The 121,896-nt window shown below is 41.6% G+C and overlaps 2 protein-coding genes across 3 annotated transcripts; one reads left to right on the top strand and one right to left on the bottom strand.

The window, feature by feature from the left end:
• The first annotated feature begins 13,077 nt into the window (after positions 1–13,077).
• JHY (junctional cadherin complex regulator) lies at positions 13,078–79,659 on the top strand. Of its 2 annotated transcripts, XM_029209004.1 has the most exons (9): positions 13,078–13,160; positions 15,671–16,071; positions 30,260–30,779; positions 48,478–48,591; positions 62,933–63,594; positions 67,712–68,006; positions 75,846–75,926; positions 77,041–77,169; positions 79,114–79,659. In XM_029209004.1, exons 2-9 carry the CDS (start codon positions 15,758–15,760, stop codon positions 79,309–79,311), a joined length of 2,313 nt encoding a protein of 770 aa, XP_029064837.1. In that variant the 5' UTR covers positions 13,078–13,160; positions 15,671–15,757; the 3' UTR covers positions 79,312–79,659. The 2 variants fall into 2 exon arrangements, with proteins under 2 accessions (XP_029064837.1, XP_029064838.1); XM_029209005.1 differs by lacking the exon at positions 48,478–48,591.
• Positions 79,660–96,109: 16,450 nt separating this feature from the next.
• On the bottom strand, positions 96,110–99,884 carry BSX (brain specific homeobox). Its single transcript, XM_029206938.1, has 3 exons — positions 99,623–99,884; positions 97,437–97,633; positions 96,110–96,349 (listed from the first exon to the last, which is right to left on the bottom strand). The coding sequence occupies exons 1-3, from the start codon at positions 99,882–99,884 to the stop codon at positions 96,110–96,112; spliced, it is 699 nt and encodes a 232-aa protein (XP_029062771.1).
• Between the last annotated feature and the right edge of the window lie 22,012 nt (positions 99,885–121,896).

Below are 121,896 nucleotides of genomic sequence, written 5' to 3'. Positions count from 1 at the left end.
CTCCTAAAGAGACCAAAGTAGGATCTTGTCTCATTCCTTACATATAACTTAAGAGAGCGTTCCATGCTTACTTCTTTCTGCTCATTGGAAGATGGAGTTAAAGAATAACCAAGAAATCTCTATTTAATGATCCTTCTTAGTTTTACCTTTTGGAGATGAAGTCAGAAAGATACTTATTTTACTTCCTCTCAAATGACTCAAGAAAAACCAAACCAAAATTCTCTGGCTCCAAGCATCTCTCATTAGGTAAAAAGAACAGAGAGAAAAATCATACTAGCCAACAGACTAAGCACACATCAAGTAGAGAGTCTCCCCACAGAGGAAGAGGATGGTTTGAACTGCTCATCATTCATGAGGTCACTAATTTAACCCAACAACATAATCTCCTGTTACTTCCCCCGGCTGAAGTCATGGTAATTTGCTACATTTATAATGGGGTTTTGACCTAGATGAAATGCAGTTCTATTTTTACAGTGTTACACCTAAGAGAGAAGCGCTTTTCCTTCCTGTAATGCATTCATGAGCAAGTTTGTCATCATAGATCACTACTCTAGACCTGTTCAAATATGCTAATTTCCCCCTACCTTTTCTGCTCTACATCTTATTTTCAGACAGAAACAAACCAAAACTAAGGCAACAACAACTTCTTATACTCTCCCCAAATGCCTCACAGTTTATTTATTTATTTATTTTTATTTTTATTTTTTGCGATACGCGGGCCTCTCACTCTCGTGGCCTCTCCCGTTGCGGAGCACAGGCTCCGGACGCGCAGGCTCAGCGGCCATGGCTCACGGGCCCAGCCGCTCCGCGGCATGTGGGATCTTCCCGGACCGGGGCACGAACCCGTGTCCCCTGCATCAGCAGGCGGACTCTCAACCACTGCACCACCAGGGAAGCCCTCACAGTTTATTTTTTAAAAAGCTATCTTGCCTAATTGTAGAGAGACTAAACTTTGTGAGAGCACCTTGAAGTGAAATTTATCATAAAAAATAATTCTGCCAGGTCTTTTGCAATCCCCTGAAACAATGGGTCACAATTTTTAATTAAGACAGGATGCCTCTTTTGAACCAGGCCCTAATTTGTGAAATAAAAATTGTGTCCCATTAGAAAAATACTAAAATCTGTGCCTTCCAAAGTGGTTTGTGGGAGACTAAGTCTCAGATGTCCAGATGAAATTTTCAAATTGTTACCCCCTTTGCTAGAGACAATAACTAAATATTACTCATTATTATTATTATTATTTTGGCCACGCCGTGGCTTGTGAGATCTTAATTCCCTGACCAGGGATTGAACCCAGGCCCTCAGCATTGAGACTGGACCCCCAGGGAATTCCCTAATTATTACTCTTTAAAACAAGGGATGCTCTCTTTCTTTTGCTCTTCCCTAATTCCTTATTCCTAAATTGTGTTTAGCTGGTATTGGTCATAGAATAACTTCCTGTATCTTCAGGTTCCTCATTTGTATAATGGGGATAACAATTCCCACGACACAGAATTAGTGTAAGGACTAAATGAGATAAGAAAATACAGGCAAAGTGTCTAGTCCAGCATTAGACATGTGATAAGTACCTAACAAATGTTTATGTTTTTCTCCTCCACCTTAGATTCATTGTTTTCTCTTTGCACTAGTTTTAGACAATGGCATAGGGACCCCTGAGTCTGGGTCTACTTACTGAGAACATCCTGATAACTGGATAAACAGATTTTTAACTTTAAAGCTAATAAGGCAGAAAGGGGCTGCTACTGAAGAATGACTCACAGAAAGACCCAGTCAGACTGAAGACTTGTAATGAACTCTATCACCTCATCTCAAAATAAAATCAGTAGCAATTAGAAGCATATGTTTTAATACTGATGTAATAAAATAAAAATTTTATATGTGATAAAGATGGTATCTCAAATCAGTTGGAAAAGGTCAACATTTTACTAATTGGGCAGCCGTATCGAAAAAGGCAAAACTTGATAAACACATCATAAACCAAAAATGAAATTCAAATAGATGCAAGGTTTAAATATACAAATGAAACCATAGAAATACCAGGAAAAAAAATCGGTTAATTGTTCTATAACTTGGGAGTGGGATAAACTTCCCTTATGGTGACTCAAAATTCAAAAATAAGAGGGAGGAAGATCGATAAATTTGACTACATAAAAATAAATGCCTTTTGTGGCAAAAAAATAAATAAATAACAAATGACAAGCTGGGAAAAAAATATTTGCAACTAAGATCACAAACGGTAAAATCCCTAAATATAAAGAGCTTCTAAAAACTAAGAAGAAAAAAATCAATACTATGCCACCAAAAAGCAGCAAGGAAAAAAAAGGCAAATTTTTCTTAAACACATAAGAAATACGTAACAAGGAAATACAAAATTAAAACTGCTCTAAAATTCTATTTCTTATCGATCATATTGGCAAAAATCCAAGCACTTCACAATACACTTTGTTGCTTAGGCTGTAGGGAAACAAGCGCTCTCTTATGTTGCTGGTGGGAATGTAAAATCATAGAGCCTCTATGAAGGGGAATTTGTCAACATCTAACAAAATTACATTGGTACTTACCGTTTAAGCCAGCAATCCCACTTTTAGAAATCTAACCCAAAGGTAAATGGAAAAATTATAATTTGACATTATGAACAGATTTTTACCCACAATACTTCTGACAACAAATGTGTGGAGTTTCTTCCCCACACCAACCAATTCTCCAACTCTCTAGACACCAACTGGGTGTCCTGGAACGCAATTCACTTCTGACACTAACTACCTGGTCTTAGCATAGATTCCACAGGTTAAGGGCTCAGTCCCTCAGGACTGCCCCCACTTCAGGTGCCAATCACAGGTAGTAGATCCCTAGGTTACCCACAACTTGTGTCTGATTTAACTGCAAATTGGAGGTTCCCGTGACCCCCTCCTCAGGTTCAATTAATTTGCTAGAGTGGCTCACAGAACTCAGGGAAACACTTTACTATTACTGGTTTATTATAAAGGATGTTATAAATGATGCAAAGGAACAGCCAGATAGAGAGGCACATAGGGCAAGGTCTGGAAGAGTCCCAAGCACAGAAGCTTCAGTCCCCATGGAGTTGGGCTGTGCCACCCTCCTGGCACATGGCTGTGTTCACCAACCCAGAAGCTCAGTGAATGCCATCATTTAGGGGATTTTACGGAAGTTCCATTATGGAGGCATGATTGATTAAGTCATTGAGTGTTGGTGATTAGCTCAATACCCAGCTCCTCTACCCTCTCCTGAGGCTGGGGGTTGGGCTGAAAGTGCCAACCCTCTGATCACAGGGATGGTGCCTCTGGTAACCAGCCCTCATATCCCGAAGCTATCTAAGGGCCCAATCAAGAGTCACCTCATTAGCATAAACTCAAGGATGATTGAAAGAGGCTTATAATGAACAATAGAAGAGGCTCCCCTGACTCCTGTCACTCAAGAAACTATAAAAGGGTTTTATAAGCTCTTGTGTCGGGAACCCAGGACAAAACCCAAATATTATAATAAATGCTGCTTCTATCACTCTTATTCCTTAGGAAATTACAAGGGTTTTAGGAGTTCTGTACCAGGAACCATAATGAAGACCATAAATATACGTATTTCTTATCACGATGTCACAGCTATTCATTGCAGCACATCTATAACAATTCAAGTAGCTATCAATAAGGGGCCGGTTGGGCACACGGTAGGGTATTATACAACCATGAAAAGGAACGATGAGAAAGCTCATTACATGTGTCTATAGGGTGATCTCCAGGATATGTTACTGAGTGAAAAAAAAAAAAAAAGCAAAGTGCAGAAGACAGCACATAGATTCCTTTAATCTGAGAAAAGGGGTGGGTTACAAATAAATAAACGATAAATAAATATGATCTTTTTTTTTAAAGGAAAGCTAAGCTAAAACTAATAAAAATTATTGCTTATATGAGCTGAGAGGGAACTGAGTGGAGGGGATGCAGTGAGAAGTTAGACTTCTCGAAATGTACCTGACTTTATAGTTTTGACTTTGGAACTATGTAAGTGATTTACATAATCACTTAAAAATTAAATCAAAAGTAAAAATTAATTTCTTTTTTAAAAAATGCCACACAGAGGGCTTCCCTGGTGGCGCCGTGGTTAAGAGTTCGCCTGCCGATGCAGGGGACACGGGTTCGTGCCCCGGTCCGGGAAGATCCCACATGCCGCGGAGAGGCTGGGCCCGTGAGCCATGGCCGCTGAGCCTGCGCTCCGCAATGGGAGAGGCCACAACAGTGAGAGGCCCACGTATTGCAAAAAAAAAAAAAAAAAATGCCACACAGAGACGAATTAGTTCAGCTTACTTTAAAATATACATTTGACTGTGTACACCAACAGGATATATCCTAATGACAAAAAGAACTGCAAACAAATCTTAAACTGGTTTCAGTAGTCATATTGTTAGTTACCACACCGGGACAGCCACTTTGAAAGCATAATATATATTGTGTAGGATAAAGTGCATAATTAATTATGTTAATATCATTGGAACCACGATTTCCAGCACAAGAGAAAGAGATATAAATGTAAAATCAAATAAGTTAAAACCCTGTATTCTTAAATTTGAATTGAAAACAAAAGCATGCACTTATAATGTATTTTTCTCTTGGAAAAATAAATAAAAAAGTATTTTCTAGCTTTTCCCACTGAAATGACCTGGAGACAATTACCATTTCAGTAGCAATAAGCATCCTCGGTGCCCAGATTGTGGTCTCTAAATAACATTTAACTAAAACTACCCAAAGCTCCTTGAAGAAATGGCTAAATCCAGGTTGGGGCAAGAAACGTATAAGATGAGCCTGAAACATTTTATACCAGAAAGCAAGGAATTTATCAAAGACAAATCAGTTTTGGAGACTGCTCAGCCACCAACCCTTTAATCCGAAATTTAAAATACATTTGCAATATTTTGAAAAATCACTGTGCAACAAAAATAGCCACAAGTGCGTGAAAGGATGCTCAACATCATTAGTCATCAGGAAAATGCAAATCAAACCCGCAATGAGATAGAACTTCACACCCACAAGGATGGCTATCACAAAAAAAGACAGACAATAATAAATTTTGGAAAGGACATAGAGAAATTGGAACCCCCATAGATTACTGGTAGGAATGTAAAATGTCTCAGTCACTTTGGAAAACAGTCTGGAAGTTCCTCAAAAGTTCAACAGAGAGTTTCCGTATGCTCCAGCAATTCCACTCCTAGGTATATACCCAGGAGAACTGAAAACAAACTTCCACAATGGTAACTAGACTTATCATGGTGATCACTTTGAAATGTATGGAAATATTAAATCACTATGTTGTGTAACAGGAACTAACAGTGTTGTAGGTCAATTATACTTCAAAAACAAATACACAAACTTATGCAAAAAGAGATCAGATTCGTGGTTATCAGAGGCAGGGGGTGGAGGGAGGCAGGATTAGATGAAGGTGGTCAAAAGGTACAAACTTCCAGTAATAAGATAAATAAGTACTAGGGATGTAATATACAATATGATAACTAAAATTAACACTACTATATGAAAGTTGTTAATAAATTAAGTCCTAAGAGTTCTCATCACAAGGAAAAGAAAACTTTTTCTCTTTCCTTAACTTTATATGAGATGATGGGTATTCACTAAACTTACTGTGGTCATCATTTCATGATATATGTAAGTCAAATCATTAAGCTGTACACCTTAAACTCCTACACTGCTGTATATGTCAGTTATATCTCAATAAAGCTGGAAGGAAAAAAAAAACTGCCTAAGGGAATAGGAAAAAAAGAAAGAACTGTCCACATAAAAACTGTACATGAATGTTCATAGCAGCATTATTCATAATAGTGAAAAGGTGGAAACAACACAAATGGCTATCAATGGTTGAATGGGTAAATAAAATATAGTATATTCATACAGGAAATATTATTTAGCAAAAAAGAGGGAATGAAGTACTGACACATGCTACAACATGGATGAACCTTGAAAACATTATGCTATGTGGAAAAAGCCAGACACACACACATAAACACATATTGTATGGTTCCATTTACGTGCAATGTCCAGAAGAGGCAAATCCATAGAGACAGAAAGTTGCCAAGGGCTGAGAAAATGGCAGGGAATGAGGAGTGACTGCTTTGGGAGAGATATTCTGGAATTAGTTGTGATGATTGCACAGCTCTATAAATATACTAAAAACTACTGCATTGTGCGCTTTAAAGGGGTGAATTGTGTGGTATGTGAATTGTATCTCAATAAAGCTGTTATTTTAAAAAATCACTGTAGAATTTGTTTGGATCCTGATTCAAACCCACCAGTTATAAAAAGACACCTAGAAGACAGCCTGGGAAGTCTGAACACTGACTCAGTATTAAATGATATTAAGGAGTCGTTGTGAATTTTATTTCAGATGTGACAATGCTATTGCAATTATTTAAAAATTGTCTCTTAGGGAACTTCCCTGGTGGTGCAGTGGGTAAGACTCCACGCTCCCAATGCAGGGGCCCCGGGTTAGGTCCCTGGTCAGGGAACTAGATCCCACATGCATGCTGCAACTAAGGAGTCCGCATGCTGCAACTAAGAAGCCCGCGTGCCGCAACAAAGATCCCGCGTGCTGCAACTGAGACCGGGCACAGCCAAAATAAATAAATATTTTTTAAAAATAAAAGAGACATCCTTACATGCTTACAGATGAAACCTCATAACAGCTGGGATTTACTTTTAAATAATCTGGTCGGAGTAGAGAACAGTATGTGTAGAAACAAGATTGCTCACAGATTGATCATTTTTGAAGCTGGACGAGGGCTACCTTTCTCTCTACTGTTGTATGTTCTTAAATTGCCATAATACAAACGTTTTAAAATTATTTTTAGAAAAGAAAACCAAGGAATCAAAACAAGAAGAAAGGCAATCGTTGATTATTTGTTAATTTGTATTCGTAAGAGCCATTATATGGGATCATCTTGTCCCTAAAGCTTCTGATCCCAGCAGGCAGAACTCCCCTCCCTCCATCCAGGCTCGCCCAGCACTCGACTAGTTCTCCTAGAACAGTGTTAGTGTTCCCTGCACATCTCCCTGTTGAACTGCATTTACACAGCTTCAGTCCTCTAAAATTCTCAAGACTGGTTATGCTAAATAAGTATATTTTTCTGGATGATTGAGAGTTTATCCCTTGAAATTTTAAACATTTTAATATTTTGGATAAAAATCTTTGTAAAATATATTACCTGATTTTTACCTTTCTAGTATTTATTAAACTGATCTATTTTATATGGGTTTTTAAAAAATTTAATCATTATGAAAATTAATCATGCTTGCTCTAATACCATGATTCTCACACAGGGTTTTCAGCTATGCGGTTGCTTGTTGCCTACACCAAAGGACCCCAGGTGGCTCTGGGTCTTTTTGAACATCTCTTATGTCATTTCTGTTCCTTTACTTGCTGGTACTGTCCTTTCTTTCTGTCCTCAGAGTGCCCTTCTCTCCTCATTCCTAATTTACTGCTCCTAATTTAACATATAAGTGAAGGAACCAGACATTTAAACTTGTTAGAGTTACAGAGAGTAACCACTTTCCGGCTATCCAAGACAATTTCAGGCCATACCTATTGCCTTATTTTATTTATTAATAGCATCTTTTTTAAAATTTTTGAATGTATTCTGGATTTTAATAATAAGTTATTTAATCATCCTAGTTATGTGCCGCATATGAGCATATCTCTAGAAAAAGGTCTGACGGGCTATACTTATCTACTCTCCATTCAAGTGCTGAAGTGTAAGGCATTGTGGCTTTTCCTCAATGTATACTGAGCATCTATTAGGTGTCATGGGCACAACTAGTCCTTGGTCTCTCAGAGCTTATAGTATAGTGAGGAGATGACAGAACCATTAACAGCTAATTATAAGTCAGTGCCATGCATGTGTCGGTACAAAGACAGAATCATGCACTTGGGTACCTTGTGGCCACAGACCAAGGGCCGTTAGTCTAGCGCAGGGTTTGTCAACCTCAGCACTACTGACATTTTTAACTGGATAATTTTTTGTTGTGGAGGCAGTCCTGTGTACTGTGGGATGTTTAACAGCGTTCCTGGCCTTTACCCACTAGATGCCAGTAGCACTCCCCTAAGTCATGACAATAGAAAATGTCTCCAGACATTGCCAAATGTTCTCTGGTGGACAGAACCACCCTGGGCTGAGAACTACCCTATTACTATTTTGATCATTTTTTGACGTGTTTTTCTCATTCTTCTTTGTGGTTTAGTTAGTTCAGCATCAGATTGCCAGTTTGATTCTGAACAGATGACATATGCAAAAGCACTTTGCAAACCCCGGGAAGTTGTTAATCATATGTAAATTATCATCATTATTACCATAATAATAATGCACTTTACAGCTTTATTTTGTTCATATGCAGAATTCTGCAGAACAGTGTATCTCTGTGCTGTTTATTAAACCACTGTCTCTCCGCTTCGAACGCACTCATGCACTCTGCTGTCATACGGGGGCAACTTCTGCAAACCTCTTTTCTCCTTGGCCAGTCACTCCTTGTTAGGCTCTGCCAGTAGGGGGCGGTAGAGGGACACTACACAGCTTGAAAAGGAAAAGGGACTGTTCCTCCCCTGCTTTTTCCTCTCAGAGTCGTCCTGACATATTTCTTCACCCCCGCAGCTCAGCCTGTTTCAGTAGCAGCAGTTGGCGCCAGTTTTCCCAGTGCTCCCAGAACCAGCTTCATCACACCTCTTAAAGACACCAGCACTCATCAGCTTGGAATTTCCTCCTCGTCCCAGCACTGGCCCCTTTCTTCCAGCTTCTAAATGTTGATCGTTACAAATTCTTCCCTGTGTTCCCCCAGAAATAGTGGGGCGGGTAATTGTTTCCTGTAGCTACTATTCCCAGGATACCTGGGCTCCCTTTGCTACTTTTCAGTCAATAAATCTTCATATTAAATTATTTCCATTAAAATAACTGCTGGGCTTCCCTGGTGGCGCAGTGGTTGAGAGTCCGTCTGCCGATGCAGGGGACACGGGTTCGTGCCCCGGTCCGGGAAGATCCCACATGCCGCAGAGCGGCTAGACCCGTGAGCCATGGCCGCTGAGCCTGCGCGTCCGGAGCCTGTGCTCCGCAAAAGGAGAGGCCACAACAGTGAGAGGCCCGTGTACCGCAAAAACAAACAACCAAACAAACAAACAAAAACTGCTGTGGCTTCGGTCTCCTGATTGGACCCTGACTGCCACCTGTGTTTATTATTCCAGCCTTTAGTGACTCTGAGTAAGAATAATCAGAACAGCCATTCCAGAAGAGGAAGGAGGAAAATCAAGTTCAGGGTATTCCATCCTCTGTGCGTGACTAGTCTCTGCAAGTAGCTGCTGGATTGGTGGATTCCTGACTCATACGAACCACTCATTTTCAGACAAGCAGAATAAACTCTTTTCTGGATAATGCAGAAAATACTTGAAGAGTCTGAAGAACCATAGCATCAATTTCCACAGACCAGTAATGAGACAGTCAAAAAGTGTGAATGACTTAGCTCTGATTATATAACATATCCTGTTAGCTGCTATGAGGAATAAATCCTTCTGCGTGGAGTTTGTTTGCAGTTGCTCTGATGTTAACTGTATAATATGCTGGACAGAAAAACATCAATGCTTTCAGCAACCTTGCTTTCATTTCTTCAAGTAACATTGAGGTCCTGTTGTATACTCACAAGGTCCCTGCTGTCAAAAAATTTTTTAAAAAATCTAACTCTAATAAAAGGCAGAATAAAAAATGGTAAAATTGGACTTCCCTAGTGGCGCAGTGGTTAAGAATCTGCCTTTCAATGCAGGGGACACGGGTTTGAGCCCTGGTCCGGGAAGATCCTACATGCTGTGGAGCAACTAAGCCCGTACGCTACAACTACTGAAGCCTGCATGCCTAGAGCCCGGCTCTGCAACAAGAGAAGCCACCGCAGTCAGAAGCCCACACAACACAACGAAGAGTAGCCCCCGCTCGCCACAACTAGAGAAAGCCCACGCGCAGCAACGAAGATCCAACGCAGCCAAAACAAACCAACCAATCAACAAACAAAAACCTGTTACTCATTTTATAAAAAATGGTAAAACTGAGTACTAAAGATATTTTCCAGTGCTCCACGTTTCCTGTCATTAGTGAGACAACTGGTATTGAAGAATTCTTGCCTCTTTGAATACAGTAATTCAAATCTGTTTGTGGTTTCAATGCTGTGTTAATATGAACATAATTCCCAACCATTCCTTCCTTTGAAGATTTTTTAACAGTGTAATATTCTACACATACATAAATGTATAGCTTAATGAATTATAATAAAATGAATATCTATGTAACCAGCATTAAAAGTCATGAAATACGATCTCAAAGGCTATTTACAATGGCCAAGACATGGAAGCAACCAAAATGTCCATCACAGAGGAATGGATAAAGAAGATGTGGTAGGGCTTCCCTGGTGGTGCAGTGGTTGAGAGTCCGCCTGCCGATGCAGGGGACACGGGTTCGTGCCCCGGTCCGGGAAGATCCCACAGGCCGCGGAGCGGCTGGGCCCGTGAACCATGGCCGCTGAGCCTGCACGTCCGGAGCCTGTGCTCCGCAACGGGAGAGGCCACAACAGTGAGAGGCCCGCGTAACACACACACACACACACACACACACAAAGAATATGTGGTACATATATACAATGGAACATCACTCAACCACAAAAAAGAATGAATTAATGCCATTTGCAGCAACATGCATGGGCCTAGAGATTATCATACTAAGTGAAGTAAGTCAGACAGAGAAAGACAAATATCATATGATATCACTTATCCATGGAATCTAAAAAAATGATACTAATGAACTTATTTACAAAACAGAAATAGACTCACAGACTTAGAAAACAAACTTATGGGGAATTCCCTGGGGGTCCAGTGGTTAGGACTCGGTGCTTTCACTGCCAGGGCCGGGGTTTGATCCCTGATTGGGGAACTAAGATCCCACAAGCCATGTGGTGTGGCCAAAAAAAAAAAAAAGTAAAAAGAAAAAAGAAAACAAACTTATGGTTACCAAAGGGGAATGGTGGTGGGGAGGGATAAATTAGGAGTTTGGGAGTAACATATACACACTACTATATATAAAATAGATCAACAAGGACCCACTGTGTAGCACAGGAAACTATACTCAATATTTGGTAATAACCTATATGGGAAAAAAATCTGGAAAAGAATACATATATATACACATATATATGTAGGTACATATATATACGCAACTGAATCACTTTGCTGTACGCCTGAAACTAACATAACATGGTAAATCAACTATACTTCAATTAAAAAATTAATTAAAGAAAAGATGCCACTAATGAAAAAAGTTATTTCCAAATCAGTCAGAGGCCTCTTAGTCAATTCCAACTATATTTATTTCAATAAAATAAGGGAAGGTGGAAGAAAATTACTTTAAGTTTTTATAATGAAATTTGACCAGTAAATTAATAAATCACTGTTGAACTAAAAGTCAAAGGTGACAGCAAATAGATATTTTTAAAGATAATAGCATCAACCACAAGCATATGAAACAAAACTAGGATGTAGCTTTAATCAGTCATGCATCCCTGAGTCATAATCAAATCAAATAAAGCAAGCAATGTTGTAGGGTTCAATTATTTTACCATAATAAAGGTTTTAATTCCCTTGTCAAAAAAAATCTAACTCTAATAAAAAGCAGAATAAAAAATGGTAAAATTGAGTACTCAAGATTTTTCCAATTCTCTGTGTTTCCGATCATTAATGAGGCAACTGACATTGAAGAATTCCTGCCTCTCTGAAGTCAGTTATTCAAATCTATTTGTGGTTTTAATGCTGTGTTAATATGAATCTAATTCCCAACACTTCCTTTCTTTACACTTCTTTGAAGATTTTTTAAATAGTGTAATATTCTACACGTACATAAATGTATAGCTTAATCAATTGTTATAAAATGAATATCTATGTAACCAGCATTAAAAGTCAGGAAATACAATCTCAAAGGCACTCTTCCCTAAAAATCCCCACCCTGCCCTGCCCATCAGAACTGACCACAATCCTAACTTTATGAGAATCACTACTTTGGTTTTGTTTTCATAGTTTTCTTTACTAAATGTGCATCCATAAACATAATACAGTTTAATTTTGCCTTTATAAATATTTATATACAAAATTATTTGGGTTTTTTTAAAACTCAATATTATCAATATATTTTTAAGATGCCTCTGTATCATTGCACACAGCTATGTTTCATTCATTTTCGCTATTGTATAGTAGGTCAGTATATGGAATACTACAGTTTAATTATCTATTCTATTGTTGATGGACATTTCAGTTATTTCCAGTTTGGTTGCCCAGAAGCACACACAGCTGTGGGGTAAATGCCTAAAGGTGAAATTGCTGAACCATAGGGTGTACACATTCTAGCTAATGTCAAGCCATTTTCCAAAGTGTCTGCAAGGCCTCACACTCCCGTCTGCAGTATATGGGGGGGTCTTTGCTCTCCCTCCTCTCCAACCCTGGGCGCTGTCAGATATTTTAACGCATGCCCAACTGGTGAGTATGGAGCTATATCCACGGTGGTCTTAATTTATCCGCTTCTGATTATTAATGAATTAAGCACCTTTTCAATCAACAACAGACAGTTATTGGCCACTGGGTTTCTTTTGGGACATTCCTGTTCAAGTCATTTGCCCATTCTTTAACTGGATTCTTTGCCTTCTTAACTTGTTCTTCACGTTTCCTAGCAGTATGTGTTGCAAATATCTCCTCCCACTCGGTGCCCCGTCTTTCCTTGCATTACAACTTTGGAAAAGCCAGTGTGACCTGCGAGCAGCTTCTTTGAGAGCTCCCGGGGTCCTGGGAGCTCTCCCCTGGCCACCCTCATCACAACCGTTCCCACCCTCTCCACCAGGACAAGACAGGGCACCGAGTGATCGGGATGCTGGAGCCTGGACCGCACCGGCCCCGCCCCCCGGTGCGGCCCCACCCACGGCCGTGCTGGCCGAGCCGCGCGGGGTGGGCCCTGTTGGCCCCGGTCTCCAGGGCAGCGCCGGGCGACGCGGGGCGGGACTGGGAGGCGCCGGGCAGCCGGGCTGTGGAGGCGCTGAGGATGAGGGCCCGCCGGGGTCGCGGCAGCCAGGAACGCCGGGCAGGTGACAGGCGGGGTGGGCGGTGCGCCAGAGGAGGGCATTGGGAGGGGTGGGAGTGGGAGTGGGGACGGCAGGAAACCTCTCGAGGAAACTGGATCTGGACGGGGCGAACTCAAAGGAGCCCGCGCCGGGGAGCACTTGGGACCCAGGCGGGAAGGGCAGACGGTGGCCGAGGCAGGGACGGGGCCCAGGTGGCCGGGATCTGGAAAGACTTTGGCGCCCAGACTCCCAGAACAGCCCTAGCGTGGGTTGATTAGACCGGTCCAGGGCATCAGACCCACCGGACCCATCACTTCCTGGGCCTTAAAATGCTCCTGGTTGCCCAGTCTTGTCCATCGGAGAAAAGGGGGGTGGAGAAAATAAACCCAACTCCCCTTTGGGCAGCTTCGGGCTTGTTCCAAAACAGGGCACCTTTTCCTCTACCACTCATCTTGGTAGGTGAGTCCTTAAAGCAGGGCTCCTTTTCACCTACAGAAGGAAATGTGTTTCTCCCAGTACTAATGGGCTAGGCCCAAGGTCTTGAAGGGACCCCTAGGGAATTAGCCGTTTCTTAGTGCCACCGGTTTATCCCTGTCTGTCTTGTTTATTTAGGAGATGTGTCAGCCCCTCTTGGTCAGAAATTTCAGTGAGAAACTTTGTGCCACTAGGCAGCCACATTCACTACATTTAAAAGGCCCGCTTTTAATTTATTTCAGCTATCAGCTTTTCCTACTTTAATCCCATGCTTTCATAAAATCACACCTTCCACAGACGACCCAACTTGGATGGTATCTGCCTTTGCTCTCTTCATAATCTCCCAAACTTCATTAATGACAAAAATTATATCTTCTTCTATGGACATTTTTAATTGATTAACTCCAAGAAATCCTAGTCCATGTATTTAAAAGAGAAATTGAAGGGACTGAATTATTTCGTGAAGGAGCAATTCCAAATTGAAATATAATGATTATTTTAAGTTTTCTTTAAGATCCCAAGTACAGTGACTTGAACTCTTAAAGTAAGACTGGTGTTTATCACAAACTGTTTCAGTTAAAATGTGTTAGTATTTGAGGGATTTGACACTTTCTAAAAATATCCTAAAAGCAACAGTTGATCTGCTTATCAAAATTAAAATAATATGGTAGAATGAAATTCGTATTTTTAAAATAAGAGAATTAATACAGCAAACTGGTCTGTGCAGTTTGACAATAATATGTTAGTCTACCAACAGGGGGAACTTTGAATTAAAAAGAAAACCATAGATATTTAAATATCAGATGTATTTAAGTCTGAATGTTACCTTTGGTCTGTTTTGTTTGTTAAGTTGCTTTCCTCCAAGGAGTTGAGGATGTTTCTTGGAAATATTAGCAACAAGGTCAACTAGGACTAGGAAGAAGGTCGTGTTATTTAATTAAAGAGAGGATTTGCCCAAAGAACAAGAGCAAGCCATTGAAACAAATTTTACAGTAATCTCTGATGAGAAAGGTTGTTTCTGTTACCTGACCTACAGAAAAACAACAACAACAAAAACAGCATAAAGGCAGTGAGATGGAAGACAGAGCAAATAGAAATGCCAAGTAGCGATGAAAGGAAGCACATCCAAAAACATCATTTCCTTTCAATCCTATCTGAACTCAAAGCATCCTTTCCGCAAACCATCTCGTGGGTCTTTATGACAGCCCTTTGAGACAGGGAGGGCTCACTTGGAATCATACTCTTAAGCTAGTTACAAGGGACCCGAGCTGTTATTCAGGCCAATCTTTCACCCACCCAGCATTCCCCAGAACTGCATTCCGTTCAGGTAGGTGGACACCCAGCCTCTGCTATGAATCACTGAATAGCAGAATTCACAAGGCCACTAAATCTTTTGTTGAACAGTTTTAATCATTATCGTGGGTTTTTTGTTTTTTGTTTTTTCCTCTGAGCTGAGGTTGATCTCTATGTAATGTCCACCTAAATTACACATTCCTACCTAACAGCAATCTGGATATCAAAAAATCTTCCAAATGATAGAGTCAGCCAATATAGGTTTAGGAGCAAAACAGCTTCCATCAGTTTTACAGTTCCAACTGTGGAAACCATACTCTACTTCTCTCCCCCTCCTTTATTTTCCAAAAGGCAGACCCTGAACCTGTTTTACTCTGTCCATAAATACTACTGAACATGGCATATTTATATCAGTGCCCTGGGTCTTGGAAATAATGCATTGAAGTACTGTCCCTAATTAGCCATTTCGCTTTGTCCGGGCTTATCTGTAACAGGCCCTTGGAAGCTCAAAAAAGGAATCCAGTCATTAATTTTCTCAATAAAGCTGCATTTGATTACTCAGACTGTTTATGAGCTCTACATCAGATGTGTTTCTGTAGAGAGAAAAACATAATAGTTTTTCCAATAGACCTTTCTCATACACACAAAAGGGGGCATACAAAAGCCTGCAGGTAATAACAAGTTTCTCTTATTTAATTTTTTGATTAACATTGGCATTAAAGAGATTTCAGTAGTCACAGAGTAACATAAATATAATTTTTTTTTAGGCAAATTCTTTTGCGAACCACGACTTTAAACATTCAGCTGCTGCCATCCACAAGAGTATCCCTGTTCATTTTTGTTATTTTCTCAAGATGATTCATCGTAAATTAATTCCCAAGCTCTCTATTCAGTCTCCTGTTCATCACACCAACTTAAAGGTCCAGTCCACAGAGCCACCTTTTAAGAAAGAAGACTTACATTCGATTTCAAAAGACTCCTTGGAATCTGATTCAGAAAGCCTCACTCAAGAGATCAAGTCCCAGTCTAAACTTGAAGACCAAATTCAGGACAACGACATGGAGCCTGACAGCTTAGAGGAGGAGAACTTGAGTGAGATGGAAGAGGAAGCAAGCAGAAAAGCAGCTCAGAGAAACCTCCATACCCAAGATGCTGGTGCGAATAACAGGTAAGGAATTGGCTTGTGTAAGAAAACAGTGGGTTCCGAAATGCATTGTTAATTACTGGTACTGTCCCAAGTGAAAGTGAGGACAGGCTCTTGGTTTTCGTTTTTTTGTTTTTTGTTTTTAATTTTTATTTTATATTAGAGTACAGTTGATTTACAATGTTGTGTTAGTTTCAGGTGTACAACAAAGTGATTCAGTTACACACATACATATATCTGTTCTTTCTCAGATTCTTTTCTCGTATAGGTTATTACAGAATATTGAGCAGTGTTCCCTGTACAGTAGGTCCTTGTTGATTATGTTTTATACATAGTAGTGTGTACATGTTAATCCCAATCTCCTAATTTATCCCTCTCCCCAGCCTTTCCCCTTTGATAACCATAAGTTTATTTTTTAAGTCTGTGAGTCTGTTTCTGGACAGGCTGTTGTAATGGGCACCTTCATAGTGTGTGTGAGACAGGTCTCCAAGCAGCTAACGACAGCTCGGAGCCAAGATTTTTGTCACATTCATTTCTATTTTTTAAAACAACGCATAAGACGAGAATAGTTATTAATAATAAGGGCATTTGCCTTTCTTATGCTCCTTATTTCCTGTCCATATTCCAAGTGTCTCCACTGCTGTGACCTCACTTGGAGAAATCCCCGAAAGCCTGGTCTAGCAAAATGCCATGACTTGGAGCCAGGTGGTCTTGAGGTGGTCCAGGTACTGCCGTTTAGTGTATAATTTGAAACAAGTCCCTTCAGTCTTTCTCATCTGTCAAATGAGCCAGCCTGCTTCTCTCACAGGATTGCCATCACTGTCAGTACAGTACGTTCTGGGGGTAGAAGCCTACCTGAGCTAGGGGGGGGTCTACCTTCCCGGGCTTATGTAATCACATAAAGATTTAATTTCTAATAACCAGTACTTATGCGGTATTAACTTTAGGCTAGAAGCCACCAAAACATCTAAGAGGATTTAAATGAGTACAATATTACTCAGTTTTAGTGAAAATATAAATGACATGCTAGAGTACTGAAGTTAAAAGCTATTGATTAGACAGGGGTCTTGGGATGGTGGTAAAGTACAGAGCATCTGAAGCAGACCACATGGGTTCAAACTGTGCCACTGACTAGCTGTGTGACCTCGGCCAAGCCCAATTAAACTCTTTGTGCCTCAGTTCCCCCTCAGTAAAAATGGGATAGTAATAATAGTTACCTCACAGACTTACAGTGAGGCGAAAATAAGTCTATGTATACATATATAAAAAGCGCTTCGAACAGTGACTATAAGTTCTGTATGTGTTAGATGTTTTTTTAATTAGGGTTAAAGTAAATTGAGGAAAGTTTACTGGAAGGCCTAGAGCTTGGGCAGGCAGGGTTTTGGAGACTAGGTAAGATTTGGGAAAAAAAGAATAGAATTAGAATGAATGTGTGTGGCACATTGAGCCCCACTTGATGGCAGAGGATTTGTTCTGAGTGTAGGGAAAGTAGACAGAGGAGGGGCCTGCTGACGGGGACTGTCGTGGAGTGCCCCCAGCCCACGCCGCGGGTAGGACGTGGAACACAGAACTCAAATGACGTGTCCCCAAGAATGCAGTCACAGCGAAGGGTTGTGTGGAGCCAGAATGAGAGCCGAGCCCTGAGTCTTTTTCTTCGTCTTTCCCTCTTTCCCTCTTTCACTGGAAATGTCAAGTTGAATCGAGCTCATTTGCTTCTTAGGGGATCTCACAGCACAGTGTACAGTAAATCCCCTACATACGAACCTTCAAGCTGCAAACTTTCAAGGATGCGAATGTATCATAACCCTATTACAGTACAGTACTCTACAGCCGACTGTGTTAGTTGGGCACCTAGGCTAACTTTGTTGGACTTAAGAACAAATTGGACTTAACGAACGCTCTCTTCGTATGTCCACTGTACAAGTGATAAATGCTATAACTGAGGTGCAGCCATAGAGCTGGGGGGCAAAAGAGGGGCTTAGGAAGGCTTTAACCAGCCAGCCGCCCCTGACTGGACTGGGTTGGGCACACCTGGAGGAGAAAATGCAGGTTCCTGGGGAGGGCAGCGAGATGAAGCAGTGTGCAAGGAAGATTATTCTGCAAGCTGGTGCATTATGAATTAGAGGGTAAAAACACAGTGGACAAAGAGACTACCAGATGGTAATAATTACAATGACAACAATAACAGTAATGACATCTCTTTTGAAAGGCCATCTCTTTTGAAGAATTTCACTCAATTCTTCATTGTAATCCTGCAAGAAAGTGCTGCTATTCCCATTTTACAGATTAGGAAGATGAAGCTGGCAGAGATAAAGTCACCCAACGTCAGAGTGCTTTGTTATTGATGTTGAGGTGTTTTTTAAAATACTTTTTATTTTATTTATGTATTTTGGCTGCGCCGTGCAGCTTGCAGGATCTTAGTTCCCCGACCAGGGATTGAACCCGAGCCACAGCAGTGAAAGCACGAAAGCGCCGAGTCCTAAGCACTGGACCGCCAGGAAACTCCCTGAGTTTTTTAATCAAGAAAAAATTCTAACCTACAGAAAAGTACAGAGAAAAATACCATCTCACCCTTATTGCCATGTTTGTTTCAGATATATTTTTTAAAACATAAAATGCTAGATAGTTTCCTGGTTTCCCTTCTCAAATCCGTCCCTGTCTTGCTCTCAGAGATAACCAATACATCAATACATACTCTTTTTTTTTTTTTTTTTTGGCTGCGCCACACGTTATGGGGGATCTTAGTTCCCTGACCAGGGATCAAACCCTCGCCCCCTGCAGTGGAAGCACAGAGTCTTAATCACTGGACTGCCAGGGAAGTCCCAACCCACATATACTCTTATATGAGTGTATATCCTTCGTAGCAATCTTTTATTCATTTACTTCATAGGTAATTTATGAATTAATTACTTCATAGGTAATTCTTTATGTTTATAAAGAACTGATAGGACTTGGTGACAGTTTAGAACTGGGGTTGGAAGGAACAAGAAAAGGCACAGATTACTTTAAGGTTCTAACAACAATAGCATTTATAGAATGCTTGTCCCGAGCCCATCCCTGTGCCAAACGCTTTACATGTATCATCTCATTTAATCCTTATGGCAGCCTCAACAGGTGGACACTATAATGCTCCCATCTTGAAGACTGAAAATGAGGCTTAAAGAAACCAGTTATGTTATACCCATTTATTCCACCGGGTGGGTGGTGGAACGGAAAACTCCTGCAGTCTGACTCTATGCTTTAAACCAGGGGTCCCCAACCCCCCACCCCCACCCCGGGCCGCACAGCAGGAGGTGAGCGGCGGGCCAGCGAATGAAGCTTCATCTGCCGCCCCCCATCGCTCCCCATGACTCGCATTACCGCCTGAACCACACCCCCTCCCCAACCCCCACCCCCGTCCATGGAAAAATTGTCTTCCACGAAACCGGTCCCTGGTGCCAAAAAGGCTGGGGACCTTTAAACCATGTTTGTATTGTAGCTCTAATCTAGGAGAGTCATAGTCTCCTAGGTAATAAATGGTACTTTTATTTACTACGGGGGTGGGAGGGGCATCGGAAAAGAAATATCTTTTGTGGTGGATAGGTATTCTTGTCTGTACTTTTACGATGAAGAAACCAAGGCAAGGATCCATTACGTGACCTCATTTCTCCAATGTTGAGTTTTTCCTCTTTGAGTGGGGCTCAGAGACCTGACTTTAACCTTGCTTTTTACCCAAGGACAATGTAAATACCACTCAGTATATTTCAAAATAAAAAAACCATACTTATACAAAGTCAAAAGCATCATTAGGGCCTTGGCCTTCTGATTCAGAGATCCTTGAATAATGGTATTTTCCTTGGACGGATTTGCCTTGGAAATCCTTAATGATGGACTATAATCCCCAGGGTTAGAATGGGTTACAGCCCTAGTAATTGCTTGGACTGTACTTCATACATTGAACATTTACAGGACCAGTTCTGTACTACAAAGGAAAGCTGAACTGAAGCATTTAGCCAAGTAATGCCTCAAAAATATCCTTCAGGCGAGTGTTTTGTTACTGGCCCCTTTTCTCTGCCTCACTTTAGCCTTGGAAACCTTTCTTAGGTGTATTGTTACTTGGATCTGAGTAGTTTACTAGCCATGAAATAGACAAATTGATCTCAGGCTCTCAGTATGAAATTCAAGAAGACTTTCATTTCTGTCAGGTAGATGGCATTCTGGGAATTGTAGTTCAAAATAATTAGTCAAAGCCTTGCCTTAAAACGGAAGAAGATCTCTTTCTTCTTGCTTTTATGGGCAACCGTTTTAAAAGCTGCCTGACAAAATCACTTGAGCCCTACTCTTGTGTTTTGATGTTACTAGAAGCTCCTCAAAGCAATTACTCCCTTGTTCCTCAGCAAAGTCAAGCCACAGTTCGATGTATATGGATTAGAGAAAACCTTTTACTTAATGGAAATTGGAGCAGCATTGACTGCAGTGAATGAATCAAGAGTGGAAAGAGGATCTTCATATGATAATCCTTAAACCCCACTCCAGAACTAGCCCCATGACACTCGGCACTCAGAAGAAAGAGATCAATGTAATTCCTAGAGCATTAGAGATAACCTCTTCAGCTCTGGGGCCTTCTGAAACCTCATATGTTAAAAAAAAAAACAAACCAGAAAGCAGCAGTACAGTAACTAGTATATGTGTTTGATAAGGTCTTATGTACAAAAATACTTCAATATAATTAGCTACCATTTGTAGGACTATTTGCTTGATATACATTATCTCATTTATCCTTACAAGAGGCTCTTAGATATCGGCATTATTATCCCCATTTTGCAGATAAGGAACCAAGGCCCTGAAAGTTGTGTAGGTGTACGTAGCTACTAAGTGGCAGAGCCAGAAATTTAACTGAATGAACTCTCTTTTAACATCAAAGTCTGAGCCTCTAATTATAAGTATCTAGATAGGTGATCAAGGGCTGATCTGATAAAGGATTCAGTTTTGCTCTCTAGCAAAAATTAAAGGTGTAACGACTTCAATATGGACTAAACTGAGGCCAGATTAAAATACGCATGTAATATTATAAATTTCAGTAAAGTAATACAAATTTATAAGGGATCCTGTGCCCTCAGAATACTATAAATATTAATGGCATTTTACTTTGGGCAGTGAGGTCATAGAGCCTATATTCGTCAGCAGCTCTCCTGGGAAACGGAATGTTTTCATTCACTGAGATCTCTCTCATCACCTGGGAAGTGTAGCCTTCACAAGATCCCACGTTCTGTCTCATAAACCACCGTGTGCCAGAAATTACTGGGTGGGAGACAGGTACAGTAAGGTATTCTTAGTTGAACTGAATTTCAGAATTGTCTGAAGGTAAGAAAAGGACTCAGGAATAATAATCTTCATTTTTATGGTGGTATATAATTTTTCCTCTCAAACACTTTCATATATAGTTGACTCTTGAACAAAATGGATTTGAACTGAGCGGGTTCACTCATAGAAGGATTTTTTCAATAAATAGTACTCCAGTAGTACAAAATCCATAATTGGTTGAATTAGCGGATGTGGAACCGTGGATACAGAGGGCCGGCTCTGGGACTTGAGCACCTGTGGAATTTGGTATCCCCTGCCTGTCCTGGACCCAATCACTCGCAGATACCAAGGGACCACTGTATGTTGTTTCCGATTAATAATACAAGAATCAAGTGAAATATTGAATGATGATTTCTAGGACTTCAGTAGCAGCATGGGATAAGCAAAACAGAAAGTGGGTAAAGGGAGACTTAGTAAAAACTAAAACTCAGTATTTTAATTTCCCCGACTGTTTTGTAGGACACACTGGATATATTTAAGCTGAGGGGAGATTACTTCCTCTCATAAGTGTTGTAGAGTTTTGTTTTGTTTTTTTTTGCTCTGGTTGGGAGAGTAAATGTGACACTTGAGGCTAGATCTAATATTCTAGTATAACCAAGAACATTCTGAGAGCTTCCAGGAGTCAACTCTCATTCCTGTTAGTTTCTAGCAGCATTCATCCACGTTGATTTATACTGTCTTGATTAGGTAGATTTTCAATTTCAGGCCATTGGCTGGCCAACCTCTTTCAAACACATTCTATTACACACCGAATTCTAGGGGTTTCACAGAGTATTTGGGGATAGCTACTAGCGTTTTGGTTATTTATTTCTGATCATGTGGGTATAGTCATAGCAGAGAGGTGACTTGTCGTAGGCATTATCATTGCTGTTTTTTTTAATATAAATTTATTTATTTTTGGCTGCATTGGGTCTTCATTGCTGCACGTGGGCTTTCTCTAGTTGCGGCGAGCGGAGGCTACTCTTCGTTGCCATGCTCAGGCTTCTCACTGTGGTGGCTTCAGTAGTTGTGGCACACAGGCCCAGTAGTTGTGGCACATGGGCTCAGTAGCTGTGGCATGGGCTCTAGGTGCGCAGGCTCAGTAGTTGTGGCGCGCAGGCTTAGTTGCTCCGCGGCATGTGGGATCTTCCCAGACCAGGGCTCGAACCCTTGTCCCCTGCATTGGCAGGTGGATTCTTAACCACTGCGCCACCAGGGAAGCCCCATCATTGCTGTTTTATGCTCACTTGCTCACAAACTGTGCAGCAGTCAAACCCTGATGCACTCCTCAGAGCAGGCACGGTGCCATCGTGACAGACAAGCAGAGGAGGGAGTAAGGCGTGTGCCTGGGCATGAATTGTGTCTATCAGAGGCACAGTCCCCACCAGAAATGCTAAAGCCACTGTGACTCCTGGGATTTTATTGCCCTCGGAGATGACCACGAGTTCCTTTCTAGCTTATTTCCAAACGGGGATGCATTACTGTGTTAAAATAAGTAAATAAATAGTGAGTTTGAAACCTCACAAAGTGTAATTTAAATTTACATCACCTGCAATCCTGCAGGTTTATCAAGAGGATTAGGAAGGTTGTAACCAAGTAACTAAGGAGATAGTTTGATTCATGACCTCCGCTGCATTCATCTGTTTCTGCTCCCTGACAAATGTGGAAATGGAGGAATCTTTGGTTACTATAATTTTTAATGGATTGAATTTAAAATAAATGTTTTTTCCCCAACACTTATATACATTGCTGAGTTTCGCATGATAGGCCCAATTCAATTTAAAAATTCGTGAATTCTGAGAGCTGTTAGGACTCTTAAAGGTCAGTCTATTCCTTATTGTAAAAGGAGAAACCTGAGGCCTGGAGTGGATAACAAATTCACCCAAGTTCACACAGCTGCTCAGTGGCAAAATCTGGACCAGGACCCAGGTGTCAAGACCTGTCTAGTACTTTTTCCCATGAAGTCACAGCTACCTGGAAATTCTGTTGCTGTAAATATCTGGCATTTAAAATACAAGAGACTCTGTCTAAAGAAAGTGTATGCACCTGGACATGTTGTAAATCTGGGTCCCTGGCTTTTAGCCATTGTTTCTGGAGAATGAAAAGAATATCCAGGCCTTCCACAGAAAATGTCTGGCTTGAGCACTGTAAACTCTCACTGAACGAGAGGAATTATGTTTCTAAATAGGTTCTGTGTCATACAGCATTTCCCTCGTGAAGATGCAGCCTTTGTTTCACATAAGATAATCTTAATTAGAAACGAGGTACTAGAATTTTACATTGCAATTACTAACACGCCCTCTTAAGATAGTTTATTTTCATTTAACACTCAGATTGTCCTTGAATCAAGACTGGCACTAATAAGAACTTGGGGCAAATATCTGGTTATTTTGCAGCCATAAACCTGTTGTCAAAAAGAAAAAAAAAAGGGACTTTAGTTGGAATTATCTAAACTCTATAATTGCAGTAAATAAAATTCACCAGATAACAATCCAGTCCCTTCACTTGAGTGTGTTTCTAAAGACAGTCTTTGGCCTTTGGTTCATTAAACTACCTTTCTTCTATTAAGATGTTTAATATTTTTAGCAGAATAAATGCCTGCATTAAATGAAATTTTCTGGGTTGTAAATAGCCTCCCCAAAGCATTTCAGTAGACTTGTGGAACCATTTTATTTCATACTTGCAAAAGTGATTTTTTTAATCCTTTGGATTTATTTACTTAAAAGCTGTTGATAAAAAGATTAAGATGAACACAGAACTCAGAAATCCTTGGAAACAACTGTCAGTTTTATAGCTCCTTAAAGAAGCATTAAAAACTTTACACTTAAAAAAAAAAACACAAAAAACACTTTACACTTAAACAGAAATTGAATTTGCTGTTCACATGCATAAAAGATTTAATGGCATATAAATTGGGAATAATTGTTCTGTTTAAAAGGATTAAATTAAACCTAAATCAATAATAACATGTGCAGTTTCAATTTAACTGCCTACTTAAAGTGGCAAATAAATAACTGCTAAATGATTAATAGCAGTGCTTTTATTCACCTCCTCGACAGGCAAAATGGCCAGTTATTGAATATTTTACTGTGAGTGCAAAGGATGTTCATTGTACTAGAAACATGCTCTAATTTTAGTAATTTTTTGATTGAATACTAAACTGAATATGAGGCTCTTCGTCAAATGGAGATTTGATTTTATTTGGACTGAAGTTGTCACAGTCATGCTCAAATATGGTCCATTAGAGCTAGCGGACAGGATGGCATACGCATATGAGACCACCCTCCCCTTCCTGTCTGCATCCATTTCTAACCTGGGCATCTGAAGGGCAGACCTGGCATCTGTTGTCTGAACGGCAACAAAAGCATTGTGTACTCGTTGTCTGTATAACCTTCCTGTCAAATGGGGAGGAAATGAGGTACGTGTTTTGTGTGCACAAGATTACTGATGAAGGAGCACTTCACACTCATTTTGTTCCAGTGTGTTGACCTGGACCACACAACACAATTGAGCTTCTCCGCACATAAGCTCAGAACAATGGGGCTCTTTAGTATCATGTTCTATTTCAACCATTAGATTTGTTTCTGTGAAGTATTACAGCTTTCCATGCTCGATAGTTTGCAAAACATAAACTCCCATTTGTCTCAACACATGGTTTCCATCAAAAAGGGAAGAAAGGGGGATGTTTTAAGACAATCATGGCAGGTGTACACGGTACAGTGTCATTAAAGCTCTTAGAAGAGCCACACTTTCCGATTCTCATCTTGTAAATACACATTATTAGAGTGTCTCTTCAAACGATTGGTTCAAAAACATCCTTCGCAGCCAGAGCAACTCATTATGTCTGATTTGTTTCAAACCCTTCTGTATTTTCCAGGTTTCACTTAAAATGTCCGTCTTTCCCAGGGCGTGTGAGATTGCTTCCGTGGGCATCTAAGCATGGCAATTTGCTGAGGCTGGAAATTACGGCTCTTTCTGAAGGTCTAAAGTAATTGAATTCTCCCAGTTTTATCTTCCTCATCATCTTCCAGCAGTTCTTAAAATATCTCATCATGTGGAAACACCGACATTTCTTAATCCCATTTCCTAAATTACAGTTCAAACAGACTCTCCATGCTGCCTAGGTCGTGGTAAAAAAAAAAATTGGATTTTTAAAGATAAGTGTTCGTTCTTTCAGGCCACTAAGGTCCCACTTAGTGCATCACGAGACAACTTTGTGTCCTGGAAATAACTTAAGCCCTAGGGAGAGAAGAATCCCTTGAGATCCATCAGGAGGAAGCATGGTACACACCAGTGTTGTGTCCTGGTGACAGAACGCAACACACAGCGAGCAAAGACCAGTGATGGAGCTCGTTGGCATGTGCTTTTATAACCGGCCCTTCCTGGGACCTTCCTTACTCCATGCTAAGAACATAGTTCTAAACATAGATACGTATATAAATGTGCTTAATACTCTCAACGACTATGAGGTAGGCACTATTATTTTTTTTTTTAGGTAGGTACTATTATTATCCTCATTTTATTGATGAGGAGCTGAAGCACAGAGAAGAACAATAACTTGCCCACACTTCCACGGTAACTGGTGGCACCAGGAATTGAGCGCAGGCAGTCTGATTCTAGGACCCTCGTCCTTTGACTTTCTACGGTACCATTTCTCAGAACCAAAATATTCCATATCATTTATTCCATGAGACTGAGGGGTGTCTATAGCCCTGACTGTGGACATCATGCCATCATCAACTAATGCTAGTTAAGTCTGGTGACCAGTGTGAGTGCCAGTTTTCTTAGTATAACTGCAGAGATGGAAGTCAGAGACTCCATTTCCTTCAATCATCAAAGACTACCTAGTTGTTAAAAAGAGTGGGCATTCCTCGCTTATTGACTCTTGTGAGTTCATCATAGGGTCACAGAACAAGAGAGTTGGAATGAACTTTGAGATATCATCTAGCAATTGGATCTGGAAATAAGAGGTCAACATATTTTCATTGATAAACAAGGTCTGTCCTCCTAGTTTAAATGCCCATAACATTCTGTACTTCTGTACTGTTGGTGCGTAAGATCCATCCGCCTGTCTTCCTCACTCAGCAGCCAGTTCCATCCGCCTGTTTCTGTTTCACTCACCACTCACCTCCAGTGCCTAGTACTTGGGGAGCCACTCAGTACATATTTGTTGACCGGCCAACTGACTGACCGACCGATTCACTAACTCCCCTAAGGCAGGCCCTGCAACAACACCTGCTTCACCACCACCTCTGGGATTGGCTGTGTGATACAGGGCGAGTTACTGGACAGGAGCCAGATCCCAGGGCCAACTGCCAGGGTCTATATCCTGGCTGCACCACGTATTAGCTCTGTGACCTTGGAAAAGTGACAGAAGCCTGTTTCTTCATCTATTAAATGGGCCTAATAATAGCACCTCCCCATAGGGTTGCCATAAGGAGAAAACTAGAGATCCACTGTAAGCTTTCCCTAGATCAGCACGTAGTAAGTAGTGTGTGCTCTGTGCCATCTTCCCGAAGCCAGCACTCTACAACCCACCCAGAAAAGCAGCAAGACAGTGGGCTCCAATAACGTGTGTGACTTTTAAAGGGTGCCAACCCCTGCTCTAAATAGTGCAGAGGACAGGGCTACCTGTTCTAAAACTTTGCCCCCAAAAACCATATGGCCTCTGTACATAATCCTTTCCAAAAACATCACTTTGCCTATCCAAAAGTATTTGTCTTACTATAACATCTTTGCTCGCTAATTAAATGATTTTTACTTAATTAAATAAATCCAAACTCTCAAGTTAATGCAGTTAAGCCAAATCCTTCACAGAGTTTACAAAGCCCTTCAAGATTTCACCTCTGCTTAACCCTGAGTTCTAATCCTCCCACCTTCCCTTTTATCCACGTAGAATTTGTTCTTTGAAAGCCCCATGTTCTCTCTCCCCTCCATTCCTTTTTACGTGTTGTTTCCTCAGCCTGGCTTACACTTCCTGCCCTTCTTAGCCTTCGGTCTCAGCTAAGCCATCACTTCCTTCAGAAGGCTGCCCTTTCCCCCAAGATGGGATTGGATGTCCCTCCCGAGCCCTGATGGCCACTCATCACTCTAATCACAAATAGCTCATTTCCTGGTCTGTATCCCCCACTAGGCTGTGGGCTCACCACTGTATCCCCCTAACTTAGTATGTGCTCAATAAATATAGAATCAGCGAGCGAGCAAATGCATGAGGAAAGTTAAATTCTGTCGAATCAAGTGAATGAATGAACGAGGAGGGTTAGACTCACTTTTTCCTTTCAATATATCATAGATACGGGAAATGGCATGTTTCTTCATTTCGAAAAATCTTTATATCTTTATTTACTTGAAGATGTACTTTCATCTTTTCTTCCCCATCTAAACAACCACTGCTGAACCTTATACTTAATGCAGCACAAGATAAGCCCTAAAATCATTCACTGATTTGGTCCAATGCAGGAAGTTTTTCTGCATGTTTAGGTTCTAGTTTACTGCTGTTGGTTTTTCTTTAAAATATCTAAAAAAAATAAATAAATAAATAAAATAAATATCTAATGCTAAGTTATTGATTGAAGCATCACTTGTTGCCTCTTCTGCCCATAGCACAGGGTAGAGGTTAGGGAAGGAAGGATAACCCTCTGTCCCTGCTGCCCAGGACCTTAACCAGGTGAGAAGATACAGTTGCCATAGTGAAATAAGCACAAATACAGAACATGAAGTAAAGCTATATTGTCTCATTTTGATTTTATGCAACCTTGAGAAATAAACAGAACAAATATAATTGATCCCTACTTACAGATGACAGAAACCAGCTCGGAGGTGACATGATTTGCCAGCTGATGCACAGATAGGTAGTGGCAAACCCAGAACTTAAGCCCAGGTCTGTCCAGTCCCAAATCTAGATTATGCCCTGCTGGCCCCCTCCCTGCCCCTGGGACACTACATGCCCAGTGACCCTTGGAGTCAAGTGAAAGGCAGGGCCCAAAACTCCTGTAAGTTCACATGAGGGGACATCACATGGAGAAACCTCCTCAAAGCCTCAGAGGCAGGCAGCCCTGTGGAGTTTCGGGAGCGGGGAGTTGCACGGTTTGATGTCAATTTCCTGACAAACGTGGACCATCTCCATTCAGGCACTTTGCTGGAGGAGAATATCATTTTTCTTCCCTTGGTGGAAAAGGAAGAGAAGCCTATCCCAAGAAGTTTTCTGTCTTAATATGCGAACTAAAAATTCAAAGTGACAAGGGGAATTCCCTGGCAGTCCAGCGGTTAGGACTCAGCGCTTTCACTGCCGTGGCCCGGGTTCAACCCCCAGTCGGGGAACTAAGATCCCATCCCGCAAGCCTCGCAGCGCAGCCAAAAAAAGCAAGACATAGGAGTTGGGGCTTTCTGCTCTAGTTTTTGCTTTACATCAAATCAAAGAACTCTAGGTCCACATTAAGAAGATTAAATTAACATTAGGGGCACCATTAGTTTGTTTACCCAGCATAAAATTATGTCCTCTATAAATGGGAATATCAAATAGCATAAAAAGCCCAGATGATTTACATTTTCTTTTTGATTAGAGGATTGCATCTACTGTACCAAGGAAGGAAAATCTCTCCCATTTAGCTTTTGAAGATCAAAGCAGCCACTAAATATGCCATATTACCAGCATTATTTTTTTTCTTTTTTGGTTAAGACTAGGACGTACTTTGCAAATTGAGATCGTCATGGAGAAAAGGGAGGACTTTATTTGGGGTCATATGTACTGATTACAGACCAGTTCACTCCCCTCGGGCTGGACCCTGTGCTTAACCTTTTATTCAGATAGGGCTGTCTACAGCTTAAAGCTCACACTGACCTGTCTATTGAGTTTTGTGTACATAGACTTGACCAAGAGAGTACAAACTGAGAGCTTTCAGAGGCACCATCTGATTCCAAAAGTTAGGGATCTTTCTGTAGCACATTTGATAAAATCTACAAAGACGAAATGAAGTCACAAGTAAAAATCACTGATACAGGAGGATGAACCTATGTAGGTATTCAGTTGGGATAAGTCTTGCTTTCCTCCCACGAAAGGCTCAGACTGAGTCGTTGTTCAGGCAACAGTCGAATTTCCCTTCCCAGATAAACAGCTAAATGTGTAGATCACTAGCTAAGTGTGAAATCCATTTTATCTTCAGCAGCTTGGTACTTATTCAACTTATGGTGTGTCTTAAGTAAGAGCATTCTTTGCATCAAGGCCATTTACTGGTTTAACATTATAGACATTTGTTTTCCAGCATATATAAATTAACCATCCCCCACTTTTTAAAAATCACTGAATTGTACACTTGATTTTTTTAAATTTTAAAAATAAATTTATTTATTTATTCATTTTTGACTGCGTTGGATCTTCGTTGCTGTGCACAGGCTTTGTCTAGTTGCAGCCGGTGGGGGTTATTCTTCATTGGGGTGCACGGGCTTCTCATTGTGGTGGCTTCTCTTGTTGCGGGGCACGGGCTTTAGGCATGCGGGCTCAGTAGTCATGGCTCGCGGGCTCTAGAGCACAGGCTTAGTAGTTGTGGCGCACGGGCTTAGTTGCTCCGCAGCATGTGGGATCTTCCCGGACCTGGACTCGAACCCGTGTCCCCTGCATTGGCAGGCGGATTCATAACCACTGCACCACCAAGGAAGTCCCCATTCCCCATTTTTATTCCATATTTCAATGAACTTAGGTAATTATGACTTTTTGCCCTTATGTGTAGTGTGTAGGTCTAATTTGAGCCTGGGATGTGTCTTTCCCATGTAGATAGTAAAAGGAAAAGTGTAGGAGAAAGATGGAGATTATTTCGAATAAGATGATCAGCTAAAGAGAATGAGTAAATCTGTTTGGATAAAGGACTTGACATTTCTTTTCTGCTTTGGGCAGTCAACAACCCATAGAAGACAAATACTCAGACCTGCGATATGACCCAAATTGGAAGAGGAAAAAAGAGGAGGGGAAGTTGTTGGCTGTGGAAGCATTGCCAGAGTCTGTGGACAGCTCTGCAGAAAATCTGACTTTGAATCCACTTTACCCTTCCAAGGAGACTTCGATGGAACTCTCAGGGGGGAAAGGTGAACAGAAGAAGAGCCCACCGAGCACAGCCTCCTTACTTGGGAGTGAATTTTTAAGCCCAAACTACGAGCATGGTGCCCATCGCAGCGGGCTGTTTTCAGTGCTGAGCAGCAGTGACCCGGAGGAGAAGTCCAGCAACCTCTCTCAGTACTTGAAGAGTTCAAGTTCACAGAGTGAGGTATTCCTGCCAGGATCACACGGCCCTCGGCGAAGGAAGTCCAAACAGTATTTTGTGGAAAAAAACAAACTGACTTTGGGATTACCCACTCCGAAAACAGACTCTTATCTTCAACTTCACAATAAAAAAAGGCGGGAAACTCACCCAGAACAGGTATGTAGCAGCTACTTAAAAATCCCTTCTGAGCACTAGACTGGAATTTGCCTTTGTTTGAAATGGCTAGGTATCACTTCCTTTGGGATGGTGACGTCATTGTAACCACCTGGCTGAGTAAAATGAACTCCGTGTCCCTTGCCCCTCTTTGAAGAATCAAGGGAATTATTCCACAAAGTCTTAAGAGCAAAATAAAAGCCATCAATGGCTTACAGTGCTGTAATTCAATTATTATATTCAAAATGTTTCTATTCAAGGGACCGTAGAATTTTTTTTTTAACTGTGTGCTCCATTAGATAAAATACAGGGCTGAGAGTCTGATTCCCTATGTTGGTTGCCTTTGTTCCCATTAAGGCACTGGTTTTCAACCCTATTAAATTCCTCCAGTACATTGGAGGTGCAATGACACACTCATATCAGTAACAGCAGCTCACTTACAGAAGTGATTCTCAGCTTAGATTCTGTGTACATATTGGGTGGTAGTGCAAGGAGGGCAGGATACAACATGAGTATTTTTTTTTTTATTATCCAGTCGATTCTATTATCTTTCTATTATCTTTCCAACTTCCACTGATAATCACTGTACAGTCTTTTATCCTGTGCAAATGATGTGATACCATTACAAACTTTAGTCTCCCCATCTATAAAATTGGAATAATAATAAGTGCCGTCCCTTTCTCATCTGATCGTTTTGAGGGTATATTCTATCCCAGATGATGCATTCAAAACCTGTTGGAAGGGGGCTTCCCTGGTGGCGCAGTGGTTGAGAGTCTGTCTGCCGATGCAGGGGACACGGGTTCGTGCCCCGGTCTGGGAAGATCCCACATGCCGCGGAGCGGCTGGGCCCGTGAGCCATGGCTGCTGAGCCTGCGCGTCCGGAGCCTGTGCTCCGCAATGGGAGAGGCCACAACAGTAAGAGGCCCGCCTACCGCAAAAAAAAACTCAAAAAAAAAAACCTGTTGGAGGACTTCCCTGGTGGTCCAGTGGTTAAGACACCACGCTTCCACTGCAGGGGGCACAGGTTCGATCCCTGGTGGGGGAACTAAGATCCCGCATGCTGTGCGGCACGGCCAAAAAACAGAAAAAAACAAACAAAAAAAAGCCTGTTGGAGCCAGTAAACTTAGTTCTATTTCATGGGTGCACATAAAGATCACATCTGCCCACTTCCTAGTTGATATGTTTGTGAACATGGGAAAACTGGCTGGATCAGTGCATCCACCACCCTTATTGAGGAGACAACTTGAAATTCATCACCCACTAATGTGGGATCATTTTCAAATATGAAGGAGAGGTTATTACATTAAATAGGCAGGCCCTTAGACCTCTCCCAAATTCAATGATACTGATATTATGTAGAGTACTCTCACCTGTTCTAACCTGTAAGTATTTCCTGATAGAACAAGAGGGATGAGGTGGGTGAACATTTGTGATTTTTTCTTCTTAATTGAGAAACTCCTTATATGGTCTTAAAAGATTATGTCACATCCTTGCCTTTGTAACTAATAATAAAACAAAGGAATGGGTGTGTATATTTAGTTGATTATCAAAATGAATACTTAGCTGACTTCAAACAGAATTTTTAACATTTTTGACTCAGTTTTAGTTGTTAATGTACTTTTCCATAAAACTTCTGTGAAATTTTGAATTTTGCTTGGCTGCTCATTTTAAAATATAAATTCTATGAAAAATGTTTATAGCCAATAATTTCTCCTAGACTAGGACAATATTTTTCCTTTATTTTTAAATGTGTTCTCTCAAAAGAGAAGAGGCAAATAGGCCAAAAAAATTAGTTATATCTCTAATAATAAAAGTGAAAAAATATTTATTATAAACTCTTGATTTTGTAATTGCTAATTTTTCTTAGTAGTTATAACTTAATTTACAAACAATATCATGGTGTGTTGCCGGTGATTCCATAGCATAATTTTCTTCTCATTATGCCAAGGAGGAAACTTTAAAGCATTTTAGGCTTGCCCAGTCTTTAAGCTTGTGAATTATTCTTTGAAGTGGCCATTGACCTTGTCCACCACTTTCTCCAGGTTCAAATGTTTAAGGGCTGATTGCTAATTATATTCAAAATTGTTTCTTCACCATTTTCCAACCTATATTTCCTTCATTTTACTCCTATTCTTTTAAAAAAGGATACAAATTAGTTTGACCTTACAATGATAGAATGATAGGTATAACTTGTTTATTGAATTATAGTCAGTAGCATGGAATGTGTTCCTTTCAAATCGTTATTTATATATGCAGTATGTGCAGGTTTTTCTACCAGTGCAGGTTATATGTCCCCTGATGAGCAAGAACTATGCTTTGTATTTATTTTTAATCTTCATGGTAATTAGCCTAACACATTGTAAGGGCTCAGTAAGTACATGGGAAATGAAACGTGTCTGTCTTCCATCACCTCCAAACTATTTACCATCTCCTTCTTTTTACTGTGATTTGAAGTTTATGTGGGAGAAACGGTATTTCTAGAGCAGTGGTTTGAAATTCTGGCTGGAATTTAGATTCATCTGAGAAAAAAACCCAAAGTGATTCTCAGCTCTACCCAGACCAGTTTATGTATCTGGGTGAGATCCCGAGCATCAGTATTTTTTTTAAAGATCCTCAAGTGGTTCTAACATGAAGCCAGGTTTGAGAAGCATTGCTCCAGACTAGAGCAGTGGCTTTTGTCCTTGGCTTCACATTGGAATCACCTGGAAAATGAAAAGAATACTGGTTCCTTGGCCTGCAGCCCTGAAACTCTAATTTAAGTCATCTGGGGTACACCGTAAGCATGGGGAGCTTTCAAAGCTCCCCAGGTATTCCTAGTGTTTCATTAAGACTGATCTAGAGCAGTGAGTCTCAAACATCAGAATCATCAGGAGGTCTTGTTCCTGGACCTAACCCAAGGATTTCTATTATCTTTAGAAAGATAATTTCTATTATCTTTCTGTTATCATGTAGGGGTAGGGTAGGGCCCAGGGATTTGAATTTTCTACATGGTTCCAGGGGACGCCACTTCTGCTACCAGGCCAACACTTTAAGAACCACTGATCCTTTTTTCCCTCAAACTTTAAGATACTTAAGAACGCCCTGAGGATCTCGTTAAAATACAGATTTTGATCCAGTAAATCTGGGGTGAGACTCAACAGTCTGCATTTCTATCAAGCTCTGAGGTGATGCCAAGGCAGTTGGTGCTTGGACCACACAGAAAGAACATAAAGGGTTTTTCAGAAACCTACAGTAACAATTGTGTAAGTCAGTACCCATTGACCCTTGATGTTTGCAATGGCTGATCGGATTACTGTGTTGATTTGCGGGGTGGGAGGTAAGAAGTTGGGGTGGCAGGTTTGGAGGCTGTTTTATATTAAGCAGCATCCATCTGGAAGGTTTTCATATTTGAAAGTCTGTTTTCCCCTACTCATTTCTTTGAAAGAGATGACAAATATCTTAAAACTAGAAATACTGAAAGGATACATGACCTCTGTTGTTCAATGAATGAATAAATGTCAATTACCATTACATGGCCAAGAAAACCCAGCTTTTTAATATATCATTTTGTTGCAAGCCTCCATGCCCAGTTGAATCAGACAGGGTCTTAAGCAGTGTATTGTATTTGGGAAGATTTGAAAGTCTAAGAAGTTCACAACATCCCAGTAAAAAATGTGAACCTTTTTTTAAAAAAAAAAAAAAACTTGAAAAGTTCACATTAAAAAAAACAGGCAAGAATAATAAAGTAGGGATTTCCCTGGTGGCGCAGTGGTTAAGAATCTGCCTGCCAATGCAGGGGACATGGGTTCGAGCCCTGTTCCGGGAAGATCCCACATGCTGCAGAGCAACTAAGCCCATATGCCACAACTACTAAGCCTGGGCTCTAGAGCCCGCGAGTCACAACTACTGAGCCTGCATGCCACAACTACTGAGCCTGCATGCCACAACTACTGAAGCCCGCTTGCCTAGAGCCCGTGCTCCACAACAAGAGAAGCCACTGCAATGAGAAACCCGCACACCACAAGGAAGAGTAACCCCCGCTCGCCGCAACTAGAGAAAGCCCACATGCAGCAATGAAGACCCAATGCAGCCAAAAATAAATAAAATAAAATAAATTAAAAAAAAAAAAAGAATGGTAAAGCAAGCTCTGGAAATTAAGAGTCATGAGAGAATCTAGCCCCACTAGATAATAGAGTATATTTTAAGCCTCATTAATTAAATAGTAGGGTAATATTTAATGCATATATAGACAGAAAAATAGAAGAATAGAATAGAAAGTCTAGAAATAGAACCAAATTAGTGTGAGAATACATGATCTGATATTGTGATTTGATAAAGGTAGGACCCGATTTGAGGTCCAAAATCTACGAAAGGCTGATAGATTTGACTACAGTTGACCCTTGGACAACATGGGTTTGATCTGTACAGGTCCACTTATTTGTGGATTATTTAAAAAATACGTACTACAGTACTACACGATCTTTAGTTGGTTGAATTCACAAATACAGAACTACAGATATGGAGGGCTGACTGTAAAGTTATACATAGATTTTCAACTGCGTGGAGGGTCAGTGCCCCTAACCCCCACTTTGTTTGGGTCAACTGTACATAAATATCAAAAGCTTCTGCAAGAAAAAAGGCATAAGAAAGCCAAAATATAAAGAACTAGAAAAAATATTTCTAATTCATATCACAGCCAAAACACTAATAGCTCTCATATATAAAGAGCTCCTAGAAATCAATAAGAAAAAGACCAATATCCCAATATAAAAATTCACAAAAGATATGAATAGATAATTCACAGAAAAGTTAATACATATGGCTATTAAACATATGAAAAGATATTCAACTTTGGTCATTATAAGAGAAATCCAAATTAATACTACACTGGGATTCCATTTTTCATCTATAATTAAACCAACAAAATTCCCAGTTTTTGCCCAGTTTACCTCTGGGCAAAAAAGTATAGTCAAGCTGATGAGAGAATAAATTGGATTAACTAGTATGGGGGACAATTTGTTAATATCTACTTAACATACAAATACTACACACACTCCTTGAGAAAGCAAAGCTTAATGGCCAAGAGTATAGGCTTTCAAGCCAGGTTGGTTGGCACTGACACCTGCTAGCCATCTGACCTTGGGCAGGTTGCTTAACCTCTCTGTGCCTCAGTAACCTCATCTTTAAAATGGAGATAATACTAGTACCTTCCTCAAAGGATTATTAAGAAGATTAAATGAGTTAATATATGGAGAGTGCTTAAATCAATGCCTGGCTTATAGCGAGCCCTATATACATGTTAGTAATTATTATTTTTTAAATTGACCCAACATCTTCCACTCCCAGGAATGTATCCTAGTTATATGTGTGCAGTTTTGAAATAACCCTTGAACAAAATCATTCATTTCGTCATTTCTAATAGCAAAAGATTAGAAAGTACCTAGATGTCTATATATGGGGAATGTGTAATAAATTATAGTATATTCATATAACAGAGTACACTGTAGCTATTAAAAAAATGAGATGTTCCTCATGAACCATTATGGATGGACAACATATCAGGATTTATTATTACTAACAGAGAAGCTAAAGTTGTATAAAAGTGTATACAGGGGCTTCCCTGGTGGCGCAGTGGCTGAGAGTCCACCTGCCGATGCAGGGGACACGGGTTCGTGCCCCGGTCTGGGAAGATTCCACATGCCGCGGAGTGGCTGGGCCCATGAGCCATGGCCGCTGAGCCTGCACGTCTGGAGCCTGTGCTCCGCAACGGGAGAGGCCACAACAGTGAGAGGCCCGCGTACCGCAAAAACAAACAAAAAAAACTGCAGTGAGGTACCACCTCACCCTGGTCAGAATGACCATCACTAAAAAGTCTACAAATAGCAAATGCTAGAGAGAGTGTGGAGAAAAGGGAACCCTCCTACACCTCTGGTGGGAATGTAAGTTGGTGCAGCCACTGGGGAAAACAGTATGTAGGTTCCTCAGAAAACTAAAACAGAATTACCGTATGTTCCAGCAATCCCACTCCTGGGCATATATCCAGACAAAACTATAATTCAAAAAGATACATGCACCCCTACTTTCACAGCAGCACTATTCACAATAGCCGAGACATGGAAACAATCTTCATCGACAGATGAATGGATAAGGAAGAGGTAATACAATATATACAATGAAATACTGCTCAGCCATAAAAAAGAACAGAATAATGCCACATTTGCAGCAACATGATACAACTAGAGATTATCATACTGAGTGAAGTAAGCCAGAAACAGAAAGACAAATACCATATGATATCACTTATATGTGAAATCTAAAATGTGACACAAATGAACTTATTTATGGAAACAGACTCACGGACACAGCAAACAAACTTATGGTTACCAAAGGGGAAAGGGGGTGGGAGAGGGATAAATTAGGAGTTTAGGATTACCAGATACCAACTACTATATATAAAATAAACAACAAGGTCCTACTGTATAGCACAGGGAACTATTGGATTGGCCAAAAGGTTTGTTCTGTGTTTTCTGTAAGATGGCTGTAGTAGGGCTTCCCTGGTGGCGCAGTGGTTGAGAGTCCGCCTGCTGATGCAGGGGACACAGGTTCGTGCCCCGGTCCGGGAAGATTCCACATGCCGCGGAGCGGCTGGGCCCAAGAGCCATGGCCGCTGAGCCTACGCATCCGGAGCCTGTGCTCTGCAATGTGAGAGGCCCGTGTACCACAAAAAAAAAAAAAAAAAAAAAGGGGGAAAAGATGGAGCGGCAAGGCCCGGGAGCCAAGGCCCCCGAGCCCAGCCACCCCGGGCCCTTGTCCTCGAAATGGGGGGGGCCCGGTGACCAAAAAAAAAAAAAAAAAAAAAAAGTGAGAAAAGATACATAGGTGGTTAATTGTAAGAGGGTGGAGGGGGAGTAGGGTGGGAGCAGAACTTTTCACTTTATACCTTTCCATATCTCTTAGTTTTGAACCATGCCTATGTGTTTAGAATGTACAGTGTTTTGTAGGAACCCTGGTAACTTTACACCCCCCTGATTGCTCAGGGTCACCTGAATTGCACTTTTGCTTGAAAATAATGGCTCAGAGTAGAACCACTAATTTTTAAATTCAATCTCTCCACAATCATTTCACCATTTTTCATAGATCTGTTAATCTCACATTAAAATGCACTGGAAAAATCACGTTTGAATACATTGCAAAATCTTAGTCACATGATGTGTGAGGCAAGGAACTGATGTAAAAACCAACACACGCTAGACGGCACATAAGTATCACAGTCGGCCGATAACTTTGCTGGTGAATATTCAGTGCTCACTTTTATTTATGATTTGTCTCATAACCATAAGTATTTGTCTGAAACTCACTAGAATTTGAGTCAATTTATGATCTACCATTAAAGGAAATTGTCTCTTCAACAATGAGCTACCTTTTTTTGTTGTTGTTTTTGGCTGTGTTTGGGCCTTCGTTGCTGCCTGCAGGCTTTCTCTAGTTGTGGTGAGCGGGGGCAACTCTTCATTGCGGTGTGCGGGCTTCTCATTGCGGTGGCTTCTCTTGTTGCGGAGTACGGGCTCTAGGCATGTGGGCTTCAGTAGTTGTGGCACGTGGTCTCAATAGTTGTGGTTCGTGGCTGTAGAGCACAGGCTCAGTAGTTGTGGCACACGGGCTTAGTTGCTCCGCGGCACGTGGGATCTTCCTGGACCAGGGCTCGAACCTGTGTCCCCTGCATTGGCAGGCGGATTCTTATCCACTGCGCCACCAGGGAAGTCCTGAGCTACCTTTCTATCTTGATTCTAATGTGACTTTGAAGGCTGATGAAGGCGAGACTTAGTACAGACTCAGAAAGGAGCAGTAAGTGCTTTATACATGTTATTCTGGTTTTTTCCTTGAAATTTCTTAAAGAAATTACAGATACTTTGCAGTGTGCATATAGAAAGGTTATTCAATTAGCTATGGCCTTCTAAACAATATAAAGTCCTATATAGAATCCACTACCCATTCTGAGCATCAGCACATCTTTGAGACTGTTGCTGGGGCAGCAGGTAACTCAGCCAACAAGCATTTATTGAGCAACAGTGCGTGCTAGGTACTCTTCTTAGTGCTAGGGATGTAACAGAAAACAAGACATGCAGAGCCCGGCCTTCAAGGGACTTACATCCAGTCAGGTGACAGGAAACATGTAACAAAATAACTTCAGGAAGGGATAAACATCTCAAAGGATACTGAATCAACTTTCTTTAATAAAGTAATGAGCAGGGTGTAACTGGGATGTTTAGCGAGGTACTTGGGGAAGGGCTCTCTGAGGAGATATCATTTGAGTTGAGACGTGAATGGATGAAAAAGAAAAGACTGTGTAAGCCCTGGGACCCCAGCCTTGGAAGCAGCATTCTCTCCTAGGGGGCAACACAATATAGTGGGAGAAGAGATGAAACTGAAACAGAACACTGGTTTGGGAGTCAGACTATCATGGGTTAAATGCTGGCTTTTCTGTGTACTAGGTGGTACCACCAACTAGATATTTGAGCAAGTGACTCTTCAAACCTTATCTTCTTCATCTATTGTATGGGGTCCATTTCTGCCTTGGAGGGCTATTGGAAGAGCTTATACAAAGCTCCTGACACGTGGCAGACACTCAGTGAAGGGAAGCTGTTATTACCACTGGTCATCCCTTAAGCCACGAGAAAGGAATCCACCCCGGGAATAGGTTCTCCTGAGCAGCTTTTTTTCTTTTTCAGGCTACAGTGTCTCAAAATGAAAGGGACGTGACTGCAGCTAGAATAAGAACAGAGTGTTGTCAAAAGAATAACATCTGTAGGCTCTTGCAGCCCATTCTATGATGTGACTCCCAAAAGACTGTACACAACGGGGGTGGACACACCTCACACTCACCATGCCGTCTCCTGAGGGTCCCCAGTCAATCAAACACTGCCCCATGGATTATAGGACCCTACAGTCTTGTACCCAACTTGTTGGCAATATTTCTTTAATAGTTGCCTTTGGTCTCAGTTGTATTTCAAATATTTACACTTGGTGATAAGGAACATATGAATATTTGACACTTTGGTTTTGAAGTGCAATTTCACATCATAACTCTTTCAAATCTATCTTCTCCACTTCCTTCACAAATGTTCTTCTTAGATACAAATCTGATCATATCAATCTCCTGCTTAATGAGAGGCCCTGTTGATTTCAAGATAAAATTCTGACTCTCAGAGTGGTACTCGAGGCCCTTTGTGACCTGGCTCCTTCCTGCCATTTTAGCCTCATCCTTTGTCACTCCTCCGTTGCATCCTATGCTCCAGTCGTACTCCGGGAACTCACAGCTCCCAGAACCCAGTGTTTCCCCTGGGCCTCTGTCCAGGCTGATGGATTACTTTTCCCTGTCTTGTTTGCTCGGGAAAATCTCAGCCTCCTTCTGAGATTCAACTCAAAGTCCCCTATCTTTATGAAGACTCTCTGAGTTCCTCCCTCATCCTTGAACATCCACTGTAGAATCCATAACACCACACTGCACTGTTTAGTGTACGTGTCTGTATGTCTTTACATGACTCTGAGCTCCTAAAGGCTCATCTCTGAACTCCGAGAGCCTGGCATACAGTAAGCACTTTCTACATCTTTGATGAAGGAATGTGATTTTTAAATAGTTTTGGGGGGGTTCCGAATTTTACCACTTTCAAAATGAAAAAATAAAAAAGACTAACGAGCTTGTGCTCTTGACTTAAATAATGGAATTTGGCATTGAAAGACCAGATTTGAGCCCCGTTATTATTAGAGCCAATTATTACCTTTGGTAAATACAAAAAAACCTTGCTGAGCTTTGTTTTTCCCCATCAGAGTGAGGTTACAAATGTTTGCCTTCTTCTACAGACCCAGGATTATTGAGATGCCCAAATAAGATGCTGTATGTGAACACTTTGCATAGTCATATAGCCCTGTATAAATATGTTATATTTATTATTGAACATTTGATTTGAAATTAGTCTCCTATTGGATAAGATTAATATCGAAGTGATGTGACACTCTCCTTTTCCATGGTTTTAAATTTCATGGTTTGTGAAACTTTTGGTTGTCTATAAAATTAAACTTTACCTTTATTTAAATTACGATCATCTTTTTCTAATTATGTTTGGTTAGAAACACAGAATTCTTTTTTATAGAATTCCTCTAGTCTGATGGTGTTTTTGAGTCCCATATCTCATATTATACTCATTAGAAATATGCTTCTACGGAGTAGGTACTCTGGGTATGTTCATTGATGACCTTTTGTTTTTTATTTTGCCCTGTGCAACCACAACAAGAACACTTACTTATGACAGCATAATTTAAATTGAACTTTATGGTTTTTCAGTACAAGAAGTTTCTTAAGGCATCTTTCTTGTATGCACTATTCGGCACTTATTTATCTGATCTGTAGAGTGACACTTCACTAATTCGACATTACTGAGGAGGGATCCATGGAAAGAAAACTTTCCCCATAACTGAAGCACGCCCTTTCAAAAACCAGAACTTGAACAGAATTAATCATGTCTAAGGATAGGTGTCCAAAATGTGCCTGGAGAACGTGATAATTCTGTGCTGTCTAACCCAGGCCATAGTACACTGTTGTGCAGTGAAGTCGAGAGCTATGGTGATGGGAGCCATTCTTTGCCTCTTTACCAAATTCCCCCAGATGCTACGATCCTGTGGTCATTTTATAAACTGCTGTCAGTGTATACGCTCTTCAGGAGCTTCTGGCCAAGTGGGAAGCAGACATGTAAACAGTCAGAACCAAGTGATAACTGCTGTCCTGGATACATGTCTGGCCCCAAAGGAACCCAGAAGAAGAAGCACCCAAGTCTGTCTGGGGAAGTCAGAGAGGGCTTCACGGAAGAGGCAGTCATTGAACTGACTCTTTAGGGAGAAGTAGAAAGTAACAGGTGGAGGTGGACAGCAAAGTTACCACAGGCAGAGAGAGCATATGGGATGGCATGAGGGTGAGAAAGGACACTGTTTAAGTAGAGACCTGTGGGTACAGGAGGAAGCACTTCGGTGCTGGTCATGACCTGGCAGTTGGTCAGTTAATCAAGTAAAGTGGTTAAAGCAGATGTGACAAACGATGACCTTAAGTACTTTACTTTCACTTAAAGTATATAAATACACATTAATTCACCAACCTTTTACTGAGGGGCCGGGCCTTCCTGTCAGTGTATATTCTATGGACTACAGTTTTGTATTATCTTTCTCACGTCAGTTTGAAAGATCTATGGTGTTCACTTCCGATTTCTTTTTTTTCTTTTTTTTTTTTGCGCTACGCGGGCCTCTCACTGCTGTGGCCTCTCCCGTTGCGGAGCACAGGCTCCGGACGCGCAGGCTCAGCGGCCACGGCTCACGGGCGCAGCCGCTCCGTGGCATGTGGGATCTTCCAGGACCGGGGCACGAACCCGTGTCCCCTGCATCGGCAGGCAGACTCTCAACCACTGCGCCACCAGGGAAGCCCCCGATTTCTTGAAAGCAACGTAAAAACTTAAAAAGTGTTTAGAAACGAGCTAAGATCATAATCTTTCTAGATTTTTGTGACTGTTCCCCTAGGAACATTCTAAATTATTTAACTTATTTTTTCATGGAAACAACAACTCTCTATTCACGCTCAGATATCTCCAGATGATCTAACCTTTAAAAAGAAAGTTCATAATTTTAACAACACGTACAATAGGAATAGACAGGTTTGAGAACACTCATAAAAGACTCTTGGTAACTATATAACTCAACTAGTAGAAATAGACATACCAAGGCATACCACAGAGTAGCTGACCAGCCATGAGCATTTGGCCCACTATCTTAAGAAAGGACTGGAGAGTGTTACTTAATCTAGCAAGTTAGTTAAGGAGAACTTCCGTGTTGTGCATGACTAGATCATGAGGATGGGCGTGTGCGTATTTAGGCTAGAGAAATGGGCATGGGCCTTTCATGTAGGCCCCTGTGTGTCATTTTAAAGCGGGGGCTCTCAGGATGTGGTCCCCGGACCAGCAGCATCAGAACCGCCTGGCAACTCATTAGAAATGAAAATTCTCGGGCCCCAGCCCAGATCTCCTGAGTCAGAAACTCTGGGGTGAGGCCTTCACCTCTGTGTTTCAACAAGCCCTCTAACTGATTCTGATACATGCTCAAGTTTTAGCCTACTGTGCTGGAGAGTTAGGCCTTTCCTCTACATGACATGGAATCACTGAAGGATTTTAGTGATGGAGCAGTTTGAATCCTGTGACCAACCAGAGGTCACACCTACAATATTCTGAGTTGTGTTAACGGGAAGTTCAGACACATTCCTAAAAATCTCTTTCGCGTTCTTGAAAATGGCTGATTGCTTCGTTCATTTGCATATAATTATTAAGAGCTTATTATGTGTCAGGCATTGTCCTAAGTACTTGGAATACATCCGTGAACAAAGCAGACAAAAATCCCAGCCTTCGTGGGGCTAACTTTCTATTAGGAGGAGACAGACAATAGACAAAACAGATCATCAGCGTACTAGTAGGTGATGTAATGGTGAGGAGAGAAATGAAGCACAGCAGAGGGAGAGGGGATGCTGGGAGCGGGGTTACAACTATAAATGGATCACAGAGGAGGTGGGAGAAACCGCCAGGCAAATGTTTGAAGAGAGGGCTTCCTTGGAAAAGGGAACAACAAATTCCGAGGGCTGAAGTGCTGAAGGGCCATTGGGCCTGGGGCCGAACCAGCGAGGGAAAGAACAGAGATGGGATCCTAGCTTCCACCTTGTTTTGCTGATAGCCTCCAGGCTTTAATATAAACCACAGATCTAGCCAGATAAACGCTAGATTAGATGTGTTCTGATGTAAACGGGGCGTCCAGTGAGCAATGTAGATTGATCTTCTCACTCAGTAACATTTATTGAGCACATATGCGCCAGGCACATCCAGAACCACCACGTAGCTCATGGGAATAGCGCCTCTGGAGCCGAACAGTCCAGCACGGAGTCCCTACTTTTCCTGCCCTCATGGGACTTAACATCTAGAGGCCAGACAAACATAATGACCAGGGTGAAACTTGTCACACAAGGGAAAGGACAGAGCACTAGGGCCGTGAGCTCGGGTGCCTCTGTTATAACCTCCTCCAGGGTATCAGGGCAGGCTAACTATATTTCAGCCAAGGCTAGAACAGCGAATGGGATTGGTCAGAATAAGTGAGGTAAAGGGGACTTTCCAGTCAAAGAATGGCCCTGTGTGTGGACCCAGAGCGTGTGGCCCAACAGCAGACCTGAAAAAGTACAGTCTAAAGAGAGCAGGGAGGGGAGGCTGAAGAGGAGAGGATGTAGGGCCTTATAAACCTTAAAAGGTAAGGGCAATGTAAAAGCATCAAAGGATTTTAAAGGAGGGGACTGGCATAATTAGTTTGGGGTTGTTAAAAGCTCAAGTATCTTCTCTGGAAAATGAATGTAAAAACACTATATCCAGAGGTGTCAGTGTCATCAATTCCTTCCTGAGCCCGTACGTGCTAAATGTGACACATTACGAAGTGTTCTATGGGATGGAGAAGGTGGCCAGGCAGAGCCAAACATTTCAGGTTTCAGGTGTCTTGTCTCTAAATAGCTGAATAATTAACACAAATCCCCAGATAATTCAAACAGCTGTACTAAATCCCCCGTGTTGGAGCCTGACCGTGGCAGGCTCTCTGTGTTGCCGTGCCTCCACCCCTTCTGCTGGCCGTTTGTCAATACAGGGGGCAGTACCATTGATCTTAGCAGGTGCAGACTGACACAGAGCAAAGTGTATTAGAAATAGCACAGTTAAGACTGCAGATCACTCATTAGCCAAGTTAACAGAGAAACATCAACTGAGTCCGCTGATTACGCCCCAAAGAGAGGGATTCAGTAACAGCTGTGCTGGAATGATGGCAAGCAAGTACCACATTTAGAAAATTAGGACTCTCTGGCCTATTTTAACTGGGATATACGCTCGTTGTTAACACCATCAAGGAATGAGAACAACAAGGGACCGAATAAATTAATGAGAGACTCCCCAGGACATCTAAACACAAGGTTATTAACAGAAAACAATAGAGAGGAAAAAAGGACCCGAACCTCCTGCGACTGCAGGACCACACAGTGATATTCTATTTAAACATGTTTCAGTGTGTGTCTCTGCGGACACACAGTGACTCACATACAGCTCTTGGAAAAGCATCAACTTTTTTTGTGGCGCTGATTCTCCAAGAACCTGATGAGTTTCTTTGAGAGAGAAGTAGCTGCCCAATGTAGCTCAGCTGTACGCAATCTGAGTTGCTCTCCTACATATAAACCCTCACTTCAAAGCCAGGGACATAATGTACAATTTTTTAATGGCTCTAGACCCAGGCACTCAGGCGCTCCGCTCTGCGCCTTACCTCAGTGTAAACACCTAATCAAGATTGCCTGCGCTCCGACAATAGCAGCAAATGCAATTCGAGAACCACAAGCCTTTGAAGTCCTCCCAGCAAAGGCCGGTTTTCTAGTCTGGGATAATGACATGCCATGATTGCTGTCTTTGTTGTATCTTTTCAGTGGAGAAGCAATTATGGCCCCAATTTAACAGAATAGACATTACACAGCTTACGATGCTCAAAATCAATTTCATTTGATCATTTTCTCGATTTGATTGGTATTAATAGAATGGTTCACCAAGGAAGAAAAAAGAAATAGCTAGCAGAGGTTGTGTCCCATTCCACTTTCAAAGAGATAATGTAGAAGTATGTTTTACTCACTCAGAGACTCAGTGGAGTGATTCAGACACCAAGTTCTACCAAAACAGCCTGTGGATGGAAGTATTATACATCCTATGTTCTCTGGGGAAGGAAGTGTAGGACAATGTATTTTTCATCTGTAAAATTTTTATCAGAGCTCCATAAGGGATCCCATCGTTGTTAATCAAACAATGAATATCACCAGTGAAAAACCAAATTAACTAAGTCCCCTTTACAAAAGCCGGAATCAAACCCCCTAGTGGCAGATCTGGGAATAAACCCAACTTCTCCCAGGCTCCAGCTTGTCCAAGACATTGCGTGTTTGACGTTTAAAAAAGGAGGATTTCCTCGCCTGCTTCGGCAGCCTGTTTAGATTTCTTTTCCTGCCCCGACCTTCATTTCTCCTCCAGGATGGAGGTGATTTTTCTTTTAAATGAGTTGTGTATCTGTTTAACGTCATGGCAGTAAGGGACCGAAGCCTTTGAGCAAATGATGACAGAAGCTGTGAAATCTAATACTTTTACCGTCATCCCATGTTTCTGGAACCAGTGAGGGACTGAGAGATGGAAACACGAGAAGTGGTTCCTGACCTTGGGCATTTATAGCATTTACAACTCCAAACTTTCCATCTCAGCACAAGTTAAACTGTTCCACGGTATTGTGAAGTTTTCCGTTTGCAGAGTAGGTAATCACTCAAAACCTGTTCATTACTTCCGTCTGTCATTTAAAAATTGCCATGATCCAACAGTACATTTTGTACCTTGTATTAGCGGTGAGAATTCAAACATGGAAAAAGTTATATTTTCATTTTTTCCCATTTTCAGATCCTTTAAGTACTGAAACTTTCACACTATTTCCCTTATTTGTATATATTAGTAGGGCAATTGTGATAGGGAGGCATTCAGGGAGAGAGGGGGTTACACCCAAAACAAAAGGAACAAATTGTCTTTCTTGTGTCAGAGAAGCCACCTTGAGTGGTAAGGAATGAGGTTATCTTCACTGTCAAATGCCTGCTTACTAGTTAATATTTAACAAGTATTTTTGCCTCTTTCTGCATTGAATACTAGTCTGCATAAAAAGTCAGCAGCAAAGGGAGAATTTAAACCCAGCCATAACAGATTCTAAACCCCATGCTCTTTCCAGCGTTCCACCTTGCTACTTCTCACGCCACACAGCCCACCAGGGGAAATTTAACAAAACAAGTATCAAATCCTGAATCTAAATTTTAAAATTAAGGACATCAGTTTAGAAATGGGGAGACCAGCATCTTGCAGGTGACAAAGCAGGGTGGCCACAGGACCCCATATGAATAATCTTTCCCAGGAGGAATGACAAAGACATCTTGAGAAGTCTTCTATATAAGAGAAGGCTTGGGGAAGGCATCTTAGGTTCTACCAGTTTAGGGCTGTTTTCCGACAGAGGGATTGACTTATTCTACGTTATTTCAAAGGGCAGAGGGATAGAAATTACAGACAGACCTATCACTGCTCTTATAAGGAAGAGCCTTATAGCATTTAGGTTTCTGGAGGATGGAAAATAATGTTTATCACTGATACAACAGAGATTCAAAGGTCTAACATTTTACTTCAGGGAGTGTTTGAAAGGACCAGGTCTCCCACAGAAAGGAACTGTTCACAAGCCACCTTGTTCCTTCTTTCTCTGTCAAGATCTTTAAACCTATGCGAATAGTGACAAGCAGATAACTCCTGCCTGGAGAAGGGGCAAGTGATTAGGCAGTGAGGGGAGGAACGTCTACCAGGTGTACTGGGTAGACGTTGTTGATAGAGGGTGTACTGGATAATTACCGCCAGAATCTTTGCCAACATTACTATCGCAGAACTTTAAGTTTGCTTTCTGAAATGCTACCTGGTGGCTAGAATTCCGTATAGCACAGAAGACAATCTAATTCCTTGACTTAAAACAGGTAGCTAATGAGAGCCTCCATAATTTGGGGACCTAAATCCATCAATAATTTGGGGACCTAAATCCATCAATAATTTGGGGACTTAAATCCATCAATAATTTGGGGACCTAAATCCATCAATAATTTGGGGACCGAAATCCCACACAGCTGCCTTCATCACTGGCTCCCAAACCTGTCTTCAGGTTAGACCCACCTGGGGAGCTTTTAAAGTACGAGACTTTTATCTGGGGCCACCCCCAGAGCTTCTGATTTAATTGATCTGGGATGGGACCAGAACATTAACTTTTAAAAGCTTCCTAGGTTATTCTAATATCTTTCTAAAGTTGAGCACCACTAACCTACATCATTCCAATTTATGGGGTGTCAAAACTACAAAGTCTGCAAGTCAAAGATGATATTTCCAATAAGTGAGTTAATTTAGCAAAATCGCTAAATGTACAGTCTCCGGAGTTAGACTGCCTGGCTCCTCTGCTTACTAGCTGTTGATTCTGGGCAAGTTACTTAACCTCTCTGTTCCTCAGTTTTGTCATTTGCAAAAAGGGGATAATAAAAGGTACATACCTGGTAAGACTGTTGTGAGAATTAACTAATGTATACGAAGTGCTTAGGACAGCTATCATGAGCATTCAATGTATATTAGTTATTTTTGTTGTTCTTATCATCATCTTGGGGTATAGTGTTATTTCATAATTTGTTTGGTATACTTAAACATTAGTTGCAGCGTCTGGCTCAGATAACTGTTCGAAAATCAGGTCCCCTGAGTATGTATTGAGCATTTAAAGTATTGGGTTGGCCAAAAAATTCATTCGGGTTTTTCCCATAATCTTACGGAACGAATTTTTTGGCCAACCCAATAATTAGTAGTTTGACCTCAACACACCAATTCTCACATCATCCCTGCAAGAGAAAACATTGTTTATTCCCATTTTCCTTGGGAATAATCCAGATACCTAAGGACTGAGATGAATCCTTGAAATGAACTATAAATAAAATGTAACCCTGCAGGACCTCTTTCTAGAGTACAGACTCGAGCCCCATGGCCATAAGACTAAAATGAATCCAGTTAACGTGCTGTATATGTTTTACCCCCTTAGATCTCCTACCCCGTCAGAGTAACTGACAAGACGTCTATTCAGAACACCAGAGAGACTGGAAATGTCACTATCGACCCTGAAGACAAATGGCATCAAAAAGCCCAACAGCTAAAGGTCACCTGCTAGATTGAATTTTAAGTGTGTTTCAAGGGTTACTGCTGGATCTAAGTGATGTTTGTGACTGACATCTTATCACTTAAGGGTTTATTCTTATGCCTGAGAATAGCTACCCACCTTCTGATGGGTGAGACTGCCTTCTGCCCAGATGGGTCATTACTTGCTCAGCTAGCCAACCCTACCCACTTTCCCGGCGTTCTATTTCCTAGAGAAAAATCATCATATCACTCTTCAAACATTCAGAGGAATGGCATGGAGAAAATACAGGCAGGAAAAAAAAATCACAGTTCCAGAATACTGTCCAATACTGTGCTGCTCCCAAGTCTGTCTCCTTTTGGAGTTATCAGTCATACAGTATCCCTAGGTGATGGGGGATATGGTCCCTAAAAATGGGTGGGAATCCCCAGAGCCTCACTGAGGCCTCGTCTGCAGAACATAAACGCCTACTACCTAGTAATTTAGCGTGATGACATCCCTTTTTTTGGCCATGGGTTTACTACTTTGAAATCACAATATGGTTTCAGGGAAGATTTTTATGAAACCGTCCCCACTGATTGTTTTTCTAGAAGAATCAAGAACAGTTCTAGCAGCTGATGTGTTCTCAATCCAGTGTATATTGTTACATGGGGCAGTTGCTCTTGTACCGGGCTTTATACCTGCTTCGTAAGGGATAAAGCCCTTTGAAATCACCCAGCCTGTAGGGCCTGTTGACGTCATTAGTTAAAACTATGTACAGCGGAAAAGTAATAAGAAGAAGAATAAAATTCATTCCAGTTTCAGAAAAGTTAGAAAAGAGGGACAGCTCAAATCATCTTTTTGCCTCTGCAGTAGCCTCCAGGCTACTCTTAGAGTTGCCAAAAAAAAAAAAAAAACAGAAAGAAAGAAAGAAAGAAATGAAAACAGCCGTTCACCTGAAGCTTCCTGAAAGCTGATGCCAGGGAGGCCACACCCAGAAGTTGGGAGGATGGGGACAAATGTCTCCTAGAAGTGGACCCAGAAGACAGGGTCTCCTACCGGACCTGATGGAGAGCCTAGGCAGCTCGGCCAACAGGATCGAGGGGACAAAGGAAACGCCTTAAGGCTTGTTACGTGTTGTGGGTAAAGGACTGGGTCAGAAGACAGGGAGCTCTGGGCCCTGACCTGCCATTTACTCAATGAGTGACTTGGGCAAATCTCAGCTTCCCCTGAGCCTTAAGTTTCTTTTTTCTTAAACAAAGCATTGGCCGAAATGAACTACAAGGTCCATCCCAGCTGCAAAATGCTATAAATCTATGATCCTTTATCTCTAGTTACTTAAATTACTATAGGAAACACAGTTGAAGCATGTAGGATTCTTGCAAACTCTAGCTTTCACACTTGTCACTAGGAGTCTCGGCCAATGATAAAATAATCAAGGTAAAATCACGGTGCTTAACGCATGGCATGGCCCTAGGCAGAGACAGTAAGAAACTTCGTACAGAAGAAAATCAGAAGAAAGCAAAAAGGATACTGTTTCATCTCTGAGGGTACAAGACTCATTTGTTTCTAACCCACTCCTGAGGAAAGGCAATAAGGAGCAAAGCATCTTAAGACTCTTGCATCTAAATGACAGCAAGACCGAGCAGCCAAAGGGATGTTTCCCTTTCTTTATTCGGAAAGGATTTGTTAGGTGTTCGCTGCGCGTCCTGCATGCTGGCGGGGCACTCAGTATACAAACCTCCAGGCTGACTTCTTTTCTCCTCTTCAACTACCCAGCTCAGATGGCTTCTCTGTGGTCCCCCTCCTGCCTCTCCCACCCCGTCCTGGTGTGCCTGTGGCTGGGACCACTCCGCCAGGGTTTAATCCTATTCGGCCATTGTCTCATTAGCTGTTGCCTGTGTTTCTTTTGTACCAACTACACGATAAGCTCCTTGAACCTTAGCATTGTATTCCTCTCCACCTCCTAGCACATTGCTTTACCCAAAGCTGATCTCAATATTTAATGGTTGATTAAAAAAACCATTTAAAGGTCATTTAGTGAATCTCAAGTGAAAATGGGCCTCATTTGAAATCTTTTTCTTGAAAGATGATTTTCAAAGAATCTGCATATCCCTCAGAAAACTTACTCTAACAATGAGTAACTCACTACTAAGAAATACCTTTACGTGAAATCAAAATAATTCAGACAACAAATATTTATTGAGTACCTACTATATTCCAACCACTAGCTTTTAGGTGACTAGCCCAAAAGACATGTTTTTTTTTTAAAAAAAAAACTCTTCAGAAAAGTAAATAAAACTTGACAAAAGATCCTTTAAAAAAAAAAAAAATGATTCCTACCCTCAAGGAGCTTAAAACTTTTGGTAGTGGGAAAACAGTTATGTAATCATTATAATGCAGTGATATAAAAGTAGGTATAATTTAATTCTTTCTTTTAGTGTAACTAAAAGAGCACCTAATTCTGCCCTAAAAAGACAGGAAAAGCTTCCTGAAAAGAGAGAGCACCTGAGCTGCCCCTAGAAGGATGAGTCAAAATATGCCAAGTAGACGAATGGGAGCAGAGGTGTAAAAATGCAGGGCAATCTAGCCTGTCCTGAGTATTACCTGGAGTTCAGTAGCTAAAGGGCAAAGCATGAGGGACACAGGGCTGGGCAGGTCAGCTAGGAGCCATGAAAGGCTTTTTATGCCGATCAAAAGATTTTCAATTTTATCCTACGGAGAGCAGGAAGCCACTGGCAAATTGTAAGCAGGTTAATGACATCATTGGGCTTGCATGTTAACAAACTGCCAAGGTCTGAAGAATAGACTGGAAGAGAATAATAAAGATTGCAGAGACAGCGGAACCAGTCAGGCGACTTCTGCTGTAATTTCTGCAAGAGATGATGAGAGAACTGGAAAGGTGGCAGCATTTGCTCTGTTTGCCCCACACTCCACATGCCATCAGTTCGCTTTGCAGGATGGTGGGTATATCTTTTTCCACTGGCTGGACTGAACTCCTGGCAGGTTAGGACAGCACCTGATCCCCCTCAGCCCCTGCCTTTAGGTGGTCAGGAAGTGGAATGAACAAACTTAGCAATTGCTTAAATACACGGTGAACGTGGGAGAGAGAAAGAGAATAATTTCTGAGTGTCTGATTAGTGGCACCAACACCACTGAGCAAGAAAAGGAGGGCTTTGGTTCTGGGAATGAAAGAGGGGTGCGTGAGGCCAGCAGTGGGCCTGACGTTGAGTTAGGAGGTGCCTGTAGGGAGGAGGACCTAGAACTCAGGAGAGACATCTGAGTTAGCCTGTATACATTTGCATCATAAGAATTCCCTGGTGGGTTGCAGCCATGGGAATTGCTGAGCTGCCCCAGGAATTGTAGGTAGTGGGAGAAGAAAGGAAGGTCAAGAACAGGGCCCTGGAGAAATCGGTAAGAATATTTTAAGGGGGAGCAGAGGTAGAGAAGGTAAAAGATTACAAAGGGATTGCCAGAGAGGCAGAAAGCTGGCCAGGATAAAACAGTGTCATGGAACCTGAGACATGAAAACTTCAAGGAAGGGAAATCAGTGAACAGGGTTCAACTCTGCAGAGAAGACAAGTAAAAAGGTGCCACGAAAAGGGAGTGATATATGCAACTCATATATGCAAGTTTCAAATGATTCAGACAAACTAAGTAATGATGATACAAACAATAATACTATAAATGATAGAATGTAGATTTGTTTGTCTACAAATGGAGAGTGGGAGATCTACAGAAAGAGAGAGAATGAAGAAATGCGGCTAAATGTTAAAAAGTGGTGGATCAGTGAGGATATTTGGGGGTTCTCTGTGCTATTCTTGCCATTTTTCTGTAAGTTTGAAATAATTGTGTAAGTTTGAAAAAACAGAAAGTTAAAGAAGATGGTACCACAGGATTTAGCACTAAAAGGTCATTGGTGGCCTGAGCAAAGCGGTTTCAGTGAGAATAAGGGCTCTCCCGCAGGATACAGAGGTCAGAATGAGAGCTGGAGAAATGATGACCAGCCTACATTTTAAGATGTCTGGCTGTGGATTAAGAGATGAGGTTTAACCAGAGAATGAGATCAAGTAAGGGATTGTTTCATTTTTTTTTTTTTAATAGAAGAGGTTTAAACACATTTATATGCTGAAAGGATCAGAAACTGGAGATAGAGGACAAGAAAAGAAAGGGTGATATGCTGGAAACAAGGTCCCTGGACCATTTAAGCCTGTGTGTTTTCACTTTAAAAATACTGAGAGTTCAGAGCTCCCACCGCAGGAGCTTCAGCCCAACCCTGGGTTCATGAACCAAGATCCCACGAGCCGCCTGGGGCAGCCAAAAAAAGTAAAATAAATAACAAAGTAAAAAATAAAATTAGACTAGGAAACTAACAGATATGTTAGGAAGAATATAAAAATAAAGATGAATCAATGACCAGAAGGTACAACAATATCACAATAGTAAAAAAAGAAGAAGAGGAAAAAAAAAAAAAGGGTGGGGGGGGAAGGCCCTGGCTGGGGAGGGTGGGGCCTAAGGGTGAGGTTTGGGCAGTGGGTGGGGCAAAATGCTCAGGACCCACAGGGCTGAAAAAGGCCCTGGGGGCTGTGGAGGGTGTGGCTTAGGCTCAAGGAACAGAAGGGGCCCAGGGTGCCCTCCACTCCTGGTCTCAGAGGGCAGGGGACCTCACCTGGGAGCCTAGCAGGCTTCCTGGGCTTGAATGGGCAGGGCAAACGCCCTCCTCTCCTCTCCTGCTCCTCCGTCTGGGAGGGCCCCTCCTGCCTGCCTCTCCTGATCTCCCTGTCCTCCCTCCTATGCCCCCAAGGAGCTATGCAGCCTGGAGAGGGCTTTGGAGGGCAGGGGATCGGCCTGGGAGCTCAGGAGGCTCCCCAGGCCCGAGTGGGCAGGGCAATTGCCCTCTGCTTCTCTCCCGCTCAGCTCCTCCCGGAGGGCCCCTCCCACCTGCCCCTCCTGATCTCCCAGGCCTCCCTCTTATGAACCACTGAACTAACAGAGAACCTTAGACCCCAGGGAATATTCATCATCGGAGTGAGGTCTGACGGAGTTCCTCATCTCAGCACCAAGACTCAGCTCTACCCAATAGCCTACAAACCCCCGTGTTGGAAGCCTCAGGCCAAACAACCAGTAAGACAGGAACACAATCACACTTACTAAAAAAAAAAAAAAAAAATGAGACGGCAAAAAAATATGTCACAGATGAAGGAGCAAGGTAAAAACCTACAAGACCAAATAAATGAAGAGGAAATAGGCAATCTACCTGAAAAAGAATTCAGAGTAATGATAGTAAAGATGATCCAGAATCTCAGAAACAGAATGGAGGCACGGACTGAGAAAATACAAGAAATGTTTAACAAAGATCTTAGAAGAATTAAAGAACAAACAACAGAGATGAACAACATAATAACTGAAATGAAAAATACACTAGAAGGAATCAATAACAGAATAACTGAGGCAGAAGAACAAATAAATGAGCTGGAAGACAAAATGGTGGAAATAACTGCCAAGGAGCAGAATAAAGAAAAAAGAATGAAAAGAGCTGAAGACATTCTCAGAGACCTCTGGGACAACACTAAATGCACCAACATTCAAATTATAGGGGTCCCAGAAGAAGAAGAGAAAAAGAAAGGGTCTGAGAAAATATTTGAAAAGATTATAGTTGAAAACTTCCCTAACATGGGAAAGGAAATAGTCACCCAAGTCTAGGAAGCATAGAGAGTCCCATATAGGATAAACCCTAGGAAAAACACACCAAGACACATATTAATCAAATGAACAAAAATTAAATTCAAAGAAAAAATATTAAAAGCAGCAAGGGAAAACCAAAAAATAACATACAAAGGAATCCCCATAAGGTTATCATCTGATTTTTCAGTGGAAACTCTGCAGGCCAGAAGGGAGTGGCAGGATATACTTAAAGTGATAAAAGAAAAAAACCTACAACCAAAATTACTCTACCAAGCAAGGATCTCATTCAGATTCAATGGAGAAGTCAAAAGCTTTTCAGAGAAGCAAAAGCGAAGAGAATTCAGCACCACAAAAACACCTTTACAACAAATGCTAAAGAAACTGCTCTAAGCAGGAAACACAAGAGAAGAAAAAGACCCACCAAAAAAACCCCAAAACAATTAAGAAAATGTTAATAGGAACATACATATCAATAATAATCTTGAATGTAAATGGATTAAATGCCCCAACCAAAAGACACAGACTGGCTGAATGGATACAAAAACAAGACCATATTATGCTGTCTTCAAGAGACCCACTTCAGACCTAGGGACACATACAGACTGAAAGTGAAGGGATGGAAAAAGATATTCCATGCAAATGGAAATCAAAAGAAAGCTGGAATAGCATTACTCATATCAGATAAAATAGACTTTAACATAAAGACTGTTACAAGAGATAAGGAGGGACACTACATGATCCCTACAGTAATTACTACAGTAATCAAAGGGTCAATCCAAGAATAAGATATAACAATTATAAATGTTTATGCACCCAACATAGGAGCACCTCAAAACATAAGGCAAATACTAACAACCAAGAAAGGAGAAATCGACAATAACACAATAATAGTAGGGGACTTTAACACCCCACTTACACCAATGGACAGATCATCCAAACAGAAAATAAATAAGGAAGCACAAGCTTTAAATGACACAATAGGCCAGATATATCTAATTGATATTTATAGAACATTTCACCCCAAAGTGGCAGAATACACTTTCTTCTCAAGTGCACATGGAACATTCTCCAGGACATCTTGGGTCACAAATCAAGCCTCAGAAAATTTAAGAAAACTGAAATTGTATCAAGCATCTTTTCTGACCACAACAACACTATGAGATTGGAAATCAATTACAGGAAAAAAAACTGTAAAAAACACAAATACATGGAAGCTAAACAGTGTGCTACTAAATAACCAAGAGATCACTGAAGAAATCAAAGAAGAAATTAAAAAATACATAGAAACAAATGACAATGAAAACACGATGACCCAAAACCTATGGGATGCAGCAAAAGCAGTTCTAAGAGGGAAGTTTATAGCAATACAATCTCACCTCAAGAAACAAGAAAATTCTCAAATAAACAATCTAACCCTACACTTAAAACAATAGAGAAAGAAGAACAAAGAAAACCCAAAGTCAGTAGAAGGAAAGAAATCATAAAGATCAGAGCAGAAGTAAATGAAATAGAAACAAAGAAAACAATAGCAAAGATGAATAAAACTAAAAACTGGTTCTTTGAGAAGATAAACAAAATTGATAAACCCTTAGCCAGACTCATCAAGAAAAAAAGGGAGAGGACACAAATCAATAAAATTAGAAATGAAAAAGGAGAAATCACAACTGACACTGCAGAAGTACAAAGGATTATAAGAGACTACTACAAACAACTATATGCCAATAAAATGGACAACCACGAAGAAATGGAAAAATTCTTGGAAGGGTACAATTTTCCAAGACTGAAATAGGAAGAATTAAAAACTATAAACAGACCTATCACAAAATGAGATTGAAACTGTTATTAAAAATCTTCCAGCAAACAAAAGTCCAGGACCAGATGGCTTCACAGGTGAATTCTATCAAACATTTAGAGAAGAGTTAAGACCGATCCTTCTCAAACTCTTCCAAAAAATTGCAGAGGGAGAAACACTCCCAAATTCATTCTACGCAGCCACCATCACCCTAATACCAAAACCAGAAAAAGATATCACAAAAAAAGAAAATTATAGACCAATATCACTGATGAACATAGATGCAAAAATCCTGAACAAAATACTAGCAAACAGAATCCAGCAGCATATTAAAAGGATCATACACCATGATCAAGTGGGATTTATCCAGGGATGCAAGGATTCTTCAATATATGCAAATCAATCAATGTGATACATCGCATTAACAAATTAAGGAATAAAAACCATACGATCATCTCAATAGATGCAGAAAAAGCTCTTGACAAAATTCAATACCCATTTATGATATTAAAAAAAGGTCCAGAAAATGGGCATAGAGGGAACCTACCTTAACATAATAAAGGCCATATATGACAAACCCACAGCAAGCATCATACTCAATGGTGAAAAACTGAAAGCATTTCCACTAAGATCAGGAACAAGGCAAGGATGTCCACTCTCACCACTCTTATTCAACATAGTTTTGGAAGTCCTAGCCATGGCAATCAGAGAAGAAAAATAAATAAAAGGAATACAAATTGGAAAAGAAGAAGTAAAACTGTCACTGTTTACTGATGACATGATACTATACATAGAAAATCCTAAAGATGCCACCAGAAAACTACTAGAACTAATCAATGAATTTGGTAAGGTTGCAGGATACAAAATTAATGCACAGAAGTCTCTGGCGTTCCTATACACCAACAACGAGAAATCAGAAAGAGAAATTAAGGAAACACTCCCATTTACCATTGTAACAAAAAGAATAAAATACCTAGGAATAAACCTGCCTAAGGAGGTGAAAGACTTGTACTCAGAAAACTATAAAACACCAATGGAAGAAATCAAAGACGACATAAACAGGTGGAGAAATATACCATGTTCTTGGATTGCAAGAATCAATATCGTGAAGATGACTATACTACCCAAAGCAATCTATAGATTTAATGCAATCCCTAACAAACTACCAATGGCATTCTTCACAGAATTAGAACAAAAAATTTTACAATTCGTATGGAAACACAAAAGACCCCAAATAGCCAAAGCAATCTTGAGAAAGAAAAATGGAGCTGGAGGAGTCAGGCTCCCTGACTTCAAACTATACCACAAAGCTACAGTAATCAAGACAGTATGGTACTGGCACAAAAACAGAAATATAGATCAACGGAACAGGATAGAAAGCCCAGAGATAAACCCACACACATATGGTCACCTAATTTACGGCAAAGGAGGCAAGAATGTACAATGGAGAAAAGAAAGCCTCTTCAATAAGCAGTGCTGGGAAAACTGGACAGCTACAAGTAAAAGAATGAAATTAGAACACTACCTAACACCATACACAAAAATAAACTACAAATGGAGGAAAACATAGGAAAAACACTCTTACATAAACCACAGCAAGATCTTTTTTTGACCCACCTCCTCGAGTAACGGAAATAAAAACAAAAATAAACAAATAGGACTTAATTAAACTTAAAAGCTTTTGCACAGCAAAGGAAACCATAAACGAGACAAAAAGACAACCCTCAGAATGGGAGAAAATATTTGCAAATGAAACAACAGACAAAGGATTAATCTCCAAAAAATTCAAACAGCTCATGGAGCTCAATATTAAAAAAACAAACAATCCAGTTAAAAATTGGGCAGAAGGGCTTCCCTGGTGGCGCAGTGGTTAAGAATCTGCCTGCCAATGCAGGGGACATGGGTTCAAGCCCTGGTCTGGGAAGATCCCACATGCCGTGGAGCAACTGGGCCCGTGAGCCACAACTACAGAGCCTGTGCGTCTGTAGCCTGTGCTCTGCAACAAGAGAGGCCGTGACAGTGAGCGCCCCGTGCACTGCGATGAAGAGTGGCCCCCACTTGCCTCAACTAGAGAAAGCCCTCACACAGAAACGAAGACCCAACACAGCCAAAAATAAATAAATAAATAAATTGATTTTTAAAAAAATGGGCGGAAGACCTAAATAGACATTTCACCAAGGAAGACATACAGATGGCCAAGAGGCACATGAAAAGATGCTCAACGTCACTAATTATTAGAGAAATGCAAATCAAAACTACAATGACGTGTCACCTCACGCTGGTCAGAATGGCATGCCAGTCAGAATGGCCATTATCAAAAATCTAGAAACAGTAAATGTTGGAAAGGGTGTGGTGAAAAGGGAACCCTTCTGCACTGTTGGTGGGAATATAAATTGATACAACCACTACGGAAAACAGAATGGAGGTTCCTTAAAAAACTAAAAATAGAACTACCAGATGACCCAGCAATCCCACTACTGGGCATATACCCTGAGAAAGCCATAATTCAAAAAGAGTCACGTACCACAATGTTCATTGCAACTCTATTTACAATAGCCAGGACATGGAAGCAACCTAAGTGTCCATCAACAGATGAATGGATAAAGAAGATGTGGCACATATATACAATGAAATATTACTCAGCCATAAAAAGAAACAAAATTGAGTTATTTGTAAGTGAGGTAGAGGGACCTAGAGTCTGTCATACAGAGTGAAGTCAGTCAGAAAGAGAAAAACAAATACCGTATGCTAACACATATATATGGAATCTGAAAAAGAAAATGGTACTGATGAACCTATTTGCAGGGCAGGAATAAAGAGATAGACATAGAGCATGGACTTGATGATGTGGGATGGGAGGGTGAAGCTGGGGCGAAGTGAGAGCAGCATCGACGTACATACACTACCGAATGTAAAATAGTTGGCTGGTGGGAAGCAGCCGCATAGCACAGGGAGATTGGCTCGGTGCTTTGTGACCTCCTAGAGGGGTGGGATAGGGAGGGTGGGAGGGAGGCTCAAGAGGGAGGGGATATGGGGACATGTGCATGCATATGGCTGATTCGCTTTGTTGTACAACAGAAACGAACAGAGTACTGTGAAGTAATTATACTCCAATAAAGATCTATTTAAAAAAAATACTGAGAATTGACGGTCATCCTCATCATTTTCTATTTAAGTGCCGTGCACATGCCTAAGATCCTTACTTCAAGCCAAGCAATCCGTCGTCACTTTACCTGTCCACATAGGTCTTGCCCTGAATCGCTTTGTGCTCTCCTGTGAATCTTCACAGATTTTCCAAATCCCATTTCCACCGTGTGCTCAGAACCAGACACAGTACTGAGCTAAGGGTCAGACCCTTGCTGGCCAGTGCAAGAGGGTATACACTCCCACCAGCAGAAGATCCTTCCCGGGAAAGGAGCATGCTGTCAGTGGGAAAGAAGAAAGTTCCCCAAATACATGAGTCTTCAAAAGGATGAAACAGGATGTTTCCTTTCTTGCCTCTAAATAAAATAACTCTTGCAAAAGAAATGATAGCACGAAAGATATGCAGCGTCTTTGACTTATTTATGTCAACATCCTTGTGACCACATCCTAAGTGATCTTCCCACCTTTCCAAAGAGCTATTCATTTGGTTTTCCTTCAGCACTATCAACAGAGCTATGCCGCTTTTATTCACCCGAGCATAGAGTCCTTCTATACTAGCACTGAAAATTAGAGCTACTGTGCTCTCTAAATTTTATTAATATTATCGAATGGAATGTATAACCCAGACTCAAAGAATGTGTGTTTTGTTGTTAGTACACACAAAAGAAACTTCAGAGCTAATCTTGGAGCCCAGGCACAACCCTCAGGACTCCAGGGTCGATCAGGGTGACTAAGAGCAAGAACGGCTTTTGTTTTAAAGCAGATTAACATTTTGGCTGACATCAAAGCGTGCATTCTCCCTTCTGCTTAGGTCATGTAAACGGAAAAAGTCGTGAAAGAGAAATAGCCAGATGCTGCCTGTCTCAGGGTTGGGGGCAGACTTCCCTTGGACGGCACAGTATGAAGGAGCATTAATAACTGAGCCCAGATCTTACTGAGAAATTACCATCCCAGCATTAGGCATCAGGAGCCCCCGGTGCTAACGCTGCAGCCAAAGGACTCTGCTTTGTGTGTGCTGGGAAAACCTACTGCCATTAAGCAGTTATTCTGAGTGCTTGGTCCGGTCTGATTGTGAGTGTTGGTAACAAAAGAACCCCAGTGAGAGGGGGATGAAATACAGGATTTCGGTGCTGACGGAGATTAAATAGCCTGAGAATGGCTTTGTATATTAACTTCAGGGAACTAGGGTCTTGCCACCTAAAGAGTGACACCTGATGCCTCAACTGTAGGTAATAAATCTTTAGTAAACCTCAGATCTCAAGTAGGCTGCTCGGAAGGTGAGAGATATCACATCAAGCCCATAAACGTCTTTCTTTCTGGAGACTGAAATGCCATCTCTGGCCACTTACATTTATGTGAACAGTGGATTTAACACTCGAGGCAAATGAAGTTTCTCATGAAATGATGAGTCCTTGGCCTTGTTGACAAAGCACCCTGTGAAGAGCACTACTGTCATCTGAATTGTCAGCTGCAAAGATATAAGAGGATTAAGACCAAGTGGTAACCCAAGATTTTGGGTCTGGTAGCCCAGGAAAAAACATTCTTGATAGGGTTTTTTGGTGGAAATGAGAGAGACAGAGCTGGACAAGTACAGTCATATGGCAGCAGAAAAAGAGTTCCTGGTCACTTATTTTTCTAGCAATTAAAAGGCTGAACAAGCGTGGTTGGACTTAGAGATTATCATACTAAGTGAAATAAGTCAGAAAGAGAAAGACAGACACCACATGATATCACTTATATGTGGAATCTAAAATATAACACAAGTGAACTTATGCACGAAAGAGAAACAGACTCAAAGACATAGAGAACAGACTTGTGGTTGCCAACGGGAAGGAGAAGTGGGGGAGGGATGAACTGGGAGTTTGGTATTAGCAGATGCAAACCATTATATATAGGATGGATAAATAACAAGGTCCTACTGTATAGCACAGGGAGCTATATTCAATATCCTGTGATAAACCATAACGGAAAAGAATATACAAAAAGAATGTATATATGTGTTAAACTGAGTCACTTGTCTTTACAACAGAAATTAACACAACATTGTAAATCAACTATCCTTCAATTTAAAAGAAGGCTGAACAAATATTGAAAAGAATGACATTATCAGCATTAATAAATATCTCTAGGTCATAGCAAAGAGGGATCTTTTTTGACCTTCAAAACAGTGATGACAGCCATGAAAAGAGCTGCTGTGTTTCATGAACACACCTACAAGAGTGTAAATAACAATGTTCTTCTGGATCCACTACAAGGAAGGATGCTCTTGGGCTGTCTGTTGGCAGAGCCTCCTTGCCCACATTTCCCCCATGCAGCTCAATATATTGCATGAAAAGAAGGACCCTTCTTCATTGAAATACAGACAGAAAAGGAAGTATTTTCTTTTCTGGAGCACCGCAGGTAAAAACTTAAAGTTTAGAGGAGCTACTAAGAACCTGGCCAATCCTCCAAAAAGTTCAAATTCTAAGGAGAACTTACTCTACATTTTGAATTATAAGTCATTCTTACTTGAAAATCTGATATAAGAAGTCATATTGTGTATTACTGTTTTAAATTGAATAATCTCAACCTTATCATTACAATAAGATTTCATGAGAAGTAGAATACCAGTAAATATTATACAGGAGCAGGATGAGCCTTAGCAATTATATCAGAAAAGTGAAATAAAAGTTGAACTTATCCTTAAAACAATTTGAGCAAAAACATGATTTGTTCAAGTTTTTTTTCTCAAATGATCTGGGTAACTTGCATTTTTCGATTAACGTTGCATAGATACAGGCCACAGAGGCTCTTTATACGTGTGTTCAGCAAGGAAGAATTATGTTGCAGTTATATAACACACTGAGGCATATGGTCCTCGGACTGTTTTCAGTAAGCATTTAATCATTCTTTCCAAAGGCCTCTTTTTTTTTTTTTTTTTTTCCAAAGGCCTCTTAACTCAGCTAGTTTTTCACAAAGTAACGAGCGCTTTATTCCTCGGGAAATACGTCTAAATGTCTTAGCACAATATAGTTACATAGTGCATCCATTATACCAGGAGTACATTTTGTTGTTACAAGACTTTGGAAAGCATAAAGACTGCTCTGAAATTGAAATATTTCCCCCAGATGTTTGATTGCCTAAGTACAGGCTATATTAAGGAACAGAAGCAAAACAACCCTTGTGGTTTCACAGATGTCCTATCACCGCACAGACTCTTTTATAATCCTCTGAATAAGATCTAATTTGTTTCATCTGGTGAAGAGATCGTTTCTAGCTTCTGACCTATGTGAGTAAGAAGATCTGATAATCTGAACTGTATTTCATATTAAACTTGTACTTGGTGGGCAAAGCAAATTGTTGATGTTCTTTCTGGATAATGTTTTTAAAAATATTCATCTTAGTTAAGATAAACTTGCATATTTTGATGTTGATTCGCACTTCCTTTGTATGCAGCTCTTTAGAGGTAAAGCTGCTTTTTTCCCCCATTTGGTAATACTTCATTTTACAACATTTTAAGTCAAAGACTTGCCCTTAATATAATGCCCATTCTAAGCTATTTCTTTCTAGAAAATTCATAATCTGAAACTGCCAGGAGGAACCACTCAGCTAATCACCCTCTCATTGCCCGAAATGAGGAAAGGACCCTCTGTTCTCCTTCTTTAGCGCTTTTCAATTCTGTGGTCACCTTCCTAGAAGTCTTAACTCCCAGTTTGAGAAACACTAAGATTGGTGAAGAGTGTCAATCTTTTAACTTTATATTAACTAAAAATATCTTTTTAGGATTACCAGGAACACTGGTCTCAATTTGAAAATGCAAAATCAAGCAATGGACCCAGAGGTCAATCTTCAGAAACAACCAATGGCCAGCAACCTTCCAGAAGACCAGCCACGCACAAGATTCAAAAACAGCATAAACACCGGCATGGCCCAAAGTCTTTGGTGACTGAAGAGCTGGTTGTCAGTCAAGGAAACCAGAATAACGCTTCCAGACAGCAGCAAGCCCCAAATAAGCCTATACATACTGCAGTGAAACAGGAAACAGTCGTGATTATGAATGCCCCGAGCAATGATTTACAATACTCAGGTATACCGAGAAGCCAGGAACCCAAAGTAACCTCCAATAAATTTGCTCCACCACACCAGGCTTCTGACAAGGTATTATATAAAAATTCTACCAGGTGTCACTCAATGATGAATGTTAATACAGAAAGAGGACGCAAAGACCAAGAAGAGAAAAGATTTTCAAATCAGCAGCTACACATTGACACTCTTTCCAATATGGACTTGAACTATCTTCATGAACTGAATAAGAAACATGCATCCCTTAGCCAGAAAGGCTCTCAGTCTGTTTCTAACATAAATGATAATGGATCAACTGAAAATAAGAAGCAACCCAAACGGACTTATACAGAAACAAAGTATAAGAACTTAGAAATATTATGGTAAGAATTTCCTGTTCTCAAGTGGTTTTCTAGAGTAATGAGAAGCTGCTAGAGAAAGACAGGACGGGGAGGACGGGGTGGAGGGGCGGGGGCCGTTCATGGTGATGGTCAGGCAAGAGGAAAAATTCTCCTAACGACGTTCTTGCCTTTGATTTCTGCAGAAAATAGTCCACTTTTGATGTATTTCTTCTTCCCTGTCTCCTCTACTTTTTCCACTGTCGTTAAACCAGAGGTTGGAGGGAGAAGGGCAGAGGGACCCAGTCAAAAAAGATGAGTATATTTTGACGGTCGCAAGTAATGTTCAGAGGGAACAAATTCTCTCCAACTCTGTAATGGTCTATCCTAAGAAAATAATCTAAAATACAGGAAAAAAAACACTTGGGTATAAAAATATCATTTACAACCATATGATATTACTTATATGAGAAATCTAAAATATGGCACAAATGACCCTATCTACAAAACAGAAACAGAATCACGGACATAGAGAACAGACTTGTGGTTACCAAGGGGGAGGATGGGGAGGGAGAGGGATGGACCGGGAATTCGGGCTTGGTAGATGCAAACTATTACACTTAGGATGGATAAACAACGGGTCCTACTGTATAGCACAGGGAACTGTATTCAGTATCCTGTGATAAACCACATGGAAAAGAATACAAAAAAAGAATGTCTATATGTGGATAACTGAGTCACTTTGCTGTACAGCAGAGATTGTCACAGCACTGTACGTCAGCTACACTTCAATAAAAAAATATATACATATCATTTACAGAAATGACAACAATAATTGAATAAGGAAATGTTTAGATTAATTATAATATTTAATATCATGTAACCATTAAAAACCATGTTTATGAGGAAATTCTTCTATAAAGAGAAAATAGTACAGTGCAAAAATTACACCTAAGGAGTATGAGCTCTATCTACTCTGTCAAAATGTGCAGAGAAGACGAAAAATGCACCAAAATGTCAATAGTGGTTATTTCTGGCAAGAGAGATTGGGATTATTTTTAATTTCTTCTTTATATTTTCTGAGTTGTCCAAGTTCCCTACAGTGTAGATGCATTACTTCTATAATTAGAAGAAAGAAAAGCTATTTTTAAAATCGGGGTATTTCTTGATATCATTCAGTCAAATGTGTTTATTACATACCTGATATGGCTGAATATAGGACTAAAATGCTATAAAAGATACAAAAGTAGTATGATGCATGGGAACCTTCGAGGAGCTTATTTTCAAAGTAGGGAGACAGTTTGACACACGTGAATTAATCAGAAGACATTTAAGTGCTCCACTTGGAGGTATGGAATGTACAATTAATAAGATTCAGAATTCGCTTCCTAGGAGAGATAGTGATAGATAGATAGCAGGCATTCTCATCTTTTTTTCCTGACTTTAGAGGGAGTGAGTCTAACATTTTTGCCATTAAAAATATTTAATTTTTAGTAGTTAGGGAGGTAAATAGGAAATGACCTCCTATTCCTATTTTTTTCCTGCAAAGAACTTCGATCATAAATAGATATTTAATATTATCAAATTCTCTGCATCAATTGAAAAATTTTCTCCTTGAATCCTTTATGTGGCTAAATGTGTTAACAGATTTTCTGACATTCCATCATCCTTTTATTCCTAGGACTAACCCAACTTGTCACACTATTTTAATATATTGCTTGATTTGATTTGTTAACACTGTTTAGGATTTAACATTCACATGCAGGAAGTGAGACTGGCTTAAAATTCTCCAATCTGCCATTGGCCCCCGCCTGGATGTGTTATCAAGATTATACCAGCCTTAAAATAATTCCCCCATTTTATATCCTCTGGGAGACTTCATGTACAACTGGAACTGCTTCTTGAAGATTTCATAGAATTTTCCAGTAAAACTATTTAGTTCTCATGTGTTTTTTTGTTTGGCTTTTCTTCTGTTGTTATTTGTGGGCAGATATTAAACTTTAAACTACTTACTTTTGTGATACTCATATATTTGTATTAATTTCTACTATGTTACTTTGTCCTAGCCACCCTACTTTTTCCAATACATATTGTCTTTATTTTTTTAATACTGTCTGTTGAACTGATAGAACTTTCTGCTACTTCTTCCCTCTACTGATTTGGAAATGCATATTCTCTTTCTATTCTCTTTTTTTTTTTAAACTTACATTATTAACTAGTCTAGTGTTAAAATTTCTATTCTCCTGCAGACATATTCAAATCATTGGATTGTTGTAATCCAATCACCCTTTGTGTCATACATATTATTTTTATCCAGCATCTTATAGCTTCTAAAACTAATCATTGTTTTATTATTGTTGTATAGAGTCAGTGCTGTTTTAGATTTAACCAGTTGTTTATTATTGTCTTTGCCTCCCATTCTTTTTTCCATTTTACTCTTTCTTCCTGAAGTAGATCCTTTAGAAGTTCTTTCAGCAAGTACATTTCACTGGTAAATTTACCGGAAATTCCTTTACTTTCCTATCTTAAATTATGTTTAACTTGATAAAGAATTAACCTCTTTGAAAACATTGTTTTTCTATTTCCTGGCTTCTCTATTTCTTCGAAAAGTCTTTTATCAATGTAATTATCATTCTTTTTGTCTTTGTCTTTTTTTCTCTTCTTGGTTTTGAGGTCTCTGTTTTTGGTGTTCTGAAGCTTTGCTGTGATGTATCTAGGTTTGAAATTTGTAATCCTGCTTGTGATTTTTCTGGGGTTCCTATATCTGAGTGTTCATTTCTTTCATAAATTCTGGAAAATTATCACCCATTTTTCCTTTGAATATTATGTCTCCCAAATTTGCTCTCATTTTCCTTCAGAAACACCAAGTAGATGTATATTTGATTCTCTTATTCTAGACTGTGTCTTTTTAACTGTTTCTTATTTCCATCTCTTATCCCTCTATGCCTCTTTCTGAGAAATTTCCTCTAAGTTTCTAAGTCTCTTCAGCCCCAATATGCTCTTTGGTGTATCCACTGAGTTGTAAATTTCAGTAATGGTGTTTTTCATGTCTAGGAGTTCTACATGGTTCTGATTAAAACCTTCCTGTTATTTTTTCAGAATATATTTCTCGGGGTTTTGATTTCTTCTTTCATGTCTTTAATCATTATAAACATGCTTCCTTATGAATGCTGTCTAATATTCAATTACCTTAAGTTCTTAGAAATCTGCTACTGCTTTGTGTGTGTATCTGCTCATTCTCATACTTGGTAGGTTATTTACTCACATGTTCTAGGATTTTGGATTGTGAACTTATGTTTATCCATCTTCTCTGTAGACACCTAGGCAGGCTTGGGTGGGAATGTATCCTTCCAGAGAACTTGCTTCTGACAGATACTACAGAGGTATCCTTTCTCTAAGATCACTTTATGTTAATTTCTTGGTGTTGGATTTCCATGATTATGTGGGGAAGGTAAATTTGAACCCCAAATATTGTCCCGTAGATATTCACAGGGAATTTTTTTCCCAGCTCAGAGCCTACATTAAGACAGATAGTCTTGCTTTGTTGTTTCCCAAGGCTGGTGAATGAGTTTTTCACTAATTTGCCTTTTTATTGAGGGTGTAGCGCTTCAAGGGTTACATACAGCCTTCACGCAGGCATCTCAGTTCTGATTCTCTGCCCGACACAGAGCCAAGATCTCACATATCCCATACCAGTGTTGAATGGTGAAACTCAAGCACTTAGGTCCAAACTCCCTCAAAGAAAGCCATAGCTTCATCTTATCTAAATCTGCTTTAGTTTTAGTTTCTGTTTAGTTTGTGGTCTCTGAAGATTCCCTGTCTCTCTTACAAATCCAACTATCTAATTAAAAGGGCATTTGTTTAATTTAATCCACCCTGTCCAGGTATTTTGTGGTGGGAATGCCTTTGATTTTTCAGAATGATGTTTTTTCTATTCTGAATGCACTAAATGAAAGTTCTAAGTAAGAGCTAGACTATCGTAAAGAAAAAATAGAGGATATTAAGAAATTAATGTATTTATGAAAAGATTAAGCTAAAGAACATTAATTTGATTGGGGGAGTGATAAATACATCAAATGAATGGTTCATAAAGACTTCTATGCTAAAAGTCTTATGTATCTAGGTTTCATTAACAGATTTGTGCTTTTTTTTTTCCTTTAAGGAAGTTCCATTCTTCCTCTGAGAGCCAACCTGCTAGTGCCTCTCCAGACTCACGGCTCACCCAGACAATGGAGCAGCATCAGCAAGCGCTAATGCATCTGACTGAGGTGCATCCCCACGAAGGGGCCTTACCCGGCGTCACGCTTCCACCCATACCGTCAAGGGTGGAAAGTGAATCCCAACTCAGTTCAGAGAGAAGCCAAAGAAACCAAGTGAAAATTAGCCGTAGCAATTCTGAAGGCTATCTGTTTCAACTGGAAAAGGGGAAGAAGCATAGGAAAAGAAGCAGCATTAAGGTAATAAAAGCATCTTACTTACTTAACCTTTTATTTTGATAATACACAGGGACCTTGATTTTCATTCTCCTTATCACAGGCCTGGAATAGGGGTGCTGCTGCCCCTCCTTCTTCCTCTAGTCCCCACCCCTTCTCAGCCTTCATCTCACCTCAGCTCCTGCAGTAAAACACCCAGGACAGCCAATGACTGGGCTTTCTTCTGAAATGTTTGCTTTACTGAGTTCTGTGTTTACCTAAGATTCACCATGACTAGCACCTTTGTGCACTTAGGTCTTTCCCATCAGGTCTGCTTTGTTAAATAAGGGAAATGGGGGTGGGAGGCAAAGAGGAAGGTTTCCAGGAAGAAATGAAGGAGAGTTGAAGGAGTCTTTTTATGTCCTTTGTGTTTCTCTACTGTTACAAACAATAAAAACCCCTCAGGAAAGATCACTTGTTTCTAGTGTCAAATAGTAAGGAAAAGGCTGGAAAATGCATTCTGCTTTACTGGGCAACAGGGAAGTAGTTGCCCAGTTTACTGGCTGGAAGCAATAGTCCTGTGGTGGATTGGCCCCGCCAGGAACAGACTCTGAAATGGAGATTTGTGAGCAAGAGAGTTACCGGGGAACCACCCCTGTCGGGGAGGGAGAGGGCAGGGCCGGGTGAGGGAGAAGGGGTGGCTTTGAGGCTGGTGCAAAGGACGCCTCAGCCAAGCCTATGAGGGTTCTGAAGTTGGGATGGCCCTTCAGAGGCAAGGAACCCAGATGTTCCCCCACATGCATCAGCCATTGGCTATTGACTGTCTCTGGGGGAGGGTTGTAACTTTGGGCACAGCCGCTCCATCTGGCTGAGGTCAGTTCTTAGGGAGGGACTCGACTGTGAGCCATAGCAGACAACACTCCCAGCAGCCGGGGAACCAGTGGACACCCGTGGGGCGTCCACTATAAGGCAGATTTAGGGAGCCATCCTTAGTTCAACTCAACATATATGTGTTGAATTCCTACCAGGAAATGTGTCAGGTGCTGGGACGTATAGCAAACAAGCCACGCCCTTTCCCCAGCAGTATCATGTTGAAATAAAAGAGAGAGAGATGCACAGTGAACACAGAGGAGCACAGAGCGGGACACATCCCCACCTGCAAGTCAAGCAGAGTTTCAGGAGGTGATCGTGAGGCATCTTAGAGGATGATTGAGAGTTAGCAAAAGAAGGAAGACTTAAAGTATTTTAGGCAGGGGGACCAGTGTAAGTGAATGTTCTGAAGCTTGAGAGAACACAAAGCATGCTGGGAACTGATGCATTTTAGGTCTGCTGTCACTCAAACGGGGAGGTGCTGAGTGTTGAGAGGTGACAGTGGAGAAGTAGGTCGGGCACTGGGTCTTCGAGGATCTTGCTCGTCATTGGAAGAAGGAGGGCTCTCATCCCTCAGCTGGTGTAGGGGCGGGGGGTTGGCGGGGGACATGGAAGAATTTTAACCACATAAGTTAGATTAATGTTTTAGAAAGACTGCTCTGGCTGTGGTGTGCAGGGCAGGTGCAGGGCACTCCAGGAATAGGGGATCGTGAAGTCAGTGGACACCCACATGCGAGCCTCAGAAAAAAAGGAAAGGGTGGCCTTGAAGAGAAGAAGGGAAAGCTGGACTAGAATGACAGTGGGTCCTATTGCAGAGAAGAAAAGGAGGACCAGCTTGGTGTGTCCTCCTGAGACAGAACCTCAGAGGTTGATGCACATGAAACGCCCCAGCCCACTGCCGCCACCTGCGAGCCTAGGCCTTCAGCTCACTCACAGCCCCGGGGTCCTTCCCTCCGCCCCTTCCCACACGCTGACCTGAGGGCTTCTTGAGCTCCTCACGTGACCCTCCCTCACATCCTCCGTCCTGCCGGGGTACCTAATTCTTGCCCAGGCTGTGGAAACCACTACTGGTTGTTTAGAGCTGGGATGATCCCCAGTTTCACAGTAAATAAGAAGAAATGTGCTCCTGGCTTCATAAGTAACTTATTTTTCCACCAAAACATTATTACTTGACAGTTAACTGTACCTAATCTGAGGTATGATTAGTACTATTTTCAAGTACTTCATAAATAGAATAGGGTTTGTAGACTGGACTAGGAAGCCAGACACTGTGCGTATTATTATTTCTATAGGGAAATGTATTCGGAGCTCAGGAGCCAACACATTCTCAAGGTGAGGGCATGCTGTCACTCTGGAATTTACGAGTTACCAGGGCCTAAAAAAGAGCTCAAACTCACTACCTTGGAAGAGAACCTTCTGGGTTAGGGTTCTTGCCAACTGTGGATTATTGTTGACAATGCAAGCTTTTAACAATTCCTAATGAGCAGGGTTTAGTGGAAGTCACGCACTCAGCCATTTCTAAGTTCTCATCACCTAATCTCTCTGTGACTCGGACAAGTTATTAATTCACCTGAGCCCCTATTTCCTCATACGCACAATCAGAATTGTTCTTTTTGTAGATTTGGTTTGACAGTTAAGTGAAATAATGTATTAAAACCTTAGCTTAGGGCTTGCCTGGTGGCACAGTGGTTAAGAATCCACCTGCCAATGCAGGGGACACGGGTTCGAGCCCTGGTCCGGGAAGATCCCACATGCTGCGGAGCAACTAAGCCCGTGCGCCACAACTACTGAGCCCACTGCCACAACTACTGAAGGCTGCACACCTAGAGCCTGTGCTCCACAACAAGAGAAGCCACCGCAATGAGAATCCCGCACACCGCAACGAAGAGTAGCCCCCTGCTTGCCGCGCACAGCAATGAAGACCCAACGCAGCCAAAAATAAATAAATGAATAAATTTAAAAAAAAACAAACCTTAGCTTAGTGCCTAGCAAAGAATAGACATCAACTAAATGTTAGTTTCCTTTCCCTTCCTTCTCCTTTTGGTGGTTTGAATCTGTGTTTTACCGAGGGAAGGCAGAGGACAGTACCCAGTGATGGTGTGTATCATGACACATCTAAGATCGGGGAGGGAAGGGAAGAGGAAGAAAGAGAACTTCCACTTCCCACTTCCCAAGCCCTCTTTCCAACTTGGGAAATCCCTGCCTTCCTGCTTTCTCTCAGAGATGTTGCAATCCACACGTATCCATTTTCTCCATCCAAGACTTTCAGCCTACATCCGACAAAGACACAGAAGCACTCTTTGTCCGGGAAGCCATTCCAGAAGCTAAAATGATTTAGAACCGAGCTATTTGTATATGACAGCAGGTAGCCGGGGCCCCAGACAGAGGGACTCATTCCCCAGGTCATGCCCATTTCCTAGTCAAAGCAAATCTCATGGTTGCCAAGGGAATCGACTCGAATCACATTAAAAATCTGAGGATTTGTCAAGATAATAGGCCCAAGCACCGTTCCTCTTCTCCTGGCAGTTCTGTTGTGACCAGTTTACGACATTCAGCATTGTCCACGCCACTGAATGCAGACATCAGGCAGTGAGAGAGTAAACACAGCACAAGTGATGACAAACAGTAATAAAAATATCTACCGCAACCGGCCACAAAGTAACTGCTTAAGGAGTTCTCTGACAGCTGTGTCGAGCTGAGCTGCAGTAATTAACCCGTGTGTTTGTTGTCACAGACAATCCGGGTGTTGCTGCTTGACTGCTTCTAAGACGAGGTTTATTTGGATTAAGTTTAGCAACCGCAGAGCAAATTTCCTTCACTTGCTGTTCCGCAGTATTTGAGGCATTGTTTTCCGTCCCGTCTCTGAGTAACTTTCTCACCCTTACACATCTGAGGAATGTTCTGGAGGAAAGCCCCGCAGTGTCCCCCACAGCAGGGCACGACCTCTCAGAGTTGAAACAAGTCCTCCCGGGACAGTCAATGTCATTTCCAAGTCAGGCACCTTTTGCCTCCCGTTTACAATAAAAGTCACTCTTCCGGCTTGAGAAGACCTGTGATTGATGGCCGGCAGAAACCTTCCACCAGGAGATCCTATGCCAGACTCTGCCAAAGCCACGACCAGTGGACACCAATTCCAAGGGGTAGATCTGGTCTGGTCAGCCGTCAGCTAGAGCCAGGGTTGGCTGATGTCACCCTGTGTGCATCTCATGCAAAGAGTAACAGCAAACCCCGCCGGGGATGTTTTGAAAACATGCTTTTATTTTCCCCGTGTTTGGAGACCTAATGAGACTATTATTGTTGATTTAATTTTTAAAAATGGGGGGTGGCATGGTGTTATTGTGACCTTTTGGTCTTGTAACAGCCAAAGAGAGGTAAATCAAACTAAATTCTAGGGATTATTTGACTATGAAAGCCTTTTGAATAGACAGAAAGTAGCTTAGTGGTTGCCTAGGGCTGGAGGTGGGGGGAGGGAAGGGACTGCTAATGGGTACGGGGTTTCTTTTTAGGTCAATGAAAATGTTCTAAAATTGGATTCTGGTGACTTTCGCACAACTTGATGACTATACTAAAAACCACTGAACTGTACAACTTCAAATGGGTGAGTTTGGTGGTGTGTGAATTTTATCTCAATAAAGCTGTGAAAAAGAATTTTGATGGAAAGAGATCAAACAAAATTACAGCCCTGAGAACCAATCAAGATTACTTGAAGCTAACAAGTAAATCCAGGATTTTTCATTGCCAGTCACCCAGAACAAACTCTGTTAGGAGCCATCGCTCTCCCTTGAGAAACATCTCTTCACTGGAAGCAGCTCAGCCTGTCAAGGAGTCAGTGGCATTTGGAGATGACCCCTTCGGGCCACACTCTTTCCTTCGTGTCAGTCTGCGGTGCTAGACCCTCGGCTCTGTTTTTCTGTGACAGCCACGATGTTTATTCGAGGTGATAGTAAGAACTTCAGCGGGGATGCAATAAGCAATTATTCATGCTTTACATTACATCTTTTGTCAGTTGGTGGAATGATTAAAGCTAAGCTGCTTCAGACTAAGGATGCGATTTCTGGGCACTGATCATTTCTGTCTCATCAGTTTTGGACAAACTGGATTTATGACTTGGATGTGAGTGGGGTTCTCTCCTTTTCCATTACTGGTTTACTTTGGCAAATGGTAACTTAGTGATTTCAAAACAATGGCGGAGATGGCATATGCCAGATAAAGAACAAATTTGCAATCGCAAAGTATAGGATATCTGAGTTCATTCACCTATTAAAAATTAGCAGAGGTTTTAAAATGTGATAATACCCAGTGTCATCGAGGTTTGGACAAAAAGAGCATTCTTCTACCTTGTTAACAGAAGTGTTCATGAATGGCCCTGAATATGTTCATGATTCTGTCTCAATAATCTCACTTCTCTTAATTTATCTCAAAGAAATAATCAGAGTAGCCCACAAACAATGCTCATCCCTAGGACATCTTAAATGTTCAACATTTAGAAGAATCGCTAAATAATTCAACTATAACTAGACAATAGAATGTTATACATAAAAATCACATTTTCAGAAAACATGTAGTGACAGGGAAATACAGTGTAATGGTAACCTTCTCAGCAAAAAAAAATAACAAAATAATTTGTAGCATAGGGACAATTTTATAAAAGTATGAACGGATACATCTAAAGGGCAGGAAGCAGCTGTAGTGGTTTTGCTGGGTGATGAGTCTATTCTCTTAAAGGAGATTTATGATTTTGAAATGCCTTCAATGAACAATATTTCTTCTATATACTTCTTCTATATATTATATTCTTCTGTATACTATATTTTAATTATTTTAGTCCAAAGACTTAAGAAAGGATCTTCTTTGAACTTTTAGAATTAGATGCACTGAAAGAGTTTTGACTACAAATATTTAACATACTAATCAGGCAAATTCTGTTTACAGAACTTTTAATCCTTGCAGTGTAGAAGTGCTGCCTAAATGACACATGATTTTGGCCCTGTGAAGCGCTATGTACTATAAAATTTTGTAGGACCTTAGAAATACTGCCTTCAGCTACAAGTCACAGAACTACTCTTTACAGCAATTTCAAAAATAAGGGTTCATTCTTCTTACATACAGTTAATCCACAAGTAGGTAGTTGCTAGCACCGGTGGTTCTATAGCTCAAAACATCAGAACCAGTATTTGTTCAATTCTCTGGTTCTTTTTTTCTTTCCTGGCTACAAGATTGCTGCTGTATCTCCAGAAATCACATCCACAATCAAGGCAAGATAAAGGGAAAGGGGGAGGGGCTGTGCCAATCCAATTAAAGGTTTTCCAAGATGCACCCTCTGTCTATGCCAGCAAACCTTCATTCATATCTCATGGGCCAGAGTTCAGTGCTGGGGTCTGGAGGAAAGAGCTTTTGGCTCTGAGCCTGGGAAATGGCAATGGAGAAGCTAAGTGGTCTGACCTCCAGGTAGTCGGTCAATAGGCACTGTGAGCAGTAACAGTTGATATAAGTGTCTACATAAGTTCATTGTTAAGATTTGAGAATTATATGCAGTAACTCTCTATATGATGAAATGTTCTGTTTTTAAAGTCTCTGCACTATTTCTGCCAAATTCTCTCTTAGGAAAGGGCACGTTAGATATATTGTATATTTTAGGACTTAATAATTAACAGGAACTTTCCAAATTTAGAAAAATACCATGCCTTGCCATTAGCATATAGACAGGTGGCACCATACACGGTTAGTTCAGAACTGCTGCCCCTGCGGTATGGCAATTTATCCTAAGCACCAATTTTGAGGTACCCTAAGATCATTGCCATCACCCAAACCATCTCTTTGGTATCGTCCTTCCTGCCCTTCCCAAGGAAGACAACTCAATGAACTCACAAATGCAAAGAAAAGAGGCCTTTGTTTCCCCACAAGGGTATCTGCTGCAAGTAGCAAGTCAGATTTCATGTCAAAAGTGGGAGTTTGGGGAATATCTTAACCTATCCTACAGTCAGGAGCGCGTTAGTATTTTTCCTGCCTGTTACTGTGCTCGACCGACATAATTTAATAATTAAATAGCCTCGGTCTGTTACTCTGTCCCTTTATTTTATTTTATTTTTTTTGTTTGTTTGTTTCTGCGGTACACGGGCCTCTCACGGTCGTGGCCTCTCCCGTCGCGGAGCGCAGGCTCAGCGGCCATGGCCCACGGGCCCAGCCGCTCCGCGGCATGCGGGATCCTCCCGGACCGGGGAACGAACCCGCGTTCCCTGAATCGGCAGGCGGACCCTCAACCACTGCGCCACCAGGGAAGCCCATACTCTGTCCATTTAAATATGCAACAATAATAAGCATTGTCGTATAAAATTTTTTGTACCTTTCAAAATATCCAAAATCACACTGAATAAAATGAGTTTCTCAGTGGGTCTTGCTTAGACTCTGAACCCTTAAATGTTTCCTTTCTTTTGAACATTATGACATTAGACAGGGTGCTCTCTCTTCGAGGCAGTGTGCTTACCTGATTCGTTTAGATCGCCTCTTCCAGGGAAATCTGTTGGTTCAGTGAACGGTACAAAACTAGACATACTACTCATAGCAACAGCAGCAAATTAGTAATGTATCCGTTACGTTAAATTAGTAACGTATCCGTTACGTTAAATTAGTAATGTATCCGTTACGTTAAATTAATAACGTATCCGTTACGTTAAATTAGTAATGTATCCGTTACGTTAAAAATGTTAATAACAAAGCAGCACTTCGCTCACTTGAAATTTTTTATTTATAATTTTCAGAATTTCAATGTTTTTTATTGCAGAAGTAGAAAAGTCCAAACATGTTAGCTCACCAGCTACAAATTACCAAGGAAACTGTTATCAGTGACGACCATTAAAATGGAAAAATTGTCGGGAAACACACCCACTCTCCCACGGTCCACACAGGCTGCCATTCTTCATTTTGCTTCTTCCCTTTCTTATGTGGCCATGACAACTCGAGGGTGGGGGACATACAAGTCTTTAAAAGAAACTGTCTCTTTGATTGTATTTTTAGAGTTCCAAGCTGAAAGGTTATCAGAACAGAGACATGAAGCTTGGAGGCCTCGGACCTGACCTTGAGTCCATCAGAGACAAAGTGAGTGTGATGTACATATAGCAATTCCAGGGTTGGATTTGCCATTTGTCTTCCAGCAAAACTGTATAAAGATACCCCCAGAACCGAGGGGTAGGGTAAGCTGTGACAAAGCGAGAGAGAGGCATGGACATATATACACTACCAAACGTAAGGTAGATAGCTAGTGGGGAGCAGCCGCATAGCACAGGGAGATCAGCTCGGCGCTTTGTGACCGCCTGGAGGGGTGAGATAGGGAGGGTGGGAGGGAGGGAGACGCAAGAGGGAAGAGATATGGGAACATATGTATAACTGATTCACTTTGTTATAAAGCAGAAACTAACACACCATTGTAAAGCAATTATACTCCAATAAAGATGTAAAAAATAAATAAATAAATAAAAACAAAGGTATGGACCTGAAAAAAAAAAAAAAAAAAAAGATACCCCCAGAACCAAGTCCTAATTCAAATGTCTCCCTCTGAATAGAGACCCTTCTGAAGCAGCATTGGTAATAAGCCCCGGGCACTACTTCTACCATAAAATAAAATTACTCAGCCAATGTTGTTTTATGTATCCACCTTTTAGTTAGTTTTGAAGGCCCAAACAGAAAAGTGGGACACATGCACGTGAAAAGAGATGTGTGTGTTATATGGTCGTTGGTCTTTCCCAATAGAGTTATCTTGATAATATTGAGGAGTGGCTACAGAGAAGACACTCAGGGTACGAGTTTCCCAAGCCATGAAAAGTACATCCACTTTATTCTCTTTCCTCTAGTGAAAGGAGATCTTCATTTAATGTGTTTTAACTGCAGCTGCACTCAAGGCCTAAAAAGAGAGTAGAGTTCAAAGTTGGAAGCAAAAGTGAAAATAAATTGGGTAAACGCAACAAAGAAGAGGCTGAATGGGATTTAGCCACTGTTAAGTGAACACTGGGTGTGCTATTGCGGTGACATTCCGCCCCTCAAGAGAAACTATTTCTAGGAGAGACATTAACTTAACCATTTCACTGCTGTCACCTTACACGCAGTGATCCCATTTCCCCCGTGCCCAGCTCACTAAAATTAGTGTCAATTTAGATAGAGAACAGAGCGATCTAGCAGGACCTGTGAGTCACCCTCACTTTGTTTCTCTGAACAGATGCAGAAATTAATACAGCAAAAGGAATATGCAAAACAAGTAAAGGAATACAACATGAAGGCACTATCCATCCCGTCAAAGCCACAAATAGCAAAGACTGAAAATAAATCTGCTGTCCCTCGGCAGAAGGTAAGAAATTCTCACCAAGGCAGTTGTCTTTTTAATTAGAATTAAAAGGAAACCTCTGTGACCTCACTACAATGAATTCTCCACATTATTTGAACACAGAGGATGTTTTAGCTACTACTGTTCCTGCGGCTCCCCATCATTCACAGATATTGATGTAAAAATGATATACACACATATGATGCTGGAAGGTTAGCCTCTTTTTTTCCCCTGAAGTTCACTGTTATCTTTAGTCTTCCACATGTTTTCCTCCAAGTATAGTATTTCGAGTTTCTCACACAAAAATTCAATGGTTAGGTGATTTCATAGAAAAAAACTAATAATCCTGATTAACCATCAATTTCCTTCTCTACCATTAAATAAGTTTTAAGAAATTAGCATCTTCTTGCCATGTCTGGGTGCTTATGTCAGAGGAAAGTCCTTCACTGTTTCTCTCAAGTTCATTCCCTATATTTCTCCTAAGGGATGGTACTATATAGGTTCCTCTACCCAATAAAAATGATAAATACAGGATGTTCTCCCTCTCAGAAGTCATCCAACTCTAAGTTGTGATGTGAATGAAATACGTTCTATGGAGACACCGAGCTTTGCAGTACAAGTCTCTGCCTCAGTCCCAGTAAGGACGTGGGACCCTTTGCACGAGGGACAAGTGACCCTTTGGTGCTTTTAGGAATTTGTACTTCGTGTTCTCTTTCACAGACTCTCATATTTTCTATCTATTGCCTTCCTTCCTCAGACCTTGAAGACCTCAATCCACTTGATTGAGTTTCCATGATGCCACTTTTTCTTTTTTTCTCCAGTCCATTATTTGTTCATGAAGAAATTCAAGGCAACAAGTCTATAATTAGAAATTCCAATAGAAGTCAACTACACACACTGAGAAGTCTGGAGTTTTTCTGTTTTGGAGATTTTTCCCCTTCTAGGACCTACATATACTATCCATTCCCATTTTAGCTCTCAAGAAACTCTTATTAAACTGTAAAACTGGGGGTGGGGAGAGAGAAATTAGGAGTTTGGGATTAACATCTAACACTACTATATATGAAATAGATAAACAACAAGGACCTACTGTATAGCCCAGGAAACTATATCCAATATCTTGTAATAACCTATAATGGAAAAGAATCTGAAAAAGTATATATATATATATATATATATATATATATATATATACTGAAACTAACCTGAAACTAACACCTGAAACTAACACAACATTGTAAATTAACTATACTTCAGTTTTAAAAAATGGTTAATTTTAGAAAAGTAAAACATATAAAGGCAGATTTAGAAATCATATTCAGTAATCTCATTTTTCTTGTAATGCCTGTCAGAACTGCCATCACTGAAAAAAAGACTGCCTTTTTTTAGTATCCAGGTATCTATAGATATGCTAAAGAAAAGGAAACAATAATTTTCAACCTCTAATAAATACTTGCCAGAGTTGTAAGAACCCAGAAACAAGAATAGTTGGTGTAACAATGGAGACTCAGCTTTATCTCAACTACAGTGATGTCTTTGGTCTCAAGCTGTAACAAGTCCTCTTTGGATGGAAAGGTCAGTTAATATCTCCTCAATAAAGGTTTGGTTTTAATAAGACTGCCAGCAGCTAAACAGATCAAACACATAAGAAATCTATTTTCAAGCACTTGAATAAAACTCAGTTTTATAAAGAAAACATCCAGCGTCACAACCGTACATATCATTCTTCAACTCTCTTTTTTTCCACAGCATTTTGTTACGTGGCTAATTGATTTTGTTTAAACTGTGCGTTATATTGCATTATTTGTATTTTCCATTTGGTCTCCATTTCCACCCATCCCTTAGTACATTATTGTAGCAATAGTCTCCAATTATATTATCAATAAACCTTTCCTAAGACTAGATTTAATTTAAGGAATCCAGGGTTCACTTCCCATCTCAAATAAAATTTTATCTTTATGCTTTTAGGCTTTGGAATATGCTAAGACCATCCCCAAACCCAAACCTTCAAATCTGAGTGATCAAGCCTCAAAGGAAAAGAAAAATCCAACCCATGCTGGAAACGGAGACATTTTACCTGAAATCTCACTGCTGGAAGTACTGCAGAACAGACATGAAAGGGAAAAACAGGCTGTGGCTGCTTTTAAAGCCCTTCATATTGTATAGACAAGATATGACCAGAGATGCCCAGGGGATGGACTTGGAGAAGAGAAACTCCAACCCACTGCTCTGCATTGAGAGTGATGACCTAGCATCGTCACCTAACTGCAGTCCACGTTTGCTTCGTACAGGGTTTAAAATATGGGGCCCTATTACATTACGGCGCCATATTTTACTTTCCAGGAAGAAAAACTATTTTAATTATTTATTTTCAAATCAGTTAATATTGGGGCTGAATAAGAACTAGGGAATAAAGCCTTTTGGTTTTATACTGGATCCTTTCATTTCTTCTTGGCTTTATATTGGCTCTTTGAATTTCTTAAATGATCGCTACCCTTTCTTAGCATAATGAAACTCTTCAAGTTACCCAGAAATAAATGTATCTACTTGTGTTTCTTTCTCATTTTTCTGATTAAAAAAAAAACTATAAACACTTCAGTTTCTATTGAAAAGAACTCAACTTGGACTAAACACCGGTAAATTTTGCAATATCATTTCCAAAATATTTCAAAAATCTCTAAATTTAGCCAAGGGTTTATATGTAAAATTTAAAAAATGAAAGTGCTTCTAGATGTGCTACTCAAGTAAAACAAATCTCAATGTTGTTCTAACAGAGCATCAAGATATTAATTAGAAATCCACCAAGTCCAAAAGCACTCAACTCGGGCACCTCTGAGAGAGACACTTTCTCAAAGCTGCTGACTCCAAGTACATAAATTTGCTGAACATCTTGCCATCAAAAATACCTTAAAATATCATCAAATGTGTGCTTCCACACAAAAACATTAGGTAAGACAAAAACATCCCACAGAAACATCCTACTGAATGTCAATATTAATAAATATTTTTTCCCTTTTAAAGAATCTTTTGAAACTGCATAAACATTGTGAAATTCCCAGGTCTTAAAATAGTCCCTGGGACTATTTTAAATCCTATTAAATTAGGATTTAAATTTTACTTACTTGCTTGTACTAGATGGGCATTGCATTCTTAGATGGCTACATCCAGAAATGGACACATTTAACAATAATTTAGGGAAAATCCGTGTCTCTATACAGGTGGCATAAGGACTGGCTTTGGAGGTTTATTCCTATGTTGTACAAATTTTACATATACCACAATGTGGTAGAAAAGCTGCCTGTACAAAACTTTTTCTTAATACTGGAAACAGCATTGAAAGTCTGGAAAGATAACAAGTATCTGAACATAAACAGTAAACTGGAGAATCATGTTTCAGTAGTATTTGGAAAATCATAGCATATATAAGGAGTTAGTTCAGGAAAATCACAGCCCAAGCTGCTCCTAAAATGTATCTGTAAAAGAAGAGGACCCTTCAAGGTACATGTTTAAAGACTTTTCTAGAAACATGAGATAGAATGATTTTTTCCCCTATATTTTAAAACTTCCCTACATTTTAAAACTTGCTCTGGAAGCTAAAAATAATGCATAAGAGACATTGCCATATTTTCATTTTTAAAGGGACAGGGTAAATTTTTTAAACATTCCATTTCTACTAAATTATCTTAAAGGAATTTAGAGCTTGGAAGGGGTTTATCTCGTTCAAGTGCCAATTTTTCAGAAGAGGAATTGGAGATCAAGAAAGGATAAGTGACTCTGAAGTCCTTCAGTCCTACAATGGGAGACTAGCCAGATCTAAACTCCAATCTTTCAACAGCAAGGAGAGCACTGTTTGATTATTTGTTTGTGGGAAGAGAGTTCTTGTTTTTCTGTGTGTGCAAGGAGGATGTAATTATATATTTCAATTTGGGACATGAACTTCCAACATTTAAGTTCCATTTTTAGAAATATGCATTACTATCTACCCTGCATTTTTAACACGTACAGTCTGGCAACTTTATTACTACATTGATGAAGTTGTAAGAGACATCTACAGTGCAACTCAAATGCTGACCAATAAAAGAGACACTATTTCAATTTTTTTTTCAGAACATTTAAAAACCTCTCCCTAACCATTTCTCTCAGCCTAAGCATTAAATCCTTCAGGCACTTTCACACCTCCTATTAAGAACCCACACCCAGCTGAAGCAGGTTCAGTGATCCAGTTGATATCAAACAACATTTCACAGGAACTTTACACTCAAGGCAAAGCTTTACCGTCCGGTATATATGACCCTAGAGCAATCAAAATTCTTTGTACACAAACACGGAAAGTGACAGGCAGCATCTAAAATGAGTTTGACTAAAGAAATAGAACATACTTGCTGAGAGCCTGGGGTTGAAATCAAAGAATAGATCAAAATAGACTTCATCTGGCCCCAAGTCATCCCACAATGGTAAGATCCAGCAGAATGTTGCTAAGGCACCATGATACTAAGACAGGGTAGAGGTTCTGCAAAAGCAGTAAATGACAAACGCTTGTCTGGCTCCTCCTTTAAAGGCAATTGTACTATTAACAATAACATTGATCTTTTATAGACCTGAGTGGATCAGTGATCAATTTTTATCATATTTCTGTTTCAGATATTTAGGAAATAAAAATAATCTGCCTATTAGAAGACAAGGAACCATAAACTTGAGTGACGTAATGATGGAGGGCCTGGATTTGACCAGATGTCATACAAGCCATTGAAAGACATAGTGCCTAACTCCCTAATCTCTATGAACTGGTATAAAGGACCTTTAAATCATGTATTCTCTCTTATTATAGACTCCTTTTATGATGTTTTTCCATCTTGAGTTTCCAACAAGAGCATCCTCCTAGAGGCAGCTTTCGTACAAGTAGCTGAATTTAATGACAGCTGTCTTCATGATATTGCTTTGTATAGTAAGGAGTCTCTTGGGAGTTATCTAGAAACCAACTGAAGAAAAGACAATATTGAGGAACAAAATAAAAGGTCAGCCTAGCAAAGGCATCGATGTCTAATTGTTCCAATTGGGGCCTTATTATTGGTTAATGAATCATTGTCAAAACATCACAGTAAGCATGAGCATGCACAGTCCAGTCTAGAGCGAGAAAATGACTCTTCATCCCAACAGTTATTAGCTGGGAGTTGCTTGAAAACACATCCAGTAATTAGAACAACACTGGAGCTAATTGAGAACTTCGAATTGATAGCAAATGGTCTACAATATCAGACTGGATAAACTCAGGAGGGATTCTTTTTTAATTACTTATTGAAAAATTGCATAAAATGAACTGAATTTGGGTGATAGTCTGCACATACCAGGACAAGTTTAACTAACTCTAACATGTGCTTCAAAACAGGTATTACCATTATATTAGAAGTTGCACTTGAAAATATAAAGTTCTTAAGGAAAAATTAAGGTTGCTTTCCAGAGGTGCCTTTTTTTTTTTTTTTTTTTTTGCGGTACACGGGCCTCTCACCGTTGTGGCCTCTCCCGTTGCGGAGCACAGGCTCCAGACGCGCAGGCTCAGCGGCCATGGCTCACGGGCCCAGCCGCTCCGCGGCATGTGGGATCCTCCCGGACCGGGGCACGAACCCGTGTCCCCTGCATCGGCAGGCGGACTCCCAACCACTGCGCCACCAGGGAAGGCCCTAAATGTGCCTTTTTAAAGATCATCTTTTCCTATCAGAGTAAGGATAAATCTTGAATAATACACATTTTCTCTAACACTCAAGTATTCTACAGGATGTGACTATAGGACTTCTCCCTAATGCTAAGTGAGTTTTCATAACTTTTATTCCTAATGGGTAAAAACAGAAAGACGAAAGGACACATAAATGCTGCATTGCCTCTTTAGTTGTTTTCCCAGTGAGACAGGATTTAAACTAGCACAAAGTCAGTTTTTCATTATTGTGGATTTTGTCTATCCAGTATCTCCTCCCTCTGTATCCCTCATTATAAGAAATGGTCTATATTGTCAGACAAAATTTCTATATTATAAAGGCAAAAAAGGAGAATTATGTATTCTAATAAAATTTTATTTAGCTATTTATTCCACTTTTTAAAATATACTGAAGTAGGATCTCAGAATAGCTAAAAATCTGATATTCAGAATTGTCCCCGCAACTCACTGCCTCCAGACTAAGTACAGTATTTGTTTCTACTCCCCCTCTCAACTTCATTAAGCAAAGCCACACATCTTTCTCACAAAGGTACAGAGAAAATACAAAATGTCTCAATTCCCTAAGCAAACATCCATTCAATGGAAAGCAAAAGGTTTTGGATGGCAGGTTTTTCTTTCATTCATTCACTCATTCATTCATTCGTTCATTCATTTTATTCTCTCATCTTAAAGATTCCCATTCTTCATGTTTGGTTACTTAATTTTGGTTCAGTGGAATAACTGAAAAGTTGGGGCTTTCCCAAAAGGTTATGAAAACATCACAATGAGAGACGCAATAAGATGCAAAATGAACAGATTTTGCAGCTCTCTCTACCACTCAGTATAGGGCCTCTTTGGGTAAAATGAAGAGAAGAAAAAAGAATTTGGTGGGCAAGGTTTATCTCCCTTGCTGCCTCTCCACTGCCTTTTCATTGTCCCCTTGCAAACCTGGGCAATATAAGTAATTAATTTTCAATAAGCTGAATAAATGGTCTTCCGCTATTAAACAGCACTAACAGGTCGAGAGGATTACAATGATATGAGCATTTCAGGCAGATAAATTTAGTGCAACCCTGGAAATATCTGATGAGATTTCACAGACTTTCTTTACTGAGTTGACAGCTCGTAGAGACCAGACCTGATACCAGGGCTGCCAGACTGGCTTTTGAGAGTACCTCTTATTGCTAGAGTCCCAAGCTTTTGCAAGAGATGCTTAAATAGGAGATATGCTTATGGTGCAAATTTGACACTGGGAGAAATAACTTTCCGAAATTTAAAACCCACGAAGTATAATCAGTTATCCTTTGGGAAGCTGTCTATACAGGAGAAGGAAGTAGAGAACAGAATGAATGTCCAGTGAAAAAAACCACTGTAGATCTCTACACCAAATAATTTGGGCCCCAAATGGACTCTTTCCTCTGTGGCAAATTTGTCTCCTAAATTAATCCTTACGCTTTCTTTTTTGTCATGCAGACAGTGATCAAAATCACTATCATGAATCCTGGTTGGCCTTACCTTGTATCTCTAACCTGTCACCTGGCAGTGATGTCTTTTCCCATTTCCCCTGCTTCCACACAATGGTGACACTTTGAATCAGTACCAAGGATGCGGTCTCTACTTAAAATTGATAATCTATCATACAAACCTCAAGTACCCATTTTTAATGAAACCTTTAGATGAATATCAAAGAACTATTTGCCGTGTCTAATGTTTTAATTAGATTATATTCTCAATTTAACCCATTAAACCTCCTTTGATGATCCCCATATTTAGTGTTTAGCCTCAGATGCACGAGGTAATGAATACGGGACCTTTTGATTTAATGAGAATTTCGGCTCTTCCAGCCTGCGCCTCTTTGTATACCTTTTATTTTGCCAGCTATAGAATTCAGTTAATTGAAGGAGTCTCTTACCCTCACACATTAAGGAGTATAAATTAGCATCCCCATTCTGACTGCAAAATGCAAGCAGACAGTTTTGCTTTGATCTGCGGATTGAGCTGAAGAAGACAGCAGCCCTCTGAAAACGAGCTGATGGCCTGTCACCAGGGCAAAATGCAGACGCGTCCGTGCGTCACAAAACACTTAATGTCTTAACTGATCACCTTCCAATTCTCCTTGTCCTGTTTGCATCATTCTCTTTATAAGCGCTCGCATGCATGTGTGTGTGTATTTCTGTGTGGCTCTGTTTTGCTTTCTCTGTTTATCTTTTTTGATTCTCTACTCAGAGAATTACGGACCCAGGTTTTAAACTAATCTGAGACCAAGGAAAATGAAATAACATAAATTCCCTCACCTTGAAATTTCTACGAATATCCTGCAAACCTATTCAGGACCTTTCACAGACAAAGATTCTTAAAGACTAACTAACCTCCAATGCTTTCAAATGGATAGATCCCAAGCCGTTGGTAGTACATCACTGAATATGAGGTAAGAAGGGCCATCCTGTGCTTTGGTAATGAAGCCAGCCTTTTAATATGTTCTAATGATAATGCAACTCTCTCGAACTTAACAAATTCAGTTACATAAAAGAAACATCAAGGTAAAAGATCAATACCTCCATCACTCATTGTAAAAGCCAGAATAAAATAATCTTAGATTCAAATTATGAGACATCTGGATAGATACGGTAGATTGAGCACCCACACACACATGCACACGCACGCACACATCTGTTTCCCTCCCTTGGCAAGCCCCCGCTAAAATCACAGTAATGGGTTTTTTAAAGGCATAAACATATAAGAACAGGGAGAACAGGAAGAGGGATACCAGTAGCAACTTTTTAAAAACTGGAAAGCAGATGAATAAATTGCAAAATAATAATAATAATAATTGGAAGCCTCCAAAAATACTAAATTGTAACCAGGCAATGGGGAAATCCAAGAATCAATCTGATATACACTACAGAATGCCCAAAATGCTCTGGAACTGATGGTGTCAATTACTGCTGGAAGTAGGGGGGGAAGAGGGTGAGGGGGTTAAATGAAGGATGACTTCCCTCCACCACCCTGGTAAAAGACTGCTTGACCCTCTACAGAGTCTCAGGAGTGAGAAACAACGGGCTGTTAGGAGGCACCATCCTGAGAACAGAGACAACAGTGAGCACAGGTGTTCTAAATACAGAGACCTCTGGTCCTCCTCTGACACGTGGTCCCCAGAATGTTAGGCCTTCATCCTATAAGCAGGAATTTGGAAAACTCTTCTCTGGGGAATCTGACCAGCCTAAAAGAAAAGAGCTAAAAATTCTGATTTCAGAGGTTCTCCAACTGAAGAACTCAACCATGTTATCCTACAGGAAAGTTCACAGTCAGCAGGTCGCACTGGGTATTCAGAGCTTCCTATGAGCTTTTTATTTCTCCTACTTAAATATGAGCACACAATCAGGGATTTCCAAACATCTGAGGATATTATATGCGATACCATTAAAAAGGAGGAGGAGGAAATTAAAGAGATCTTTGGAATTAGAAACATGATTGCTGAAATAAAAAATCCAAAGGTTAAAAAATAACATTCAGAATTTTTTCAGAAAGCAGAGCGAAAAGGCAAAAATATATACAATAGGAGAGAAAGGAAAAAATTTAGAGGATAAATCCAGGAGGCTGAAAAAAATCAAAATAATAGGAGTTCCGTAAAGAACATAGAAAAAAAGGAACAGAAATCATCAAAGAATTAATTTAAGAAATTTTCCCATAACTGAAAAGAATGAGTTTTCAGACTGAAAGGGTCTATTGAGTATCCAAAAGAGTGGGTGAAAACAGACCTCCAACTCAGGCATATCACTGCAAAATTTCAGTACACTGGCTCCAAAGAGAGTACCCTACAAGCTTCCAAAAAGGAAAACAAATGAATAAATAAAACAGGATATATCAAGAATCAAGAATCAAAATGGCGTTAGACTTCACAGCAGCAGTTGGAAGCTAAAAAGCGATTGAATGATGCCTTCAAAATTATTCAAAAGTATTCAAAATGATTTCCAATTGAGAATTCTATACTTAGACAAAATACTAATAAAGCATGAAACTAGAATAAAGATGTTTTTATACAAGAATGATCTCAAAACATTGACTTTTCATACACCAATAAGGAAACTACAGGACCGTGTGCTCCACCAAAATGAGAGAGTAAACCAAGAAAAAGGAAGATAGAGGAAACAAGAGTAAAATGAAAGGAATGCCTGAGATGAAGAGGAAGGAAGATGCATTGACCCAGAATCCATAGGGGAGCAGACCAGGGGGCTCTGGGAGAAATCTGTTCAGGAAATCAAAGTGTTAAGAGTACATGCACAGCAAAGGAAACCATAAACAAGATGAAAAGACAACCCTCAGAATGGGAGAAAACATTTACAAATGAAGCAACTGACAAAGGATTAACAAAATATACAAGCAGCTCATGCAGCTCAATATCAAAAAAACAAACAACCCAATCCAAAAATGGGCAGAAGACCTAAATAGACATTTCACCAAAGAAGACATACAGATGGTCAACAAACACATGAAAAAATGCTCAACATCATTAATTATTAGAGAAATGCAAGTCAAAACTACAATGAGGTATCACCTCACACCGGTCAGAATGGGCATCATCACAAAATCTACAAACAATAAATGCTGGAGAGGGTTTGAAGAAAAGGGCACCCTCCTACACTGTTGGTGGGAATGTAAATTGGTACAGCCACTACGGAGAACAGAACAGAGATTCCTTAAAAAACTAAACATAGAACTACCATATGACCCAGCAATCCCACTCCTGGGCGTATACCCAGAGATAACCATAATTCAAAGACACATGCATGCCAATGTTCATTCCAGCACTATTTACAATAGCCAGGACAGGGAAGCAACTTAAATGTCCATCAACAGAGGAATGGATAAAGATGTGGTACACATATACAATGGAATATTACTCAGCCATAAAAAGGAGCAAAACTGGGTCATTTGTAGAGACATGGATGGACCTAGAGACTGTCATACAGAAGGAAGTAAGTCAGAAAGAGAAAAACAAATATCATATATTAACGTATATATGTGGAATCTGAAAAAAAAATGGTATAGACGATCTTATTTACAAAGCAGAAATGGAGACACAGACGTAGAGAACAAACGTATGGATACCAAGGGAGAAGGGGGCGGTGGGATGAATTGGGAGATTGGGATTGACATATATACACTATTGATGCTATGCATAAAATAGATAACTAATGAGAACCTACTGTATAGGACAGGGAACTCTACTCAATGCTCTGTGGTGACCTAAATGAGAAGGAAATCCAAAGAAAGAGGGGATATGTGTATATGTATAGCTGATTCACTTTGCTGTACTGTATAAACTAACACAATATTGTAAAGCAACTCTACTCCAGTAAAAATTTTTAAAAAATACATGAACACTTGGGAGGGAGGTAGTGACAAATGGTGAAGAACTGGAGTTAAATTAGTCACAAGTACACTAAAAATTAAGAATAATACAATGAGCCTTAATTCCAAGAAAAACAAAAAGTCTTGCAGAAAAAGTAAAGTAATCACAGCTGACTACCTGGCTTAGCTGAGAATTACACATGCACATCATAATAATCCTTGAAGCAAAATTACAGTTTTGAGAGGAGAGATAAGAGAGGGTGCACATATGTGGTGGGAACAGGGGAGAAAGAGAACTATACCTTCATCTTTTATAGCATGAAGTACTAGATAATTCCTGAAATAGAAACACCAAAAAGCAGCAATGCAGTGAAGTCATTTAGAAACATGAAGGTAGATAAGATATCAAAACAATCAGCCCAAAACAGAAACTGGTTGCCTCTGTAGTGAAGAAAATAGGGAAGGGGACAGGGGACCGCTTCCTTTTTAAATAATCCTTGTAGAACTATTTGACTTTTTAAACACTGTGCACAGGTAAATGATAAAGCTCAAATCTTTAAAATTAAAATTAGAGAACTTAGGAACTGAAGAAAAAAAACAGATGAGAAAAGAGCAGAGCAAGCATAAAGTATTCATTATTTTGTTTTTAGCTTGTAAATTATTCACATCTTAAACTCGGGATAAAGAGCCATCTCCTATCTTTATTCCCATTGCTTTCTATAGTTTGTTTCCCTTCCCAGGTGAAGCACTGAGAGGAATAAAGATTATTTGGTATATATATGTATGTACGTGGGTATTGATTGCCGCCCTGCAGCTTGCGGGATCTTAGTTTCCCCAACCAGAGATGGAACGCATGTCCTTGGCGGGTGAAAGCGCCGAGTCCCAACTACTGGATGGCCAGGGAATTCCCTATTTGGCCATTCTTTAACTTCTGGCTAGAATATTGGCAAGCACACATGATTACTCCATTATCTGCAGCCCTGGAGGCTAGGGAGAGCACAGATGTTAGAAATGTTCAGATAATTCCCAGGGATTATATTAGTTAATATTTCTAAACAACTCTTTTAGTTATTCTTGTTACAGAGATATATGCAAAAGGTGTGCCTTTTTTAAGCTCAAAAAAATTTCTTAAAGGCTTCAGAAGGAAGCTTAAATCCTGGATTTCCATCGTACATTCTGTATTGGAATCATAGGCAATTCTTTCTAAATTGACTCCTTATATAACATCATGTCTGTCACCAAATGGGATAAGAGAAACCTGGGGCAGAATGGGGCTGGGACAGGTAAGGGGGAGAAAAAGGAGCTTTCCAGATAAAGCATCCTCAATGACACTTTCTGACTCCTATTTCATCCAGGGCTGTCTTGTCCCCTCAGTCCACACGGGAGGTCAGTGACAAAGAGAAATTAAGATGAAGTTATAAAAAAATAAAATTCCTTGGAAAGAGACATAATATCCCCTTTGTAATGATAGTGAAGGCACACAAGACTAATACTCATCTTTTTTTTTTAAAATTTATTTATTTTGCTGTGCTGGGTCCTTTTTGCGGCATGCGGGATCTTTGTTGCCACGTGCGGGATCTTTAGTTGCAGTGTGTGGGATCTAGTTCCCTGACCAGGGATGGAACCTGGACCGCCTGCATTGGGAGCACGGAGTCTTAGCCACTGGACCACCAGGGAAGTCCCTAATACTCATCTTTTAGGTAACCATATTGCTACAGTTGATGTCCTCTGAAGTTTGGTATCAATGAACAAACTGCTATGTTCAGATGTATATTGTAATTCGTCATCTTTCCCTAGCACTTTTCATCCAAGATATCACAGTATATACTTGGATAACTGTTATCTCACATCCCCTCCCCACTCTTAACTGATTTATAGGGCACTCTCCTCATGTTTTGGGTGCCAAGTAAGAGAAATAATGTAATCATTAGCTAATGTAAGATTAGAATTGAAGTCTCTAAGCCATCTAGCCAGTGGCAATGATGCCAAATCAGATGTGGTTCCACAATATTATAAAGAGAGTAATAAGAGAGAGCTCACAGAATTATTATAAATGAAACATGGAGGGATGGTTATCTAGTGTACACACCAGGAATTCTGAGAGGGAAGGAGAAACGTGTCTTTAGGAGGTGGGATTAAAATCAGAAAATACAACAGGGAGAATCTGACTGAAGAGAAAACATGAGGGTCATTTCAAATTTTCATCTCACTTCTGAATATTTATTGGAATTATCTCTGACCTCTGCATGTATTAATTCTGTAACTCACCAAATTAATAGCCTGTATGACATTGGGCAAGTCAGTCTCTGACTCTAAGTTGCTTTGTCTGTAATTAAAGGAGATTAAGCCAAAAATTTTAGAATAGAAAAGTGGGGGGATTTGAAGTAGCTCAGACATCATCTAGCTCATCCTACAAGAGGATATATGAACCCCTTCTAAAACATCCCGGCGCTATATGTTAAATGTATCCTATGATCATTCACAAAATATATTAACATAGTAAAAGTTTGTAGTTAAGAAAAAAAATAAAACGTAAGCATATTATAGGGATTGGCATAAATTATAATAGTATAAATTTATTTTATGCCTTATTCAAATAAAACATCATTTTCAATTAAAAAAAAGAAAAATAAAGAAAACATCCCAGCAAGTGGTTATTCAACTGTGGCTTGGATGAAAACAGGGCTAAGGGATTCAGTACATCCTAGGAATGTCAATTTAAGTTTCAGATTGCTCTTAATTAGAAGGTTTTCCATAAATTGATCTAAGAATTTGCTAGATAATTTCCAGGTCATTTTTAAAAATTTTACATCCAAAATTGCTATGCAAAACCCTCTCCTCCACATAATACAATGACAATAGCCCCACTGCCACCTTTATCACAATATGAATTAGTGGTAAGCTACGATAATTAAAGTTGGCTTCTAGTCTTAATTCTGCCACTGTTTTTTTTTTTTTTTTTTTGCGGTACGCGGGCCTCTCACCGTTGTGGCCTCTCCCGTTGCAGAGCACGGGCTCCGGACGCACAGGCTCAGCGGCCATGGCTCACGGGCCCAGCCGCTCCGCGGCATGTGGGATCCTCCTGGACCGGGGCACGAACCGGGCGTCCCCTGCATCGGCAGGCGGACTCTCAACCACTGCGCCACCAGGGAAGCCCCTGCCACTGTCTATTTGACATTGGCCATTCATTATATCTAGATCTTAATGTCTTCGTTTATAAAATGAAGGGCTTAGATTTTTGTCAAATGTCTCTTCTAACACTGACAATTCCTTCCTGACTATAACTTTGCCCTCAACTCAGTGGGATATCACCTTCTTTTCATTTACTTTCTAGAATGAGGTTTTGGGACTTCTTTAATGAATTAAAGTTAATATTCTTTTCTTCTTTTTCTTGTTTCCGTTAACTCTTCTAATTGTGATAGGTCTATTTATTTATTTATTTAAATTTATTTTTGTTGCTTTCTTGGTATCTTTTTTGGGGGGCGGCCGGGCCACGTGGCATGTGGGATCTTATTTATTTATTTATTTTTGTCTGCGTTGGGTCTTCATTGCTGCATGCAGGCTTTCTCCAGTTGCAGCGAGCGGGGGCTACTCTTCGTTGTGGTGCGCGGGCTTCTCACTTCAGTGGCTACTCCTGTTGTGGAGCACAGGCTCTAGGCGCGCGGGCTTCAGTAGTTGTGGCACGTGGGCTGCAGTAGTTGTGGCTCGCGGGCTCTAGAGCACAGGCTCAGTAGTTGTGGTGCACGGGCTTAGTTGCTCGGTGGCATGTGGGATCTTCCCGGACCAGGGATCGAACCTGTGTTCCCTGCATTGGCAGGTGGATCCTTAACCACTGCGCCACCAGGGAAGTCCTGGTCTATTTATTTAAATTAGAGTGTATGAAGTAAAATCTTATTCTTAGTAAGATGACAAATAATTTTAAATGTTTTGCCTTCCAGCTTCTGATCAAACTTTGCTAGTGAAAAGTGCTTAGTGTTTTGTGGACTTAGCCTGTTCTACTGATGGACAACACAGGACCTGGCCTATAGAAATTGCTCAAATATTGTTCCAAAATCTGCTTGCCTGGAACCATGCATTGGTTCTAGTTCTGCCCTCTCTAGCAGGACAGACTAGACATACCCTCCCGATACGTAATTGCTCTGTAGCCATTGAAATACAACTAACACAGCCAATCTCCTCTCCCAACCCTCTCTAAAGCCTTGCTTCTCCAAGCTGAAACGCTCATACTCCTCTGTTTCCTATACCTTTTACTATCTAGGTTCCTGTATTCATTCCTGGATGAATTTTAGTTTGTCAATATCCTCTTTAAAATGTGCTGCCAAGAATATAACATAAATATAAAATATTTCATTATTTTTGCACACACACTGAGCCCAATTCAAGAAGACCAGGGAGTCACTGCTTCAACTAAGTATGTTTATTGCACGATTCTCTTAGCAGAAGAAAGCATTCTGCTTGCTCTGTGCCTTCACACCTCTTTATCTCTAGTTATCAAATCCATCGACAAAAGCCAGTTCTCTGTCTTTTGAAGTGGTGTCATGGATTCCAATTAATCATTTCTTAGCGCCACTATCAGCTAATACTGGGCTGAAAGACGTGTTGTCGATTTCTTGTGTTCTTATGTCACGTGAGTAGAAATATTATAGAGTCCCTCTCTGAGACGCTATGAAATGAAGTCCATCAGATACAGCATTGAGAACAAATACCGAACAAATTATTTACTACATTTGGGATTACATGTAGGATGACTTGTCCACCTTGGCTATTTTAAGATGGTTTTGCCCCTTCAGAATCAGACCTATGTATGTCTTTCTTTACTTTAATGCATCATAATGAACATGGTTTTGTCAGATCTTCACCACCAATTGAAACTGAGTTGAGGCAAAAGCCTGGGTAATTCAGACAAAATATCTTTTCAGCCTATGGAGGCTCTGATCAGTATTGAAGGCCGAAACCAAAAAGTGCTATCATGTTACATTAAACTGAGACTAAATTGTGTCTATCCTCTACTATCATCACTAACTCCCTGTGTATTAAAAAAGAAAGAAAGAAAGAAAGAAAGGAAGGAAGGAAGGAAGAAAGAAAGGGAAAAGAAAAGAAAAACTAGGAGAACTTTGCTGTTGAGTTGTTGGCCGCCAATTTCAGGGAATACTGTCTGATGAGAAAATGGTACCACCGTCAGTGTGGCTGGTGCTGCGTATCTGAGCTCTTCCCTTCCTAACTAATCTATTCAGGAAGAGCCACAGAGGGAGACAAGGCGAGGCAGAATGAGCATCTTTTTGTGTTTGATGCTCATAAATGAAAGACACAGCCATTCCCTGAGCCCCAGGATTCATCCTGCCCCTGATCAAGCAGAGCTGTGCCTCTGCTAACAGTGTTTCCTCTTTACCTGCCTTTTCAAGACAGAGAGTCTTAAAATGTAGCTAGTCTGCTACTCTGAGACCTAGAATAAGCCCTGCCATCTTCTTGTGAAGACGAGAAGAAAGAAAGAAATGCCTGGTGCTTTGGGGTTTGTGTTAACCGTCTAATTTAACTGTTTTCATTTCTCCCAAAACATAGTATTTCTACTCACTTCAAAGATTCTCCCCCAAAATCCCTTTTAGTAGTTGTTCTTCCTGGGATTAGAAGTATTTGAGATGTTCCCCTTGCGTTACAGTATCCACTTTCTCTCCCAGGTTACTAGGAACGTTCTTATTCACAAATTGCTTTCTTTATATAACTAAGTCTTTCACAAAGCATTTGCCAAAAACCCCTGCTTTAAAACAGTACTGTCATTATCTGAACAGGGAGAGAGAGGAGAAATCTGAACCTAGACTTGCTTTTGTAGCACATCTACACAATCTAAATAAATACAAGAGGGGTCCTTACAAAGTGTTAGAAGCAAAATGCCAACCATGTTACCAGAAGAAAGCAAAGTGTTTTGGGCAAAGAAGTGATCAAGGAGTCAGAAGAGATATTTTCTGTCCTGCTTTGGCTCTTAGCTAGTCCTGATTTCATGGGTAAATCCTTCCATCTCGCCAAGCCTCTATTTCCTTGTCTATGAAGAGAAAAATAATCCTTGCCATGACTCACAGATTGTTGACTGACAGCACTTTGGCAAACCCAAATAGTATATACAATGCTTGTGTTTTTAAAGCAATAGCTTTGCCTCCTAAATGGTGCAGATTGGATAAAGTTCTCACTCTGACGATTATCTTTGCTTAAGTTAATGTTTCCTCAAACAAGCCTACTGGAAAAAAAAAAAAAATCTGCTGCTACATTCATAGAATCATAGAACTTTGACCCAGAAGGATCTTTAGGATTCATCCTCTTATTAGAGAAATAAGGAACGGAAAAGTGTAATTAAATGTAACCCAAGCTCACACCTCTGTTATTTTCATAATTACTATTAGTCATTAGAACCCAAGAGTCAGTCCTCTACCTAGCCACAGACACTCTTTTCTGGCCTTCCTGGTCTCTGTTACCTGAATACACAACCGGGGCGAAAGGAAGATGGGAAACTGAGGTCGCCTCTGGCACGGCTGCTATACTTGATAAGTGTACTGGGTATGTAGTGTCGTCACACAATTCATTACCATAATTTCACACTCCTAATATCAAGAGATCTCTGTCCTTTCAGCACTTCAGAGTCAAAAAATACTATTTGCAGAAACCTTTTTCACGTAGGTGGAACTCTAGACTATTAAACGATTAAAAACAGAAAAATCGGCGACGGGGAGACGGGAATTTGTTAAGGAAAAGTTATTAGCCCTGCTCATTCCTGCGGGGGACAGGAAACTGCCCAGGGCGGAGGGGAGGGAGCGTGCGCGTAGGAGGTCGCGGTAACAAACGATTCCCGGAAACTCGTGTCTGTTCCCAGTTTTGCCCGGCGAGCCCTTTATTATCTAAAGAGAGTGCAAACCCGGGAAAAGAATAGGAGACCTCCCAGGGGGAAAGGGAGGGGGCAACGCGCAGGGCCAATAGGACTCCTGCCGCCCCTCAAGTGTCCCCAAACAGGTGCACGCCTGTAAGGGGATGCGTATTCCCCTTCAGGTTTCATTTTGCTAAAACTCCGAGTTCCCTAAAATGCAATGAGAATGAGCACTTCCACACACAACCCGAGGAACACTTGCTTTTAAAATATCAGTAACCGGTGGGACATGGAAGAGTTGCTGGACAGGCGCGCAACAAGGCCGGGAAGCAAAATTGCTCGGTGGGTTTGCTCTGCCCAAGTGTCTCGACTCGCGTGAGCGCCGCTCAGAACGGGGGCGGAGGGAGGGGGAACCAGAGTAAAGAGCGCGGGTGCCTGGGGGACCACAAGCTCAAAAAGGGTTCCTGGGTGCAGAACCACGAGCTCCTGAGGGGAACTGTGACGCTAGAGGATGGAAGCGCCGCCCTGAGAAGGAGGGAGTCGCCTCTGTATTAGAGATGGGGGGGGGGGCGAGTGGGAGGTTAGTGGCGGGTGGCGCGCGAGTCTGTCCGGGAGTGAATGTGTTAAGGATCAGGTCCGGATCCGGATCCCCGCAGAGCGGAGGGCCCAGACACCCGGTCCCTTACCTGCAGCCCATCGGTCTGCCCAAGGAAGGGCAAGGGGTCCGGTGGAGAGCCTGGCCAACGGAGCGGGGACAGGTGGCTGAGGGGCGAGGGCCGAGGGGTCTGCAGTCGCGGCGGGGAAGAGGTCCCCCACCGAATTAGGGAGCCAAGAGCCCGTGCTCCCGTTTGCGCTGCTGAAGACGCGGGGCGAGCGGACGAGCCAAGCAGGCGCACACTCGCCCCCGCACGGCGCTGCGAGCTGGCGGTCGGGCGGGGGAGGGGTTCGGGAGGCCGCGCCGCGCAGGCCCCGCAGGTGTTGGAGGGTTAACAGGTGTGTCGTGTTTATCTTCCCGGAGCCGATGTCCATGGCCCGCCCCTCTGCGTCCTCCCCGCCTTCCCCAGCCCGGCGGCTCAGAGCACGTGCGGCCCTGAGCCCAGCTCCCCCTCGTCCCCAATGTCCACCTCGTCCTCCGGCTCGGTCAGCACGAAGGGACCCGTGGGCAGGCCCAGCCGAGCCTCGGCGGGTGCGGCCTTGGGGCCATGGGGGCTGCCCTCAGGGCTCTCGGGCCCATCAGGTGCTTTGGGCTCGTCTTGACTTTTCCTCAGCTGCTTTTTATGCTTCATCCGCCGATTCTGGAACCACGTTTTCACCTGATTCCGGGGAGAAACAAAGAAAATCACGTCATTCCTTCAGACCCATGGTTACTGAGCTAAGACAAAAGTGATTGCTGGAGTTTAAGAAAATAGACCGCAATCCACTGATGAATTATCCAGAAGTTGTGACAGTCCCAACCTTGGGTTAAGTCACACCTGAGTGGCTCACAAGTTATTGTCTTAGCTTGAATGAGAATCAAACATCCTAGCTCTCAGAAGTACTTGTCCTGAAATAACGATGAGGCTCAAAAGGGTGTGTTTAGTAAATACTAATACTGCTATTAATTAGAATTTCTAATAGTAAGTGCTGCGTGGATAAGTTTCCTTTCTGTTCAGAATACGTTCCTCTGACTGTGACATCTAAATACCGGGTCCAGCAAGACTGCTGGACAGCAAGATGAGAAGCAGACTTGCTGCTTCTCATCAGAGAGAAAAATCACTGGGGCCTGGCAGGGCTATGATTTCACAGCAAGTTGGGTTTCCAGGTACAGAGAATAGGAAGGGGAGTGGAGCGAGGTATTTTGAGGTTGCAGGTGAATAGCATCTGGTGGAAGATGAAAACAGTCCTTCCACTCAGGACAGGGCAGTAGAAAGGAGGCTTATATTAGTGTGTGTGTGTGTCTGTGTGTGTGTGTGTGTGTGTGTCTGTCTGTGTCTGTGCTGGGAGGGGTGGCTATGAAGACTCGCGGCTGTGAGAGAGGTTAAAGAAGAAAAAAAATCTTGTGTGGGTTTCTCTCGGGTCAAGAACCCTCTTATCTCTTACCGATTTACGTGTGACCCGGGTTACTGCCCTGATCAGAAATGGGTGGGGAGGCACAGAAATGCTAGTTCTCAAGCGGGGAGTGAGCATCAGAATCACTCGAGGGGTTTTTCCTCCGTGTCCAGAACCCGCTCGAGAGATTTTGCTTCGGTGAGTCCACAAGAGATTGGAGGTGTCGGTACTTTTACTACGGGTCTTCGGAGAAGCCTAGAATAAAGGGGAGCGGGGTCGTTGCACGCAAGAACTCCGCGGCCGGTCCAGAGGCGTTAGGAGTCGGGGGGAGAGGAGCAAGCGGAGATGGGGCCTCCCCCTCCTCCGGCCCACCTGCGTCTCGGACAGGCTGAGGGCCGTGGCCAGCTCCACCCGCTCGGGCGTGGACAGGTAGCGCTGGATCTCGAACCTCTTCTCCAGGCCGGAGAGCTGCGAGTCCGAGAAAACCGTGCGAGCTTTGCGGCGGCGGCAGTGCTTCCCCGGCAGCTCGGGGTGCTGGGGGTGCGGGAACAGCGCCGGGACAGGCACCCCTGCGGAGAGAAGAGCGGTCAAGTGGGCAGAGCCCGACCTTCCCGGGCGACCCCCTCTCCACTCCCCACCCTCGTCCCCGGCACCCGCTCCACCTCGTGCCCCCGCCGGTCCCCGCCTCGCCCCACGGCTTCTCCAGGGCTTCTCCCAGGAATCGCAGGGCAGGGGGAATAAATCACAAGAATAGCGCTTGGAGATCTTTATCAGAAAGGCCATCTACACACACACACAATAAACAGTAAGTAAAACGGAAAAGAAAATTATAAAATAGATCCGGAGGCCTTAAATACTGTCTTCTTGGAGAAACTTCCGGAGAGTCCTCGGCTGCGCCTCCCGAAGTTTTCTTGCAAACGTCGGAGGGTCCAGCAGCTATCCTCCTCCTCACCATCCCCCCTCCCCCCAATCCTCCAGACCCCTGACGACAACCAGTGATGTCCTGGGGCTGACAGAAGCGTGAATGTGATCCTGCTTCCCAACCTCACTAAAAACACCGTTCTCTTCCCTGAGCCGCCTCCACTCTCCCGCCTGCGGCCAAAGGGAACAGGCCAACACTCTCACGTGCGGGGCAGCTCCTGAGCGAGAACAGAAGGGGAATTGCCGCCTCGCACGTTTCCTATCAGTCTCGGGGTCGCGCTGGCGACCCATCTAGTTCTCATTCTTTCCCTCCAACCGCACGCAGAAGGATTGAAACGCTTTTCCCGGGCCGCAGGAGACTTCTCGTGTCTTTCCTGACCTTCGCAAGCTTTACCATGTCTGAGACGCACCAAGCGGACCAACCGCCGCAGACATCAATATCGGCTGATCCCAGGGGGGGAACAGCAAAAACAGAAAACTAGTAGTTTCGGTATCTCTGGCTTTGGCCACTACTATTTGCCGGGAACATGGGTGCAGCGCGAAAGAGACTGTCTCTGGCCGGCGGTGGAGCCAAAGCAGAGAGGCGGACTTGGACGCAGGCTTCACAATTGCCCCTCCAACCCAGTGCCCCGAAGTCTGGGTTTTACCGCTTCACAAACGCTTTAGCTTTTGTCGTGGATTCCAGCGCCCACAATTCACAAACTGGCTCACGTCTGTCTAGCCCCCACCCCGACTAGGGTTGTTTTTCCGGCTGCGCTCTGCATCTGGACTCAACGAATTATTCTATTCTGTCTGGAATGAAGATGCCGGAAAAGAAAGCGTGAATGTGGCCTTTCAGAGAGAGGCACAAAAGAAACCTGGGTATTTCCCCGCATCTCCCTGTCCCAACCAGACTTGGCTGGTCCCCGCTCTTTGCCATGCCTGGGAAATCAAAATACTTTGGCTCTGGGCTCCAGAGATATCAGCAACAGGGGCAAAGGAGGGCAGCCCAGCCCATGATTGTGAATTAAGTGCTAGATGTTGGGAGTAAAGAGGGTTAATGAGCAGCCGCGTCTCTCCCTCTTTTTTCCTTACCTTCTCTCCCTTATTCGGGCCAGCCCAAACCTTCAGTCCTCAGAATATCCCCAAACCCTCCTTCACTTCCAAACCCCTGCAGTGTCTACCTGCAAATGCTCAGCGCCTGGGAGGAGAGAGCTGGCCCCACTGGAGCCTTTTGAGCTTCTGGGCTGGAAAGTTGAGTTCCTTTCTGTGGGGTGGGATAGTCAGGGGTCTCCCTCAGAGTGGGAGAGGTAGGGATGGGGACCGAGAGATGGACCAAAGTGGCCAGGAAGACCAAGAGAAAGGAAACTGAACACTGCCCATCAAGAATATCGACAAAATCTGCAGCTACCTCTTGGCTCGGCACGTTTCCTCCATTATAGAAAGTGAGGAGTGACCCTGGACTGGCATGCCTCAAGGGAGCTCCCTGTGTTCTCAGCCATATCCCCAACCTTCCACTGTCACTTAGGGAAGGAGGCCCAGCCAAGCCAGTCCCAGCCAGCTCTGGCCTTTCCTCTCATCCGTCACAGGCTTAGGGTCTATGCTGGAAGATGTGCTCTCTCTCTCTCTCCCCATACCTTGAGGCCCCTGTTACTTACCCGCGGTGGTGAGGAAATAAGGGTGGTGGTGGTCTCCCTTATGTAGAGGGTGATGGGGGTGAGGGGCCAGGAGGGTGGGTGTGGGCATGAGGGGGTAGCCATAGTCTAGCAGAGGCACCCGGGAGGCCAGAGAGCTGGTGAAGTGGTCAGAGGCCACCTCCCTTAGCGGCTTGGGCTTGTGCAGCAGGATGTCCTCGATGAAGAAGGACGTGGGCCTCTGAGATGACGCCGGGTGTAGAGGGGAGGTGAAGTTGAGATTCATCTTGAACCGAGCGCCTGCCACAGGGCGGGGGCCGGGGACGACGAGTAGGAAGCAGGCAGCGTCTCAGCACGCCTGGTCGAGAGCCAACCACCCTCGAGGCTCGGATCCCTGATGCTCTCTCCTCGGCCTGGGCTACCCCCGGCGCTGGAGAGGCAAGAAGATAAGCTCTTGGGTAGGTTGGGTCTAAGTGTAGGAGAATTGGCAGCTTGGAGAGGGGAGTCGGGAGAGCCAATGGCAAGGCTGCCAGAGACAGAGGGGAGGGTGCGGTGGGCGCGGGGCGGGGCGGGGAGCTGTCCGCGGTGCTGAATACGACCGGCCAGGCCCGGGGAGAGTGCAGCCGAGCGGACCGGGTCCTTGCTCCTACCAGGTTTCTCGACCTCAGTTTCTGCCCGCCACGGCAGGAGCTGCCTAGCTCCCGGCCGTTTTTTAAAGAAAACGAAAGAGATAAAGTCTCTACCCTCGGACAAACTCCTCTTTAGAGAGCAGAAGGCATTTAAAGGTCCCCGAAGCAACCGGAATAAAGCACTTATTTCAGCACTGGGGCCAGGGCTTTAAAACTTTAGAGAAATGATAGCACAGGGGGAAGAGGAGAAGTGAGGAGAGAGTCCATATCCGCTAGACCCACCTTAAGTTGATGACTGAGGGATGACTGGATTGTCGAGGTAAATAAATAAAACGTTGATGATGATCATAACATTCTTTACCTCCGTTTTAGAGGATGGTGTGAGGAAAGTTATACCTACATTAGTCAATTAATTTGATCTGTGTAAATATGTCCAAAACTACCTCTTAAATGCCAGCCTCCACCTCCTCTCAAATTTCCATTACTTTCTCCTCATTCTGCTCACATAGGCTGCTATTTCTGCTATACTATCCTTTTCAGCCCTAGCGCCCCCCCCCAAATAATTGTACTGTGTTTTTGTTTCCCATTCCCTTTTGCAGCCTTTCTTTTCATTTTCCTCCCTCCCAATCTTTTGTTTTCTAATGTTTGTCTTTTTCAAATCTGTCACATTTATTTCCCTGGAGTCAATTTGCTAAAGTTAAGGTGATCATCTACAGCACAGCAGGGGTAATTTCAGCTCGCATCTCCGAAAATTGCTCTAATTATTGATGTTAAACTCAGGGAAATTAAAAGAAGCCACTTCTCTCCCATCTCCCCATTTTTAAGCTCTAATTTGTTGAAATCTAGTCATCATCACAATTCCAATCACCACTGCTAATAGTAAAAGTGTTTTAATAGAGACTGAGTCCTCACAACCCATGCTATTAGATAATTAGAGGAGGTGTTAGGAAGCCAAGTGCTAATCCTTGGGCGCACGGGTAGGATTTCCATCTGATCTAGCAGGTAGAACAAATTAATTACCAGAATCAATTAGGCCCCAAACTACAGAGCTCCAAGAAGTGGGAGCGTCGTATTCCATAAGGATGAACTGGTAAATGGTAAACAGATGAGGAGAGCCAGAAGAAGGAGGACGAAGGGGGAAATAACTTTAAAATAAGCTCTTGGCAAGTAAGCCTCTAAACGAAGTCAGAACTCTTTGTCCTGGAGTGTGAAATGTGATCTTTTTAAAGTTTATAATTGTAAGAACTGAAGACCGGAAAGCAGGTGGCCACGGAGAGGGAACATAGAAGATTTCCAGGAGGCGTTGCTTGGTCCTTAGTCCTGGCCCAGTCATCTCCCGCAGGACCAAAGGAAGACCCAGGAGACTCGTGAAGAGGGGACTGTCCACACTTTACCCACATCCACCCTGCTGCCAGCGAGCGCTTACTCTTTCCTGTGAGTGGAAACCGAGGCATCCTGTCTCCTAAGACCCTAAAGGTATTAGAGGCTATTGAGGGCGTGGCGGGTTTACAACCAGAAGTAGCCTCTGTAAAGAGCGTTCCCGAGCCGGCGCGCGCTTACACTCCATCCCTACACAGACCGAGCACAGATTTGTACCCAGCCTTGGGGGTGGGATTTTAGCTTCACTCTGGGGGCAGGGACTAACTTCCGCCTCAGAAACAGAAATGACAAGATTACTGAATGTCCCTTGGGACCAGAGGCAGTAAAAAACGCCTTTGGGTAGCAGTTACCTTGGAGCCAAGGCGCTACAAACCCTTTCTCAGAATTCATTCTTACACGTCCCCCGAGTGTTCGAGGGATCCGAGGAGGGAAGGGAAGGGGCGGGGTAGACAGCCTGCTCAGTCCTTACCCTCCCCCTTATTTCATATAATTTTATTTCACATTCCCTGCTGTCCCCCAAAGCTAAGGCTATCTCCCCAGGCCCTGCTCGCTGGCCAAGACGCGCGGGAGGAGGGGCCGACTGCCCACGCTCCCCTTTCTCTACTTCTGCTCATGCCAGAACCCTCCTGCCCAAGAGCCCAGCACTGCCGAGGGGGACTTTCCCTCGGGAGTCCGGCTCTCCAGCCTCCGCCTCCGCCCCAGTGGGAACCTAGGAAGTGAGAGACGGAGGGAGGAAACTGGACAGCTCTGGGAAGTGGAAGGACTTCCAGGACTGCGGGAGTTTTCCTTCCCTCTCCCCTTTCAGCGATGCTGGGAAACCAAGCTCCGTGGCTGAGAGAGTGCGACCCGCCGTCCGCACCAATGCAGGCCCCTGGGGGCGCGGAGGCAGGAACTGGGGGATCGGAAGTGAGGCAGAGACAGGGATTCCTCGGTCGCCACCCTTGTCCATTAAGGAGAACCCCTTATCCCAGCGCACTCAGATAATCCCAGCTGGGCTCGCCAAGGGGGCTATGGGGCCTGAGCACAGGGCAAGGGGCAGGCTGTGCACGCGGGGCTTGTCCTGGAGAAGTTCCTTTCGGGTCCGGCCTCACATTCCTCTAAGAGTTACGACCCAGACCCTCGGGGAAATCGCGAGGTGAAGAAAGCTGGCACGTTTCTCTATGATGCTGGCGCTCTGGCCTGGCCCATCCTTCTTCCCCGGTGGGGTGAAGGAGGCCCCCAAGGTGCCCAGCCCCATCTTGAGAATCAATTCGGGTAAGTCTTAAGGGTAGAAGGAAGAGGCATTCCAGAGCCAACAGGCCTCCCTCTTCCCTCCACTCCCGCCAGCCCAGGTAAGGAGTAAATGTCATATTTTTATATAGCTTGCAAACAGTTTGCCCCTTAAAAGCAGAAATATTTCATTGCCTAGATTATCTCTAAAGTCTAGACCAACGATGTCTAAGAAAAATATAAATCAAGCCACATAAGTCATTTAAATTTTTCTACTAGTCACGTTTAAAAAGTAGGAGGAAACAGGAGAAATAGTAATGTATTTCACTTAACCCCAATATATCAAAAATATTATTATTCAACATATAATCAATATAAGTATCATTGAGATTTTTTTTTTGCATTCCTTTTTTTATACTAAATCTTCAAAATCCACTGTGTATTTTACACTTACTGCACATCTCAGTTCAGGAGTTCAGACTAGCCACATATCAAGCGCTCAATAACCACATATGGCAAATGGTTACCTATTGGACAGCAGGTGTCTAGTAAATTGCCATAATTCCTTTTACCCTTTTCCAATGTAGGTAGACACACATAGAAAACGGAAAGCAGGGACTTCCCTGGTGGCACAGTGGTTAAGAATCCGACTGCCAATGCAGGGGACACGGGTTTGAGCCCTGGTCCAGGAAGATCCCACATGCTGCGGTGCCACTAAGTCCGTGTGCCACAACTACTGAGCCCGCACACCTAGAGCCCGTGCTCCACAACAAGAGAAGCCACCACAATGAGAAGCACGCACACTGCAATGAAGAGTAGCCCCTGCTCGCCGCAACTAGAGAAAGCCAGCGCGCAGCAAGAAGACCCAACGCAGCCAAAAATAAATAAGTAAATTTTAAAAAAATGGAAAGCAGTTGCTGAAGCCACCCAGCCTAGCACATTCTCAATACTTGCCCTTCATCTATCCACTATATTCTATTATTGTGAACATTCATTGAGCATCTACTATCTTCCAGGGTACTCACTACCTGTCTTCGCAAGCTTTCCCCAAGCTTTAGGAGATTAAATAAATGCACTCACGTTACATTTATTTTTCATTCTCATTTGACCGAAATTGATCACCCAGAGCCAGCAGGCTATAACCATATGCCAGGCAGACGTGTAAAATCAGATCCCGTTCACTGCTCTGGGCAAAAGTTAAGGATCAAATAAATTTTCCCCCACCCAACCCACAAGACCTGATCGAGCTCCTGTTTATGGTTTCATCTGAAGAATTATTAATTTAAAGAGAGAAAATACATGTTTTTCAGGGAGCTGATAATTAAACAGGCCTTCTCTCTTTCATGTCAGCCTCATCTAAAACTGTCATCTGAACTGGGACTTAGTTTTCCAAAAAGATAACCCTATTGATGATCAAAGGAAGAGACTGATTCCATTAGCCAAGGTGCCTATACTGCGGCCTACAAAATAAAGGGAGAAATGTATTTTAGAAGGATCTGAGTAACACACTTTACTCATAACATTTTGTATTATATTGCTTGTTGTCTGTTTCAACTTACTTTCTATCTGAGTACTTTATTTTAAGCACTACCAAAGTGGATGACATGCCTAGAAAAAGAACAGGAGTCACTGAATGCTTCCTGCAAATGCATCTTCAAATACTGCTTTTACACTGAAAATTAGGATGTGAATTCTATGAGAACACATTCAAGGATAGGGTATTCAAATCACAATATTCCTAACATAAGGAGGACTAACTCTATCCAGTTTGCTCGTTCAGGACAAGGTCAGTCTGAAGAGTTAAAAAACTTTCATTTTATTTCTTTCTTTAAGTTTTCTATGCTGCCTTTGGCATCTCAATTCAAAACATGCTTCAAAAAGTGACAGAAAAAAAAACACCTGAAGTTAAAGGTTTGAAATACGAGAGATTACCTATCATTTCTTAATACTCTAAGAGGCATACAGTAGAATAAGAATGAGGTTTGAATAGGTTTCTTATTAGTATTCCACCATTTCCTCACTGAGTCCGTAGAAGAGTAGCCAAGTGTATTACCAGAGGAAAAAACCCAATAAGCTAACAAAATGTCTTTTAAGTATTCTTTTCTCCCATTCCAAACTATTCAAATTCTATGTCAGGTTTTAAATTTAGCACCTACTAGCACAATGTACTTTAAACAATACAAAATTAGTATGCATAGTTTTAAAAATAAAAGTTCATGAATTGCTACCATAATACAATGTGAATTTCTAATGTTAGAGATTGTAAGACCCTTTCAAACTCTATTATTGGGTATAGAAATTTGTAAACATTTCCAAAAGGACTATGTACATGGAACTAAATATTTGGTATGTTTTGTTAAAATGCTGGGCCATTTATATTTTGTTTGAGAATACTGTTCATGAAACAGATTGATATTTATGATATTTATTCTTTAAACTGTCATTGGTAATGCAATCAAGTTAGTGGACCAAAAAAATGGGAGGTACAAATGTTGTCACTATAAGAGAATAATATTGAATTTGTCTTACAGTGACCAAGATGGTAGATAATCTGTGTATAACATAAAAACCTGGAAGTCAGAGGAGAAAACATTGATTAAAAAATTAACTAATTTTAAAAAATTCTGCATGGCAAAAGTTATCATAAGCAAAGGAAAAAGACAAACAATAAACTGGGAGAAAGTGTTTGCAACTCATATCCCAGACACAAGGATAATTCCTTATATATAAAAAGTTCCTACAAATCAATAAAAAGAAAATGAAGAGTACAATTTAAAAATGGGCAAAGGATTGAAAGAGTTCACCAAAAAGAAAATATAAATAAATGGCTGTTAAGCATTTTAAAAGATGCTAACAATAATACTAAAAATAAGACTAATAGTAGATTACACTGAGACATCATTAACCTGTCGAATAAAAAATTTTTTAAATCTAATTGCCCACTCTGTTGGCAAAGCTGTGGGGGAAAGAATCACTCTCATATATTGATGCAAAGAATGCAAATTTGTACAATCTCTATTGAGAACAATTTGGTAATATATATCAAAATTACAAATGCACATCGTAATTTATCCAACAGATATGATTTGCACATCATGGCTAAATTACACAAACCCAGAACAAAAGGAACTCTAGGATGTATTTTTAATTGAAAAGAGCAAAGTATGCTAACATTTGTTTTAAAGGGGGAAGGATGGGGGAAACTACACAAATTTGATTACATATTCTATATATACCTCTGGAAAGATACAAAAGAAACTCATAGCATTAGTTGCCATTAGGGACTGAGGTCCTGGGGACTTGATGGGAAGCAGGTTTTTCCCTAATTGCCCTTTTTGTATCTTTTGAGTAAGAATCATATGAATGTAATATTTATTCAAAAGTCATTTTAAAATTAAAATATAAAAGAAAAAAGAATTATTTTACTTTAACCCCAAAATGTTCAAATCAAAATTCACTACATTATTTTTATTATGATTTTAGCTTTTCTCCATAAGTTACTGGACCCAAATTAGAACATAGTTGTTTTTAATTGATATTTGCCTATAAGGGACATGAAACTTTTATTCCTTAGTAAAAGTTCTGCAAGTCTTAATTTTCATGTAAACTACACGTGATTTCAAAGTTGATCACACGCCTCACGCTCATCCATAAATTAAGAATAATATCGATTTAATCACTTAAAGAAAGTCTTTGAAGAATGTTTTTTAGCAATTTCAATGATGGCACTATGGATAATGGGGTGAACTTCTTGCATTTATATTATACATCATATATTTTGCTCTGCCTTCTCATTTGAGTATCACAACTCTTCCTTATTACATACAAAGAAACAGAAGATCACTTAGGTAGAGTCATGAGCTCATTCAGTGTACAGCTCATTCAGCTTTGTACGCTAGGATTTGAACTCAGGTTTATCTGACCCCAGTGTCCATACTCTCTTCGTTCCAACCACATTATCTTTGAAAAATAGACAAGTAAAGCAATAATAGATGCTGCTTATTTCTCATCTGGAATGGAACTTGAAACTATCGCCCTTGATTTAAGAGCACAATCTCCCCAAATCTTCTCACTGGAGGATTTATAAATTCATACCATGACCTGTAATAACTAGAACCAGAAAGGATGTTTTAAAGTTTTAACTTTGGAATATGAACACACACACACACACACACACACACACATACACACACACACACACACACACACACACACATATATACACTTCAAGATGTTGAGGGCAGTATACATAACCAGTTGAAAATAGAACAGGGTTTAGAGTCAAACAGACTGAGATTAGAGATCTGGCTCCATCACTGCTAAATACTAGCTGTATGACTGTGGAAATTTTGTTTAATCCCTCTAAGCTCTATTGCTCTCAATTGTAAAATGGGGACAATATTTGTATCTCATAGGGTAGTTTTGGAGAGAATTTAAGGTAATGGATATGTGTCACTTATGTCTTAATTTTATTTATTTATTTATTTAGGCTGCTCTGCTGCGTGTGGCTTGTGGGATCTTAGTTCACCGACCAGGGATGGAACTGGGGCCCTAGCAGTGAAAGCGCCAAGTCCTAACCCCAGGACCGCCAGGGAATTCCTGCATCTCAATTTTTAAAAGGTAATATATGTAATGCATTTTGCTCAGTGCCTGGCACACAGCTAATGCTTAATAAGTGGCCCTGCTACTGGTGATGATGATGGTGATACTGCAGGTGGTGGTGGTTATGGTGACAGTTGTGCTGATGGAGGTGGTGATGGAGACGGTGGTAGTGGTGATGCTGGTGGTGATAAAAGCAAGCGCAAATGGAACCCTAGGGCTACCACGGACATGAGTGAATAATGAATCCAACACCGTGTCGCTACATAAAAGCAGGCTTATGTAATCTTAGGAAGAGTTTCTTGTCAAGAAAAAAAAAAACAATGTATTGGGAAGGTGGTGATGGTACAAGCTATGAGTGAGTGGTCTCCTGGATACAAATGGGGAATAGCTATTTAGCTCTAGAAGATACCTTGAAGATGATTTTGAGAAAGATGATGCCTTCTTATTGGATGGCTGCACTCTTCATGTTCCTACTTTCCCCCAGACAGGGTTCAAAAACATTAAATTAGAACATGATATCCACACCAGGTCTATTTTCTTCTGGTGGAGGGTGGGGAGAACCAATCATACAAAGACTACTTACTGAGTGTCTACCAGGTACCTTACCTTTGCTAGGCTCCCTGTGAGGTGGTTTGGAGAGATAGGGTAGAGAAATGCAGGGAACAAAGACATTTCGGAAAAGTGTAAGCCTTATTTCCTCTTGAAATACACACACACCTCAACACATGAAACTAAAAACATGTAAAACAAACAACCAACCAAGAGATTCTCTGTGCATTTTACTTAATTAGCAAAATATTTTCATCACTGAGATGATGCAGGCTCAATTGTAACTAGGAGAGAAAATTATATTGGGAGACAGTGAAGCCAAGAGCTCTGTGATTTATTCAGTTTACATCTGCAAACATTTATTGAACATGTACCTTATAAAAATGTGAGTGTGCATTTGGAGGCTTTTTCTCATACGTATATATCTTGCCTCCACTTTTAAGCCATGGATTTAATTTTATCTACTGTGTCCTTAATATTTTCCAGTATTGGAATCCCCCAAAATTGACACGAAAATATTTCTATAATTGACTGCAGTATTATTTGACAGTTACCAGGTAAGAGGATAATTTAGTGCAGGTTACCAGGGCCCTCCTTATTGGCTGGAAGGTGGGCAGCCCCTCAAGATGGTGTGGTAATACCATGTGCTTTTTAAAAAAATACCATGTGATTTTTGGGGGGGAAAGAAATATGGACTGGCAAATGTAGGGAAATCTCTTCAAAACTAAACTAAAACAGAGCCTCCACTTTGTACTCTGAGGTCTTAGCCTCGCAAAACTTGATTATTAAAAATTGCTTTCATCTGTCTTCTTTTGGGAAGGATCATCCTTATCACCTCCCATCTACGTAGATAATTTCCATTCAAATCTAGATCCAGTTCATACCCTTTTCCCTCAGAAAACCACTCTGGTCCACAGTATTTAATCACCATGCAATTAGCAGATATTCTATTCATTGAGCTTTTGGAATAGGCTAAATACTACATTGATATGTTTTATCTCTTTTTACGGCCAGGTTCTGTTTTTCCAACTAGATTACGTATCATTTTTTTCTATAGGAAATATATTCAAATAATGCAAAGTGAAAAATCATAGAAGTTACAAAGTGAAAATTTGTCCCATCCCATTCTTCCAGCCACCCAATACATTATTTTTTGAATTAATAAATAAATGTATAAGTGAAATATAAATATTATGTAATATATATAAATTTTTCCTCTCACATACACACACCCTTTCTCTCTTTTTTTTTTTTTTTTTTCGGTACGTGGGCCTCTCACTGTTGTGGCCTCTCCCTTTGCGGAGCACTGGCTCCGGACGCGCACGCTCAGCGGCCATGGCTCCCGGGCTCAGCCGCTCCACGGCATGTGGGATCTTCCCGGACCGGGGCACGAACCCGTGTCCCCTGCATCGGCAGGCGGACTCTCAACCACTGCGCCACCAGGGAAGCCCCCTTTCTCTTTTTATACAAATTCTTTTGCATTTTGGTTTTTCTACATAACTTTTTTTTGGTTGCACATTATAACATTTATGGACGACCAGGATTTTATTTAACTAGTCCCCTTCGATGATAGTAAGATATTTAGGATGTTTCCAGTCTTTTGCTATTACAAACAATGCTGCAATAAATGCAATAAATAACCATACACATATATTATTTTGCACATAGGCAAGTATGTCTATAGGAATTCTTAGATGATAAATTGCTGGATCAAGTTTGTAATTCTCACTGGCTTTGCCAAATTGTACCCCATAAAGATAGTATCAGTGTATACTTCTTTCTGTAGCACATCAGAGAGCCCCAGGTGATTCTCATGCAACTGATCTAAGGACAATACTCTTGTGTTTACTAGGTCACTTAAACCCTTGAAGGCCTCAGTTACTCTATCTGCAAAGTGGGGATAATGTCACCTACCTCGGAGGACTATTATAGGACTATTTTATGAGGAAAATATGCAAAAGGTCTTTCAAAACTGTCAAGCAGGATGAAAATGTTAATTATTATTAAGGATAATAGCTTCTAGCATTTACTCTGTGATTGGCATTGTATTACATGCTTTAATATATTCTCTCCAAGTTATACAGAAAGTAAACATAATTAGCTTAGTTTTATATTTCACAGGTGGGTTTGCAGAATTTCTCATTATGTTAAGTTTTTCACTTTATTCACTCAGAACCTCATGTGTCCATCCATTCGTTCATTCATACCTTCAACCAGTATTTTTTAATATTACTACATCTCTTCCTATGAGGTGCTGCAGAAAACAGGAAACTCTAATGCACATCCTTGGCTCTCACTTGCTGTGAAATAGGGAAACTGGGTTTTGTTAATGGCACCAAAGTAATACCCTTCAGATTACTTGCTGTTTACAAACAAGGAAATGTAACTTTATACAGTGCCATCAGGCTGTCAACATTACAACCCAGTGATCCATCTTAGCATCCCTAATGGTGGGACAACCAGACATCACACGTGCCATTGTTGTGATGCTACATGAAGCACACATCATTGCCTGTAAAGTATCCCTGCCAAATGTTTAACCTGAATCCAATCAGGCTTAGATCCAACTTTAAGTTACAGAAAATACGAAGGATACAAAAGCAAGCTAAACTATACTGCTTAGAAGCAGTGAGAGAAATCCAGGAGATCCAGGATTCCATGGGACAATTCCCCATTTCATTCAAAAAGGCAATGCCACAAGGAAAATAAAAATAAAGTGAGGACTGGAGACTTAAGACACAAAATCAAACACTATGTGTGGTCCTTGATTAGATCCTGCTTTGAACGCACCAATCATAAAAAATACTTTTAGAATAATGGAGAAATGTAAGTAAATCACAGGGGCTGGGTCGGGGGTATGAAATAAATATGACAAGAGGTTAATAATTGTTAAAATTTAGTGATCAGTACTTGGAAGTTACTTATACTATTTTCTTTGTTTTTCTATTTGTTGAAAATTTCCATAATAAAAAGAAAGAGCAAAAATACCATTCAACCATAAAAAGAAAGTTGGGCAACGGTAAGTTAGTGTATGCTCAGTATCAAGTGTCCAGAAAGCATCACAGAAACATAGACCAAAAGCTTTCTAGGAGTCTAGAAAAAAAAAGATCTCTTGGCCTGAGGTAGGCAAGGAATACTTTATGGAGGAGGTGGGACTTCGGGTGAATGAAACTGAAACATACACGAGGGTCAGTAATCCTAGCAGAGCCAAGACAGTGCCAGTTAAAGACACATTCACCGTAATACTCCTCTCACTGTGGGCTGCAGGAGGGACGCTGGCGAGTCTAACCCTCAGAGATGCCAAGCCCTAGTGCTTAATTTGATATTAAAAGTCCACTCACTGTTGTTCTATGGAGGGAACCCAGAGCCTGATCTCCTGCACAGCTGTAAGCCCCCAGCCGAATAATCAAAGCTAATTACAAACACAAAGGGATGCTCATTTGCAAAGAAATGACCTCCAGCTACTTGTTGCATCAGCCAGGGGTCAACTCAGTCCAACCCAATTAGTACTTTACCCGAGAGATTCCTGTGACACGTTCGCCCATGCCAACAGCAGGCTCTCGTTTGAGCCCCAGCAAAACCACCCAGAAGCCTTTGAAAGCCAGAGGGCCATGTTTTCTCTGAAGTTCAATGCCGACCAGTTTTACCAACCCTTATCCCTTAAGAACAAACTCAGTGAGCCCGCATCAAACAAAACAACAGGCGAATGGATAATGTTGCCATTTAAATGCTCTGACTAATGCAGTTCCAGATTTCCCTTCCAAATTAAATGCATTTTGCTTAGTACATTTTCAACAGACGTTACTCATCTGCTCGATTAATGAGTTTGCTGTGAAAGCTACTTCGGTAGCAATTTGAAACAAAAGCATCACAACGTGACTGAGGCCCCCTTCCCCTTCTCTCTCCATCTTAGCCTCCCTTCCCCCCTTCTCCCGCCCCAGCGTAAATGCATCACCAAACGAGGACGGCGAAGCTGGAGTCCGCGAGGGTTCTCTTCTGTGTCACTACACTACATTAGGAATAAAACCTTCCACTTAAACACTTAAATGAAAACATCGAGAAACTAATTTACTATTTGCAATCACATGATTTAAACCGAAGCTGCCTTAATTTCCTTCCCATTTTGCTTCATATTCAATGTGAGCACACACTAGATTGGTCTATGAAAAGGCTGTCTTCGAATCACAACACTTAAGACCTCTTTCATTTTCTTTTTGATTAAATAATTGAAATTCCTGTCAGGGCCTGCACTTTACTGACGCACAGATTTGGTGTGTGAGGATAAAGACCACTTTTTGTTTGCTGCCTGGGTCTTAAAAGCCAGCGGGCTTTACTTCATTAAGGGGCTGATAAAATGGACCTACGCTATTCACCCATTTCGCAGAAATTTCCTGCGCCCATTAAGTGATTGTTTGAGACAAATTATGAAAAGCATCTCCTTTCATTTAACCATCCTCATTCATTGGGAGGCTTCTGCCTGCTGCAGAGAGCTCAGCTTCTCCCATGCCAACTTCGTCCATTAGGAAAATAAAAACAAGAACCCATGTGTATATGCACACATGCACACAAAACACACAAAAACCAAAATGAAATAAGGCACAGAAAACTTCATTTGCTTCAACTAAAGAAACCTGAGGTTATTTCTATTCTGATGGGCCATGGCAGGGAAACCCCAGACCAACCTCATGACCCAGCCAGGCCAGCCCAGCCATGGGCCTTTGGGCTCCTTGAAGTTGAGGTAAGCAGATCCTGAAGGAGGTGGGGAGAGCCCATCACTCAGAAGAGAAGCTACACCACCCACTCTGCAGTCCCACTGTCCCATGAGCCAATGACTAAATCGGACAACAGCAGGTATGTATGTGGTCTCTGTAATAAATGCACAGTCTCAGAATGTGTGTCTGCGTTTAAATACAAATCACAGATTCTCTTTTTTTTTTTTTTTTTTTTTTTGCGGTACGCGGGCCTCTCACTGCTGCGGCCTCTCCCGTTGCAGAGCAGAGGCTCCAGACGCGCAGGCTCAGCGGCCATGGCTCACGGGCCCAGCCACTCCGCGGCATGTGGGATCTTCCCGGACCGGGGCACGAGCCCGTGTCCCCTGCATCGGCAGGCGGACTCTCAACCACTGCGCCACCAGGGAAGCCCACAGATCCTCTTTTATGAGGCTGATCATCAGACACTCCTGGATGTTCAACCCAAGTCTACCTGGCTGTGTGCCCTTGGGTATGTTATCTGGGACCTCTCAGAGTCTTCGTCCCATCTGTAAAATGGGGACATAAATAAATGGTCCCACCTCCTCACAGGATGGTTGGGAGCTTTAAATGAGACAATGCATGGAAAGTGGTTAGTGAGTCCAGCACGTGGTGTTTAATAAAAATTAGGAAACACTGTTATGTGCTTCTGCATCTTTACATGCGTATCTACGTATGACCATATTCACATTCCTTTAAATAGTGTACTTTCAGAGAATGAATGGTCTTACCTACATTTACCCATTAATAAAAATAAACAGGGCTTCCCTGGTGGCGCAGTGGTTGAGAGTCCGCCTCTCAATGCAGGGGACATGGGTTCGTGCCCCGGTCTGGGAAGATCCCACGTGCCGCGGAGCGGCTGAGCCCGGGAGCCATGGCTGCTGAGCCTGCGCGTCCGGAGCCTGTGCTCTGCAACGGGAGAGGCCACAACAGTGAGAGGCCCACGTACCGCAAAAAAAAATAATAATAAAAATAAAAATAAACAAACAAAAACCTATGTCTGGGTACAGGAGACCCATATGCTACACACTCATATATACATATATGTAGTATAATTTTATAACAGGAAAGGGCATTACCAGATATTTTGTCCAACCTCTACCCAAAGTAGGCCTACCACCTAAAAGATCCGAGACAGTTCGATGACTCCCTCTTATGAAGGCTCAGTTTACTTCCATGTCACCTGTACTACGGATCCCTGTTCTGACCACCAGAATCACATGGAAGAAAACTCACTGCTACAGAGAAGCATTTCCAATATTAAACAAACAAACAAACATTCCAAAGCTCTACTGTTTTCTCTGAGTATTCTCTTTCCCAGAATAAATATCCCAGAACCTGCACTGCTCCTTGTAACACATCATTTTTTAGCCCTCTCACCACTATGGACCTCTGAACTTTAAAACAGAGCCTGCCTTGAATTGAACATAATATTCCACATGTGGTCTGAATAATGCTGGATAGAAATACAGATTGTATTCACTCATTGATTAACTAATTGATCCAACACTTATTGACAGCAGAAACTAAGCGCATCGCATGTTTGGACATATATATTAAATAGCATAATAAACGCTATATATAAAAGGTGACCTCTTCAGCATGGTGTCTATAGTTAATAACATTGTTTTGTACATTTGAAAGTTGCTAAGAGAGTAGATCTTAAAAGTTCTCATCACAAGAAAAACAATTTGTTACTATGTGGGGTAATGGATGTTAACTAGACCTCTTGTGGTGATCATTTTGCAATATATACAAATATGGAATCATTATGTTGTACACCTGAACTAATATAACGTTACATGTCAGTTATATTTCAATTAAAAATAATAAAATATTCTACCAAAAGAAATCACCTCTTGGTTGTGCATGTTGGAGATCATCCGTGGCCAAGCATTCATTCCAAGGATGTTTCTCCCATCCCAGCCATGCTTCCTGGTATTCTTCATTTCGTTTGCAGTTGTTATGGGCTCAGGAACCACGAATTCATTTTTAGCCTTTGCCTAAAAAACAAAATAAAAAGAGATGCATCTCCCTCAGAAAATTCCTTCATACTTCTCAGCACCGAACAGAAAGACCTTGGTATCAGGCACTGTTTTGTACGGTCACCCAGTCACCCTTCTCCGTGGCAATAGCATCAGTGACTGAGAATGAATTCCATACTTAAAGAAGAAAGTAGAATGAGCGTTAACAAGGTTAGGCCTGTTAAGGCCCATGCTCTCATCGGCCAAGGAAGCTTCCGTGGAAGGTCACTGGGAAGAGCAGGAGTTTGCATGGAGGGGGCTGAGGGCTTGCACAGCCCTGGCTGGAGGGAGGGGAGTGCAGTCCAATGGCACTCACCAGGACTGGTGCAACGCAGGCCTGCCTGGAGGCCAGAGGAGAGACAGGATGCTGCTTGAAGATCCCAGCCAGACTTTCCTTTCTCTAAAGCAAACTTAACCAAGCTCACACAGAGTAGGGGAAGCTCAGTGTTTATTTTCCAACTGTCAAGCTTGGCAAGGACCCCGGCCTTCTCATTTCCACCTTGAGGATTTTGGTGGCCTGGGGAGCTCCTTGAACAGCCTTCCAACCTCAGACTTTCAGGCCTGCTTCTCCTCCTTTGCTCCTACCTCTTCACTGTGCCCTCTCTCAGGGACACATTTTCAGTGTTTGAGTCTTTTTTTTTTTTTAATATTTATTTATTGGGATTTCCCTGGTGGTCCAGTGATTAAGAATCTGCCTTCCAATGCAGGGGACACAGGTTCAATCCCTGGTTGGGGAACTGAGATCCCACTTGCCATGGGGTAACTAAGCCCGTGCACTCTAGAGCCTGCGCGCCACAACTAGAGAGCCCACATGTTCTGGAGCCTGCGTGCTGCAACTACTGAGCCTGTGCACCACAACTAGAGAGCCCGTGCTGCAATGAAAGAGCCCACATGCCATAACTAAGACCCGATGCAGCCAAATAAATAAATATTTTTTTTAAAAAAAACACAAAAAACAGGGCTTCCCTGGTGGCGCAGTGGTTGAGAGTCCGCCTGCTGATGCAGGGGACATGGGTTCATGCCTCGGTCCGGGAGGATCCCACATGCTGCGGAGCGGCTGGGCCCATGAGCCATGGCTGCTGGGCCTGCGCGTCTGGAGCCTGTGCTCCGCAGAGGGAGAGGCCACAACAGTGAGAGGCCCATGTACCGCAGAAAAAGAAAAACAAAACACAAAAAAAACCCCACAAAAAACAAACAAAAAAATTTATTTGGTTGTGCTGAGTCTTAGTTGCAGCAGGAGGGCTCCTTAGTTGTGGCTCGCCAGCTCCTTAGTTGTGGCATGCATGTGGGATCTAGTTCCCTGACCAGGGATTGAACCCAGGCCCCCTGCATTGGGAGCGTGGAGTCTTATCCTCTGCGCCACCAGGGATGTCCCAGTATTTAAGTAATTTTATTGCTCAAGTAATTTAAGCCTGCTGGATAGCTCAGCAAGTAAGAGATACTAGCCATTGCAAACCCGTTACCCTGAACTCCTAGGTCACTGCTTCAGGCAGAGTGGGAAGGGTGATTTGGAAGAGGTAGAACCCAAACAATTGGGGGGAAGAAACAAACAAGGCTGTTGGTACAGAGGCCTGGAGATGCTTCTGGCCTTTTCTATTCTGAACAGAGATAACTCTGACTTGTCCCATGAGTAGATCCATGGATGAAAAGCAGAAGAGCTGGGATTGGTCCTAAAGCCATCTCTGCCTTGCCAGGTGACCTCTTCCTGGGGCTCAATTTCCCTGTTTGGGAAATGAACTTAGCCTCCCAGCGCTGTTAATGAGCTTCAATGAACTGGGAGATGGAAAGGTGCTTGGAATGCTTTGGAGGGTTTCCAGAGTTATCCGTGAAGGTGTAGAAAAAGCAGGCAAAGTGAGGCGGACATCGCCACTTTACCGATAAAACCAAAGCGTCAGAAGTTGCACTCATGGAAACCTGGCTCATGCCACCGAGTGGCGTACAAAGCCATGCCCCATTTCCCATTTGAGCCCTGTGAGAATCCAGACAGCATCTAAATTTTGATTTGATTTTCTTCTGTCTGAGGTAACTTCAGGGCTCTGTCCCTGGAAACAGACAAATGCATTAGACGCAGAATTCCCAAATGCTCGTCTGTGGACCAGTGCTGCCACACAAGGATTTTACTGATTAAGATGAAAAGAGAACAATAAGAACACTGGAAGAATCTTTCATAGAGTTAAATTTATTTCACTTAAAGAACGGAGATTGTTATTGCAACGTCAGATCCAAGAGGACAAGGACTTTGCTATTCTCATTCTCTGTTTTTTCACCAACACCCAGAATACCTGTATGTAATGGGCACTTGATAAATATTTGTTGAATGAATGAAGGAATGAATTATTTCCTTTCTATTCTCCTAGCATTAAAATATCCTTTCTTTGCTGAAATGGTATTAGTAGTGTCAGGTTTTGGGGTTTTTAAAAAAAATATTTTTCCTTGGAAAAAATCAAGGTATATAATTAAAAGGTTCACGGATCTATCATGTTTAAGATTGGGAATCTCTGGACCAGATGATCCACCAAAGAGCATTCAGTCCTATGATCCATCAGACACTGCATGGACACATGCTCACAGTCCTTAGGCCACATCCCGGAAGAGATGTTTCCTTTCTGAGATCTTAGAGGCAGAGAGATCTGGGCTCAGATACTGGAAAGCATATGAGCCATATGACTTTGGACAAGTGGCTGAAGCGTCTTTTCTCCTCTGTAGAATGGGAGTCCTGCCACTTGGTTTTTGTTTTGTTTTCTTTGGGGGAGGGGTGTACCATTTGTGGATTTTCAGCCCTGTGAAGGAAGGATGTCCCAGTGGCCTGGCTGCCTGAAGATTTTCTCAATCTTCTCTGGGAAAGATGGTCCCTTTTCTAGGCTGGTCCTTGGATCCAAGATACCCTTTGAAGAGAAAAAGAGCAACATCTGCTTCTAAATTGGGCACATTCTTGCCAGTATGAGGGGAAACTGGAGCAAATCGTAATGCAATGAGTTGAGGGAAAAAAGTGAGTTTTTTAAAAAGCTGAACATATTTTACTTAAAGGATCATTCTTATTACATGTATTTGGTATTAAAGGGTCTTTCTTCCCTGGTGGCGCAGTGGTTAAGAATACACCTGCCAATGCAGGAGACACGAGTTCAATCCCTGGTCCAGGAAGATCCCACATGCTGTGGAGCAACTAAGCCCATGCGCCACAACTACTGAGCCTGTGCTCTAGAGCCTGCATGCCACAACGACTGAAGCCCACATGCCCTAGAGCATGCACACCGCAACTACTGAGCCCGCGTGCTGCAACTACTGAAGCCCACGCACCTAGAGCCCATGCTCCGCAACAAGAGAAGCCACCGCAATGAGAAGCCGGCCCACAGCAACAAAGAGTAGCCCCTGCTCACCGCAACTAGAGAAAGCTTGCGCACAGCAACAAAGACCCAATGCAGCCAAAAAAAAAAAAAAAAGTTGGGGGGGAAGAAATGTCTTTGGTATTAAAGATTTTTATTCAGTTACTATATGATGGTGATAGTGGATGGTAGTTGTTTCTTTTTAAAGGCAGGAATTAACAAAATTTAAAGTTTCCAAAGTAAAAACACCCCTGAGACTCTACATTGTTGTGTCAAACTGACCTAAGACAGCTTGGTCTTGCACAAATTTTAGGTTCTTTTTTTTTTTTTCATAAATTTATTTATTTATTTTTGGCTGTGTTGGGTCTTCATTGCTGTGCTCAGGCTTCTCTAGTTGCGGCGAGCAGGGGCTACTCTTCGTTGCAGTGCGCGGACTTCTCATTGTGGTGGCTTCTCTTGTTGCGGAGCATGGTATGTAGGTGCCTGGGCTTCAGTCGTTGTGGTATGCGTGCTCGGTAGCTGTGGCTTGCAGGCTCTAGAGCACAGGCTCAGTAGTTGTGATGCACAGGCTCAGTTGCTCCATGACATATGGGATCTTCCTGGACCAGGGCTTGAACCCATGTCCCTTGCACTGGCAGGCGGATTCCCAGCCACTGCACCACCAGGGAAGTCCCTATTAGGTTCTTTTTGACAGACATTGGTAACTTCCCTCCAACTTCACCAGCAGGTCCTAAATTACAGTGAAAGAGAGGCACAGACTAAATTCTGCCACACATGCAAACATTAGCGATTAGCTACAAAAACAGTCCTACAGCCAGCTCTGTGGGTTCAATGAAGTTGAAGCTCTATCCTTTTCCAGGGTTTCTGGGCACTATTGACATTTGGGGGTGGGTCATTCTTTGTTGGGGAAGGGGACTGTCCTGTGCACAGTAGGATGTTTAGCAGCATCTCTGGCCTCTACCCACAAGATGCCAATGGCTTCCCACAAAACACACACACAATTGTGACAAACAAGAATATCTCCAGACATTGTAAATGCCCTGGTCGGGGGCAGGAGGTGCAAAATTGTCCCCAGTTGAGAATCAGTCACTCCATCAAGCATCCTGCAAGCAAATTTCACTCACAGTAGACGCAAATCACTTTTTTTAAAAAAACATCTTTATTGGAGTATAATTGCTTTACGTTGTTGTGTTAGTTGCTGCTGTATAACAAAGTGAATCAGCTGTACATATACATACATCCCCATATCCCCGCCCTCCTGCGTCTCCCTCCCTCCCTCTCTATCCCACCCCTCTAGGCGGTCACAAAGCACGGAGCTGATCTCCCTGTGCTATGTATGCGGCTGCTTCCCACTTGCTATCTCTTTTACATTTGGTAGTGTATATATGTCCATGCTACTCTCTCACTTGGTCCCAGCTTACCCTTCCCCCTTCCCGTGTCCTCAAGTCCATTCTCTACATCTACGTCTTTATTCCTGTCCTGCCCCTAGGTTCTTCAGAACCTTTTTTTTTTTTTTTTTCAGATCACTTTTTAAGCAATGCCAGGCAGCCAGATCCTGTATACGTTTCTTAAAATACGACCAGGCAAAATTCTGGGCCTAGGCACTGTTCTGAAGGGTGCAGGCTACCGGGCTATGCAGTTCATTCATGAAAAGTGCCTCGTCAATATTTCTAACCAATCCACATGTCTTGAACATCATTCATTTCACCAGTAAAAAAAAAAAAAAAAAAAACAAACCATTTCTGACACCAACTGTGCGCATTAACAAAGCTCTGATGTTAATAGGAGATAGAGATCATTAAAGCGCTTGTAGCGGCCACTTCAAGGATATGGACTTTTGATTAGAGATTTTCAAATGCTAACTAACCAACTAAAGTGTGAGAGATACACAACATTCTTCATCCCGAAGTAATTTTCAATAAAGGCAATATAATAGCTCGATATGACAGCTATTTAGATAGCCCAAATCTTCATTATTATTACTTTAAAGATATTACTGATCCATGAAATCCAAAAGGCTGAAAACCGCTGCCTCACATCAAACCTCTTCTTTGTGAAAGGCTTTTCAGGTGGACACAAGTCCCCCCAAAGGGAAATGGGACTCTGGCACTCAGACTGTTCCTGCATGCAATTTGTAGCCAAATTTTAATGAAAACCAATGTCCCCAGCCACTTTTCCCAACTGACAGAGAGGATGGTTTAGAACAGAAGTCAGCCTAGGGTCCATCCTGCGGGTGAACTGCGTGATTGCCAACCGGAGTTTGTTGCTCGGCGAGTTTGTGTGTATAAGAATGCACAAGTTGCAATTAATTCCCAGCGAAGTCACTCCTCAAGTTAATTAGAAATGCAAAGTGTGAGTCTAAATGTTATGAGATTATAAAATGGCTTTAATAATGGGAACAATGAGATTGAAGCATATGCATTCTGGCCATGTGAATATTTCACGACAGTGTCAATCTGATTTCATTTGCCTAATCATGCCATTGATATGCAGCCACCAGCCTGCAAATAGAAAGGCTGGATTGCAGCAGATCACCCTTCTAATGTCATAATTATTAATACTGGAGGGAAATGGAGCTGCTACACTTCAATGGAAACTGCTGGGCCTTTGGAATTGAGATGGGGATGGCCCAGCTGGGGGAGAAGGAGGGGAGAGGCGCACCGGCCTCAACATCCCCATCCTGCTTCTGGGCCAGAAGTATTTAGGTAATTAGGCAGCTCCACCAATTAAAGTGACGAGAATGCTGGGGAGAAGGGCTGCAGGGCGTAAATTCTCCAGTCCTCAATCCAAACCACGATGAAACACGCTGGCAACACGCTCGCGACTCTAAAGGAAAAGGAAGGGCCATTTTGCGGCCGTAAAGGATCCTGCACGTGAGGGTCCAGCTGGGTGCTGGATGACAGGGTTGAGGGCTGACCAGGGCAGCAGGCTCTCTCCCTTTTGGCTTCCTCTCGTCGGTCAGCATTTTCCATATACTTTGTGCACAAATCTCTTTTATAGGCACAGAATCTGACTTCCTCCTTGACATTTGAGAACTGCTTTCCCTTTATTTCCGATTACACTGCTTCGGGACATTTCTCCTACCATTAACTCAGTTCCCTGTGTGTCTTGCCTCTCCGTTTGAAGCATAAGGAATGGCTAGTCCAGATGCTCTCTGATTCCTCCATGGCGCTTAGTGCAGTGTCATGAACATGGTGGCTTGACTGGCTGCGCCAGCAGTGTTGCGAACTCTTAGGCAGTACAGTGTAAGGAAAGGCTGCTAGATGGAAATCTGTAAGACGTAGGTTTGAATCCTGGCTCTGCACCAAACTTAGGCAAGTCACCTAAGCCCTCTTAGTCTCAGTTTCCCCATTTATAAAATGAGAATCTCACAGTTGTTGTAGGGGACTCTTCAAGAAAAAGAATGTGACATCACTATTTATTTAGCTACACAATGCCTTGTTTCAAAAAGGATCTGGTGCAACCAGAAAGCACTTAATAAAATGCCAAGTGCTGTGCACATTCTCCCACTTTCACATTTGCACAGTTTAAGATGTACATCTTCAGTCTTGAGTTTCTCTGCTTCCTTTTATTCCAAGAAGTCTCCTCCCAGCCTAACAGGTCATTACCTGGAAATAAGCACTAGAAGGGTTTCCTTTTAAGGAATAGTTCTGGGAATTCCCTGGCAGTCCAGGGGTTAGGCCTGGGTTCAATCCCTGGTTGGGGAGCTAAGATCCTGCAAGCCGCGCAGCGAGGCCAAATAAAAAAAGAATAGTTCTTATACCCAGAATTTCTTGTCCATAATATTCACAGATAATGACATAGGATTATATTAAATCTAGGCAGCACATTTTT

This window comes from Monodon monoceros, unplaced genomic scaffold (genome assembly GCF_005190385.1).
Source record: "Monodon monoceros isolate NGI ecotype Baffin Bay Population unplaced genomic scaffold, NGI_Narwhal_1 Super_Scaffold_7, whole genome shotgun sequence".
NCBI lineage: Eukaryota > Metazoa > Chordata > Mammalia > Artiodactyla > Monodontidae > Monodon > Monodon monoceros.
Note: the sequence above shows the minus strand (reverse complement) of the source record. Positions and strands in the feature narration are given on the sequence as shown.

What these genes read in the sequence shown, in the direction of transcription:
- BSX (XM_029206938.1), bottom strand. Translation starts at nt 99,884, where the DNA reads ATGAATCTCAACTTCACCTCCCCTCTACACCCGGCGTCATCTCAGAGG. An exon ending in TTATTTCCTCACCACCGCGG is followed by an intron (nt 97,634 to 99,622) that starts GTAAGTAACAGG and finishes TTCTCTCCGCAG; the next exon opens with GGGTGCCTGTCCCGGCGCTG. An exon ending in TCAGCCTGTCCGAGACGCAG is followed by an intron (nt 96,350 to 97,436) that starts GTGGGCCGGAGG and finishes CCCCGGAATCAG; the next exon opens with GTGAAAACGTGGTTCCAGAA.
- JHY (XM_029209004.1), top strand. Translation starts at nt 15,758, where the DNA reads ATGATTCATCGTAAATTAATTCCCAAGCTCTCTATTCAGTCTCCTGTT. An exon ending in GGGAAACTCACCCAGAACAG is followed by an intron (nt 30,780 to 48,477) that starts GTATGTAGCAGC and finishes TTACCCCCTTAG; the next exon opens with ATCTCCTACCCCGTCAGAGT. An exon ending in GGAAAAGAAGCAGCATTAAG is followed by an intron (nt 68,007 to 75,845) that starts GTAATAAAAGCA and finishes TTGTATTTTTAG; the next exon opens with AGTTCCAAGCTGAAAGGTTA.